This window comes from Balearica regulorum, chromosome 1, assembly GCF_011004875.1.
Source record: "Balearica regulorum gibbericeps isolate bBalReg1 chromosome 1, bBalReg1.pri, whole genome shotgun sequence".
NCBI classification, from domain to species: Eukaryota; Metazoa; Chordata; class Aves; order Gruiformes; family Gruidae; genus Balearica; species Balearica regulorum.
Genome location: NC_046184.1, coordinates 189,831,013 through 189,975,191, shown reverse-complemented (window position 1 = coordinate 189,975,191; position 144,179 = coordinate 189,831,013). Strand labels below are relative to the sequence as shown.

Below are 144,179 nucleotides of genomic sequence, written 5' to 3'. Positions count from 1 at the left end.
TTCGCCTCACCTTAAAGGAGGTGTCTAAAATAGGTCAAGTGAGTCAATCTCAACAAGTACCAATTGCTCTCCATTGCCTATTATGGGAGCGTAGGAGTCTAGTTCAGGTGAAGTTCTATGGTTATATGAGATTAATTCCATCCCTGGTGACCTTTGGCGAGTTTCTTTCCAGTTTCATTTTCAGATCAGCAATAATGATACTTGCCCTGTTCTGATACATCTTCTCTAAGTGCTGTGCTGTATAAATACTGAGGTTTGATTATTAATATTATTGTCCTTTAAGAAAATAGTAAAAGTCTCTCCCACTTCATGGGAGTGGTGGTGTTTGTTTTAGCTGCATTTATTTTATCTCCTTAATTTCCTGTGCACATATTCATGGAATGTATTTATTTATATTTAATTTATTTTCATGGATCAAAGGAAGAGAGAGAGAGAGAAAGCACAGCCTCCTCAAGCAATGAGAACCACGACTCATATTTGCCTTCGCTTCTAGCTGCTAAACATCTTTCCATGGCCCTTCTTGCAACCTCAGCCACCCCATAACCTCACCATCCTTTCAGGCATGCAGTGATTCCTCCTAAATCTCCCCTTTCCTCTTCAATTCCTTCCCACTGGCTATCCAGCCCACCCAGCCCAAGTTTCCCTAACCAGCCCTCTCACTCATCTCTCACAAAGCTTGTTCCTGCTCTCCTATTGCAAAAGCATTGAGATTACAAGAGAAATACAATTGCTACTTCCAATGTCTGTGTTTGGACATGGACATGGCAGGGGAAGCAGCAGTCAGGCTGTGGGGGAATCCCTGTTCACTCAGCCACTCCCCTCAACACAACCATGGGGAAAGGTGCAAAGCCTGTATAGATGTAAGTCACAAAGCCTCACTGAGTCAGCTATTTATAAAGGGATGAGAGTTTTGCAATCACTGGCAGATTTCCACACAGATATAAAGGTACATCCCTAATGCAAGACCACTGTCCTGCCAAATTTTGAAGCCATGTCACAGCGTGGGGGAGGCAAATGTTCTCAGAGAAAAGGCCAACAGAGCTTTTTAATATTGATGAAATTATATTTATTTCCCCAGTGTTCTTCTTGGAAATGGATGAGTCTTGCTCGGTTTTTTCCTTCCTCACATCCCTCCACATCAAGGTAAAACACTCCAGGCAGCTGAGGAAATTCTGACATGGTTATGAGGACTATCGCCAGCAGCTTCTGTAATATTGGGGCTGTTCAAACTGTTGTTCACAACTAATAAAACACAGCATAACATTGTTTACTCACAAACTTCATTCAGCTGCAAAGCTCAGATGACTGCTTCTAAAACTTTCTACCCCTGCTTTCCAGTAGACAAATTCTGCTCCCTCACAACGAGATGGACTTTACAGCCAACCACACCAAATCTTACATAAACAAGGTCAAAATATTGCCCACGCTGGGTCTTCATCTGATTTATTCCTGGCCCTGATTCAGTAGACGTGAGTAAACTGAAACACTGAGTCCAGACAACCCACATTTTGGGGAAGTTCAGCTCAGTACCCACACGTGGTGGCTTGCAGCATGCCTTTTTCACAGAAGCCACAGCAATGTTCCTAAAACTTAAGAGTGCAGGGATGACATGAAGGAAAAGACTTTGAAAAGCTATGGGGATATCCTCCTATACTTTTAAGGAGCACTTCTTTTATGTGAGCATGTGAACCTGCTCCCTGTGTTCTGGTGTTCCACTCTGGTCCAGTTTCTGTTTGCTTCCCACACCTATGAAACCCTACACTCAGTGTCATATCGGCCATTTTTCTCACAGAATCACAGTCATTAGGTTTCTCCAAAGCAAGGTCACCCCTGCCTGCATACTTCTGAGTGTCCAACCTATACCAAAAGTTGGGGATCTACAGTTTCCCCACACAATCTCCACCACTACTTCACTATCCCCACTGTTGATCAAACCTCAACATTCCTTGCTGGTGTTTAAACCCAACCTATCCTCCCCACCACAGACATGGAAAACAGATGGCTTCCTTCCGTTATGCATGTCTTAGAGATACCTGAAGGCTGTTATCTTCGCCTCCACTCCCTGATACTCTTTTCCTTCCATTAAATCACCCCTGTCATTCAGATTTTCTTCACAGCACAGGTTTTCTAGACCACTGACCACTGACATGGCTTTCTTCTGAATTCCCTTCCACAGGTCTACTTTTGCCTTGAAGCTCAGTCTCCAAAACCAGATATACATCATAGCTGATGACCCATTAGCACTGGGCAGGATGGACAACTGATGGAGCATGTCAGGCCAGATTTCTCCATGCACATCACAAAGTGGCACCCTGTCTAGTTCATAGCAGCATGTGCCTTGCCATGAGGTCTGGGTTGTTCCCATGACCCTTACAGCTCTGTCAAGGCTGTATGGCAGAAATTGAGTTATAATTTTAAGTGAGGCACTTTTAGCTTAGCCTGCCCAGGTGGTGAGAGAAACAAGACATGCCATTCAGGAGGGAATGAAGGAGGGTGGACAGAGTACCCCCTGGATTGCCATTGCAAGGAGCTGGCTAAGAGGCCCCAAGGTGTGACTTGTGATTAAATAGTTGGAGAACGGTAGTTTTTGGTTCACAGCATGTAGAATGAGTGCCTTGCAGAGAGGATACCCGCCAGACCTCCCCTGGGAGCTGGTAATCCCCACCCAATGGCACCAGCCAGGCTCCTGCATCCGGACCACAAACCGTAGAAGGGCAGCTTGCCAAGCGGTTCTTTCAAGGGTATCCACTTGGTGTGGCCTCGCTTACTGGTTTTCAGCAGGCTTCGAGCCGTTCCTTACATCATCCTCTTCTAAAACCACAACGCCAGGCATATCTTTGCTTCTGCTTATATAATACTCCCAAATTGGCTTTCACATTCTCTCTGAACCATGCACAAAACCTTTGCCTGAGAGCAAAACATTCTTCTCAAGCAATGAGGAACCGGAGCAGTCGCTGAAGTTACAGGACAATGACCCGCAGCAGGGGAGTTGTAACTAGATGATCTTTAAGGTCCCTTCCAACCCAAACCATTCTATGATTCTGTGATTCCATGACCAGGCTCCCTCTGCTCGGCGAAGGGTCACCCACGCTGCAGAGTCCCCTGTGTGCAAGGGTTAGCAGGGAGCGCAAGCGGAAGCAGCTTTTCCGAAAACACCTGCTGCTCACCCAAACTCCCTGCCACAGCCTCAGCATGCATATAAATTGTTGCAACTATGTCAGAAGACCAGGAATGCATCATGGAAACCCTTCCCCTGTAACCGTAGCTGGGTGTAACATTTGCAAGCGTTAAGCGCTCATGTTTGTGCAACAGTGCTTCCGTACACTGTGTTCCACCTGGAGCGCGGGAAGAGGAGTTCACCGTGACCCTTTTACAGCATCATATTTAGGCACAGTCACACTCTCCTGCCATGAAGAAGGTGAGGGAGGGAGTGGGGAGCTGAAAACTCCCATTTAGTGCCAACTGAAGCAGTAAGTGGAAGTGACAAAATTCAGGTTTCCACCCACTTTCTTCTAAATTTGACATTTTGCTGCTATCATTTTCCACAATTTATCTCAGGAAAATGTACTTTTAGGAATAGCAGCATGAATCTAGTCTATAAAACTCAAATTAAAGAAATCAAGTCATTTTATTGATAAATGTGCCAAATGGCAACACAGGCTGTTCAGAGAGGACGTCTAAGAGGGACTTGGGCTGCCAGGACACCGTAGAGGTTAGTGCAATGGGACTGCAGGAGGGATCACATCGTGACAGTCAGATCGTCAACAAAAACACTTAGACGCACCTCAAATTCCTTTCTTCAAGGGGGAATCTGGTATTATTCCAATAAATAGAGGATAAACTACTTAAGTAAGGGATAGACATACCTCTATTTAATCTCCACTTAAGCAGAGATAGACAATGCTTTTATTAGATCAACTATCTCTTAAGTGTAGCTACTACATGACACGTGGCAAAACAAACGGAGGAGAGACCAGGCAGCAAACCAGGCTGAGCACTTACCTACCATTTATCAATATTATGGGACTCGTGGACTGTTCTTAAACAGCCAAAATACACTGGCAGAGCAGCAGGGCGTTAATGAAACTAATCAAAATGCTGCACAGATGGAGTGACCTGCAGCCGGGTGTTGTGTTGGGGTTTGGGGCCAGGATGTGCACTGCAGCCCAAGGGTCCTGGGACAACTATGGAGAGGTCTCCCTCAGTCCCTGGAGAGATGGTCCTCGCTGTGAAACAACTCAGTGCTCCATGGGAGGAAACAAGGCCCAGGGACTGACCCTACAGACTATCAGACAATTTAAGCAGGGATGGAGGGATGCAGACAGCCTTCACTGTTCCAATTAATCACTCTGTGCAAAGTGAAGCAGCCTGAACATAAGAAATTGGAAATAAACCATTCCAAAATGCTCAACAACCTGGTGACTGGAGGAACATTCAGATCCCGTAAGAAAGAAGAGGGAGCAATGACCACAGCTACCAGATGAAGAGTAGCACGTTGCTTCCCCCCATCATTTTGTGTATCATCTTTCAAGGGAAAGTTTTCCATCACATCAGTTCCAGTAATTTAAGTCAAATTTACAGAATATTGGAGTCAGCTCAAAACTGCAATTCTCAACTGTTAAATTATTGCCCAGGAAAAAAATGGGAACGGGAAGGCAGAGGGAATATCCAATCCTAACCTGCAGCTCTTGGAAACAGATGGAGCTGAAGATGACTTCAGAGAGCAGAATCAGGCTCTTTTTCTGCTCCTGGGGATCTCAGGGAGGTGGAGGCCTCATAGCAGTGGAGGCCTCATAGCTGCTGCTGCTGCTTCATGTGACAGCAAAGACAAGAGCTTGTGGTGCCCCTGCTTTGCCGCAGCTCCAGCTGCAAAGGTGGGTGATGCTGGGCCAGCAGCCCCCAGAGCTGACAGACACATCTGCCAGGGCTCCATCACCGCTACCACACCTAACAGTTGTGTGGAACCCTTTCCCATACTTGCCAGAAGCATTTTGCAAAGGAACAGCTTGGAGTTTTGTCCTCTACTTGGCACTTATCCTGCCTCCAATGCAGTAAGATGTTTTTTAAGATAAATATGTTGCCCCAGTTGAAAAAAACATCATAATCAAAGTTTGTTACAAGCTTATAGATTTTGCCAAACAAAGCCTAAGCAAAGATCATGAGATTTTTGTAGCAGAAATCAGAATTTGCTGTTTGTCTAAACAGTGCCCCATGCAGTGATGTCCCAACCTATCTGGGGCCTCCAGATGCTCTGAAAATAAAATAGGATACTTCAAATATTAATATATTTCAATAAAGCTCCTACTGTTATTGATTATACTGCTATTATGTCAATACTCCTACTGATTATTAGTACCAATAATTATAAAAGTAAAGCAATAATAAGCACAACAGAACTAAAACTGACTTTTTAAAATTGAAATTCCTGAAAACTCTTGCATTTTGAGCTGAAATTGAGGAAACAGTCCCATCATTTCTATTTGCTGAAGGAGTCAATGTTAGCCTGTGAAGGAGCAGCTCATTTGCTAACAGGTCATCAGAAAGGCTGACAAAAGTCAGTACACTGAGCATTAATACATTTATAATAGTGCCAAAGGACAGTATGTGGATAGACAGCTTTAAACCGATCCTTATACTACCTTTTTTCCTAAAAATAAATCAAAACTGTCTCCTTCAGTAAATAAAAATAGGTGCTCTCAAGGGTTTAAAAATCTAGTGTTGACTTAGACAGTCCAAATGCAAGAAAAAGTCAACACTAAGAGGGGCCCAAAGCAAAACCTCAGACCTGAATAACTCTGGGTTTAGGGAAGTTCTAAGTCTGGTTCATATAGATGTTCCAAGTAAGAGAGAGGTGCTCTCTGAGCTTCCTTTGTCCTGATGACTTTTGCAGCCCTGCAAACAGTGATGTGTAGGTTGCACCTACAAAACAGGGAACTTTCCCAGGCACAGAAACAATCACCTATACCACCAGGATGGTTCCTGGAGCGCTTTCAGCTCATGGCCACCAGCGCCCAGGACTGGCTCAAGAGGTCTGTGTTGTGGAGGTCCTCGAGTAGAAGAGAAGAGTGCTGCTCCTGGGGGGTGCTCCATGATGTGAAGACCTGCTCAGACCTTCCCATCACTTGCAGCACCGATGCTCACTTCAGCCTCCAGCTGCCTCCTGTTGTTGTTGTTGCTGCTTCTTTGGAGGAGCGCAGGAGATGTCCCCACCCAGGTACGAAAACAAAACTCACTTTATGTTACATCAGTAGCATATTGACACGGAACAGCACAGTAAGCTTTCTTGCTGATAAATAAAAATGATTAGCCTAACTGATTGTTGTATATTCATCATTCTTGATACCTGGCAAACATTCTGGTTGTCAAGCAGGTAATATCTGATACATCTGCCCTGCTGTTTATCTCTCAGGCTACACTAACTCTAGCATCCTGTCCTTGTCTTCATTCTTTGCCCACTCTCTCAAAAGGCCTGATTGAAAAGTATGGCTATATTTGCATATTTTTAAGTATGTTTTTAAACTCTGACAATGCTAGGCTAATAGTGGACTTCTGAAAGTTCCATAAACTGCACCTCATACTTAGTACCATTATTAATTCCAACCATTTGCTACCTGCTAATATAATAAACACTTGCTTAGGGCTATATTCAGACTACCTAAAATAGCACCTAGCACTCCAGCTTTGGAGTCAAAGCTCAGGGGAGCAGGAGCAGTTTGGGTTGGCTCCCCACAGAACCTTTGGAGATAAATAGTCCCAGTGTCCACATTAGGCACTTTATAAGTGCCGGTTAGAAAACACAGCCCCTATAGCTCCGTTTCCTGGATAAAAAGGCAGGTCTGCAGCCCTGGATAGCAAGCAGCTTGTTTAACACTCAGCTCCCTTGAACTTACAGTTTGTAACTTTAAGCTAAGTATTAGCTCTCTAAAAGGCAGACAAGGATACTGCTTGAAGGGCCACATTCAGATAAAGTGGGATTTTAGCTAAGTTTGTATCTAGAGTCAATAAAGACTGACAGGCACTTAGGAAACCTTTTCAGAGCAATTTAGATAGCTTGCTTAAGGTGCTGAGTGCCATCTTGCTACATTATTGGCATAGATTCAGAAGGTAAACAGTTCTCACACAATCATGACCATTTCTGATCAATTAAACTATGTCCTGTAGATCTAAAAATAAATCAGACGTGCCTCTGATCCCAGCTGTCAGCTGTTGCAATTGACAATATTGTAGTTCTGCACCCTTCCAGCAAGATTTAATGAATTTTCTTTTTGGAAATATTAAATACAAGAACAGCAACTGACTTATCAATCTTAAAAGAAGATTGTTTTATACCCAAATTACTTTAGTAAAAACTGGAAAAAACACATGTAAAAATAGAGAAGATCTTCAGCGCTTGGTCTCACTTGAGACTGGGTCTGAGCCTACCAAAATAGATGCAATGCTTTATCCTGGGATCATTAGTTGTCACAGTTCTCCCCTCAAAATTGTCACAAGGTATAACGTGACCCCAATCTAAATATGCAAAGAGAGGGACAGAGGAGAAAGCTGACATTTCCAGGTGATGATCAGACAACCAGTTGTGCCAGTCCCAAAGCCGCAGGGTAGGCAGGAACAGAACAGACAGGGTTGTGGGGCCAAGTGGCGACAGATGGCCCCTGCCCGCTCCCCGCAGAGGGGAGGCTATGGGTAGTGGGGTGGGAGGAACACCGCTGTAATTGACTGGGGTTTTTAATTGCAAAAGTAGCAACTCTAATGCTACGTGATGCTTCACTGACCATATAGCCCCTGCCTTGGACACAGGTGGTTTCTGCAAGAAGAAAACAGGTATGCATCCCTTTGGCTGAGCTCATGTCAGGTAGCTGTTCTGCACGAACTCCACACTATACCTGGATCCTTTGCTTGTAGCTTGCCCAGGTGGGTAAAGATCACAAGGAATCCAGGGAATCTCAGTAGCATTGGAACTTGTGTGTGGTAAGAAACTCACCCCCCTCAAGCAAAGGGGAGGATGGATTTTTTTTCCCTTCACCTATTGTTTTCTCCACTTTAAAAAGTCCTGCCCTTTCCTTTGCAAGTCTTTATCAAATGTTCCCATGTCTTGATGACTGGAATGAGCAAGATCAAGAGACAGAAATTGTAAGTGTGTAGAAAAAATAGGAAGGAAAACTGGAAGCCACAGAATGACAAAAAAGCCTGAGACTGGAGAAAGAGATGGGGAGAGCTCCTCACTGCCTACAACTGACTGTGAAATGGATGGCTGAGGGAAAGGCAATGGACAACCTGACAAGGAACCGTGTTGCGCATGAGAACTGGGCCTGATTGGGTAGATTCACTCTGGGCAAAACACTGACATTAGATGAGCAGCCCCAGAAGGAGACCAGCCTATGGAGCCATCTGGAGACATGACCAGGAGCACAGGTGAAAATGGGGAAAGACAAAAGGGAAGAACTCAGCAGCAAAGAGAAACTGAAAGTGCTATGGTGCCAAGTGGGAATGACTGGTTCCAGTCAAAACGAACTGGGGAATTTGCAGTGGGAAGTCATAGAATCATAGAATCATAGAATGGTTAGGGTTGGAAGGGACTTCAAAGATCATCTAGTTCCAACCCCCCTGCCAGGGGCAGGGACACCTTCCACTAGACCACGTTGCCCAAAGCCCCATCCAACCTGGCCTTAAACACTTCCAGGGATGGGGCATCCACAACCTCTCTGGGCAACCTGTTCTAGTGCCTCACCGCTCTAACAGTAAAGAATTTCTTTCTAATATCTAATCTAAATCGACCCTCCTTCAGCTTGAACCCATTACCCCTTGTCCTGTCACTACACTCCCTCATAAACAGTCCCTCACCAGCTTTCCTGTAGGCCCCTTCAGATACTGGTAAGCCACAATTAGATCTCCCCAGAGCCGCCTTTTCTCCAGGCTGAACAACCCCAACTCTCTCAGCCTGTCCTCACAGGAGAGGTGCTCCAGCCCTCTGATCAGCTTCGTGGCCCTCCTCTGGACTTGCTCCAGCAGCTCCATGTCTCTCCTGTACTGGGGCCCCCAGAGCTGGATGCAGTACTCCAGGTGGGGTCTCACAAGAACGGAGAAGAGGGGCAGGATCACCTCCCTTGACCTGCCGGTCACGGTTCTTTTGATGCAGCCCAGAACACAGTTGGCTTTCTGGGCTGCAAGAGCACGCTGCCGGCTCATGTTGAGCTTCTCATCAATCAATACCCCCAAGTCCTTCTCCTCAGGGCTGCTTTCAATCCATTCCTCGCCCAGCCTATAGTTGTGCTTGGGATTGCGCTGACCCACATGCAGGACCTCGCACTTGGTGTTGTTGAACTTCATGTGGTTCGCATGGGCCCACCTCTCCAGCCTGTCAAGGTCCCTCTGGATGGCATCCCTTCCCTCCAGCATGTTGACGACACCACACCACACAGCTTGGTGTCGTCGGCAAACTTGCTGAGGGTGCACTCGATCCCACTGTCCATGTCACCGACAAAGATGTTGAACAGTGCCGGTCCCAGTACCGACCCCTGAGGAACGCCACTCGTCACTGTTCTCCACTTGGACATTGAGCCGTTGATCACAACTCGAGTGTGACCATCCAGCCAATTCCTTATCCACCGAGTGGTCCATCCATCAAATCCATGTCTCTCCAATTCAGAGACAAGGATGTCATGCGGGACAGTGTCAAATGCCTTGCACAAGTCCAGGTAGATGACATCAGTTGCCCTTCCCTTGTCCACCAACACTGTAACCCCATCATAGAAGGCCACCAAGTTTGTCAGGCACAATTTTCCCCTAGTGAAGCCATGTTAGCTGTCACCAATCACCTCCTTATTTTCCATGTGCCTGAGCATAGTCTCCAGGAGGGTCTGCTCCATAATCTTACCAGGCACGGAGGTGAGACTGACCGGCCTGTAGTTCCCTGGGTCTTCCTTTTTCCCCTTCTTAAAAATGGGGATTATGTTCCCCCTCTTCCAGTCAGCGGGAACTTCGCCAGACTGCCAGGACTTCTCAAATACGATGGCAAGTGGCCTGGCCACTTCATCCACCAGTTCCCTCAAGACCCTCGGATGCAACTCATCAGGTCCCATGGACTTGTGCACCTTCAGGTTCCTCAGATATTCTCGAACCTGATCTTCTCCTACAGTGGGCGGTTCTGCATTCGCCCAGTCCCTGCCTTCTGTGACCTCGGCAGTGTGGCTCAAGCATTTGCCAGTGAAGACTAAGGCAAAGAAGTCATTGAGTACCTCAGCCTTCTCCATATCCTGGGTAACCAGGTCGCCTGTTTCATTCTGGAGGGGACCGACATTTTCCCTCGTCCTCCTCTTATCACTGACATACCTATAGAAGCTTTTCTTGTTGTCCTTGACATCCCTGGCCAGACTAATTTCTGTCAGGGCTTTGGCTTTCCTAACCTGCTCCCTGGCTGCTCGGACAGTTTCTCTGTATTCTTCCCAGGCTACCTCCCCTTGCTTCCACCCTCTGTAGGCTTCCTTTTTTTGTTTGACTTTGCCCAGTCATTGGAGGACCTGATGAATGAGGAAACCGGAACTTGAGGTAGAAAAGCTGAGGATGAGAGAATGAAGCTGGCCGGACATGGAGAAGAGGATTGGAACAAGCAGCCAGATTTGGCACAGGACAAGGCAGAAGGATGTGTTGATCCTGTACACTGAAGTAAGCAGTGCTTCTGAGCCCACCATCAGGAAGTTAAAAACTGTGCCAAGAGATAGACACAGGAAATTATGATTAAGTTAAAAATCCAGAATGAGCCTTCACTCTTGGTCTAACTTGGAAGAGGTGAATTTTGCAGCCTCGGAGTTCTTGTAACGTGCTTTGTGTACACATACGTTTATACTTTATAGCACAGGATGGGTTCAGTCTATTCTATGCCAGAAGCCAAGAATGTGAAAGCGGGGCTTTCCTTCTTTGTGATTTACTGCTTCTGACTCTTGAAAAGTTCACTGGCCTGTCTTGTTTGTGCTCCATATTACAGCACCTAATCTCACATCTGATTAGGCTCGTTAGAAAAGGCTCGTCAGGGCTGTCTCATCTCCATTACCTGTCCCTCATCCTAGTTTTTCAAGCTTACTGCTCCACCAGTTTCTCCTTTCTGTGGGAAGAGACCTTACATCACCTCTAGAGGACTGGCTTATTTTTACCTACATTGAATTTCATTGTGCTATGTTTTCCACATATTTTAAACACTGATGTATCTCTCTTTTTTTTTTTTTTTTTTTTTTTTCAGTGAGGCTCAGATCATCAGTTTAGTTTCCTCTGGAGATGTCACCTTCAGCCATGCGCCACCATTCAGCAGAGTCCTTAGCAGGCCACTCCTTGGGAGTGCAGGTCTCGGAGACCACCAGATAGCCAGGTACTACTGAAGTGGCAGGAGAACAGACCTGCCAGCAGTACTAAGAAGAGGGCAACAGTACATACAGCCCCAGCTTTCCAGTCCTGCTTCACAAGCAAGCCCAAGCTCCTTGTACAGCACCCAGTGGTGTGCAGACACCTCCCGGCCTGGGCAGAGCACTTTCCCTGTGGCTCCAGGCAATTCCACACAGATCTAGCTATAGATTAGGGGTAGCCAAGCAATCTCACTGTTGCCACCAAAACACTCATGCGATAACAGCCTTTTCCTCTCTCCTGCATATTCCAGCAGAAGTCCTCTTTTTACCCTCTTCAAATGCCAGCTCCCAAGCCAGGACCCCCAGCCCATGCATAACAGGATTTCTGATTCTCTCATTTCCAAAACTGCTACTGCTCCACACACAAACCCAGTCCCTCTATGCCTGCTTCCCAGCTTCTCCTACAATTACTTCACAGAAGGAGCACTGAGTGACAAGCTCTTCCATACTCCATGTCTACCATCCCTTTGCCTTACTTTCCAAGCCCATTCCTCTCCCACATCCTCAGCTGAAAGCATTGACTCCAGCATTAGCTGAATTCCTCCCCAAAGTACTCCAGAGATAGCTATAGAACAGATACCAGAGCCAAACCCTCGACCTTACACAAGACCAAGTTACCATGTATGAGTTGATCCTTGCTCAGCCATAAGAGCTCCTTTGCTCACCCTCATCATCGCTGCACAAGAATGTTTTCTCTATCACTATCCTAGTTTTGCTAAAGTCCATGCAGTCCTAAGAGAGTAGGCAGGAGCAGCTGATATCTCCTGGCCACCTCAAAACTAAGACATATGGAGAGAATCGCTGATGAATTTTGAGATGTATCATGTGACAGGTGCTTTTGGCTCTGGTTGTCTGGAATGAGGGGGAAGAGGTGGAGAGGGTCTCAGATGGATAGTTTTCTGGTGGAGGTTTAAATATGCCTAGCCATGAATCATTCTTGTCTATGCTGACCACAGAGCATCACATCTGTTGTTTTTATGGTCAAAAAAAAAATAAAAAAAGAAAATGACTAATACATCCTTATATAGACAAGCCACTTGAGTCAAGCCTAAAGCAGAGTATGCTGATTGGACAAAACCATGGCTCGTAATAGCATTTTAACATTTCTCCTGCTTAATGTTTGTGTTTTGGTTAGTTACTGAAGGGTGTTAACCTAGAAGTGGTCACCAGAATGGTTTGAAGTTACAGTAACACCCCATTAAGCAGAACATGGCAAATACACTTCACACCTGGCTTGCCAGTGGTAGCGTTTCACACTCCGAAGGCTGCCAGCCAAGCCAAACAGCAACACGGGGATCCATGCAATGACTGACAGTTTTACAGCCAGAAAAGCAAGCAACATTCTTCCATCTCTTGAAGAAAGCATGGGGGGGATTCAGGCAAAGACCGTGAATCAACTATGTCCATATCTGCAGCTTGGAAAGGTCTTCTCTGCAAGCATTCATTGTACAGGTACATGCACATATGTGTTCCACGATGGGCAAAGCTGCCCAATGCATGTGACAAGAACAGTGGGGAGCCAGTGTGGAGCTCAGCACATAGATTCAAATCCCAGCAGCAGTAGAAACACATGATAAAAGCACACAAAACACTGAAGCTGCAGCAATAGATCAAGTGGAAGTGTTGGCTTGTAGGACTCAGCCTTGCCTTTCTTTGCTATGACTGAGTTAGAACCTATGAGGTTTTCAGTCATGCTCTAGGTAATACTTCTGTGCACTCCAGAGAACTCTTCATTGCTGGGTCTGTAGTTTTCAGTCCTCTTTGCCCTTCTTCCCTACTGATACACTCAGTAGATTACATCACAGTGGCCTCAAATCCCCTCTGCTACAATTCGACCAGTAAACATACAGCAAGGGGGAAAAAAAATCTTTCTTTATTCCTGTAGTTCCCCAGGCTGAGCTCCCAAAGTTCCTCTGAAATAATGCCAGCTGCTTTACATAGATGCTATTCATGTTTTTACTTATGTATGAAAATTTATTTAACCTACAGGGTGGAGTTTGCTGCTTGTCCACCAAATAGTGCCGCCTTCAAAAATGCAAACTTGATCTGTTTGTGGCATCCAAAATAGAAACACTGCTCTAACAGTAATTAGATCAGAGTTTAAAAGGATCAGATCCTCATTAAGGCTTTTCCTCTAAGACTTTACAAGCTTAGAGTTTGAAGCTAATCTTCAGTGTCAGCTGAAAGGGAAGCCAGGGTGTTGAAAGCGGGGAACAATTGTAGCTTGCATTGGTTGCTGTTGGTGAAAAGGAACAAGAGTTTAGTGCTGCAAATAGATAAATCCGTAAGATCCTTGAGGGAGAGCCACAGCCTTGAGACTCTCTTAAGTATCCCTGCTTTCGACAAGACTTTGGTGTATTGTAGAGCAAAAGCTGAACTGCCGAGTGTCCTGACTTTCCCACCCTCCCTCTTCCCCCAAAGCAGCTGTCACTGCAGGCAGCCACATTGAGCATGTGGAGTATCTTTGGAGGAAAAACCCGTGATGAGGGTGCTGAACCAGCCAGATTTCCCCTGGCCTGGCTTAATTCAGTCCTCCAGAAGCTTCATCCTCTCTTTTTTCTCTCTGTTTAGTCTTGGTTCTTCCCCTCTTCCTGCCACACTGGAGCCCCTTCTTCCACACCATGTTTCTAAATAGCGCAAATGAGTCACGAAATATCCTGGTGAGTTAGCAAGGGTTTTATCATCCATGTTTTATAGGTAGAAAACTGAGGGACAGAAATATTAGGTACCTGACCTAATCAGCTCTAAGAACTGCATGGCAGGGCACAGACTCAACCTACAAAACCATCTTTCCAGTCTCTGTCCCTTCATTCACACACAACCCTTGCACAATGTGTTTCTTGTTCACGTTTCTGTCCTTGCAATCAACTTTCTTTCCTTGCCTCCTGTCTAAATCTTCCATTTCATTGCCCCTCCACTTCTTAATGTTCTTATTTCTTTCTTGATCTTTTGCTACTGTCCTCACTCCTATAGTTCTTTGCATCTCAAAACATCCCCTTAGCAGTGTTCAGTCCATTTTCTTCATGCCAAAACTTTGCACACCCCAGGAAAGCCTTGCATTTAAAAGGTATGAAAGGCAGCAAGAAAGGTAATACACACTGGCAGATTTATTTCAAATTACAGGGATGGGTTTAAGATACAATTGATTCTTAGGGCCTGGAATGTAATATGGAAAATGGAGGAAGTAATCCAATTGATCTAAGCCTTAAACATGCCCCAGCTCTGCTTGCTAATTAAAAGCAATAATTATGCATAACCTATAAAAGCATTTGATTTCATTTTAATGGCCTTTGCAAATTGCATTACTGGGTCATTTGTTTACAAGAGCAACGGATTGTAAAACAAATCTATCACCTCTTACCCCTGTTATCACATTGATTACAACAAGCTGTGCAGGAAACTGAGTGGAAACACATCCATATCTCTGGAAATGCTGAACTTCAAATTTTCATCATATATAAAGAAGATCAGTTTCTTCTTTAATACCTAAGATGCTTCTGGTCTAAATCTTACAGTATTAAGAATTTTTTTAGCAGATGAATGATGTCAAAATGCTGGTACAGAAATAAACTAGTTATAAAAGATTCATGAGACAAAGTGTGGTCTATAATTAGGGGCCACTGGCCTACTATGAAGCCAGGATCAGAGCACCCTGCTCATGAGCCACTGCATACCTGTAATGTTACCCCTTGTCTTACCTCTTGACACTCCTCAAATAAGAGGGAAGCACCTAAAATATTTTTTTCAGTGTCACAACAATGCTTCTTCTGTATTACACTTCATTTCCATTTATTAAGATGGGTTATCCACTTCGTGCTAAACCCTGACATCTTTTTAGTCACTAATTAACTAAATTCTCATTGGACCTGCTGCTACAACAGTTCTGAGATTTGTGTAGTCAGTTAGGCCTGGCCTAACCAGAGCAGTTTCATTGTACAATCAGTCCTTAAATGTATAAATGTACATAAAAGGATAAGAATGAAAAAACAGCGTTACCTCACACTGATTTCAGTGAGTCAATGGGAGGTCTGAATAAAGACTGGGTAAGATCCAAGGAAACAATCTTATAAATCAGTGCAATACAGATGACATTGTCAGTCTATAGAAATGCTTTTCCAATAAAATAAAAAGAGAGTCACCAACACGCTGGAAGAAATATTTTAAATGCCTCCAACTTAAACAGAAGTAACAAATAAAAAGAAATTATGCATTCTGTACAGAAAGCCAAGGGTCTTAGATGTCAAAGTGAAACAACAACCACAGTGAAGGATTCTCTAGTTCAGCAACCCTCATAGTGGAGAAGGAGGGGAAAGAAGAGCAGACTATCCAGAATTCATCCCCCACTCCTTTTTCCCTCTCCCTGAGAGCCCCCTGAGGATCATACGGATTAACTGAGCCATGGGGAGGCAGAGGCAAGCACAGCCTCTGGATGCTGCAGCTGGTCCATGGACCAGTCCCATCTCACACCTTCCTGTGGGGAATTCACATAGGGATTTCCTAGAACAGGAGTTCAAGGATAGCTGCAGGGAGAGAGGGCAGCATGAGTAGATACTACTGACTGCTACACTCAGGGTAAGGTAGGAGGGGAGGTTAGCAAGGCAGAGAGAGGTTTGAAGGGGAGGTTAGCAAGGCAGAGAGAGGTTATGTATCTGGGAAGATGGGGACTGAAGAGGGGGCAAGAGGAAGGAGGACAAATTATTGAAATGGAAATTACTATCCAAGTGAAATATTACTGAATCAAAATAAATTCAGTAATTAATTAATTTTTTAAATTATTGAAATCTATGTTGAGTAGAGGAAAAAGGAAAGCCTGACTGAGAACTGCTGTTCTGCTTTACAGATGAGCCATTACACCTGCTGAGTGAAAACAAAAGGGATAGGACCCTCAATGCAAGATAAAGAGATGCATCTGCTAAGTGAAATAAACATTCTGTCCACACACCCCAGCTAGGGCTCTGGGCCTAGATCCAACCAATAACAAGAATCACAACTTATTTTTCCTTCTCACTTCTTATTTCACTTTTGAATTATAAACAAAGGTTTATACATTTTCTTTGATCATGAATCTGGCCCCTCAAAATGGGCTTTTTAGATTTAAAAACTTCCGGAATTTGTACCAAAAAAAGAAAACAGTGATATGAAAAAGAATGAAGAATCTGTGTAGTGAGACACCATCATCTCAGAAATGCTAACAGAGAGCTTTTTGCCCATGCTAATGAGTAGCAAGCCAGATCATATTCCTAGCTGCACTAGAATTGGGGCGCTTTGTTCAAATCTTTTCTGCTTGTTAAAAAAAAAAATAATGTAAACAGTAGGGATGAAAGAGGCAGAGGAGTGTCATGGGCCAAAATCTGCCTTCTGAAATAAACAATGGTTCTTCTGGATTTCCATCAGACTGCTCAGAAACGTCTTAGCTCAGGCTGTGCCTGCAAGTGAGCAGCCACTGTACCCAGCATAAATATGAGACAGATACCTTTTGCATGTCAAAACTTATTTAGTGACTGAACTGAAATATACAGGTGTCATGGAGCACCTTTCACTAACCTCACAGAACCCCTCAGTGAGCACATGATGATGTTTGAAATCAGTCAGATTTTGCCTTTATCTCCTCATGAAGCTTTGCCATCTTCCCCAGCCATAAACACTGAATTTCATCCCTATTCCAGTTTGCTGAGGTGCAGGCACCCTGCCACCCAAATGTCTCTTCAGCATCCTACTGCTGTGACCTTCACACAAAACAAGCAACAGCAGCTATCTATAATAAAAAATGAATAAAATCGCCTCTTGAATTAAAAAGACACATATATTACACACACAACTCTTAAATTGTGGTGTTTAGCACATGGCTATCGTGATGTTTAGCACATGACTGTCCTTTACTTTGTCTTCCCTTTGCATCATTTACACCCATACAGCATCATAGAATCATAGAATCATAGAATCATTTTGGTTGGAAAAGACCTTTAAGATCATCAAGTCCAACCATTAACCTAACAGTGCCAAGTCCAACCACTAGGCTGTGTCCCTAAGCGCCACATCTACACATCACCAGGGATGGTGACTCAACCACGTCCCTGGGCAGTGATTGATAACCCTTTCGGTGAAGAAATTTTTCCTAATATCCAATCTAAACCTCCCCTGGCACAACTTGAGGTCATTTCCTCTTGTCATATTGCTTGTTACTTGGGAGAAGAGACTGACCCCCGCCTGGCTACAACCTCCTTTCAGGGAGTTGTAGAGAGCGATAAGGTCTCCCCTCAGCCTCCTTTTCTCCAGACTAAACCACCTCAGTTCCCTCAGCCGCTCCTCATAAGACTTGTGCTCCAGACCCTTCACCAGCTCCGTTGCCCTTCTCTGAACACGCTCCAGCACCTCAGTGTCTTTCTTGTGAGGGGCCCAAAACTGAACACAGTACTCGTGGTGTGGCCTCACCAGTGCCAAGTACAAGGGGACGATCACTGCCCTAGTCCAGCTGGCCACACTCTTTCTGATACAAGCCAGGATGCTGTTGGCCTTCCTGGCCACCTGGGCACACTGCTGGCTCATATTCAGCCAGCTGTCTACCAACACCCCCAGGTCCTTTTCTGCTGGGCAGCTTTCCAGCCACTTTTCCCCAGGCCTGTATCATTGCATGGGGTTGTTGTGACCCAAGTGCAGGACCCGGCACTGAGCCTTGTTGAACCTCATACAGTTGGCCTCAGCCCATCGATCCAGCCTGTCCAGATCCCTCTGTAGAGCCTTACTGCCTTCAAGCAGATCAACACTCCTACCCAACTTGGTGGCGTCTGCAAACTTAGTGAGGGCACAGTCAATCCCCTCGGCCAGATCATTGATGAAGATGTTAAAGAGAACTGGCCCCAGTACTGAGCCCTGGGGAACACCACTTGTGAGCGGCCACCAGCTGGATTTAACTCCATTCACCACAATTCACTGGGCCCCAATACCCTGCAGCAGTGCAGGGAGGTCACCACAGCTGGAGCCACGTCAGGCCAGGGGAGGATGAGGAGCAGAGCTGGGTCTGTTGGGGAAACTGAGGCACAGTGCTTAAGCTCAATTGGAGGTCTACTCTTCAGGTAAGAGAAGAAATCTAATTGACTCTAAAGATTGTCATGATATATGGTTTACAATGATTATCATGATATATGGTTTGAAATGTACTTTATTCATTTAATTTAAATTGATTTGTAGGCATATTTATTGTTTATAGTATAAATGCAGTAATCTAGGAAGATCTTCACTGATTAAACAATTAACATCAGTTCTGGCTGTAGGATTAGCCCAGTGCTCAATGTTTAATACTAAAAACACCTTTTGAATACAGCATCCTGGAACTATGCCAGACATATTCCTGAATGAGACGTTAAGCACACTGCCCTATAGCTCAGATGTGCAGATGGGACACATGCACGGTGAGCCTGCACTTGAAGCTCTGCTGCCATGGAATAAAGGTGAGAGTCATCCTATACCCTGGGACCTGGAGAGGAACAAATTCTATCACAAGAGACCCTTGGTTTTCTGCACAAGGTGAATTTTATCTCAGCTGCCACATGAACAGTCTCAGTTCTATATTTCAATATCACACTTTGGTGCCCTTAAGTTGTCAGAGCCTCTTGGGATGCAAATAATGTTTTATTTCTTTCATATATTTTGAATGAGAGGCTCCTGTATAGGAAGCTGTGAAAAAAATTTCTGTCTCCATCATGCTCTGTCTTAAATGATGGGTCTATGGCTCTGTAACATGTAGCCCTCTAGATCTGAAAGGTCTGGGTAAGAGGTGAAGTGCAGGTATCACCGTGTACCTTAAATATACTTTAACAGGCCATCTCAAAACACATGCTCTGACTGAATATCTCTCCCTTATGCCCTATAAATGAAATCTCTAGACAGTAATTAGGCTTTCCCCAGTTTGTTTTTCTGGAATGAGGAGTCTCCACATTTGCACTAAACTTCCTAGGTACGTATATTTGTAGATGTCTCTTTCTCTGATGATTCAGAGGTTTCTTAAAATGAAGTGTCATCTACAAAGTGTACTTTTTATTCTATTTGTACTTTTAACACTTACACAAACAAAAAATTTGTTCCAATTCCCTGGTGGTGATTTCTTGTTGATTGATTCATTGTTTGGCGCTCAGCTCAAAATATTCAAAAGGCTTTCAGGAGGTCATCTAGTGGTGCCCAAAGGCAGAATTGACTACATCACCCGTTCTTTGCAGCTGCTTGTCTAACCTGTTCTTAAAAACCTCTCGTGATGGAGATTTCATCATCTCCCTAGGCAACCTGTGCCAGAGCATAACTATCCTTATCATTAGAAAGTTTTTCTTCCCAGTATGTATGGGGAGACCTATCAGTCACTGAGAAATGCTTTGAGATAATGCTGTGCTGTAATCCAAATCCACCAGGTGCTTACTTAGGCCTAACATTTGGTCAGGAATACACCATCCTTGAAAGATACAGAAATGTTTTTGAGCCACTCCCAAGACAACAACTGATAGCAACCAATTCAGATTCAATGAGTTATTGGCTCCTTAGAGGCAATAAATATCTCCGTGGCTGCGCCTGGATATCTTTCGCACAATGAATAGGAATGAACAGGGACCAACACTTCCTCAAAACACTTAATTCTTAAAGAATAGCCGTTGGGGGGCAGGGGGGAAATGCCTGGATCAAACACTGAAAGCATCCAGCCCCTGATGACATCCAGATGGCATTGTGAAACAGATCAGATTAGACTGGATTAGGCCAAATATATATTCCAAGTTCTTTTGTCAATGAATAAAAAGAAGAAGCTTCCAAGAAGTCCTACTGAGTTTACAATTTAAACTGGCACTCCCTGCAACATAATCAAATCACTATAGTGACAGGCAGTCTCATGAATGCATGCTTATTTTGTGCATGGCTGTTCTAATGCAAACAAAAAAATAGAGCAGTTGTCTAATGGTGCAAGAAAAAAGACACTTCCAATGGTGTTCTGACCAGCAGCTCTTATTTGGTGTGCACATTTCATGAAGGAAAATGGAGGCCACGAGAAATTGATCACTCAATCCATTTTGGCTAATTCAATTTTCCATGCCCAAGATTCCTGACTTTAAAAAGAAATAGACAGACATGCATCTTATTTCTTCATTAACTTTTGTAAGAAAAACATTGAAGCTGTTCTCCTGCTCTATTGAAAAAGCTTTCCATGGAAACCAGATAATGAGAGTTAAAAAAAAAAAAAAAGGAAAAAAATAAACAGAAACTCCAAGTCTCAATCACAAGCCCTCCATTAAAATTTTATTCTATTCAGAACTTAGCACTCACTTGGTCCTCATCCAAATGATGGGTGAGAGATTCCACTGAGCCACCTACTTTTTTGCTTCCATTATCTGGCAAGAAAATCAGAAAGCTCTGTGCTTGTGTGAAGGCTGAAACACATGCAGGGAGGCTACCATGTACAGGAAAATCCTACGACCCCAGGAACGGACCAGATGGCACATGAAACAAGCCAGATGTGAGAGCAGATGAACACTGCAGTGGTTTTCAGTGGTCCCACACTGGACTTTCAGGGGACTTGTGCCTGAATTCACCCTGTCTACCTCAGGAACGTAACTGAAGTGCCTCTTCACCCTTGTTGCCCTCATTAGTTAGTGGAAGGAAACAGATATTTCAAGCCCACCCAGGACCTGTGTTGCTTTCAGAGTGGAAGACCGCTGTTGACAGAAGTTTGGAACATCCAGGCTTTCCTTTAAGTGTCCAAAATCAGATAGGATGCGATCAGGGCTTACTACACAGTGGAATGCAAACAGGGCATCTTAGCTAGGCAACTTAATACCTTGTGCAATGTATGATGGCAACTAGGGGAGACAGGAACATATGAAAGAGTGGGGAGACCTGTAAGCTGTTCTAAGAAATAACCTCTGAAAAAGTTTAGAGCTTGGCTCCACAGTGCAGAAAGGGCTTTTCAACCATTTGAAATTCTTCAGGACTTGGACAACATAGCAATCCTGTCTCCTCAAGACTCAGTTGGAGAAAGGCAATGCAAGAGCCCTCTGACCAGAGTACTCCCTGTGGACACAAGAGGCCCTGGGCAAGCCCTCCTCCTGACTGAGGGCATTTCAGACCTCTTCTACAAGAGAGCTGTAACCACAAAGGCATGGAGCATTCACAGGAGCTCTGTCTGGTTTTGGCCATATAGTCCCCATCTTGGCAAGCCAGGTGATCAGTTAATTTCTGTAGCTGTAATCAGAATATGTCCATAGGGTAGGTCCTAGAGCAAAACTGAACTAATATCTAGCTAACAGTCTGCTTCCTAGCTTTCTGTGTGTTTGCACACATATGCATGTCTGCATGTGAGTATCCCTGTGGATTTTTCACCAAGGACCTAAAAAACTGAAGTCAAGACTGTCCTCAAATAATGCATCCCAGGTTTTAGATTGAACCCCTCATTTTCCAGCAGTAAGAACTTAGCATTTTGGTAGTGTTCACACATTGCAGACCTGATCATTAAAAAAGGCTTATGGTTGACTGCAGCCAAGACTCCCTGTTAGACCCCTTCATTTTGCAGTGCTGAGGCTGTGGCAGCATCCCCTAATGCTTTAAACTCAACCTTTCTGGGCTATTGAGGACAAGCAGTCACAGGATCAGTATGGTTCAGCCTGTGGTTTTTCAGTTGCATGTTGGACTACCTCTTTTTCGCTGTCCCCAGCCTGAGGTTGATATTTGAAGCTGCAGCGGCTCTGGTGTTTACCTTGCAGAGGGCTGCAAAGAGGGCCGCTGCCAGCATGCCCTGGGCCAGTGTGGCCTGGGAGGAAGCAGAGCCCTGGGAGCAGAAGAACATCTCTCTGGGTGAGCAGGTTCTGCTGCCGCAGCCGAGCAGCCGGGCCTTGAAGGGGACACTGTCTGGCTGGGGAGCAAGCACCCAGCTGAGCCCCCTCAGGCACCATAGGTCTGGAGCACCTCACCCATCATCTCCATCCTTCGTCCCATCCCAGCCACAGCTTTTAAGCAGAAAAAAAGGAATAGCAACTAGATGTGAATGTAGGGAAAGCAGATGGTCCTCACCTCTCCACAGATGTTATTTTGCCATTGAGTCTGTAAGAAGGAAAAAAATTAGAAAGAAGAATTACTTAATCTTAGTTTGGGCATAACGAGTAATCAAGAAAAGCTTTATGTTACCAATCCATACATTGTCATGAGTTCCTATTTCTCAATGACAAACAGACCTAGAAATTATGCTTAGACAGGGATATCAAATTTTATTGATTGATTATATAACTAAAGATTATAAGCCTAGAGCTGTCAATTGGTCTGCCTTCCATGTTCTGAACAGCAAAAATTGCCCTGGCACTAACAGCTGGGAAAAGAAGAAAAAGAAATTACTAAAGTTGTCTCTCTTTTTCCTTCCCACTATGAAGTCATCCAGAACCAGTTCCTTAGCCTAATAAGGACTAGTTAATAACTCGTTTTAGAAAGAGTAAGTATGCACACTTTCATTTTGTGCCATGACTACCTGCTAATGATAAAAGTAAATCTGTTCAGGTGGGAACTTAGGAGGGTTTAGAGTGGCCAAAAAAGTCACAATTTCCTGAAAGGGTATGCTGAACAACCAACATTAAGTTGCTATCCTAAATCTTTGGTGAAAACCAGTCTAGCTGCAGGTCTGACACTTTGAGGTGGGTCAGAGCTTTATGGTCCCCTATGAGTTCAGCCACATCCAAATTATAAAAGGTACATTCAAAGGGAAGCCACTCAGTGGGAACTCAAAGATTAATTAATGGGTCTAGTAACTCTCAGTCTCCAGATTCCCCTCCTACAGATACAAAACCTGTAGAGACAAAAAATCCACTTCAGTATTCCCTTCTCCCTTTGCTCCTCACTGAAGGCAGGTCAAATAAGCTTGGCCGATGTGAGGCTGCTTTCCCTGTTTGATGTAAGGTGCTTATTTCAGCACCACTGAAGCAAGAATTAATATTAATCATTCATTGCCACCACAATCTTGACTCATCCAAAACTGCAGGGGTAGATTTTCTTTACAGCTCCAATTAAAATTATAGGTGGCTTTATCTTTCTAAAAAGGCACTCTTGGTAATGAAACACAAATGACGAACTTTGATGCCTCAGGATCTTCCATCATTCTCTGCTGTGAGGTTCAAAAGGCCAGCAGGTTCCTGACAAAAATGTATTCAAACACAGATACCCACTAAGATTGGCTTTCAGCTACTATAAAAAGTTTATTTATTTCTCGGTGATCAAACTGTTGTTAAGAGTGGCTGGAATTTGTGTGTTTCCAAAATAAATGACTGACTGCAGAGGATGCTGTAATGGACAGGGGGCTGGTATCCAGCCATAAAGGAGTATGCATTTTTAAATAAAATTATATACTTGTAATTGCATTTTGGCTTTCATTTGCAATGGACCAAACCACAGTAATTTCTCAACAAAAAATGGAACTGTTAACTACTGAGCCCCAAACAAACTTGAACCCCAAAATGAATTTGCCCTGAAGGGTTAAAGTCAGGAGATCACATCTGCTAAGATGTGATGCTATGAAGTGTTTCGAAATACAAGTACTGGGACATAAGGTTGGATTTGGAGCAATCTGCCAAGCAGGCTTTCGCTTCCCACTCGCCAAGGCAGGGAGGATCTGATTTGGTGTAGATGTCACAGTTTATGCAATATCACCCAGCAGAAACCTAAAATGCACGTGTCCCACACTGACTCAGCAGAACAGGGTTGCAGGGCTGTGGTCTGGCAAGGAGGGATCACGCACAAGCTCAGGACACTGGTTCCCCCTTCGTGGCCTTCCTCCTCCCAGGCAAGCACCCCACAAGCTTGCGGCTCCTCAGGGTGCCGTGTAGCCTGCGCTCAGGGCAGCACAGCAGATGTGTGGGCACCCAGCCACTACTGCCTCCAAAATGCACCAACAGCCTGGACACTGGAGACCCTCTTTGTGAGCTCAGGGATGCTGATGCAAGTGAATCATCCTCCTTCCCTCTTTCTGGGTTATTCCTTCCCTCCCCCGCAACCACTGTCCCCTTGCCTTCCCCCTGCACCCGGCTCCCACCAGACCCACGTCATGAGTGGGGCTTCTTAATCCCTTCTACGGGCCTCCACTTCCCAGCCACGAGCTGTTATGTCTGAGTGCAAACTTGGGCATTTCTTGCATGCAATGAATTCACGATCCTCTCTTCCTGAACTTGAGCTCAAGACTCAGCTGGTGGGGACAGCTGTCGTCTTTCTTTTTTCTTTTCGGTTGCTTGCCAAGGGACCACTCTTCACGTCTGACTCACCACCTCGCAGGCAGGCCCAGAAGAAGTTAACTTCGTTGTCACCCTGTTTTGAGGTTTCCTGCTTTGATACTGCAAAGGCTCTTCATATAGCGACGCAAAGGAAAAGGAGGGGCGTGGGGAAAGCCCTTCTGGTTGTAACACCTGGCCACGATCTGCTTGCGTGAATAAAACTTACACTCCCCTTTCTGTCGAGCTGAAGATGATCAGGACTACTTCCCTGCAACCAGAATGAAATAAACATACAGCCAGGCTGAGCGGGGAGCGGGGAACTGCACGTCAGTCGGTGTCTGGGACACAAACCCCCTCAGCGGCTATCGGCTGCAGCAGCTCTGTCTGTACTGCTGCAGGGGAGGGACGTACAGGCCAGCCCGCATTCATGGTGCTTTGGGACTAGCCCCTCAATGGCAGACAGGCTGTGTCTGCACATGACCCTGGATCTCTGTCACCGTGGTCCCCTCTAACAGTATTGCTATTTTTCATGCTTTTCTTAACTCAAAATATCTGAAGTGGTGAGGACTTGGCTCCACCCCAGGGCATAGTGTTACCCCCAGAGTCCATGTTACATACTCCTGGGGTGGCAAGAAGTATGTGGGCACGTTTGAGGATACAAATATGACGTCTGAGGTAGCACTGGACAACTGCGTATGGTGAAGGCACGCTCACCTGGTGCCCTCCCAGTGGCACTATGAGCTGTTCCCAGGACTGCAGGGGCTGTGTCTTGGAGACAGATCATTGAAAGAGTTCAAAAGACAGCCAGGGAATGAGTTAAGCAGCAGAGTTAATCACGGCCTCAGTGCTCAGGCTTCTTTCCTGGCCTTTTCCATTTAATGCTGTGGACATAGCCTATGAGGTTGAGGGTGCAGAGTGCCATACGGACACACCGTCTCCAGGAATGTCCACAGTGGCATGCCTGCAAGGCTTTTGTCACTGGGAAAGAGGAGCTAGCGAGGATGTAGGATCCACTTGACCCAAATGAGCTGATCCATGGCAGTTATGTATGAGTCTGCTTTCTGTCTGTAGTAAATGCAAAGAGGGCTCAGCTAACCACAGTGATAGGGGGTTAAGCTGGGTCAGATTTCCTCCCATGTGCCATAGAGTAGGAGCATGCACTCAATTACCGTGCCCCAGCTGATGCTTAATGTATTTATTGTGCCACAATATGCTGATCATATGTCTGAGCCTCAAGAAATGATTAACATTTCTGGTTTGATTAAGTAAAGGTCCCTTTTGAAGCTGCAAATGATGCCACAATCTATCAAGCAAATATGTATTTATGAATATTTAAAAATGCTAGTTATGCAAATGTGCACTTAGGGAATTTAAAAATACACGTAATTAATCTCTTCGGGCTTGCTGCGATCTGTTGAGTGAATACATATCCAAAGAGAATAATCAAGTCAATAAGCCACCAATGACTATTGCAGGTGGATACTCAGTTGTATCTCCCTTCTCCCCAGGTGATGGTAACACACAGTGGTTCTGGAGTAGACAGTTATCTTAGGTATTTGGTCATTTCTCTGCTAGGCTGCAAGAGCTCAGACTGGCTGATGAAGCATTCCCTGCCATAGCCGCACCTAATCAGGGCGTTAAGACTCATTACAAAATCATTGCTGAAAGAAAAAAGAAAAAAAAAAAAAAAAAAAAACCCAAAACTCAGTATGCAGCATCTTTTCTAGATTAAATATTTGTGTTCACATTCTTCATCTCACCATTCAGTTCAGACTATGTCCTCAAAGGTACTCAGTACTTATTTTTGCAATGTCTGACCCCACAGCACCCCACTCTCTGGTGGAATCTTCATCCCCAATACCCAAGGAGCATGGATTGTCTAAAGAAAGAGGTCATGGAAACCAGCCAAGTTGGAATTCACTTAAGTTAGCAAAGACACAAAGGAAAAAGATGGTGCTTAAGGTATATAAGTGTTATTTCCATTATCTAATAGCTTAGCTCCCATGCCTGCTCCTGCACCTTGGTCCCCTTGCCACCTATACTGCATGTATATTACTTCACACACAGGATCTTTTTCATAGAAGTCAACAAGATAAAACATGAATATGGTAGTAGCAGGACAGACACAGCCTAACAGGCTAAATGGATCAGCATGCATGTCTGCTGGCCAGTTAGCATTTATGCCCTCACTAGCTGTCCACCTTGTGACTGTTCTCTCATGACTTCCACCTGAGCCTATCAGCCTGTTCTTGGGGAGCAAACAAATGGCTCAAGGAGCTACACATGATCTCCAGGCTATACAGTGTAAAGGCCCATTGAAGGAATCTGGTATCTTTGAGACTTCTTTCCATTTGTTGAATGTGATTGAAATTACATAATGGATTTAAAACTTATTGGGGGCTGGGGAGGGGGGGGAAGCTAGAAAGAACATAGATGCAGAATATATTCTCAGAAGACTTTTATATAATTTTCTCAGAAGACAGGATTTTAAAAACTATCTTTGCACATAAATCTCCTTGGTTACTTAGCTGGTGATCTGTAGGAGATTCTTGTACCTGAGCTGGAGCAGACTAAACAAATCTCTTAAGCTTTCAGACATTCTGAGGTGGGCTTCTAGCTAGAGCTATTTCACCTCTTCTTCCCTTATTCCATGTCAATTGGTGATTGGCTCTATAATCTGCTCAATGGGGCTTTTATCTGAGATACAAGAGGTTGAGATTCAGATCCTCCTCATAACCCATTTGCACAGTGTTCTACAGGCAAGATTAAGAAAGCCGCACTCCATAATTCTCCACGGACAGTGGTTCAGCTTGTTACTTAGATCAAGGAGAAGGATTTGAACCTGAGGGGCAAAGCTGTTGACTATCAGGCTTCCATTCTTTCTGCCTGCTGGACAAGTAGCCTTCACCAAGATACACTCTGAGCACACACTTCAGGTTCGCCCGGAGACCACCCACCCCACGACTGGAGCCAGCTCAGCATCCATCCTGTGTGCGTGCTTAGCATTTGATCTTCTAGGGTCAGTAGCCATGATTTTGAAGACACCAAGAGAACTTTGTTGAAATACCTTTAGATTCAAGGCTTCATACATGATTGCAGTTATGGTGGGAAAGGCACCATGGTAAATACTGTTGTATCTCCATGGCTTTCATGCCATGCCATGCCATGCCATGCCTGCTTATTCAGTGGCAGAGCTTTGGTCCATATAGGCCCCTTCCTTAGAATAATCTCCCAGGAAAACTCTGGGTTCATGTTCACAGGTTTCTCACTCATTCTGGTGTTAGGAGCTTGCCCTTGCCACAAGGGTTGCAGAGGATTCTGCCTGAAGCAGGCCAGCATCCCCGGGGTCACTGGCATCTACCATTGGCCTGTCCATGGAGCCCATCAGCCTGTGCTGCCCACACATTCCAGCAGTTAGGCTCCAGCACAGGAACCCAAGAAAATGAACAACTGTTTAGTCAACTCTGACTCACACCCAGAGGGTAACGCTAAGCCCCAAATATTACACACTGTCAGCTCTGTATAAGCAGCATAGCTATTTATTTATTTATTTCACATATCAGCTAAGACAAGCAGTCAATTTCCAACTCCAGGCTTGCCAGAATAAGACAGAAAGCAGAAAAGAACCAGCTAAATTTTCAGTGACAAAACAGGCATTTAAAAGAAATTGCTTTGAAAGCATTGGAGCTGGGTCCACTCTTTCTGGAAGAGAGAAGTATATCAGGACTCTCAAAAGAGGACTTGAACAGGCTACAGACCTGGGATATACAGAGTAAGGGCAAAATTCATCCTCATGCATATGTCTATGGCAAGTTTTGGCTGCCCTGAAGCCCACAGTCCACGCAGTCCTGAGTACCTCATACATGTTGTAACGCTAGCACTCTGCACTTGTGGTAGCCACCCCACGCAGGAGCAGCGCTGGTCCCAGAGCAGGTCCAGAAAATGTACAGGCAGCTGAGTACCAACGCAATGCAGCAGACGATACTGTGAATAGTTGCGTTCACCTAGCAATTCCTTTCCAAAAGCAAGTAAAGGCAGCGCAGCCTTTCACAAAACAGTTGGTGAAATCTCAACCTAGGGCCAGGCTTGTGCAGAGAGGTGAAGCTCAGCCTTTAGGGAACAGGCACTAACTTCATAGGTACCTTTATTAGCCACATCTGAATCAACTGTTACCACACTTGTGACCACAGGAGCAGCAAATGCACCTCTAAACCCTGCCTGGAAATCTGATCAGTGTGAAAAGGACCAATGAATTTCACCATAGTTCATTCAGCAGAACCGAATGAAGTTTAGGAAATGGCAGTTTGTTTCTAATTTCAGGCATCTGTGAGAAAAGGCAAAATCAGGACTATTATGTTCAGCAGTGCACTGACTGACATTTTCACATGCTAAGTTTCAGTCACAAAACCACTTATCTCTAGTGGAAATATTGACACAGATATGAACAGCAACACTAAATACTTTTAGAAAAGCATTTTATTCCTGAGCTTAAGACTTACTGTTTCAAGTGGCCACAACTAGTAGTTCTCTTAAGCAAATTAAGTCCAATTATCTGATGTCTAAATTATAATCCTCTCCCTCCTCAGCTCCATTTGCAGCAATTTTTAGCACAGGAGCAATAACAGTTACGCACACTTACCTAATTATAGATAATGATCTTTATAAAGAGCTGCTAGAATATGCTAAGCATCTTAGCATAAACATACCCATTCATTCCTATAGCAAGAGTATGGTAAAGCCTAGTGATTATGGCCAATAGTACCCCTGTGGAAGCAAGCTGCTCAATACAAAATACTATGTTAGTCAAATGACCTACCTCCTCCCTTTCTTCCATTCCATCGGCTGCAGGTGTTTGCTCCCAGCTCAGACAGAAGATACCAGTTAATCTCTCACATCAGCAGTTTTTAGGAAAGCATCCTTTATTGCCTCTGATTGTGATGCTTTCTCTCTTCGCTGCCATGAGGCAGGCCAGTTTGCAGACCCATTTTGTCCCAGACCCCACACTGCTCACATTGTTAGATAAAAATGAATGATGAGATTCTTCTGCCAGGGCAGATTAAAGGCACCACTTGTTACAAAAGGGCCAGATTTCCTCGGTGTGATTGGGACAGGCAATGTAATAGACCTCCAGTCCTGTCCACTACTCTTCCTTCCCTTCCTTGATCTTTGTAGTCTGATTCTGGATGCTCATGTCACATGAGAATTAAATAATAGGTGAACAAATCCTTTTGCTACCCAATGATTGTGTGTGAAACTATATCATCTGCACCGTACCCCATATACTGAAATTCACCTTGCACATTATAGATTTTTCCTCACAGAAGGGTTCTTTCTGCTAGGGACAGGTGAAAGGAAGATCTCCCCTATCCACTTGTAAAACTAGGGGCCTGAGCCTAAATGTGGTACTTGTGGAGGCCATGGTCACATGAAGAAAAGCCCTACCTCTGAGGAGCCCTATGTCCCAACACTGCTCAAGGTACAGCTCTATATCCCTGTGATGTCCAGGACCCCTCATCTACTGCTGCTCCCCCACCTTCAGCAACCCCACAGGTAAAGCAAAAGGGTCCCCAACAGCAGTAAGCTTTCCCAGTAACTTCAGGGAGCTGGAAAGGGAGATAATAAATGCATTGTAAATACAGATTGCCCAGCACCTGGGCAGTAGATCAAGAGACTATCCTGACACTAAGATCACACCTTTGCCTCTCCTGACATTGCATCCTAAGAGTTCAGGAGCACACACTGCCAGTTGCCAGGATGGTCTGTGCCACACTTTCCTGCCCTTCCCTGCATGGCAAAACCAGCTTCATCTCACAAAGGGCAGTTACGGGGAAGACAAGCTCTCCTCTTGCCACCATGAACTCCCAATAGCATGTCTCTGAAAAACAGCTATGCTGCTAATAGAGAGCTAAAAGGAGCTGAGATACAGCCCCTGTGTGAGCAGGAGCAGCCACCAAGGGCCTGGGGAGGTTCTTTGGTCAGTTTTGGAGGACCCAGCCCCTAACGTGCCGTCTGAAGCACACACACTTTTTCACGTCTGAGAACCACGTCTGCAAGCTACAGGGAGGCAGGCTGAGCAGCAAGTGCATATATCCTCCCCTTGCTGCCAGGAGACCTGAGAAACCACAAACCGCGGGGCTGGGAGGGGTTGTGGGAGCAACCTCTTCACAACAGAGTGGTCCAGCATCTGCGCCTGACGCAAAAGCCTCCTGAGAGAGATTGTACTGGCCAAAATGTTTCTGCCAGAGCGGTCTGTGCTCTTGCAGCTTTGACAGCACTAGGCTCACCCCCCTGCGAAATTATTCCTGCTTTATATCCCTGTGAAATAACAAAAGGGAGGAAGCCTAGTGCAGATCCCAGTTCCCAGCCAGCAGCTGCCTCGGCGTTTTACGCAATGGGGGTATGACAGGCGCCTGAGATACAGAAAATTTTGCTACCCTGGTCATCTGGTAGAAATAGAAATTCCTGCACAGGGCATTGTGAGAACCATCACATGGGGCACTTAAAAGACATATTTCCGTGAGCTGTTGAGGGTCTGTATCTCTTGAGCATAAAATAAGCCACTTCTGTTAGGGGAAACACACAAGAGAAGCACCTTTGCTGCTGTCAGGAGCAAAAAGAGATGCAGCAATAAGAGAAAATTAGAAAATGACCCCATTAAGCCTCAGCTGTTTGATCCTGCCAAATTAAAAGGTCTAGTCAGAGAAAGGCATGATGCTGAAACAAAACTGCTTTGAGAGGCCAATCCCATGCTTGGGAAAAGCAGTAGACATGAGGCTGTTACAAAAGAAGTACATCTGGTGAAGGACCTGCTTCTACGTGTGGTACACTATCTGTGTGAATATCAGCTCAGATGCAAACTCAGATGACAAGTTAGTGTATGAAACTTGTCATAACTTAGAGGCAAAGTTGCAAGACTGCTAACCTCACCGGCACAAACCTCGACGCTGTGGACAAACCTATCTCACGGCTGCTGTTTGCAGCCTACAGCCAGATCCTCCCCACCATCTGCGTACAAAACAACCCTACAAGGTGTTTTTAGGAAAGTCACACTAATAGCGTGCAGAACGGATGAGCGTGTAGCTGGTGTGCTGTGTTATGAAGACTTCCTGCCTCTTACTCAGGAAGGGCATGGTCTGCAGGTGTCATATGGGGTAAAAAATAAAGTGCAGCTCCCAGTAACTTATTCCTAGTTATGGCTTTGACTTTCAAGGTTTGTGTTAGTGAGAGAAGGCCTTTAGCCACATTGTATTCATAAGGAAATCTGTATGCCTAGAGAACACATGTGATAGTAGGAAAAAGAAGTATATTATTTTGGGCAGGCAGAGTGCAATTGAAGCTACACACACACAAAACCTTACACCTTGTAGTGACAGAGGAATGGATGGGCCTGCTGGAAACAGCCCTTGAAGATGTGTCTGCAGTGCCTTTGCATGACCAACCTTTGCATGCCTAGGTGAGCAGAAAGCGGGGATCCCGGGGTTGAGGGAGGCTTTCCACCTCAGCCAGCTGCTTGCCATAGCAGCTCTGTGAGAATCACCCAAAAACGGCCTCAGCTGGGTAGATTTAACTGTCAAGAAAAAAATCATTTCCTGCTGATATGAGCTACAGCACTAACTCTCCTGCACAGAAATTTATTTGTTCCATTTTACAGATTAAGGAACAAAGAAACAGAAAAGGGCTGTGATCCACCTGACCTAGAGTCAGGCCTAGCACCCATCTGAATTGGCCAAGAGCTCATGCTACCCACTCCCATGATCCAAGACATTCTTATTAAGGGAATACACCAGCAGTATCAATTTTAATAGTGTCAGCCAGGAGTGATTCTCTGGTGAATGTGTACAGGTGTACATTTTTCACTACCTGAAATTATGCAGATTTTCTACCAAATGAGCTCTGCTAAGTGATACGAAATACTCAATCAAATAAAATCTTGATTAAATGAAGCTTTTCATAAAATACTTCCTTTGCATAACTAGGAAATGCGAAGGGCACATTCTCTTCTGCATACACAGGCCTCTTGCTGCATAGGTCAAATAGGCATTAATGATCCTAATGTTGACAACTATTTGCCATAGACATAATCTGGAACAATAGTTCTTACAATGACCTTGAACAGTTTCAGCTGATTCAGCACAGAGCTCATTCTTTACTTTCAATCACTAATCTTTCTTTCCCCAGGTAATAGTATGCTTTGCAGAAAAGATGGTGTGCCTAATTTGTGTTATTACTACAAGTATTTATGAAAATGGTGTTTTAATGAGATCAAGGCACAGTGGGTCAGGTCCTCATCTCCAAGGCCAGGGCTGCAGAGCACAGTAATGTCTGTTTTACTAAGCAAAATCTAAGCTAGCAAGATGAGCTGGCAGCATTGAGCATGGGCATGAGACGTTTTCTTCCTCTTATCCTGTCTTTCTCAAAAGGAAAGCAAACCCAGCATGGTCTTCTAACTAGCTGGAAGAATAAGGAAGTTGTTCTACAGAGGGACACATCAATGGGCACTATATTTCTCCCAGGGACAGCAAAGAATTCAGCTTCATTACATCATGATCAGTGGAGAGGATGAAATCGTTTTATCTACTTCTAAGCACAGTTTTCATCTGTCTTAGCCAACGGATTAAATGGAAGCAAAGGAGCAGCACCCGCAGTGATTTACAGATTGCTGATGATATCAAACGTGATTGCTCAGAGCAAGAAGATATCCCTGGCTGTGCTGCACTCTCCTGTTATGATGCCTATGCCAGCACCCTCGGGGCCTCCTTCCCCAGCCACCCCCTACTTACCCAGTCTCTGGAGACTCTTCAGCCTACCAAGTGAGCACATCCCTTGCTTCACCAAGTGGGAAAGTTTGCAAGCACTGTTGTCTTATTTTGTGCTCTCTGGTCACATCTACCTTCACACAGGCATCTCTAACAGAGAGGTAGAGCCAACAGAGACCACGTAAAGCTGTGCAGCATAGTGCGCAGTTCCATGAACATCTTGTGGCCCAGCATCCCTGTGCCTTCAGGCCTATGCAAAATGTCTTTAGCACAGGCATGACATGTTCACGGTGTAGCTACATCTGGAGTATTGTGGCATATTTTGTCCTTTCCATCTCAAAAAGTAGGTGATAGAATTGTAAGAGATAGAGTGAAGGACTGATATAAAGGCAAAAAAATGAAGCAACTTCTGTATAAGCAATGGCCAAGGAGACAGGAACACTGCAGCCCAGAAAAACAGGGACTGTGGGGGAATATGACATCATGTATAATGACATATCAAATCCTGAGTGGTACAGAGAAAACAGGGAACTTTTCTTCATTTTTCCCCTCATATGCAAAGAACTAGGGAGTATTTTATGAAACTAACAGATGGCAGATGCAAAACAAACAAAAGGAAATACTTCACACACACACACATACACACAGAGTTCAGCTAAGCTCCTCACAACTGGCTACTGCAGATGCTAAACATTGACATCATTTTAAAAAGCAATTGAACAAGTTCACAAAAGTTCTGAAAACTTTTAGAACTTGGGAAAAAGAAATATAATGTACTGACTGCTGTTAAGGCAACTCCCCTCCCTCTCAGCTGAGGAAGTGCCTAGGCAGATAACTGTTGGAAGTCAAGAAAACTTTCCCATGAAAGTGCACCCTTGCCCTACATAACCCTGTCCTTAGGTGCCCACTCTGAACGTGCTGGGGATAATTGCCTGCCTACCTTTGGTTTTACCCCTACAGATACTGTTAGGGTGTTTCTCACAACACACAACTCTGGACTCAGACCCTTAGCAAGCTGCTCAGACCATACCAAGGCAGCCCATCACCTATGGGATTCACATAGCCCTGCAAGAAATCCCATACCCTCTTCTTCATCTGGAAGAGATATACATAGGATCACAGCTTTGGGAAGGCCCTTTACAGTCATCATAGTGTTGCAGAGAGATTATCCATGTGTCACAGTCGCGTACAGGGGGAAGAGGGGACTGTGCTTGATAAAAGGAAATGCTGAAGGACACTTATTACAGAGCAAAATACACATAGCAGACCACCACTAACAAGCAGGATCCCAGCTCCTCAGCTGCATCAGGTAATACATAGGAGGAATTACCCTTCACAAGCAGCGTGATCCCAGATCCACCCAGGCCCTCTGACAGCTCAGCAGACATGACCAGAGGGGCTGCCATAGGGATTCTGAGGGTCTCTCTTAGAGCCATCCACTCCAGGAGGGAGAAGACAGAAGAGGCACTGGGGCAGCCCTTGGGAACCAGGGCAGTGCACATGTGGCCGTTGTTTCTCTGATTACAGCTCAAGCATGTTGACAGACTGCATCTGTTCCTGAAGTTCCCTATTTGTTTCCTAGTTGTCCTGATGCATAAACCTTATGTATTACCTTACATATAGGATTTAGTTTTGCACCTGCTTGCAAAGCTTGTTTCCATTAGACATTGCTTCACCACAGCTACGAATAAAGGACCTCAGAAGGAAGGTGCTGAGCTCCATCCACTTTAATTCACTTAAGAGTTGAGCTGCGATTCACAATAAGCTGGAGGTGATGGCACATCAGGAAGAGTGTGTTTTCTTTCCAGCACAAATCACTTCACTTGACTAGATCTCTGTTGGCCTCGTTTACAGAGGTGATAATATTTACCCTCTTTGGAAATCTACAAACACAAAAGCGTGAGATAAGCGTTAAGTTTTAGCTGAGAGACTGTAACACTTCAAAGGGACATTGCGACCATGCTGGAACTTCCTTTAGCAATGAGGAAAAGACATTGCCATGAGTAGAGGAGGAAAACGTAATTCCTTCTTTCACTTGCTGAAAGCATAATTGCAAATCACCCTTGACCAGATGACATGAGAGGAAGAAATGCTGTTTCTAAAGTTATTTAGAAATCAGTGTCACTAGCAACAAATGCTCCAAAAAGTTGTTTTTAAACTAGGGATAGTAAAATTACAGTCCTTGCCATGCACATCAGCAATGACAGATAATGTAACTAAACAACTTCTGTCACACTCCTGCAAATTAATTGCAAGTGTTCTCAAAGGGCTGGGTTTGTATTAAATCAATGAACAGCCACAGGGCAATTAATTACTGAGTGTACACAGTAGAAAAATTCTCTTTCTCTGCAGGCAGATGGTTTAAACTATAGAGCCTGTACTGCTACTTGAAGGTGCACTTCCTAAGATCTGTGGCGTTCTGTCCATTTATGCCAATGGAAAGTCTATCCAATTATAATCAATGTGAATATCATTGTTCAAGTCTCTGTAAAACCCAAGCACACATACCACAGGTTGGAGGAAATTACAAGTGAGCCATTATAATGATTGAGTAACTGAGCAACCTCTTGATAAGTTCCAAGTAATTTAGTTTTCCCCGGGGCCACGCTGTTGAGTCCATACAGTGAGCAGCGCCGGCAAGACAGCGAGGGGCTGGCTGGGAGGGCAGCCATCCTGCAGCTCTGCTCGTGCATGCAGACAGAGTTTCTGGAACATTCATCTCCTTAACCGTGCTTTCACTGAGCTTGCTTTTTAAAGCTACAATTATGTTACACACTCCTGCCAAAAAAGCAGCTGACACATGATGAAATTTTAAATAATTCTATTTGCTCTCTGACTACAGCACTTGTCCTGCCCCACATTACTTCTCTTGGCAACTCCATGGAAAGACAATTTTTCTTTGAGCAGTTCCTGTAAATAAGGATTTGGGGAGTGAGCACCTAGCTGCAGAACCCAGGTCTGCCAAACTTTCTTCTTTTAAAGCGCTACTTTTCAAGAAACAGGCAACATTCTGCTGAAACGAAGAGCAACATTGACTGACTTCTTTATATTGAAACTACTTCTTGGTCCTGTTTTGCAGATTAAGAAACCAAGCCTTAAAGGTGGGTTGCAATTTAGCTAGGAGCAACCCCACAGGAGAGACACATGGAAATAAGCTTCTGGAAAAACCTGGATTAGCATATGGAAGTGCCTACACTGCCACGTTCCTCTGACACAAACCCCTAAAGTGCCGGTGCTCGAGTAGTGCTACTCCATGTGCACAGAAATAACTGCACAGGACCAACACACAGACCTATTAGACAATTTCAAATGTCTCTCACAATATAGAAAAGTACCCAAAAGGCTGGAAGGAAGGAAATGGGTATCCAAGCACAGGAGAGATTCCCTTCTCAGTTAAATCAGGTCCCTGGAACCATAATCTCCAAAAAACAAGTGTACCTTTGGGTGCTAGATACTTCTGCAACTCCGATTCAACATGAACTTGAGTCTCTGGGGATAACATCTTCACAAGTGCTGTCCTCATCTTCATCTGCAAAATAAGGGTTGTGTGTTCTCCTTAAAAATGTCTCTTAACTTGCAGGAATATAGAAGCATCCCTGTAATTTAACACACATTACATGCAACCATAGCAATAAGATAGCAAAGCCTTCTGGCTTTAACCACAGCCCACCAATTAATGTTGTGCAGGCCAATGTAGTTCAGAAGCAAATGAAGTTTTAACCAAAGGTTACAAGTGTCACTGTGTCATTTCTCTAATGGGAGAGAAGCGAACACCATAATTTGAATCTAATGTAGTCTTCCATGTTTTTCATGAAAGAAACCAAATATTTGGCTATGAAAGTAGATCTGCTCTTTCAAAAAAGACCTGAGTGGCATTATTCTGTGATATTAATTCCGGCCCATCATGTCCAGCACTGAAGGCAAAGGTATGGGGAGACTGCAGCTGATTTCAGTAGACTGGAGTTAACCCAGTGCTACCTGCCTTTGAAGACCCAGCCCAGAAGGTCCTCCACACACACAGGTTGTGCAAAATCAGGGCCCAAATAGCAGAACTTTGAAGCAGGAAGGAAGTAGGTGAAGAAGAGACAGCACTGAGTTTTGACGAAAGAGGAAGTATTGGTCTGTAGAGAAGCTACTAACAGAATTATTCAGGGAGCAGCCTTGGCCCCATCTTGTTTAATGTTTTTGCAAGTGACCTTGATATATAAAAGCAAGTGTGCTGCTTTTCCTCATAGCATAAAGGAGAAAGGTCCCATTTTTCTAGGGGAGGCTTGCAACGCCAAAAACTGGAGGAGCAAGGTGACTGGAGACATAAAAATGGGATGATATTCAAAGATACTCAACACAAGATCATATATTGATGGAGTAAGAGTGAGAACTGCTACCATAAGCTGAGAGCTCATTAACTGCAGATGACTGAGGACGAGAAGAAGCAGGGAGCGTTAATTAATTATAGGATGACTTAAGGTTCCAAGTGATGCAATGACGAAAAAAAAAGCAAATGTGATCCTAGGATATGTCAGTCAAGGTATTTCCAGAGGAGACAGGCAATTGTTGTCATGATGTAAAAGTGGTGCAACATGGGAAGGCAATAATATACAAATGGTCATATGTACAGACCAAGGGTCCTCCTAGCCCATTACCCTTTCTTCAACGGTGGCCAGAGTAAGAACAGGAAGAATAAGAATAGGACAAGAACATGTAAGACTTCCTTCTGATACTCTTACAGCCTTGAAACATTTTCAACTCAGGGGATTTCCTTCGCTAGTTGTGGTTTGACTATTAAGCAACCCACAGTGGATTTTTCTTCCAAATGATTCTCTATCTACCCTTGAGTCAGCTCAAATTCCTTGAATCCACTGTGTTGTTCAGCAAGGACTTCCTCACATTTACTGCTTATGACACAAAGAATCACCTTCTTTTTTTGTTTTGAGCCTAGTTCCCAATAATTTCATCTTGTGGCCCTTAACTCTTGTGTGGGATGAAACAAGAACAGTCAATCCACACCAACCTTTTCCCAAATTTTGTAAACCTTTATTATATCTTCCCAAGTGGCCTCTCTTCCAGGTGGAACAGGCCCCATGTATTCAGCCAGTCCATATCCCTGATCATCCCTGCTGCCCTACTCTTAGTTTCAATATAGCCTTTCTAAGCTAAGGAGAGCAGAGGCGCACTGAGCATTCAAGGCATGGTCAAGTCATGGGTTTAAACAGTGGCATAAAGATGTTGCATTCTCTATTCCACTCCTAATAGTTCCTACATTTGATGTGGATGGGAATTTTTTTGCTTTCTGATGGACACAAACCTGATGTTTGCAGGTCTAATTCAGTCATCCATGCTCAAGAAATGTTAGCTTCACCTTGAAGAGTTACAGAAGTACAAAATCAGGGTAAGATAATGAGATACATGAAGAGTCCATCATATGAGTTGAGTTTAAAATAAAAGTTATGATTCTTCTCTGTACATATTACTGAAACCACCAGGCAAGGAGCAGAGTTACTGAGGAAGAAAGGCAGTGTTAGGACAAAGAAGTAAATTGGGTTTGGATGTAAATCAGGCTTGGATATAGTCAGACTGGTGGTTAGAAGAAAGCCAGAGACTGGGAGACTCTGGAACAGCCTTTCAACAGAAAGGGGGTAAAAACCGAAATTAGTTCCAAGATGGAGCACAGTCAGTTTGTGAAAGGACGGTTGCCTGCAGTACCAGGAGATTCGTAACACAGGAAGGCCCCACCTAGGTATGCATTTAATAACATGAGGTGCTTCACACCAGCTCCCTCTGCGGCTCATTTAGGCCTTCCCAAGGGCGATGCTGCTTCCTTTCCTTTTAGGACGGAGTATGTTTCTTTGCACATAAACATCCAGAGACCTACCGAAAGCATCCACAAAGAAGTGAAGGCAGGGGAAGCAGGACAGACTGTAAAGCTTGCTGCTGGTTAGGGTTACGAGCCAAAGGTGTACAATATGAAGAATTAGCTTTGGCAGGTACATTGGAGTAGGAAACCTACATTAATCCTTCTACCTCAGAGCAAAGTGGTGGGAGGAGCAGGTTACATAATCCCTATTTAAATAATTCAATACTTATTAAATACTTCTATCATTTAAGCAATTATTTATGGACTGACTAATCCCCTCATTTATTGCTCCTTGTGTAGACAATCTCAGAGTAACCATTACTGCAAATACCTGAGCTTATAGTAGGTCAGATAACAGGAGTGTGGAACTAGGCATTGGATGGATAAAGAAACTGTTTTGGTTTGGCATAAGGGGCTTTTTGGTAGGGGTTTTTCTTCACTGGCCTCAGCATTTATAAAACCTCAGACTACCACCACATTAAAGAGAGAAATAAATAAATAAATAGATAGATAGATAGATAGATAAATAAATAAATAAATAAGAGGCCTTCAGAAGTCTTCAGGCTCACTGTTTTCCTTATCAGTCGATATATGACCAAAACAGTAGAGGATATACGAGAGAGTTATGTAGTCAAAGGTATTACTGTATACACTGGCATAACGCAGGCACATTTCAGAGGAGTGTAAAGCGACATTAAGGCATTTCATTTCTCTTGGGAGGTCAGAAAACTGGGAGGAGACATTTCCGTATGCTCAAAGAGATCCTGTCCCACAGGCAGGAACAGTAAAACTCTTCCTTGTTAAATTGCCAGTAGAGACGGCAACTCTGATTCAAAAGAGTGAGACCAGTCCTGTAAATCTCTCTTTACCTGGGCTGTGAAACAGCTGCCAGGCTCTTTATTGTCACTGACAATCTCAGAAGATTCAGCCTAGTGACACTGGTTCTAATGCTGTGCTTTAGTGCCAAAGTCATCCAGCCAAAATCCAGTGTCCAGAGGGGCAAAGATTCAGAGCTGACTACAGGTAGATCTTGTTAAATAATATGAAAATATGAAATATTTTTCTATAAGGTGCATGGAAAAAAATGCATGTAAAGATTGTTTAAAGTTATTTATTTGATTGCTTGATGTATATGGGCAGTGCACAAATACTTTTTTTCTCAAGAAAATTATCTTTTGCCCGTCACAGAAACACACAACTGCAGGTTTGACAACCACTCTCTGTAACTGTCTTTCAAGAGTAGAGGAGGGATGGATCATAACGGTGGCTGCAGAGTTTCAGAGGTCCAGCTTCACACCACCCAGCTATAGACACCTCACAAAGAAGCCCCAGCTTCCACGTGTATGAAGAGAGATCAGCAGAGAGCCATGCAGCCTCCTTAATACAGTCCCAGTAAATTAAAGATCTTGAAATCTTATTTGGGGGGGGGGGAAAGAACCAAAAAAACCCCTCATGATTTCTGTTCTGTTCCCACTGGGGCAATGTCATCTCATCATCAAGAATAACAATAAAATCAATTCATTATGTTCCATTGAAGGCAGCCTCAGGAGAGAGATCAAAGAATGAGAGGAAATGAAAGCTGACCGACTTTATCACCTTTGGAGTCAGTCCCAAAGATCTCAAATTAATTTAGATTGGTGGGGCAGAGCATAAAAGCTGGCAAGTCCTTTACCAGTGCAGAGCCTCTGTACAAACCAGTGAAGTGCTGTTGTCTCCAGGGTTTTTCAATAAGCCAAACATTTTTGCGAGCACTAAGTACTTCTTCCTTTAGCCATTTCAAGTTTATTATCAGAGGCAGGGGGAATACTTTCACGTTTTTCCTCTTGAATTCTGCAGGGAGCCATCTCTCTCTCCTGAAAGACCCAGCAGTGACATTCCTGTGTGAAAACTCTTCCCCCATGGGAGGCTGCCAGCCGTCGGCCCTTTCGGCTCCCAGCACCAGCCCTTACCAGCCAGCCGCCCCAGGACAGCATCCTGAGCCAGCAACGGCACCCGCGGGAATCAGGGGCTGCCCACAGGGAATCTCTCTCTCTGCTCAAGAGAGCAAAGCCATTCCCTGAAGCTGCAAGCCATGAGGAGTTTGCCAGGGTTGCTGCAGCGCAGAAACTCTCCGGGAAGGGGCTGCGACCTGAAGGGGATGCTCACATGGGGAATGGGGAATCCCCCCACCACTGGCTGCTACCAGCAGCACAAAACCTGACCCCAGCCTCCCTTCCTTCATCCACACCAGGGCTGCAACAGCTCCCGGAGCTCCCTCACCCTGCTGTTTATTTTTGACCCTTTCCTAGGAACTGGATTTCAGACATTTGAGAACAGCCCTCTGAGCACTAGTTTCCCCTCAGTCTTTCTTCGCAATGCCTTATCGTGTTTCATCTTCAATCCAGATCACCATTTCCTTTTCAGCCGTTGTTTTAATACCCAGGCCTTGGTCTCTGAGACACAAGACAGACTCTGAGCAACTGCCTTGCCTTATCCCAGGCCAAATTTTGCAGCATCCGTGGTACCACATGCCAGAGAGAGAGAGAGAGAGACAAGCTCCTGACAGACACCTTCCCTTCCCTCACCTCCTTGGCAAGTGGCTGCTTACTGGAAACACCCAATTAGTCAGTGGATCTCATTAGCCCTGATGATTCAAAGTTGTGTCATCTGCAGCTGCAGACGGACACTGTCTTTTTCCCTTCCGCTGCATGCAACCCTCCAAATGGCGTGAAGGTATTGAGCATCTCTGGTCTGATTTCTTAGCAGCCAGCAACGTGGAGTCTGGGCCCAAAAGGCTTGGGAATCTCCATAAAAATGAGACGTGCTTGATACCTCAACACCTTCTGCATGAGCCTTAGGATGCTTTGAACTGTGTGTTTCAGAGAGGAGACGGGCTTTAAAGAGGCTGCCAGGTAGCCGGGCGTTCCTCACCATGTGATCAAGCCCCACCACCGAAACCAGGGCCTTATGAAAGGACTCTCTTTTCAGCTACTCAATGAACATCCAACAAAAAATGAATTCCCTTTTTCAGCCCCAGTTCTACATTCAGTAGGAGGTAAAACCTCATGAAAAAAATATATTTTATGGAACAGTTCCTGATCTTCCAACTTAACTTACCACCTGAGGACTCCCACAGGGAGTCCCACAGGGACCATACAAAGTTTGCAGCTACGACTGCATCAGCCAATTTTGAAGGCTCAGCCCTGAAAGAAAGCTGCTCTGACGAACTAAGAAAAGACGCATTTATTACAATCAAAAATCTGTACTCTTCACAAGCAGTTTGAAAACTGCCACTTTCTTTCGCTAGCCACCACACCACGTTGCCTCACTGGAGGGCGGATAATATCTGTGGAGGGTCTCCTTGCCTGGTATTCCCAAAGCATGATGGAAATACATTGTGAATAAACCTAGGTGTGAACTGCGTGCTCCAAAAAAAGAAACTCTGTCCCCAGTCCATCTCTTGATCCACAGGCATTCAAATTTACATGCAAATAAAAAATAAGAAAAAAGTTGTGATTTTTTTTTTTTTAACCGTCTGACAGCTGTTCCTGGACTTGAATGCGAGGAGTCGTTTGTCTCGGCGTAGCTCTTGATGGATAGATCCACATGATCAAAACCACTTTCAAAAGTAAAGTGTAGTCAGGCTGCTGGCAAGCTCAGAGGACAGAAGGGAAGAGAGACAGAAGGACTTTTCAACTGCTTTTCCTGGTGGTCAGTTCAGCTGAGTGTCAAAGTATAGCGATAGTCTCAAGAAGAGATGCTGCCACTGGCGCATGCCAGCCTCGCCTGTAAATAAATAAAAGGCATCATTTTCCTCTGCTATGAATCTGGCACTTTTCACCAACACTAAATTGATTTAAAACCTTCCAAAGGAAAAGCCTCAATGTTTAATTTCTCTGGCTAGCCTTAGATTCTTGGCCCTACTTTTATTTTCCATAACATCCAGTTTATTTCTTTTGACGCTTGTTATCCTTCAAAAATACTATTGTAATTAGATCATGACACTCTACAACTATCTCCAAACTTAAATATTCCCTTTCATTTAAGACAGTTTATGTGTAAATTTTGTAGGATTTTGAACAATGTTATCTTGAAAGTACACAGTGTTCAGAGCCAGGGTGGAAGGAAAATAAACTCATAGAAAATAAAAAGCAATTCAAACTTCTAGCCAAAAAGTCAAATTAAACTCTTTTGATCCTCCAGAAAAACTTACTTGATTTTATTTATTTTCCCATTCTTCTCTGCTTCCTCTGCTCAGACCAGGAGGGAAACACTGAAATACTGCGTGAAAAAAAATATTTTTTACTGTAGTTTCAGCTCAACGAGGACTGGAAAATTAAAAAGAAAGCAGTGTGACCTGAAAGTAATCTCGGTTCATTCACCTCATGAAAGTTGTTTGATTAAGGGCCATTATGTAATATATTATCTGAAATATGGGTCTGTCCATTTCAAACTTGTGCGGTGCTACAGGCTCACCAAGGATCACCCGCTGCTATGGCCAGATTTGTTGCTCCCCAAATTTCTTTGATTTCAGCCTCAAGTAGCTCACCATCAAATAGTTCTCTCTCCCCTATTTTTTCCAGAGTGGTTGTGGCCTAAAACCAGAAGACTTTGCTTTTTCTTTTCCCAATTCAATTCATCTGCTGAGGAAACCTCTCCAAAATCAAGCAAACTAAATAGCAGCTGGCTTTTAAAGACTAAAGGGTCATATTCAAACTTTGTTCATCCTCATGCACACAGGACCGCTTGGGAGTTTGGTTGGCACCTCTCTCTAACCGCTGGCTGCCAGCCTTCAGGGCCCCTTTCCATACCAGCATCACAGGGTGCATCCATGCATTTCCCCCCTGAGCTTCTATATGGGCCAGAGAAGCTCTTGGCCTTGGCTTGGCAAAGCTGCATGACCAGTCATATAAATACACCTTGAAGATACTGAATATGGGAGCAAATTAATGCATGGTCTCAAGCAAGGTCACGAGAAGCAGTGCCAGAAAAAAAACACATAAGAAAAGATACTGGAACCAGCTCTGACAATGTTCCCACTGCCTTTGCATAGTACTGACACCAAATTTCTGCAAACCAGTGCCCCCTCCAAAACAGAAAGCGATGTTATGGATAGGGTTATACAGAGGTCACAAGGCAGCAAGACAAGCAATCAAGTCCCAGAGGTGGTTCTTTTTACCACAGACATGTTAAGGGGTCCAAGCACAATCACCCACAGGCTATCTGACCTACCCAATCCTGCTGCCACACAACAGCCCACTGTGCTGGGCAGGACTCAGATTTTATGTTCATATTCTGGGTATATAATGTCTACCTAACCTGCTCTAACTGACATCTAAAGCACAAGCTGGCAGTGTAGGCTTGATTTCCCTGAAATTTCAGACTTTACAGACAGGCTCCCAACTTTCCCATCCCCACATCTCAACAACGCCAGCCTATAACAAGGCATCTAAAAGTCAGCACTGCTGAAATTTAAAAGGACATCAAGGACATTTCTTAACATGTCGAGGAGAGAAGAATCAGTTAAAAAAGAGACCTTTCTTTACCATTGGTGCACCTATCTTTTAGGAGCCCAAGCGAAGCTCCTGAGACTTTTAAAACTGCAGGGAATTTAAGGCACTTGACTTTAGACCAATCGGCACAGAAATCTGTTGATTTGGTGATTTGTTTCATGTTGGTTGGTAGGTTGCAAAGCAGATAAAAATGTCTCCTTTTTTGCCACATTTTGTAGGTGAAAAGCAGATTTTTGGGGCCTGCCAGTGAAATTGTCTTTCTCCCTTCAAAGCAGACTGCCTTTAACAGCCAGTCACTGGGGTTCATTGTCCAAACCATGAGCGTTCCTCTGAAACCGCTTCCTCTCCCCCCCGTCTCTGTATTCCCCCGGTCCAACAGGCATGTTCTGGAGAGCTGTCCTGCAATGAAGAGGTAACGAAAGCCCAGGAGGACTCAGATGATCAGCTTGAACTCACCTAATCTCCCTACAGTCAAACACCTACAATGTCCCAGTGCTCCATACTGTGGTCTTCGGTGGTTCTCACAAAACAGCATGAAGAGCAACCAAGTCCATTCCTTGTTATCAGACACACTACATAATGCTCATGTACTGCATTCTTCAACTCATGGGAAACGTTGATTCAGCCTGTACCTTAAGTACAAACTCCTTAGAGAGAAAAAAATTAAATAAAATCCTCAAATATTTTATCGAAACATTAAGAAAAACAAGCAGTTCTCTTTCAGGCAACTTTGGAGCCCTTTTCTGTGAGATCTTGGTTCTGAGCCAATTGGCTTCAGAAATAAAGGATCAGTTCCGGATCCTTAGGATAAAGCTGCTGCTGAAATCCACAGGAGTTTTACCTCAAGGGCCCAAAGGAGTGACCATTACAAGGCTCTTCTGAAGGTCTCCCCCTTTAAGCTCTCTTTGTCTTAGTCCAGCCTAAGTCACTGGGAGCAAACACACGGTAGTAGTATTAATTCCGTTCTCTGTTGAACAGGTTAATTTCCTTCCTCCACTGATACCCAGTACAACTCCCAACACCAATGCACCACTAGTAGGAAAGGTTCTGAATGAGCAGCAGTGCCAGAGGTTTCACCTCTTCTCACTTTTTGGGACAATGACATACTCCTCAAAATGCGGGTCCCACACCTCCCAGGTTGAGTACCCATCAGAGGAAATCCTAGCTCCTTAGTTTTCCCCTTCTGGAAAACCAGTTCATACTGGGAGGAAACTCATCCAGGCTTAACTCTCCTAGCAGAAAACTTGAAAACACTTTTGAGTGGTTTATGAGCAGGTCAGAGGGACTAAATGGATGCTTTGTACAATTCAACTAAGTACAATTCACATTTTAAAAGTGTGTAAAAACAATAGAAGTGCAAAGTTCCCAGGAATGTAACTGGCCTCTTTCTTCTACCATTAGAGAAGTTAAAGGGGATGCACTTTTCAGTTAATGATGGTAATCCACCCAGTATGTCCCAGGGCCAAAATGCTCCTTCAGTTCCCGCAAGTGCAAGATGGAAAGTATTTCACGAGACATTATCAGAAAGAATTCACAGTGAGATAAACACTTACTTTTTTCATTTGTTTTCATGCAGACTTGACTTGTCACTAATAATTATGACAGAGGATGTGATAAATGTCCGCTCAACATTTATAAGAACAATATGCTTTACCCAAACATGAGAACACACAGGAAAAAAGGCTAATCATAAACTAATTATTTCTTTCACTAATCATTACTGCTCTGAGTCACTGTTTCTATGAATTGCCTTATTTTTTTTTCCTTCAGGAGTGAAGCAAAGGAATAGTTCAACCTTGTTTTGTTCCTTACCTTGCATCTTTTTCTTTTCATGTTCTTATATATTTTATTTCTCCTTGTCAAGAGTATGTTGATGTTCCAAACCCTCTGTTTGAATGTTCCAGCCCTCATAAATCTATTTAATGGCTAAGAGCAGCTAAAATACCAAAATGCTAAACCTGAGTGTGTTTTCATTCACATAAAATGTAGCTCCTGGGAAGTTACATTCTTTTCATGGAGTTGGATGGAGCTTGAATGACAATTTATACCCATGTTTTACTCCTCTTTCACCTGCCACCTTTCCAGGGGGTGAAAAAGCTCTACAGCCACAGAGATAAGACCTGTTCTTATTTTGGGCCTCTGCTTTGCTTTCATACCTCAGCAATGGGTGAAACATCTTGAGCAGACCACCTTCTTACCATTCCTGAATGAATAATATGTTAGTTTCAGAGTCTTGACACTCCCTCCTGCCAGGAGAATGAAAGTCACACCCTGGAGGGCAGGCACCACAGGTAGGAGAGAAAGGTGGTGAGAAAAACAACACAGGCTCTGTTGAAAGATTACAATTGTTGAACCAAACACATTTAGAAAAGTCAACGTTTTACTGAGTCAAACATTTCCTTCATGGACTGTTGAGGTTCTTTCATCAACAGGACTGTGTAAAACAGCAAAACTGAACAACTACTTTGGGGTGTTGTAATTACCAAGAGAGTTTCACAGACACAGAATACCTGTGCTTCTTCTGGGTACGTTCCATAGAGCAACGTGGACTCTCAAACCTACCTCCATGCCTTCCAGAAATGGGACCATGTATCATGCTGGACACCTTCAGGTTTTTGTGCTGGCAAGTAGAGTTTCTGCATATGTTAGGATTTCATCTTAAAAGACAAATTCTAGATCCTGCAACTAACTCTGTAACTCCTATGGCACTGAGTGCTCTCATCTCTTGGCTTCCTAAAAAGCACAGTATTCTCAGTGCTTTACAGTAGGATCTCAGCAACCAGCTGGATTTAGCCCTTGATAGAAATATACTGTTTCTTAGGTGGGAAACTCAGGTCTGTCATTTACTTAACATTCAAGAGATGTGAGAAGTTCTGGATATTGCCCCATTTCTGGGGAAAAGAAAAAAACCCAAACCAAACACCAACAAATGAGCAGGGGCAAAATTAACAAATTGCTCTTTAGAAGCTGCACAATCGGAGAGTTACATAGCAATTTGGAGTTATTGTCAACAACCCTATCTCCTTGGAGACTGGCTGACGCTGCAGAGAAATATTAGATGGGAAATTAAGGTTAACAAAGGGTTTCCTACTGTTGTTCCTAGTAATATAAGCACTTTACACATCAGTTCTAATTCTGTTGAACTGAGAAAAAGGAAATGGGAGAAGAAAATTTAAACAGGGAACCCACATGCAGAATTAGCTAGCAGAACCCCCCATTAAAATTAGAGGTACCCCATCCTCCATAGACCCTTGTTCCCACCAGCAAATCACTGGTGCAGCCTTACCTTACCTTGGCCAGCTTGTTCAGAGGCAATCTTTTGATTGTAATTGCTTTAAAGTTCCATGATTTTGCCATTAACCACGTTCAATAGCTGTTCTTCAGCAAGGTCTTGTTTCTGTTCAGGTAGAAAAATGGTATTGTAATGCCCTCAAAGACAGGACAAGTTGTTTATCCAAAAGCTGTCTCAGGCCTGAAGCTGAGAGGCAATGGGCAAGCCCGACAAGCGGTGCCACTGATGCAAACCTTGCTCGGCACTGCTCACCACCATGTACATCGAATGTTTCAACTGAATATGAACACAAGTCTCTTGATAACAGTTGTTCTGCTTTCCAGCAAGGCTCTGACATGAATCAAGTGAAAGACAAAAATTCCCATTTGTCTTATATAGATGCATCAGCAGTAATGAAAATATTTCAAGAGGTCTAGGAATTTGTTTCCAGACAGAGCCTGCCTTTCCTGCTGTTTTCCCAAAGTACTGCAATATTGCCATCTTGCACTGAGAAATCTTCAGGTGTTCAGAGATCATACTGCCAAATCCACATTACCATGAGTGGTTATGGTTCTCCATGTTCTCACATGCTTGGAAAAAAAGGTGGCTGTTTTGAAGTAGAAGCAGCACAGCATGCCTGCTTAGTAGATCTTTCATCAGGACCCTGAGAAGGAGCTAACATTACTCAGGTCAGGCTCCTGTCTGAAGAGAAAAGGCTCTCGCCCTTCTCCTCCTTCACGTGGGGAAGAATGCATCCAACCTTGGACACTGAACATTTCTATTGCGCCAGGGCCAAAGGGACCTCAAACATCAAGTTTTAAGTTCTGCTCATGACAAGAGTCATGGCCATCCTGTGAGTGCTCTTTGCTGCTTCCAGCTCTGCCCCACAGGGATAAAAAGGTTTACAGAAACTCAGGAGGGAGGAAAAAAATATATTTGTTTGTCTCTTTATGCCTAGAAAACAGACTTGGCCTGTGCAACCTCTGCTGTGCCTGCTGCCATGTACTTTCCTGATCCTTTTTATTGCATTAGCCTCTCACTTCATCTTGCTTTTCGACTGAAAGAAATTTGGAGAAATTTGGACCCATCTGTCTGTACAGTATAGTATACGCTGCGTAGAGAATTATACACCATGAACTTTCATATAACATAATTATCTTTCAGAATTAAAGATATTGGAAGTTTGAAATTTTGTAAAACTTTTCTTCCTTTTGAACAGTATAAGCCTGGTTTAAAAGAACTGTGGCAGAGTGGAAATGATGCAGACTGGATAGCACAGAAATTACCTACCAGTAGCAAGAGAGCTGATAAAATTCAGGAATTCTCGATTTGAAGGGGAGTGTGAATATATTGCCCAATATTTCCTCCAAACCCTTCCAAAATGCTTCTGTCCCTGTCTATCTTCCTTACCCCTGGCTCAAACCACATCATGTTCATCTACCCAGTTCATGCCTCTGCATCCCAATGGTCCTAGTCTTTATTCCAGACCATCTCTCTCCCTTCATTGTTTCCAGTTTTCCTTGTTCAGTCAGTCCCAGCCTCCCCTTTTCTTCAGCCACATATCTGACCCCAGCTGCTTTCCCATCCATGTCCCTTTTTGCTAGTTCCCTCATCCACTTAAACCGAATTTCCCCCCATTCAACCTCCCAACACTGTTTCTCGCCCCTCTCGTCACATTAACATACTGAGGTCTTTTTTTACACACACACCTCTCCTCCCATATTTGGATAAGACAGCTTTCTCCTCCATACTACCGGGGCACCAGGAAAAGATCATGAACAAGAGAGCAGAGGTGTTCTCCATCCCATTCTCACTTCCAGCAGCTGCTCCCAGCTCAGCCCACAGCTGTTCCAGCCACAGCCACAAGACCTGTTTTCCAACTTGCCGTAGACTAAGATGTTCTGCAGGGATGGAGCGTGCACATGAGGACATTGCCAGGGCTGGAAGATGGCCAATGAAGAAGGTATCTGAACTCTAAAACGACCTGCAAGTTTCTACTTAAAATTTTTGCAAAATGCAGATTTCACAGGGCTTATTACTTGACCAAGCCTGTAGAGACTTTTCACAGGGATGAAAAAGAGCCATCTTTGATAGAAAATCAAACATTTCCTACTGTATTTTGAATCTCTGCTACAAAACAGAGGGAAATATGGAAATGAGAGTGTTTAAAAAAAAAAAAGAATAATCACTAAAGTAATTTTGTTTTTTTTAATAAATTTTGACTTTATCTTCAAGTGTCCTTTGGGGGGGGGGTGGGCAGGGGGAAGCCATTCTGGTCTCATTTGCCTATTATACTTACCTTATGATAGCACACCACATCATTGAAAATTTCAGCCTACATAGCTGAGCCTTAAGAACATGAGTAATAATTAAAAACAGAGTAGTGAGCTGCTAGGTATCACGTGACTTTAATGATAATCAAAGCTACCAGCCCCGCCTGTAATCACATCTTTAAAAGAATAGAAATGAACCAGCCATTTCTAACCTCTTTATGTTCATTATTGCGACACCTTTCTCCCCCCCCCCCCCCCCCCATCTTCCACTCTTCTCCAGCTCCTCCCATCCCAGTCTTAGTACCTTGTGGAAAGACCAGTTGCAGCCTGGGGGTTATGACTGTTTTCTAGGACATGTACACAGAAGATTTCACCACAGCTGGGAGTTTAATGCTACGGCACATTGTACAATAACATAGTAATATTTTCAAGCAACCATGTAGTGCTCTATTCTTTCTGAATCGGTCAAGAGTTTCATTATCTAAATCCGTGTGAGAACACAGGAAGCTGTGTTTCCCCAACTCCTGAAATATCTGCCTCAGGAAGGAAAGTATATTGTCTTTTTGATGCTTCTGTTTTGCTTGTGAGGTGGTTCTGTGCGCCTGTTTTGCAACAGCACTACAAAAGCAAACCAATTCAAATCTCCTATGGAAATGCCATGTTTGCTAGGCACAGTTTGCATCCTTTTAACTCAAGGATGACTGGATCTTGAGCATATCTTTAACATTATCAAAACCTCTATCATCTGGGGAGCCCCAAAGTGCGATCTGTTTGAGCTGCAGTGGGAAATGAACAATATGAAAATGATTCCCTGCATTTCAATTGCCCCATGTTTTTGTTTTGAGAAAGGGAAATATACTTCCTGAAAGTCTTTCACTAAGTCCAGGACAAAAAAAGAAAACCTAGTCTAATCTTTCCTTTTAGTGTGTGAAAAATAATATCTGCAGCGAGGGATGATTTTATGACCTCTGAAGGCATGAAAGCAGAGCTGAAATAATAATGATTACCCAGACTTCAATCTTCCTTGTTCTTTGCCTGCACAAATCCTACTCCAGGCACCAGGAATTTGATCTGACTAATAAAACCTAAAGATATAGAGATTCAGCAGAGTTAGGAAAGTAATACTAAACAAGTGCGAGTCGCTGACATGATAAATCTCAATCCAGAAGTGTAAATCATCAAAATATCTCTGTGAAGTTTAACTTCTCGGACTTACAAGGAGGCTAGTTTTATAATGCTTAAAAATAGTTTCTTAAAATTATGCTCTTTTTTTCTACTCTCTGCTCTTCCTTCCCTACCAACAAAAGGCACAGTTCAGAGAAACACTTACACACGCACGTACAACGAGCACACCATCAAGTCCCACTGGCATCAGCTGGGAAGTGAATTTGAATTTGCACCAATCTAAACTACCCCTTCGACTGATTCTCTTGCAGAGTCCCATCCTCACTGACCTGCAGGAACCTCCCTCCAATAAGTGCGTGTTTGGTCCCCGGGCCCTGGCCCGTCATGCCCGCACTTCACTTTAGCTGCAGGAATAGACCCTCTGGCTTACGGACTTGCTACTGGCTGAAGTAGGCTTTGGGTTAGACCTAAGAAGATTGCTACTATAAATTACCACAAATGCAGGCAGAGACAGGCTTTGAGAGAGTTGTCAGAAAAAGGTTGGCAAGTCCTCTTCTGGGCATTGCTTCAGTCACTAGGGGAACAGCAAGCGGGACAGAGAAGTGCCCAAGGAACAGGGCAGAGCGGGTAACCAAGTCAACCAAGGAGACCTCCACCGTGACTTTTTTCCAAAGAAGGATGTGTTCAGTAAAAAGTCAATGATCAGAAACAATCTTTACACGAGGAGAAGGAGCACTGGGGTCCTGAGCCATGCTACAGCCTGCCATTTATTCCTGTGGTGAGAACACAAGGCAGCTGTAAGCAACAGTTCAGCCTTGTGCTCACCATTAATTCAGGAAATTTTATCTTCACCACATCTAATGTTCTCATATTTATTGGTCTGGGAGATTTGGCATGTTCTAGCAAGGCTAGTGGGAAAGAATAACACTTGAAAAAGGTGACAAAGGGGGGTTTCTTCTTGAGCTCATGAATGTTTTTAGAATGGCAAGATGTTCCTTAAGTTTACAGGATACCTTTTCCTCCTACTACTCGTTACACTGGATAAACATTTCACAGCAACAAAATAAAGCCTAGAAATAGTTCCAGTGGGCTCTGGTAGTCCATACCACTTATTATTCTCTCTCTCTCAGCTTACAAAGACAACTTGAATATTTTTTTAAATTTCACATATCCACACAGTCAACACTGGCCTACTGGTATAAAATAGAAAAAAATTCTGAAAGGTTTAACATAGTGTTTTCAGGCCACGTATATTATCAGCTCAGAAATCTTCCCCACAACAATCTATGGTAAGAAACAAAGAAAAGGGAAAAAAAAAAAAAAGGCTCTTAAAAGGCTGCTGAATAAGGTAGATAGAACACTCGTTCAGGACTCCCTAATGTGTTTTTTATATTCTCCCATGGATACATTTGTACTTTATAATTCAGTTTCTCCACCGTCCAATTATCTACAGACAATTTAGTCTTGGGTGGATTATAATAGGTTCTGCTTCAGTTCAGCCAAGACAGAATCATAGATGGTTGGTACAAGGCCAGTAGCAAAGGAGTGGCAGATTGCTGAAGTATTTTCAGGGTCACTTCTTATTCTGAGCTTCCTGCAGTGTGTCCAAGCATATTGTCATCTTAGCTTTTTATGCTCAGCACATATCCATGACTGAGGCAGTAGTTTTTACTTTCCTGCTTATTTCAAACATCTTTGAGATATGAACAATTACCAGCTCACCTCTTGTGTAGGGTCCAGAAATAGTCTACCTTCCCACTCTCCACCCTCCTAATATTGCTGTTTTCTCTCATTTTTTCAAGACCAGCAGCTAAAGACAATGCTCTCTACTGACCAACTTATCTGATGTACAATCAAGCATAAGAGCTTGGTTTTGATTGTTTTGTTTTAACCTTTTCACTTAGGAGGCCTGGAACTTGGGGAAAAATTCTCTTTAAGTGCTTTTAAAATGACAAGTCTACACTCCACAGTTCAACCAGTGTGATACTGCATGTGCCTGGGAATATACTGAAAGAGGGATAAATTGAATGTGTTGAGAGCTCAGTTATTACAGTGCATTAATACCACAGACCTTAACTTCTCTGTAATTCTCACATGCAGCTTCCTGTAATATTATAAAGCCCCTATTGTCTTGTACAGAACAGAGTCTGGTACTTTCCTCCTTTTTAAAATATACTTGACATTTATAATACCATCAAAAGCTTTGAGGTTTTCTGACAAAAACTCTCAAAGCCTTGCTTCCTGTTCTGATCTACAGGCAGACATAAAATTCACAGCAGAGCCACACGTGCACCAGCAAACCCTCAATTTTTAAAAGGTTTGTGTGTTTTAGGGTTTTTTTTCATTTTCCCTCTCCCAACATGCACTATTAGCTGCTACTCTGTTTGAAAATCAGCACCAAGGTGGTCTTAAGCCCCTCTTTGAGTGAAGGAAAGCTTTCAAAGTATTAGATGCCAGACACTGACACGCTCTTCAAAGCAGATTCTTAGAGCCCCTGAATGACCCTTTCCATTGTCTGGCTTGCTTTTTCCATCATCTCTCCATCAGAGCTAAAATCTGCTGCTTTGGGATGTCGATATGGCAATCATCACTGTACATTGTGAGCTAGAAGTGATCCAGGTGGTGCAAGTCCTTATCCCGGACCAGTAGGCTCTCTCTGCTAGCCCTCGATCTTTCTGCCGAACCGAGAGAATGGTCCACCTGATTCACACACACAACACAGGTCCAACTTCAGTGGCTTCCCTCCAGACTTAGAGTCCCTAGCTGGCAAGAGCACCCTGCTGTGTAGGTGTGCAGGGTGACATGAGCTTTGGATCCTGCCAGCAGAGACACGCCTGGAGACTCCCACGGAGAGCACTTGAGCTGTTCACAAACAACCATCCTGGAGAGCAAATATGTCGTTCCCTCTACAAGTTTCTCGACATTTCTGAATTTCCTATTGTTCCCAGAGAAATAACTCCTGGATTATAACCCTGCTTGGTGGAGTACCTCTCCCTTGAGCTAGGAATATGTTGATTTTGTGAATAATGGAAGGACCTTGGCAATAGCTTTCACCGGATAATATCCATTTCCTCCCACTAAACAACTCCATTTCCATCATAAAATATCCTTAGAAGGATATTTTTCATTTAGATAGTTGTGCTGCCTCCAAGATCAACCAGTCAGACACGTCTATAGGTTTATTCCTTTGTCTCCAAAATCTTTTTACCTGATACACCCTTATAACCCAAAGGCACAACTAAAAAGCTATTATCCACAACATCATTAAATCATTTGCAAAGGATTTAACTTCAAGACCATAAACTAATGTAGTCAGTGGGCTAACAGAACCTAGGTTGGCTTTCATTATCTAGCTTCTGGCAGTGACTCTGCCAACTTTATTGGGTCTGTTTACATTGTAGATGGCCTCTTAATTATGTCTCCAAAAATCTAGCAGTATATCTTGGTCCACACCTTTTTTTTACAGCAAAGCCTTTCAGTCACTGTTCTGTGATAATCAATCAATCAATCAATCAGGCCTGTTTTGCAGAAGTCTCTGGGTTGCAAAGGGCTAAGGACACTCAACATTCCTCTCAAAAGCTCATCCCCAGGACAACCACCAAGCAGCTCTTCCACACACCTAGTTCCCAGGATGTTTTTTCCCATGGACCATTTCAGAGCCATGAGGAGTGTAGTAGCAGAGCCCATCATATCTGGTGGTCTGAGAGATATGTCAGAGAAGAAAGTAGTGTGCTGTGATCCTTTGCACAATCGGAGATTGTGCCATGGAGTGAAGAGTCAGTGTTCAAAGGAGCTGAAGAAGGTGAGCTACTCCCAGCATGCACATCAGCATCATAGTATCTTCCCCATAAAAGACAAGACATCACATGCAGCTGGCAAATCTGATGTGCCAGTGATATACGTAGGGTACTTATCATGGCCTCAGAGATCATTAGGATCCACAAACTACAGTTTAGGAACCACTAACTTAGGCTTTAATAATACCAGCAGTTCATACATGGCTTAATTTTTTGTCAAAACTATTTACCTTCATGGCTCTGCAGACAAACAACAACTTTTCTTGAAATCACATTCTAAAGGCTTGTTTCCCACCAAACGTTTTCATGTTACCAGAAAAAGAAAACCCTTAACACTACAACTCTTAAGCAACAAAGTTGTTTGTGGAGTAAGATAATCAAGACAGTCCAAATGCTTATATTTCTGACTCCTTCATGCCATAACTTCTGTGTGACTCCACTCAGAATATTAGTGCTGTACTAGGCAAGGTACAAGGCAAGCTGAAGACAGAGGAGAATCAGGACTTCAAAACTCCTCAGCACTCAAGGGTGGAAGAAAATGGGAAAAAGAGGAAGAGCATGGACAAATTGTAATGTCATATTAGTACCCCGGGCTAAAGGGTAAATAAATAGGTCAACCCCATTCGATCAGTCTGATACTGACCCTAGTAAAATAACAAAGTGATTGACAAAAGGATTGAGAATGATGTAGAATTATATATAATGATAATCAACATGGATTTATGGAAAATAAATCCCATCAAATTAAATTGATGTCCTTACATGACACGGTTTTTCATAGTGGTAATAGGGGTGGTAGAACTGCTCAACTGTATATATAAAGTATTTTGATGGGCACTAACATTTGGACCAGGAAGACAGAAGATGAAGAAATCAATAAAAGTTTAATCAAAACTAGTATTGTCAAAATGTCAATGGCAATAATCATCAAACAACTGTCTTAAAGGATGCTCCATAAGCATGGAGGGAAATAAGCTATAATCTAGACGCCTCTTTTGTAGAGACCTGAAGTTGGGAGGGAGAGAACACAGCCAGCTGAACTGGGAGTCAGATTCACTTTTGGCAGCACTGGGACAACATACCAAGAGGGATCATAGATTTTCCTTCAGCAATGGCATCTAAATCAGGGTCAGAAGGTGCATGGCTGTTGTGACAAGTCCCATGGCCTGCATTACGCAGGTGGTCAGGCAGCACCGTTGCAGTGTTTCTTCCAGGCTTCCACCAATCTACGCTTGGCTAAATTTCTTGCAAGGCAGCTTGAATTCTTCACATGAGCAATTCCATTTATTTACACCATCAGTCTTTGTTCACTGCCTATTGTCATGTAACAGTGGCTATGCTATGCAGGCCTTAATAAACATTGTATGTGTGCTTGTGTACACATATGTAAATATATGTGTATAATACATGTGTGTATGTATACAGTTTTTACAGTTATGCCTGGGTCTTGATCAGCAACGAGCAAGCTAGAGATACCTGTTCACTCCAGTAGACTTGGATCTATACTGTTGGTGTCTTTTTTCAACAAGCAGCCCCTTCCTTTAGAACTGTAGCAGTTTCCACCTAGACGCTTGCCGTGGTGAAGAGTCACCAGTTTGCCAACATAGAGTATAAGAGAGAAAGGGAAGGTTTGTTGATACTGTTTACTGATCCCCTGTGAAGCAGCGACCATTTCTCTCAACCCAGAGAGGCAGGAGAAACAGCAGAAACATATCAAAAAAGACCATTTAAATTGTTTTGCAAGCACTGTCAGTTTAGGCTTAGTAACTAGACACAAGGTCTTGCCAGCGTTCCTTCTTGGTTTTTTCCATGCTCCTGGTAAAACCCGAGATTTTTAAAGAAGATACCTACAAAGGCCAGCCTAGCACCTCTAATAACAACATTCACGCCAGTTGCTTGTTTTTCTGCTCTTCAGGTTCTGCCTTGGCGCGAAGCAGAGGCTGAATGAAAAGCAGCAGTTAACTAGGCCAGTTCACGCCTTGTGCTGCAACTTTGTGGGAGGGAACACTTGCTCTTGCTATTGTAAATTAGGGAGAATAATTCCGTGATCTCTGGCTGGGGTGGAGCTGTCTCAGAATTGCACACCTTTGCTTTCTAAAACCCAGCCAAGGGCTATTACAGTTCCATGTGTGACCAAGAAGCAAACAATCAGCTTAACTTGTCCATGCTAGCTTGGGTCTGGGACTCTCACTGTCCTGGCAGCCCCAGGAACAAAGATTACAAAGCAATGGGAAAAGAAATAAAAGTGACATGGCTATTTTCAAACTATCAAGTGAAATCTGTTCTTCAATACGGCACATAGCTCAGATTTGTTGGGTCACTGTTACACCAAATCAGAACAGCTGCTGAACAAGAATCCAATCCACTAACAAATGGTCGAGCCACCACAGGGAGAGAGGATAGTGTTACTAAGAAAAGTTGCTCAGAGCAGAGGTTGGCTGGTTGCTTTCTTTATTTTGTCAGGTGACAAAAAATACTTTCTTGCAAGTTGAGGAGTTTTTCAGGCACTTTTTTTTCCCCCTGTGTTTGTTAGGAGCCCAGAACTTGAAGTTAGCTTAAACACCTGCTGCATTTATCAACCCATTTCCTTGGAAATATCAGGGAATGGCCAAAGGGTCCTTCAGATCTCCTGTGCAAGGCACTTGTACACAGTGACCTCCTCTCTACTGCATGCAGGAAGGTGAGAGGGAAGCTCTAGCCTAAGCGGCCTCTGTAGGAACAACGTCTAGGTATATACATGTGCTTTCATCTGAAGAACTCAAAGCATTCAGAAACTATCATTAACTAAGTTCCTACAATCTCCTGTGAAATAGGTTGGTACCCCCATGGCTTTGGGGACACAGTGTAGAAGCTCTGGGGTAATTTTTTTTTTTCCCCCCGCTTTTACCAGCCCATTTCAGTTGAGAGTGAGCTGGCTGGAAGCTAAACAAATGCTGAAGCTGAGACTTTAAAACTGGAACACATTTGTGGATTTAGCAGCTTAAATTTTCCAACAAATGCAGTTTTATAGCATGAAGTCTCCGAAGCTGAACATCTCAGACCTAAAGACATTGAGCTTAACCTGTGCTCAAAGGTCCCTCAGCACCCGATAGACTTCACAGCTGCTGGGTTTTATTGTTAGAACCAGACAGTTCAAACTGAGGACATCAGCCAGTTTAATAAAAGCACAGCAAAATATCCCAACAGTGACCTATTCCAAGTATCATATGTTATTGGCATGCTCATGCCTTATCACAAAGTCATGTTTGAACAGGTCGTTAGACTGGAAACAGCAGCCTGCTACACCTGGTTGTGGAGTGCTTGACCATTGCAAAGAGAAGCTGAACTCTCTGGAAGTGAAATCTACTGCACACCAACCACGGGCTCCAAAAACGTAACAACACAGCACAGGCTAAAGATGTGATGGGGAAGGAAGAGGAAGAGGAAAAAGCCTCAGTCTTCTCCAAACAGACTTTTTTCTCCAAAAGAATTATGAGGAGCTAGGACTAAACGTAAGCATCAAACTACGTATGGACAGTCTTATTTTGTGCAGATCCACCCATGTCCAGAAGCAAAGGGCCTTCTAGAAATCCTTCTATACCGCAAAGTATGCATCTGTTGGTTTCTACTAATTTCTCTAAGGGGTTAAACTGTTGACTAGAGCTGCCAGAGTGTGAGAGGGTGGGTGAAGAGGGCATGTCAAGTGTCATGAATTCTCTCAAGCAAATGGGAATGTGGTGGCTAGCACTGTAAACAGGGCTAGATTTCTCAGACCAGCATTGGAAGAACAGGCACTAGGGAGTTTCCATGCCAGGAGTAAGTTTAGACCCCAAGTTAGGCAGGGCTGACTGCATTCATTGGAAAATTTAAGCTGCTAAATTCACAACTGTGTTCCAGTTTTAAGGTTTCAGCTTCAGCATTTATTTAGCTTCCAGACAGCTCACTCTCAACTGAAATAGGTTGGTAAAAGGATAACAAGAACAAATGAATCCAAAGCTTCTGCACCAGGAGCACTGTTTGGAGTTATCTTAATCAAACGGATCTGGCTTCGCAGAGGAAAAAAATGTGGCAGGCATGGGCAAAGTAATATTTAAAGCATGGTCCTTCAGGGTTCTCACAAAAGTGAAAGCTTCCTTGTTTGGCTAGTGCTGTCTCTCACTTGTGTTCACGAGCACAGTCACTGGTGTAGGTCTCAGCACCTGCCTTTTAGTCTGGATAGTAATGCCTGGGTTTCCCTGTGCCTTGGAGGAAGTGCTGACCTAGCACAGCTCCATCTTTTAGCCACAGCAGCTCTTCTCCAGCTCCTTAATTCCCAGGATGTCTTTTCTGGCAAGTTATTTTTTGGCTGAATCAGCTCCCTGAGCTGGTTCCCTGAGCAGCTGCCCTGCATGGTCAGCAAAAGGGTCAGGACAAGTAACGAGAGTCTCTTACGCTCTGCATTCACTAACACATGGAGCCACAGACGGCGTTGGGTTTGGCTGGAGCTGCAAGGTGTGTCTCAGATGTTTGTTTTTGCAGGTGAGTGCCAGTTTGCACAGACCACTAATAGCCCCATCCCAAAACTCAGCACTTGGCTGCATGAATCCCAATTCTTGTTTCCATGAAGACTGGCAGAAAACCAGCCCCACACAGCCTTGACAACAGGTCTTCGATGGGTGCCTGCACCTACCATTTTCCTGAGACTGTCTCCGTAGACACCAGAAATTCATCTGTTTCACCTTGATCCTGTGAGCAAATAGGTGATAGATTAGAAGCTGATATAGCAAGCAAAGATGTATTTAGCAAAATCTGAGAACAGATTTGATGTCTTGGAAACAAAACCAAAGATGTATCTCTGCTTGTAGCCCTAGGGATTCAGGCAACATTTTGTCTTTCAAACACTCCTTTCAGTTCTGAATAGTCTCCATTGCCATTGCCATCTGCCTCATTTCCATTCTACTGGTACCACGCCTGCATGGAGAATGGCTCTACCTGGTGTCAGACTCTTCCAGCAACTGACAATCTGTTCACACCTGATCATGATTCACACCTGATCAGCCACACAAATACCATGAATGACTCCTCCAGGAGCTGGGAGTCCATGGTTCCCAGCATCCTGGTGGCTAAATACTCTCCATATGTAGTCTAGACTATTCATTTTATACAGGATTGTTAATACACTCCATAAATTATACAGGTATTCATTCAGCTATTAATACTTCCATTAAGCTCATTGTTTTGGGTACTTTACCAGCTTTGGCATAAAAAGCATACATGGTCACATGGGACATAGTGGCTGAGAAGCTGCTTTGCCTGGACATGTGACTAAGATCATGCCACCCCAGCAATTTTTGCTGGCTCTCTGCAGCACAGTAACTCTCAGACCAGAGATGTCTTGCCCAGCCACTGGATTGAATGCCTGGTAACCCTCCCCAGCTCTCTCTGTTCTGCACTGACCAGCAACTGAGTCTGCTATTTCCCATTTCTTTCTCCATCTGGCCCTTACCTCTCCTCTCCAATCCCATTTCATTTTCCATTCCTTTCTGCAACTCATGTCCTTTTGGTTTTCTTTCCCCTTTAGCTTCTCCCTTACTAACACATCAAAATCAACTATGAAGGAGTTAGACCATAACACTGGTTGGCAGCATGCTACTCAATCCGTTTCTTTGTTTTTCCTTTTCACAACAAAGACCAGAAAGGCTGCAAATCAGAGATGATTTCCTGGAGTAGGTTTTTTTTCAATACCAGTCCAGTGGGGCCGCATTCTGCCATATACAATGCTGATAAGTAGAAGTATAAATCTCTTCAAAGAGGAGAGGACCATAGGAACATGAAAAAAAATGGTACCCAGAAGCCTAACACCCCTTGATTTCCATCATCTGTCAAGGACTACGTTCATATCTGCACTCTACAATATTGGATTTCTTTCAGACTGTGTCATACTAAAAGCAAGTCAAGTATTTCTTCACACAAACCTAATAGCTAAGATGTGCCTTGTTCAACTAGATAGCTAAAATGTGTTTCAGAATCGTCTGTAATCCAAAAAGGCATGCAGGAATATAGATTTTTTTTTATTTAAATTCACTGATCAGACAAGTTTTTGTCTTGTCTTGAGAAAAATAAGTCAAAAGTCACCTCCCTTCTCACTAAACCTGTTCCTATCAATATCTCAGAAACCATTCTCATCTGAGAAATAAGCAAACAAATTTCAACATGGCAAATGCATCTTGACCCTAAAACCCACACTTTTAAAGTTTTAAAGTAAAGAAAAACAGCACTCCTCTAAAAAAATGAGAGTCACTTGGAGAAGTGGTTCATTTTTTCAACAGATAGAGAGCACCCTGACTAAACACTGCTGCTGTCTTCCCATGGTTTCCAGTGCCACTGAAGTTAGAGGCTGCTCTCACAGCTGCTGAGCATGATTTATTGTATCTGCCCCACCAGAGTCCCTGAGAACCTGAACACACTCAGAATCACACACCAGCCTACCTACTGCCTTTGATGAATGTTTTCCAACTGAGTAAACTAAATCCTTAAAAAGAAAACTGAAAATCAACGCCATCGTGTCCGTTCCCTTCGTGCGGCCATTGGCAGGGAGGGCTCAGGGCTCTCGGTAGGCAGCTCCCGAGCGCTTGCGTTGGAGCAGCGACTAACCTAAGCAGGGCAGCCTTCGGAGCTGGGGGCGGCCAAGGTTTTGGCAGTGGGCTAGGCAAGCCTTCGTTTGCCAGGGTTCGTGCTCTCCCCTCGCACCGTGGGTAGGAGTCACATTCCAGCAATTAGCACAGCAGCACCAGGATCACAGAGCAAGCAGGGCTGCCTGAGACCCCGCGACGGCAGATCTGCCAGCTGGATTTCATCCCCTTGGCTGCCAGAAACAGCTTTGTATCATCACTCAGTTAACTAATGCGCGAAAGGTAACTGTAATGTTGGCGTGCAATTGCCTCTTAAATTTGGGAATTATGAGGCCTTCCTCAGGATGCACAGAAATGCAGTGAATAAGGGAGCTGTCACGGTCAGCTGGGTTGTGGGTTCCCTTTACATGGCCAAAGGTGCAAGAAGTCATAACTTCTGCTTGATGGCAGTTACCACTCCTCCACAGAGCCGCAGTAACAGACTGTGTAAATACCACCAGATCATTGCACCTAAGGAAAAAAAAAAGTTGATACAAACCACCTCCAAATTAAGTTTATTCAGAGGGAGCAGGATCATGTTTCATTTTGCATTTGCAGTAGCCTCAGAGTATCTGCACAGCTTCTGGAGTGGGTGGCAGAGAGCTTCCTGAGTCTCTCATAACGACCTCAACGCATCTTAACGTTGCTAATGGCTAATGCAGCCAAAACAAGGTTCAGGACAAACTAGGAAACTTTGTGGAGAGACATAGCTGCCTTCAAAACCAGTCATACAAAACCATTGCTTGCTACAAATTGTCAGTTGCAAGTTTTTTCAGAACAGGAACATTTTCATCATGTTTGGAAAGTGCTTCACACCTTGTGAAGCACACTAATAAAAGCAAGCAAAAGAGAAGCTGCTGAACAGTAACAGATGCCAGTATAAACAGGAAGGAGCTCTGGATGCCCAGTCTCTGACATCGCACCCATGATTTGGGTGTCGCTAAGCATTTGCCAAGCCTATTGCCAAAGAGAAGGTGGGTAAGAAAAGACAGGGAAGAGAGAATGGATCTGCTGGATAATAAAGCCTAACAAGTGCTTTATAAAATGAATGGCTATTACTCAATTTTAAATACATTAATAAGTCCAGGTTTCAGTCAGTTGGTGCCAAACATTAAGTTAAACAACTTACAGGTTGCATTTATGGAGGTTTAGATATCTCCATTTTCTTTTAATGGTGGAAATTTAGAGAAAATAACCAGTCGCTCCTGAAGGGGAACATACAGAGGTGACAGCTTTCTTAAAAATTCTTTTTGAATGTTTTGAGAAGAGTCAGCATTGATCAGACTTCGCATTTCAAAGCTTCGCAGAGAAAGCAGCTTTGGACACAGATCTAAGGAAAGAAAGCTGTGTTTGCAATGCATATGGTAGTCCATTAGCATTATATTTTCAACGCTTGAGTGAAGTCTGTGATTTCCTGCATGTTGTCTAGTGAGCTACAGCATAAATTCACTCTCACCCAGTATTTATAGCTGCTGGCATTCGAGACTCAGTTGCAACGTCTACTCAATGTCTCTTCACGTGAAGTCCTGTAACGGGCTGTCTCAGCTACAAGCAGGATAACAAGCTTTACCTTTCCTTGTATCTTTAGGTCAGCATTTCTTAATCAGTTACAGCAAGTTAACAAGCCTGGTGTAATTCTGTTAACAGACAAAGGAAAGAGCTCAAGCTATGGATCTGGCAAGAAAATGCTGTTCTGTCCTCCACTAGAACTCCATTCTACATCATTTAAAATATTTAGAAAGAGATAAAATTGCATATTTCACACTCATTTCTCTTCTGGCTGACCTCCACTGTCAGCACTGGATAAGCCACTACCACTGACACACCACTACTTCTAGACCAGTTCTGCTAGGCTTACTGTCCAGTATCACTGTTGTCTATCTTTGCAGGGCTTTCACATGTCCACATCAATGACGTTAACCCCTTACCTGCCAACAAAAGCAAAAAAAAAATAGAGCTTTAGTCATGGGTGTGGAAGGGAGGCTGGGATTTTTAACACGCCGTCTTCCTCCGGCCCTAAGCACAGCCTCCATAGAGCTGCTTGGGAAATGCTGCTTGGGAAGAACAGAGATTTTTATTTCTCCCTGCTCTGTCTTCCTTGTGCACTTTTTTCCTGCCATAAGCTTACAAATTTAACCAGGTGTTTTGCATTTGTTACATTGCAGTTTATTACGGTGAGAATATAATCTCACCGCCTCCCAGTGAAAGGTATCAAGTAAGACTCCCAACACAGAGACAGCCAGTCCATGACCACTGCCAGAGACCTGAAAAGGGACAAATGGGTGTTTGAAATCTCCTCACAGAAGGGTGCTGGGCAGCTGTTTCTGACTGTACCTATTCCCAGCGCAACTAAGAATCTGAAGACACCCTTGTAAGGTCAGATCAAAGGTCCACTTATGCCAACGTCTGGTCCCTGATAGTGGCCAGCAGCAGATGCGTAGGAGAAAAGAGCATAAGGAACAGGCCACGGACTGAGTAATCTCTTCCCTGGTACATGCTCCAAGCTTCCAGCAACTGGCCATTTAGAGACTTCCTGAGCTAGAGGCCGCATCTGGACCATTGTATTTAATAGCCACTGATGGACCTATCTTCTATTAATTTGTATAATTCTTTTTTGAATCCATTTATAATTTTGGCCTCCACAACATCCTGTGGCAATGAGTTCCAAATTTTCATTATGTACTGTGTGAAAAAGTACTTCCTCTTGTTTGTTTTAAACCTGTTGCCTGATCATTTCATTGGGTGGCCCCAATTGTTTCACAAGAAATACTGATTAATCATTTCCTATTCGCCTTCTCCACAGCATCCACAATTTTACAAACCTCTATCACCTCACTCATCTATACCCACCCTCACTCATTCCTGTGAAAGGTATCAGTCTCTGCTCCTGGCTCTTTGTACCCTGCAATACCCTCTCTGAAAACCAAACAGCATGCAATATTTACGATATGGGTGCATTTTGCATGCAAGCAGTACCACAACAGAGGTTTTCCGTTCTCTTCTCCTACTCTTATTGTGTATTTTTGTCCATAGCTAATTGTGAGCTGAGACTTGCAAGAAATCCTTCAAAAGACTCCAAGATCTTTCTCATGGTGGCGGCACCTTATCCATGTGCACTAGACTCACTTTTCCCTTCTCCCCTGTGCATTATTCCACATTTATCAACACTTAATTGTATCTGCCAGTTTATCAGCTAGTCATAAAATATGTTGAATCCCTTCCGCTCTTGGCACAGCCTGACATTTCACTATCCTGTATAAAGATAGACTCAGTGACTTAGGTCATCAACCGCTTCTGCTGATCATTGTTCAAACTCCTTGAACAGCACAGGTCTGTGAGGGAAGGCAATGGCAGCTTCCCTAGTTTGGAAAAGCCAAGTACTACTTGCACTCAGATGGCCAAGCCTTTAAAGCAGTGTAGGCACTGACAGGATCTCCATTACATTCCAGTTGTCTCAGGAACTTCAGTGAAGAAAGTTTCTGAAGCCACTGAAAATCCAAACAGGTTACACTGATCACCCATATCCTCATGTTTGCTGACTTAGCCTCCTTCCAGGAGGACCATGACCACCGTTTTCTCCATCTGTGTTACACATTCTGTGAAGTTACCCCATGTGGAAGTCAAACCCAGCTCCGCTGATCATGCTAGGACCTCTTGCAAAGATCAGCATCACCATTTTTCTAACTTATCTGTCACAAAGTCCTGTTTAAGCAATGGGTCCTCTAGCAGTTACGTTGGAGTCCAGTATATTCAATTATATTGAATATTATTATTGTTATTTTTTGAGTCAATTCCAGCCCCATTTGCCTGGCATGCTGCTGTTACTTGGCTGTACCTACCACACCAGGACCACTGAGATGAAGACAGCCAGCTGCTCAAGAAGTCTGTAGGCAGGAGGGCTGTACTTCTTATTTCGTGCTGGAAATAAACTTCCAGACACATGGGCTTACACCAGCAGTTTGCCTGCAGCAGAATGAGACATCTGGGCTGCGGAAACCCTGCTCAGAATGCACTCCTGTGAAAGCTTGCAGACCAACAAGGTCTTGCCTTGCAGACCAACAAGGCTCTGTGCAAAGGTTAAAGGACATCGAGGCAGGGTGGGAGAGGGCCAGTGGTGGAGCAGCTACATGGCCCCAAAACAAGCCCCTTCCCTAGGACCTCCCCTGCCACCTCCAGACTATTTTCAGTTTAGAAGCACCCCCCCCAGCAGGAGACCCACAGGCCAACAAGACTTCCCACCTCAAAGGTGTCCTGCAGTTATTCATGGAGTGAATCAACTTTTGCTTTGGGGCTCATTTGGGCATTAATTTGAGAGGTCTGTTGTACAGGCTGAGAGAGGAGGAGGAGGAGGCAAAGAACTTCTATATCACAGCCATCACCGTCGGGGCTGAAAGAAGGACACAAGGCCTTGCCTAGCCCAACTCCTCTGAGCAGGGTGGAAAGATTAAAAAAAGAAAAAACCCAAACAGTAACGGTCAAGTGCTGAGAATTGATGGGGTGAAGGGGGAAGAATCGGAGGAGCAGGAAGTGGTAACTTATTTGGACTCCTGAAATGAGACTCCAGCTCTCACAGGGTTTCATAGCTCATCACTTATTTTCACCTGGTCAAAAAGTTCCAAGCAACTATCAGCCCAGGATGTCATGCCATCTGTGGCTGCTATTGGATACAACTTTGAAATCCAACAGAAAGGAAGCTCTTTTCTTGCAGACTGAGCCCTTACCCCAGACAAGTCCACCCTCCTTTGTCCTTTGAAGCAACCACTTGCGCTGCTTCATCATCCCAGGAACAGCTCATTATACCTGCAGAATTTCTCATCCCCCCCCTCCCTTTCCAATACATACGCATGCACTTCTATAATGGGCTTTTCCATTAACTCCTCTGACTTCAGCAAAACTGCAGTTGATTGAATATTTCGGAAACAATATAGACATTCCTGCCAAACCCCACAGTTCCCTGGAAACCCAGCAAAGCTCTCGTGCAAGCTCTGGGCAGTTGCCTGCTCAAGTAGTGTCACACTAGGGCACTGAGAAGGAAACATAAGCACTTGGAAAGGCCTCTTCATTTAAGGATGACATGAGCAACTATTGATGAGCAAACAACAAGGATGCAAAATGTTGAGGTTCCAAGTTATGAACAAGATCCTTGTCAGATTCTTCACTCCACAGCCCTACTACACCCACCAGAAGCTTCCTGCAGTGCTCCTCCAGTTGTACTGCACAAAGTGCTCATCCCTTTTCCCATCATCTCAGTGATAAACACCCACGCAAGAAGTTTACTCGCAAAACATACATGCAAAATTTCTGAATGCCCCAGGGTCCAACAGCGAGTAGAAAAACATAAAATAAAATAAGATGGGGTGCTGTCCCTGCCTCCTCATTTTAGCTATCATTTTGGCATATGCCAGAACATCACCCCAGGCAAAACATCACCAGGTATGAACAGGGATTTGCATGCAATTCCAGCAGTGGGCATGACCACAGGCACTGCTCAGTGCAAGTTTTTCCTTCTCAGAATCTTCACAAAAATCCACCTTTGCACACCAGCTGCACAACAGACGGCCCCAACATCTAATGCTATTTGTACTTTTATAATTCGATTATCAATTGATATAATAGCTGATGTTTCTGCACAAAAACATGTTTATTACATTGATGCAGAACTGACTCAGAGCAAAAGGATGCTTTGAGGTTTCTGTGCTTCATCAGCAGATTCAAATCCCTTGTTGCCAGATTGGCATAAATTGCTAGCCGGTCCCTTCCCAAGAGACAAGCTTCGACTGTCTCTCCCAACAGCAGTAACTAGTCATGTACCAATTAGATGTGCATCCTTTCCAACAACGGCTTTGTGATCTTTGGATCTTACAACCCTCCCATTCCAGAAGTCAGGCTTTTCAAAACATCAGTGAAGATTTTCTTAGCTTCCCCTAACGAGCAAAAACCCTTCCAAAAGGTACACTGAGGAAAACAGAGCAAAGCTAAAACAAAGATGGAATTGCAAAGTACGAGGGAAAATTATTTTTCAAATGTCTTTAAATATTCCTATTTTTATATGGAACGATACTCTTGCATTCTTTCATGCTCTTCAGGTCTACCTCTGCTCACTTTAAAATCAAACTGGCATTTTTGCCAGCAATTCATTAAAAGCCTGCTCTCTGCCACCCTTCTCCCTCCCCACCTGCAGGCAAGCAGGGCTCTGGGCCTCACAAGACTACTGTGGCGTGGGTGTTATTGGCTGTCTGTTTTGGCAGCCTCTCCTCCTTTCTTCCAGCTCTGTTTTGAAACACAACCTAAATTTAAAAAAAAAAATTTAGACATTCCTGTTCTCTCTACTAACATCAGCGCTCCTGTCGCCGCCACGTAAAGCACGGCTGCGAAAGGAGCAGCACCGTGCAGGTTGAACTATATAGCCCAAACGTTTGGCAAAGAAAAAACTCTTACTCAAGAAAAGGTACGTACTTAGAAAGGCAGGAGGTGCAGAGGAAGGCAAGAGGTGAAAATAAGGGAAGAGAAGGCCAAGAGGACTCTGTGAACCATCTCACTTTAACAGGGAGAGCAGAAGAAAGCGAAAAATGTCTCTCCAGAGCCGGCTCTCTCCCACATATAATAGCATTAGGATCTAACGTGTAATTTGGACTAAAAGACTAATTCTTTCCTGTGGTTTGATGGATGTTAGCGTCCCATTTTTCTTCTTCTTTAACAATGTATTACATAACATTCTGATACACTAATTACCATCTCATGTCATAGCAATTTTATTAAGAGCTTATACTTACAAATACCCATTCTGAAAGGATTTCAGGACTTTTTTGTAATTTTCTCTGAACTAGGCTTGTCGAAGCACTGGCAACACCGTCTGATGCTGCCTAATGCAGCTTCCAGTAACAAAGCGCCTCTACACAAAGATCTCCACAAGCCTAAGAGTCAGGCATGGATTCTTCTTGCGTTTAGTCTCAAAGACTTGTAAACAAGTTACTTTTAGCACACTATGTTGTGATAAAACACTGGTAACACAGCCCTATTAGGTTCCTGTACCTGCTACAGTTCCAATTCCAGAAGCAATGCCAAGAGAGAGAAATTCCTTTATACCAAGTAATGGAAAATTTGTTAACTATTCTGCAGTTAGTGTTTGCTCATTAATATGGTATCATCTTGCCAGGCAAGACTTGGTACCATGAGGTATTTTTCCGTATAAAATTGCTAATGCCATCAGGATTGTCCAAATGGGATCATCATCATTTAAAAGATTACACGGTAAGGAAAGGGATTACGACAACGTCTGAGTAGAAGGATTACTAATCACAAGTAGAATCCTGGTACAAATCTCATTCTCCATATACAAGAAAGGACACAAAACCTTTTAAACATAATTTATATACATTTATGGCTTTATACAACAAACTGTCAGGGATTGTTCTCATGTGTCTGTAGAAGTACATCAGGCACTTTTTCTGAAAATATCCACATATGAATTTTAATTCTGCAATGTGACTAAGTCAGAGCAGTGAAGCGTTGAAGAGCTGTCACACCACTCGCAAGTAGAACTAGCGGTATGTACATGCCAATTTCTCACAATATTGCTGGTTTGTGGAACACCCTCAAAAAGGAGGCCAGTTTTAATGCCAAGTAATTTGCTTTTTGCTTGCATAAACCATGCTGCATTTTACATTATGATTACCAAAATAATAATAATAATGAGAATACCTTATTTAAAATCAGTCATAAATTAAGGATCCTAGCAATTTCGTAATGAAAATAGGAATTTCAAATCAGTAAAAAATAAAAAAAGTACTAACATACATCCAGTGGTTTAACAAGTGCAAATTTTATACTGTTTTATAATTGGTCCAATTTTAACTTCTCTTCTTAGGGATGCTCTGTTGACTTAAGCCAATAATAAGCAATATGACTTTTGCTTATAAGTGTAGGCAAATTGTCAGTTTATCAAAGCAGAGCTTTCCAATTAATGCATCTACTACCTAAACATATATCATATAGCTGTATTATGGAAACAATACATCTTTATATTTAAAATATCTGAACAGCTCTATAATACAATAAACTTTTAATAACAGTACAAACCAGAGAAAAGTCAAAAACAAGGCTGCATAGGTAAGATCATCTGCACAATTCACAAACCAATCATTTACAACAATTCTGACAAACTAAGTTACTCCAGAAACTTGGTACTTTTACTGAAAAATATTACTAGAGGTCACATAATGTTTGTTTTCAAGGCAGACGACATGCCCCTTCACCAGACTTCACAGTATTCCAGAACTACAATTGCAAAGTATTAGAATGGCACCACAAAAAAAGAAAAAAAACAAAGAAGGAAAAAAATTTGACCACATAGCCCAAACCTCTGATTATCTACAACTGCTTTCTCAAAATAATTAAAAGGGGCTTCCTACAGACTGTTGTAATTAAGGAACGGCTACATTTATGTTATTCATAGTTATAAAAGGAAATGAAGAAAATATCTGTATACAGGAAGTTCTACAGTAGCAGTAAATAATAAACTGGAGGTATATTGTTAAATGTAGCATGTTCAGCTGCAACCCCATGGAGTATAGCATTAAGTACTGCTTTCTTTGCAGGCAGAGGTGAATTTTACAACTACTTTGGCCTATGCAAATCAGTGCCCATTTGGGAGCAAACATTTTTGCACACACAGCAGAAAGAAGGATCTTCAGAAACCCATATGCGAGCCCTCCGCTTGCTCCACTGCCAGGATTTACCATCACGTTTCAGAGACTAGGAATGTGATGGTGAAGATGCTACTAGAGATACTTGCATGTAAAAGCAGGTGGCTTCGTTGAGGCTTCGGCACTAAAAAAGTTTCATTTTGCTCAACAGAAGTTCAAAGACCAATTTCATGCTGGGGGAGCTCCTGTATCACAGGACAGCTTAACATCAGCCTCTGGAATTGCTGACAACTGTAATAGGATATCTAAAAAAGTAGGACCAGCTGTAATTAGTAGTGATTTAAGCCCAACAGGGAGCTAAATGCTAGCATATCAATAAATACATTGCAGAGCCTTAGGAAAGTCATCACAGGATCATTAAATACATGGCTTGTTACTAAACTTCATTTTCTTGGGACATCCCATTTCTTCCTCCACCACACACCATCACTACAGGGAAGTTATGTTTCAGTTAGAACATTTTCCAGTTGTGGGCTACATAGACAAAACAGAAATCAGTGGAAAAATATCTATTTCTCCTCTTCTTCACAACAGCCAGCCCTAGCACAAAAACTGTTCATCCTGTCAGTGCACAGAAAAGCTCCAAGGATTTCTATAACACAAACGGTGTGTAGCAACCAGTGAAAAGACAGGTGAGGCCTGTTATCCACACATCGCTGAAAACTCCATCGTGCGATCACAAAAAAAAATAAAAATCAGAAATTATTTATCCAAGACCCAATCCTGAAAATGCTCAGGTAGCTGTCAGTGTGTACTCCAACAAGAGCAGGTTTTTCCACAGGGAAAAGGCCTCTGTTGTTAAATCTCTCCCCTGCCCTAAAGCTCATGTATTTGTATAACTTTGCCACTTACTTTATCTTTCCTATTTAAAAAAAAAAAAAGTAATGTTTTGCCCTGTTAAAGGGGTTACAAAAGTTTTAGCCTCCCAGTGAAAAGTAGCACTTTTTGCCTCTTCAAATGCTGACAGCCCCTAAAATTAGTGCTAATTAAGACAAACAACAATTTTGTCTTCAATTTTTCTAAAATTATGGATTTTCTCCAAAAGGTCCTGCTCGAGTGCCCAAACATTATGAGACCTCTGTGAAATAAATATAAATGTGAAGCATTGTACAAGCGTCTAACAATGAATACTTAACACTTTGTGGTAGTCAGAGTTAAATGATAGTAGAAGCAGATGACATTTCTAAAAATGCATATATAAAACTGATTAAATATTTCCTAAACATAAAGTTGTCTATATTTATACATCACACAACAAAAAAAGGGACAGAAATGTTTTGTATTCAAGATACTTATTAAGCTTTTCCTTTATTAGCACTCCCAAGTGCTAGGGAAATTTATAAAAACATGTACTTAATCCAGTTAAAATACTGTACAAAATGAAGAGGTTATGAATGCTGCCAGATCTCAGATATTTATTTTTTTTAAGTTGCCTATGTAACAAAAGTAGACTTTAATTATAAGAAAAATAGCTTGGAAAGTATTCCAAAAATTATCTTAAGTCCAACAATAAAGTCATTAGTCTGACAATGAAATCCAGATATATTTTTGCATAAATTTACATGAATACAGGTAACTTATCAAATGGCATTTAACCTACTGTTTGCTCTGAATAGTCAGTGAGTTTAGTAGGATCATATTTAACAGGCTATTCTGTTCCCATATGAAATGTGTGGCAATTTTGAGTAAAATAATGCAGTTCGTACTGCTGCAAGGCAAGCCCACAGTTATCTCAATTCATAAGAACACAGGTAACATCAACGAAGGTTAAGCTTACTTAGGGGATGAGATCATCACAGTATTCTTACAAAAGTTTATAAACTTTTCTTGGACCAAAACAGATATTCTTAAAAAACAATTCTTCTTCTACAGATCATACTGTACAAAACCGAAAGCACAACATGATGTAAGTAAGAGTCTTTGCTGTGATTATATGGTGTAGTGAATTTGGCACTTCAGAGTAATGAAATTTCCAATGGCACAGTTCTTATCTACAGCAGCACATAACCTGCAAACCTTGGGCAAACATCCTGTACAGGAAAATACTCTGTCTGCTGCCAACTCTGACGAAAGGAAGAAAAAAGAAAAAAAAAAAGCCCCCAAAAAAAAGCTAGTGCATGCGCACAGCTTTGTCAAGAAAATTAAAAAGGAAGGTGAAGGACATCTTTGTACTGCTTTTCTCAGTTCCTGCTGTCAGACAAGTCTGGAGAATTTAACCGTAGCCTAGGAAGAAAAAAAGAAAAAAAAACAACAAAAAGAACAAATTAACATTCACACCAAAAGATTAAATCTATTAAAATATGCTCAAACTAGCTTTAAGATAACTTAAATGGGAAAAAAAAAATATTCATTAATTGCTAGTTACCAGCAAGTTTTTGGTTTAAAATAGTAACAGCGAAACATTAGTGCTCCACATGAAGTAACCAAAGCTGATACTTGGCAATCCTAACGCACCAGTGCAAACTTGATTTACAAACAAAGGACTGGAAAGTGACTGAGTGTATAGAGGCACTTCACATGCCAATACAGAAGACCACCCAGATTTCAAGCATTTTAGATTTCTTTTCCCTTTAGTTGCTTTTCAGATTTATTATAAAAAGCACAGCTTACCTCCTACTACATCCTAGCCTGACACCCAGCTGTGTGTGGTTGTCTTTACGCTGTGCTGAAAACTTTGGTTAGGTAATACACTGTCAAAGTTAAAATCTAACGTTTCTCCATCCATAAGGTCATTACGGATAATCGACTCCACGTCACAGTCCAACCGTTCAATTAACATGTCATCTAAGTCACTGGGAAGCTTCTCCTGGTGGAGGGAAACAATTCCCACCCTTCCGTAGCCATTGCAACTGTTAACAGGGGCATACGGGTTCATAGCATTCATCTGCATCGGGTGACTCATAGGCACTTGTAACGAAGTCTTCACTGTCGACAAGCGATTTAGACCTGAAGTATGTGACATGGTGTTCACTGTGTGTGACAAGGCACGACCATTAACTGCAGGTGTTGGCTGGTTATGTCCTTGGTGAGGGCGGGCATTAGGGTTCATCATTTTGTTGTGGGGCGGTTGGCTGCCGTAAGTTGGCATCACTGAATTAGCGACCATCAGCACGCTTTGGCCCAGCGCCCTGCCACCAGTCTGGGAAATACCAGTGTCTACTGATGCCAAGATATCATTGTGCGGTGGAGAATCGGAAGTCAGTAACTCCTTCAGAAGTCCTGCAGGACAGTTATATTGGCTCATCGATCCATAGCTTGATTTACTGTCTTGAAGAGTCTGCATAGGAATCTGAGGCAAAGAGTTCATGCTAGCTTGAGCATATGTAAATTTCCTGTAGTCTGGATTTGGTGAACCTATACTTGTGGTCGAGGATGCGAATGAGTAACCTGGTGTTTGCTGCATCAAGGTAGCAGATGAAGACTGGGTTGACACAGTCATCGACGTATTAGGTGACAAGAGATTAAGGTTATCCAAAAGATTTTCCATGTTCTCGGAATTACTCATCTCTGAAAGGCTGGGTAGAGTAGAAGTCATTTTGGTGGCTGATGATGGGTATACCATGGAGTGCACATCCCCATCTCCAAGATCATCTTGCTCTGGCAAAATAGGAGAAAGTCTTCCGCTAATCGTACTAGCATTAGAGCTAGTTCTAGGTCGAAATGTACTCCAGTTATCAAAGTCATCGTTACTGTGAGAGCTGGGGCTTGCAGGCCACTTAGAGAACTGCGATCCGGGGCTGTCACCATTTCCCTCTTGACCAGTCTGAAGGGATGCTTTTTTCTTAGCAGCTCTGCCTCTGCTTTTGGCAAACTTGCTGTTGTTATCCATGGATGCCGCTCGCCTCCTAGGAGATTTGCCACTCTTTCCTCCTTCAGGATTGAGCATCCACCAGGAACTCTTCCCTGTTCCCTCATTCTGCACTCTAATGAACTTGCTGTGCAGAGACAGGTTGTGACGGATTGAATTCTGAAAAACAAAAAAAAGATGTAAGAAATGGAGAACACACGCTTCTTTTATGTGGAGAACACACGCTAATATTTGTCTTTGCAAACATACTCTCTTTTTGTTAGAAAACATGGGGTAATCAAGAAATAGGAAAACATGCCAGTCTGGAAACAGCTTTTATCAGCTCACCACTCAGAACAGGCTGAAACGAGCTTGCAGAGAGTTGCCATGTCAATTTGTCTGTCATGTGGCCTGATCACATCTGACATTATAAAAAGTTAAATACTGAAGGAGTTGTTCTGAAATACAAATTCCTCATAAAGGAGACAAAATATACCAGAAGACCAAGAAGACAACTGAAAATCTCATTATCAGCTTCACCCTAATGAGTTGAACCTGATTGCATCTAGGCATTTTATTATTTTTTTATTATTTTAAGCAAAGTTCAGAAATGCTAGATCCTGTTCTACGATCCTTATAATGCGATCTCATCATGCACATCTATAAACCCGGTAAACACGCCAGCCTGTGAGTATTGCCACTGAACATTAGTGAGCTTTGTATTACTTGTGTTATGTGAGAAAACACATGCAGAAAACCGGTTGAGGATTAAGTTCTAATTTTTATAAATAAACATCACAAATTGCCTAAGAAATTGTAAGGGAGAAAGGAATGCAAACAGCATAGACAAAATTGCATTTAAACCCTAAGTCTTAAAACCATCTTTCTCTTTCAAAATCAACATTTTAATATGCAAAATTGACTCTTCTAATACCTGAGGGTACGAGCTATCTTGTGCCAAGACTGACCAGAGGTACTGAAGCTTTTCATTATCTCCTCAGCCACGAGTAATGTTTCATGTTTTGTTCTTAAAGCAAAAAAAAAAAAAAAAAAAAAGGAAAAAAAAGCAAAAAATTCAAAATCCAAGCCCACAGATTGACCAAGAGACTACTCTTGGCATTACCAAGCTGTAGATAAATATTTTTTTCCTCATGTAATTTTCTGCTGAGCACATGTAAAGAACATTGTATCAACAGAAAAGCTGTCCCATATTTTTTGACATAATTGTTAACAAAAGGCCACAAGTTCAAAGAGTGCTGAAATCAGCAGCCATTGGTGTTGGTAGGAGGGTGGGACAGTAGCAGAGTCTACGTGGGGACCCACGGTCTGCTCTTGGGCTGCAATTCATGCAGAACAAGTAGGAGGGAACCACAAAACAACACACGAAATGAGTAAACCAGAAATTAGACTTCAATGGCAGAGTAATCAATGGTGCAGTAGCTGCCTTCCACTCATAGTCATTTTTAGCAGGCTGTCTAAAGAAATATTTGGGAGAGTGAAAATGGAAAGACTGTTTCTAGAAAGCAGTAGTAAGGCTGATCTTGACCAGCAGGCCAGTTATCTGAAAACACTAAGTGGCTGCCAGACCTACAAACCTCCTGTTCCGTCCTTCCTGTTTTCCTGCCTTTTTCCTGCCATCTATCTTCCCTGAAGTTTTTAACCTGACTGCCAAGACCCACTACAGCACCAAACCAAGAGGATGATAAAGCTCATGGAGCTTTGCATGGCTCGTGAGGCAAACCAGAGGATGAGGGACACAGCCACTGCTCTGGTCTCTGGCTGCTTTTGCTGTATTTCCCAGCCCAGAATGCTGCCTGTGACAACAGCATCTCCAGAAATGTCTTCCTTCACCTTCTCTACCTGTCCTCCTGTGTACATCTGCTTTCTACAAAGATGCACATCTTTCCCCATTGCCTGCACATCCAGCTGACAGAAGTAAAGAAGCAAAGACCATAAAGGAGGCACGTCAGCCAAAAACAGTCAACTCATGGGACCTGGCTCAAATTAGAGACATTAAGCTCAAATTCCCTGCAAGGGCCATGACACGTTGTGGACCACGGAAAGCCAACCGGCCAAAGCAGGCCTGGCCCCCTGCAGTGCTCAACAGGAACGGTTACTCTGGGGTCAAAGAGGAGCCCTTCAGCAGATGAGGGCAGCAAGGCAGTGTTACAGTCCTGTCACACCTGACAGGCAGCCGTGTCCTAAGACTATCTCCGCAGGAGTGCGGCTTCACCCCAAACAGGGCTACAAGGCACTGTCTGACAGCAGAAGATGGCAGAACATGGCCTCACAGCAGCCTGCAGTTCAACCCGCGCAGCAAGGAGTCAACCTGTGCGCCTAACCTCAGAAACCTTTCCAACCTCTCCTTCCCCTCCAAAGAACCATCTTCAACAAATTATCCCCATTAAATAAACACCAGCGACAATTTGAGCGTTTCCTTATTCAATTTTGAAAGGAAGCCAATCTTTCTCATATTAACTAATTAACGGAGGACTGTATCTCTTCACTGCAGCTAACCCTGCAATCAAAATCTCATCCTCTATCTAGCTACAGGGTGTTAGGGAAGGCCTTGACGTTTTATTTTCACCAGGTGCAGCTAACACGTCGGGAAGATAAACCTGAAAATCTGTTTTTGGACTTGCCCGCAGCCCCAAGGGCTGACCAAGAAGCCTCATGAGGCCAGCCAGCACAGCCCGTGGTTTTCACTCCAGGGCCACAGCTGAATCGCCGACTGACACAAGTCCAGCTCTAGAAATGTCGCAAGAAAGTTGTTCTGCATGTCTGTTGATTAAAAAACCTCCTGCGCCAGTTCATTTTTTTTTTTTCTTTTATTGTATTTTGTAAACATACCCAGTTGGCTCAGGCTTACTGTTTACTATCAAAATAGGCATATCAAACACACAAAACATCAGGCAGAGAAAATACCGTGCTAAGGCACAGTTCCCTTTTTCTCTGCAACAGAAGTGTTAAATATTTAAGAAATCACTGCTATTCCTTAGTCATCAAAAATGTTATAATCTGGTATTATTGTACTGAGGACATCTGAGGTCGCTCTTTGAGTAACAGAGCTGTCTCCTAACTCTGCCAGCAAAGAAGAAAAAAATTTTCCTAACAGGAAAAGGTTTGCGGCCCAGAGCTTGTTACATAAATTCCTGTTTTTCACGCAGCCAGCAGGACATTAAAGAAGCTATGATTTACTAACTTGGAAAAAGTGTTGAAGAGGTAAATCTTGTGAAAATATGCACTGCTGTTAATGATGTTGTGTCTACAAATCTTTGCCAGACGCAAACATGACCTGATAAAAAAGTATAGTTTCAGCAGTGGATCTTGGCAGCTGGAAGAGCAGCGCGGCTGTCAGTGGCCGGGGCGCTCGGCGGCACCGCCGGCCCCAGCACGCTGCGAGACGCCTCCAGCCGTGGCTTTCAGCAGGACTTCGAAGCAAAGCCTCCCAAAATCTGGTCTGAGTGACGGGAAAAGCAAGTGGCCACGTTTTGAGGCGGGTTTCCGTGCAGCGACGACGCACGCCAGATCGCTCTGAGAGCATCCGCGCTGGAATTTTATCAAAACCTGGTGAGGACAGCAGCAGGGCTGCTGCCACCTGTGGGGTGTTTCCTGGGATTGAGTTTCTGCCTCGGAGATAAAGCGCAGAGAACCTCTGCTGCTGTTTAGTCTGCGAACAGACTTCATGCCATACTTCAGCATACAGACCTGGAGCTGTCAATATGCTTATCATTACTCGCTGATTTAAGAGCCAAAATATGCAAAACCAGTATCTGCTAAATGCAATGTGATGAGCAGCTAATAAAACTTGTGAAGCCAAGAAAACAATTCATTTGAATCTACGCATGTATTTCAGCTTCATTTCCAACATTTCCTACAGCTGAACTGCACTGCTGCGAGAACGCCCTGCTTGCTGCTCCTCTAAGCAACAAAAACCCTCAAACTGCTTTACGGTTTTAAATAATTAAAGAAATAAGCGTCTCAGCCATTTAATTCCTGGGTGCAAGAAGCTCTGCTGATATCTAATACCGCATTTAAACCCAAGAGCTATTCATACGAAAACATGCAACTTAACTTTAGCCTGACAAGTTGCTGAAAAAAAAAAAAAATCACCCCTCCATTACAATTAAAGCTTAGGTATTTAATTATTTTTTCAGTAAATTGTTTTGGTGTTTTACTAAAGAGAAACACCTGAAAACACAGTTGCTTTATTAAACTGACAACACTGTAGGCCTGTACTTACAGAAGAGAAACCATACAGTCACGCTGGCCATCTTTCCTCCACCCCACCACTTGGAGCATGCAAGAGAGAAGAAAGCAGAGCACAGCTCCTGCTGCAGAGCTCCTGTTTAATCCCATCGCAAACCTCTCCAACCAGGATCTAACTGTGGATCTCTAAGTATCCAGGGAGCTGCAAGACCCAAACCTTGTAAGAGCACCTATGAGTGCCTATGGTCTCTCCCACCCTCATACCCTCACACACCCGTTCAACCACACTGCTGTGACGGCCACCAAAAGGGAGAGCAAGGAACGGATGTAACAGTCAATATGTTTTACAAAAACAAGTGGATTTGCTATCAAGGTGATTATGCTGATATTACAATAAAGCATGCCGTGGCATTGTGGAAAAGAGATTCACCAGTAACTTAGGCAAAAGGACTTGGCATCTGGAGGCCAATACAGCCATAACAATGCAGGAGGCCATAAAAGCAAGACTGCTTCCACAATACACAGGTCAGCATTGCTATTAAAGGTAACAGTCTAATGCGTGCCTACCAATTTTTCTTTCAGAGGACTTTTCAACAGTCCATTGCTTCCTATACTTCATCCAAGGGGACAACCTACACACATTGCTAGTCATCTGGAACTACCATCAGCTGAAATGGCTGCAAATACAGATTGGGGAACAGTATTAGACTGTTGTTCTCAGATCTTTCCAAACAATGTCTGAAATGGATTTGGAAGCTGAAAAGAAACTTTCAGAGAATAGGACACTCAAGACTACTTTTGCCATGACCCTCTAAGATAACCGCAATAGGAACGTGCCTAGCAAGAAAGTCAGGGTCAAGGACTGGTAGGAGAGAAGTTCAGAGGCCCATCAGCTAACATCATCACTGTTGAGAGGTGTCTGCTGTGATTACTGGTGGTCGGCACATGAGCCACTTGTGTTAGCATGTCACGTTACTGACAGCTTAGAGGAGGATGCAGAACCAGCATAGTCCCTCTGTGGAGAGAGCACCAAAGCAAAAGCTTTGCAGCAAAGAAGGGAAGACCCCAGGATTTCCATATGCTGTAAAGAGGACATCACACCTGCCTCTCAAGGTCTGTGTATGGCAGCTCTACAGTAGGTCCAGATGTTCCAATCACCCTCCTCTTGGAGCCTCAGTGGCAAGCACCACTAAAAAGAAGTCATTAAAAAAACATCCTAGGAAAGTACACTTGCTCAGGGCTCCTTCAGCATTAACAGCCAGAGAGCAGCAGGGACCAACTATGGCAAGTGGCACCATGTAGCATCTGCCCAAGGCTGAGCTAGACCATGCCTGGCAAAACAAGCAGGTCTGCTTGGAATAGTTTCACTGCCTGCACCCGTTTTGCTGTGGTTTCCAACCATCCTGCCAAGTTTGCAGGGGCTGGGTGAGGAGACTAAGGAAGAAAGAGAACATTAATAACTCCAGATGTACCAGCATTGCCTTTGGTACAACAGTCTGGTGTAAGGCAATCCTGTTTGTCTTATCTAATGACTCTGAGATACAAGAAGTTCAGATGCAGATGCTGCACACGGAGCTTGGGGTCACCTCAGAGCTAGTGTTGGACACCCAAAAGCGTTTGGTCAACAGGCAGCACACTTATAAAACAGCCTTAGCCACATCTCTCTCAAAAAGGTTCCTGATACTACAATGTTCACCAACACAAACACACATCTGGCTGCGGTGTCAGAGGCTTCAAATGTTAATGAAATAGCTATGTCTGCCACCCCATTGTAGAATTCTTTGATTACAGCTCCGAAACCTTCTCTGTTGTCAGATAAGAGCACGGACAGAAAGCATGTCACTTAGCCTCAGGTCAAAGAGTCCTATTTAGAAGATGCTGGCAATTTGCCACCTGCAGCTGCATGAAGGTGGAAGGGCAGGATTTCCTCCCAAACAGGTCATGCTTTTTTGGGTCCTTTGTTCTTGGGGGGTGCTTTTGTTTGACTTCATTTTTGTCCTGCACTGTTATATGGTTAAGGAGTGTCAGCTGGACAAAGTGCAGAAACACTTCAGTCTTACTAGAGGGACCTAGCACTGTTTCTCTGCTTTTCACTACAGATGGTGGCATAGCAAGTCTTTTCCAGACCACCACCCATGAAACACCATCTCCAAACACGGAGATACTTTCATAGACTGCTTCATTTGATAACATTTCAGCAATGCATCCCTTGTTCCATGCACAAACATACAAGAATGGGACAGACTGTATGTTATCACTATATGGTCGCTATACATGTGTCTCCTGCACGGAGAAGGATCTCCTGTGACCACGTCAGTGGCATTAGTCTAAGTCCTGCACATTCTGCAGTTAACTCTACAGATTTACACTTTCCTACACTTCCTTCTCATAGCTGCAGAAGACTGAAAAACTTTGGACACCAAAGGGGCTTGGCCATCCTCCAGGCTGCATCCTGCAGCCACACGTGGCACCAGGGACTGGATGGGATTTCACAACCACTGGAACACAGTATGTAGTAACAGAAAATACATGCACAGCTCCAGACATTGATGTTTAAGGGACTTGGCTATGCAAACTTACATGTCAGAACTGGCAACTCTACTGACATGTATTTGAGTAATTCCCAATTGCTATCCCCAGATACTCTTCATTCTAGGCAGACTCCTTTGAAGCACCTTGCCATAATGGCAGTTTGGACATTTCTAATGAGATGATAACACCTGCCTACTTGCCTTACACAGGCATTTAGAAAGAATGAGCATAAAAACCATGAACAAGGTAAAGCATAGTATGAGAAGTATACACACAGGGCAAGCACACACCTGGATACTCTTCCACATGTGATGACACCATCCAAAACTTCTTACGACCACTCTTATGTATTCTGTACCCCCAAGAGAGAGACAGAGCCACAACCAGGTTAACAATCACCTACATCAGTGCCAATACTCCATTTTATAGCTACATTTATTTCTATAACCACAATACAGGCATGATATAATAGGAATACAGCATAGACCAAATATACAAACATTTGCTAGCATTTCAAAGCCAAGGAAACTAAGTGACACTGATTAGGAAAAACAACAGATGAAGATGCATATGAAAATTGTGAGACTTTTAAAAGGGATTTGTCAAATAGAACTTCCTCCCTCTCTGGCAAAATCATCTAGGAAGCCAAGACAGCCAATAGGTTTGTCTAAAATCTATCAGTTTTCAGGGGTGAAAGAAAGGCAACAATAAAAAGGCAGCACAGTATTATTAAAAAAAAAAAAAAAGGCAAATAGCCATCAGGATAAAACAAAAGTTATAAAATACAGAAAATAAGAGAAGACATAAATATCAGACTTCAGAAAAAAAAAAAAATCAAAGCTAGCAGGGTAACTGTATTTGGTGACCCAAATCCTATTACTGCCTTTACAAAACTGATGCTGTTAGCTTTCTATTCCAACAGAGAGAAAACAAGTTTGACAAATATAAGGGTTCTGTATTTGAAAAAAAAAAAAAAAAAAAAAATTTGTTTTCCACAAATATGGAACATATATATATGCATATGTATATATATAGCTCATGATGAAGAAGCATTGCCCAAGTTCACTAGTGACACAGGAGGCCAACACTGAGGCCTCACTGAAGAGGAAGGTTTCAAAGTCAGGATGCCCTGATAACTGGGGCCTCTCCTCCTCCTCCCTTTAAGCGCTCTCAGACCTCTGGCCTTCACAAGCAGCCTGTGCTGCAATTACACCAGTAACGCAAAAACAGCAAAGCAGAGGATGGATGCATAACCTGGGTGCCCAGTATCAGTCCCAGGCGATACCACAGAAAAGCTGATAACGGATTCAATTAATAAGCCATCAGAGGTCAAGGATATAATTAATGACTTTCAAAACAGTCCCACAGAATATAGGCCATCACATGTACCAAAAAATTATCTTTTGTTCAAGAAAGGTAAGATAGAGAACACCTGCAGATACGCCAGTGTCACGCTGAATGACACCGCAGCCAAGATTAGCACCACACACCACCATTAATGTGTGTTCATCAAAGGGATTAAAACCATTAAAATTATCTGTAGTGCAATAAGCCGTGAGGAAGGCTGCAGCGATTCGTGACAGGCAAGTAGCGTTCTTACAGTTATTCAGTGCAGGCTCTAATGCAGGAATCGGGGATGCAACTGCAGAGGGGACGCAGGCACCACAGTGGTCAGTGGTAATGGCAAAGCTCTCCCTAAATGCAGAGCGCAAGTACGTTATTGCAAGGAAAACATGAATCACAATTATAAGCGAAGTTTATTAAAATAAATAATTAAAAAATTGGAGTAATAAAGTAGCAGTTCATCCACACAATGCCAAAATGACTAATAAGCTTAAAATTTTATTCTGTGACTATAGTAAAGGAGATACTAAGGGGTGTTTATTTTTTTTCAGCCAGTGGGAATAATTATGATCAGTGGGACAAAAAATGTTAATCACTCGTTTCCTGTTTAACAGACAGCCTGTTTCACCTCTGCCACTCTCCACGGTTACACCCAATTCATCACAAAGACTGCAGCACTGTTTATAGAAAGCTTCCCTCTTTTTCTTTCTTTCTAAAACTAAGCTGCCTTTTATTGACATTCGTTAGCTCTAATGAAGAGGTACAAATGTGTATACATGCTAGATATATCAGTACTAATTAGACCAGCAGTTAATCTTAAAAGGAGTGCTAGAAACACACTCTCACCAATAAGAAGCAGTAAGGGGAGAAATAGGCCAAAGTCTCAGTGTAAACCACAGAGGTGAAAAACATCATAGTCCGAAAATAGGGCTCATTTTTTGCATTGGCCTTTGTGGACACGCAGAGAACTTCCACGAATTAAAAAAAAAAACCCCAAACAAAAACAAAAAACACACCACCACAACACCCAGATATGATTATTCCAAAAGCTTTAATAGGATAAGTGAAACAATTGGAAAGATCCCTGCCTGAGAAGTCACATAAGCTTTCCATGCTCAAAGCCCTGCATAATGACCAAAAGAGTCGTCTCCCACTTGCCTATGTAATGGCACAAGAAGACCTAACCCTAAATGTTTGGTTGCCATTGGATGCTTTACTAGGGAGCCACACATCTTTTCTTCATCTTCATGGATCAAGACTATTTGCTTTCAACAAATCACAGATAACCTAAAGGGTTGGAATGATTGTTGCAACCTGATGGATTTACAAGCAATGGGCTACCCACAACAGTGGAAAATATGTTAAAACTGAAGCTGGGAAAGCAAAGCAGGATGCACTGGAGACATGGGCTAAGTCCATGACACTTGCCCCATTCGTTGTGCTGCCCACAGGCCAGCTGTGGCTCGAGAGGCTTGAGGACTTACTTCACCTGCAACAACGCCCACTGCCTAGATCTCTCCTTAGGGACACAGAGAAGGAGCAGCTACCGGTTTACAACCACAAATCCACGGACAGAGCCAAGCGCACCTGCAGCACCGCCCCCACGGCTCCTACAATGCACAAACTCATCTGACAAGGGCAGATGACAAGCAGAGATGTTTGCTTGTCTGCAGAAAAGCCACCAAGCCTGTCTGTATTTCTTACCTTGAGGAGCAACATACCAAGAGGGCTATACAGATGCAATAATATAAAAAAGTAGGTTAACTGAATCTTTGTGCAGAATTAAAAAAAAAAATAGAAATACATCTACTTAGTACACTGTACCAGCATAGCAGAGGCTTCCTTTAGCAAGCAAAGGAGCCAAATTCTCCGGACATGGGTGTCACTGAATACTAGTTTTTTCAGAAACAAAGAGTCAATGAAAGCAGCAAGCTTCCTTTGCAGCAGGGTTAGCTGTGCCCCACAGGAAATCCCTGGCTGAAGGAAACTGCACGTCTTGTAAAAAGAAGGGCAAAGCCTTCCATTTACAGGCTGAACGGTATCTTACACTACATCTCACTATGCATTTGATCTTTATTTTGACTGCAGCAAGTGCAAGGATAGGCTAACAAAATTTTAGTATAGTCCCCAAAACTACAAAAAGGAAAATAAAATGGAGTTGAGCAGGAGGTTTAGTTTGATTTGGTGCATCTTTAGAGATTCTTTACTGCATCTAGTGGTAGAGATGCTGAAGGTTTCACATTTGTAAGGGGACAGTGTCAGCTTAAAAATAACAGCCACCCTCTGGATTTCACCTAATGTTGTAAATATCTGATGTTGCTGTAGTAACCAAGAGAAACTGAGGAAAGAAGACAGGGACATTTCTCTTTCCTTTAATTTCTTTTGTACATGAGTACACTCCAGTGTATGAAGCCACTGTTTTCACTATTTATTTTTCCTCTACCAATTCTCCCTGTATCTAACATATAAAAATAAAATACCATTTTCTTGTTAACAAAATATTAGCAGAAAACAGACTTAAGTTGTTCTTAAAATAGCTTAAACAGGACAAGATTTAAGTTCTCTTTACTACATCACCTGCAAATACATAGATAAAGGATATTGCCTTATGCAGTCAATACTTGTTCATTTTCCTTTCTGTTCTGTTTTTCATACTTGTTCTTTTTTCCAAAGATACAAGGAGCAAGTACCAATTTCCAGTTACCCCTTTCGCACATCCTGAAGAGGCAGCCCATATACTAGGTACTGTGTTTCTACTCAGCTTCTTTGAACGCGGTTTGCCTTGGTACTTTTCCCCCCCACCACAGAACCATGCCAGACCACCAGCACACTCTCTTCGCAAGAGCTCTTTCCAGTTCAAGCTTGCTCCTGTAGCCTAGTAGATTTTATGTAACGTGTTCTACTACTACAATGCCCGCAAAAAAAGCCCTCATCCAAATTTCATTATAGCCTGGAGCTATATTCCAGCGTGCATTGCCCCTCTCCACTGTCTGGCCAGTTGCAGCCACCCTCTTTCACGTAAGCTGTGGTTTATACTTAAAAGGTTTTTAGTTTATTTTCTTACAGGAGGGTCTAGGGACTCAGAGGACTCATGATGGCTGGTTGCACTGTTCATGCCAGCGTCCTCCTCTCGAATGCTGCTTTCCGTGACGTTCTCCAGGCTGCAGTTTCAAGAAACGCTGGCGCTCATCACTGGGTTTTATGACATCTGTTCAGCATTATAAAGCCACAGTCACCCAATCTTGCAAAACGTGTAGTGCCAACTCCGAACCAAGTTACCCCCAGACATGCACACAATTTTCAGTAGGCTACAGGAGGCAGAGTGCTATTTCTCAGAGCAAGCTGGGCACAGAAGGAAGGCAAATCTAAAGGGTAATTTCTTCCCTCACACCAGTTTTGGAAGCACTCCTATTCCCTCACTACTGTAGGCTGTGCTCTGTACTTAACAGACCCTTATTAAATCAAAGGACTATTTACAATCTACATACTGGCAAGTCCACATTCCCATAGAATGTCATCTGGCAACAGTGACTTAAACCATCAGCTCTGTATTTACTTGCTTTCCTCCTTCCCAAACAAGAAAAGTAAAAAGGACAAGAAAGTCGTGTTTTTAATGACAAGAATAGAATTAACAGAGTAAAGTCCAAGAGCTCTGGTGCATCAGCATTCATCACAAAACCCAAACATCCATTTTATTTTAAAAACAGTAAAATATTACAATGAGGACAACAAAAAAGAAGATAAGCCACACAGCTGTGGCTTGGGATCTTTTACATACACACGTGCTGCTGGAGAGGTGCAGGACCAGGCTGGACACAAACTAAGACAGCTCTCAGAGTGGGATGCTGTTATGCAAAGAACGAGCTTTGTTAGACATTTTGGGTGCTATTTTTCTCCTGCTAACTAGGTGTAATTAATCTCCCCTCATTACTATTTTTCTCCATTTGACATACATAAGGAGACCTGCCTCATCACGGCTGCTCAGAGCAGACGTCACTCATTCTCCCATTGCCCTGGACAGAGCCTGACAGAAGGAGGCTCTGGGTGCACAGGGGAATGCCAGGTGCAACAGGAGGTGTCCCAGGAAGGACACTGCCATTATCCTCATCAATTCAGAGAAGAAAATACTGGTTTTGAAAAGCCTTCCACACCCCTTCACTAATCTCACAAACTCAAAAAGCTCTTATCAACTTTCAGATTAGGCTCCCTCCTCCTGAAGGTCACAGTCTTTGCTTGGTGCAAACTTCACCATCATCACCCCCATCCTCCTTCAATGAAGAGCTCATGGGTAACTGGACAGCCTAACCCTGCCTGGCTAGTTATTCAGATTTAAGGATTGCAACATCCAACTTCACAATCACAAAGGCTGCCATGGGCCTCCCATCCCTCCCGTGCCTTCGCCCAAAGATGGGGAATGCAGAGGAGCTCTCCTCTAGCTTTCCCCAGACATGCAGTGAAGTGCTCTGGCAAAAACAAAGCTGAGACAGTAAGCTAAAATGCCCTAATCAATTCAAAGGGCTGCAACAAGAAAGTCTTAAGACAATCTGCATGGACTTGCTTAGTATTTGTCTTCTCCTGTCCAGTTTTGCTTCTTTTAAGTACTGCAGTTTAGTTTTCCCTCTTGAAGATGTTCAGACAACAGCCCCCTGCACAGCTCTTAAGATGCACAAGCTTTCTTCTTGAGAGAATCCGCCTCCTAGGTCAGAATGGGGCACGCATTTCAAAATAATAATAATAATAAAAAAAAGATCACAGGACACTAGCTTACATCAAATTAAAAATGGCAGGAATGTCAGCAGTAGGAGCTGTCATTTGCAATAGCTATCAAGACACATGAAGTTATTTATTCTGTGGATCACATGAGGGCCTCTAAAAACAACAATGAAACAGAAAAAAGCAAGCATGTTTACTGAGGCTTGTTTTCCAATATTATTTATCTAGCCAAGTTTGTTTATGAAGTTTTATCATAATTTGTCATGGATACATTTGTGCATTTATGTCCACAGATTTGTTAAACTGCTGGCAAACTCCAGCACACACTGAAGCTCTTGTGGCTCTTGTTTAATTTTTTTTTTTTTCCAGTTTTGAGGATATTACAGGGAACGCTTCCATTTTTTACTTTGTTTTAAAAAGAAATTAAAGTCTGCTCCCGGAAAGTCAGGTGTTTTCAAGTATTTTGTTTATTGATTATTCATGTAGTCATAAATTACACACAGTATTTGGCAAGCCATGCTTTTCTCTGTTAAAAGGTTTGTTTTTACTTTTTCAGTTACTGTTTAGGTCCTGGTCATAACATGCTTCAAGTTGTTTTGAACAGCCAAGAGGAAATAAGCAATATTTTAACTTATATCACACTGTAACAAAATTAAGTGCCTACACAGCAATATGCTGCCTATTCAGTATTTTCAACTTTCTTCCTGCCTGCTGCTGACTTACAACAGCAAAGAAGATAATTCATAATTTTACAAAGCTTTGCAACCTGTAAAAACAGCTATAATTTGGCTCACAGGCATGGTCAGAACAAAACACAAACAAAAAGGAGCAAGAAACAGGACATTGGAAAAAAAAAAAAAGTCATATAAAGTCACTGTATTTGCTGAAGGTTGGTTTTGAAATCATAGGAAAACCAACAAAGCTCTCCTGGAGTCAGCTCACACGCACCCAGGGATTGCAGGTCACACAGCTGGAAGAGGCAGAGCCCCAGCCAAGGCACTGTTTGCCTACCTTCACCCTGACACTCAGGCAAAGAGTTAGAAAAGAGACTTTGAACTACATGCCATCCCTGCTGCTCATCAGGATCACAGTATGCTGTGGACATGATTACTAACCCGTTGTGACTCCTAAGAATATGCCCTCTGGATTAGAAGAAAAAAAAAAAAAAAGAGACATTGTTCCAGAAGTCACACAATTCATACAACACGGTCTCTGCACCAAAGTAGAAATTACAGAACTGCATTTCAGGAATTTCTCAAGAAATTTTTCTATAGGGTTAAGTTGGACATTATCTTTCAAGCATTCCATTCTCATGCAGCAGGATTTCTGCCTCTCCTCTGTTAGAGAAGTCTTAGGAATCCCAATAAGTAGGAGGGAAGAAACATGACTGTTTTACTATGTGTTTTCCTTTGGCCATCTTTGTGAAAAATATATCTTCAAAATTTAAGAGCTTCAGTTCTGACATAACACCATATTCATGTCTCAAGTCCTCTGAGCACACAGGCTCAAAAAACCAACTCTTTCTGTTCTCAAAAGGCAGAGTGAATGACCCCACCTTAAAATACCTTATTTTGGATTCCCCTAACATGAACTTTGAAAGATCTCATTTTCTAGGAAAACACAGGCTTCTGACTCAAAAATAAAGGTGCTTGGCAAGATACCTCTCTCTCCCCACAGATATCTATTGTCTACCCAAGCAAACCTCAAATATCCAAAAATATCCTCCTTTTGGAGGTGGAACACATTTACCAACTTACCTGCAGAACATTTCTGGCAAACCAGCAACAACAGAAGAACTCCTTCCCCCATCCCTAGATTTCAAGTGTGTAACTAAATAAAAGTACAAGGAGACAAGCAAGAAAAGAGCAGATCTGCTTATCTGCAAATTAGAAGAGCTCATGGACCTTTTTGAGTTGTAAACTTCCAAAGCTGCTATGTCAGCCCCTGAAACATAGCAAACAGGAATTGGGCTGAGCCAAATTATTGCCAAATGGGCAGTAATAGTTGGGTCAAAGATAGTTTTCTTAAAGATAAGACCACATGCATCAATTAATTTTCTTCCCTTTCTCTCCTACCTCCAGTTGTATGTATGCCAGGCTTGACAACAGGCATCACTGTTCTCTACTTTTATTTTAAATTAAAGTATGCCAGCTTGTCAAAGTTACAAATGAGCGTCCCCAACACAGCAATATTGTACCAGAGCCTCTCTCTGAAAAAGCTGGTATCTGAAGCCTCAGAAAAGCAGTGGTAGAAGTTGAGAGTAAACACAAATAATTGCAGTTTATCTGCTTTTACACTTGAAGAATATCAAATATATCTACTTCACAGTGCTTGGCCTTTAAATAATAATAGGAAAGCTTACCTACCCTACCCCCCTCTCCGGACTTTCCTCTTCCCTTACTCCCTATTTCCCCCCTGGAATAAAAGCAATGAAATTAGAGAAGATAACAACAGAATAATTATCTGCTCACAGGGCAGAGTCTGGACCTCAACATTTACAAGCTACTTGTTTGCTGCAAGACTAAGTTAAAAGACTACAATTAACAACTGCTCTGAGTTAATTACATGTTCCTCATTTACCTAGGAAGGAGAGGGAGCTGAAGGAAAGTACATTTCTTCCAAGACTGGCTCCGTAAAAAAGGTACTTCCAATACTTAGCTTTGGAGCAGTGAATGAAGGATCTGGATCTAGTACCTTGAACATTCCAGGCACCAGTTATTATTTTACCAGAGGCTAGCATCCCTTTACATGCTCCTTTTAATGAAATTATCAAGGCATCAGCTGAGATCAGGACCTACCACTTAAAAACACATTGCACATGTCAGGCTCAGGCAACGGAGACTGGCAAAACGGACGTGGGCTCAATCCTCCTTTCTCCTCCTCCGTCAATTATTCAAGGACCCCTCATTCACTCCTCCACTGCTGCCTACTTCCTTCAATGCCAGGCATCTCTGGGGCAGCTGATAAGGAAGCTCAGAGTTATCTTGCTCAAAGTTTGCCTAACAGCAACCATCCCACACATATATAATTCAACATATACATTCAACACATTTGACTGATTTTCCAAGGACAGCAGTAGCTGAGTAACTTTGACAACAAAAATACGAATCTCCACGCTCTACAGCTAAGTGACATTTTAAACAGAAAAGACTATTTTTTTAGCAATTCTCACCTACTTCTGTCTATTTTTCTGTTAAGTATTTAAACATTAAAACATTCCAGATTGAGCATGATCAACCAAAGCATTAGGATACACGCTCACCCCTAAGGAAAACTGTAGAGAAGTCTGGGGCTCGTACAATTCCCCCAGCTGCAGGGATTTCTACACAGTATGGCTGGCTAACAAAAGCCACAGAAACATGTTCAAAGCAGGGTTAAGGGCCTTTTACCCTAAGAAAGACCTTGCCAGAGAGCAGCAGCTCTCTGGCGCTTGCTTCCTGGCACAGCTAAGGGCACACCGTAACCTTTGCAGCAGCTTGCGTGACTCCTCTGCATTGCCACAGAGGCTGCCCACTTCTCAAATAGCCTTAACCATAGAGATTTTTAATTTTTTTAAACAAGTCTATTGACAAATTCACATCCTTTCTACTGTAGCTGTTCTCAGCTTGAAGACCACAGACTCTTAGGGCCTCCAAAATACTTGTAAAATCCTTCAGAAGGCAGCTAGGGGATTTAGTGGCAGTCAAATGTCATCTCTGATTGCACTAGCTTTCCTGTAATCCTGGCTTAGATACACCTGCACCACAGGAAGAAAATAGACAATTTTAAGTTGCTGACTCTAGAAAAAGAGCAAGAACGCCTAAGATTAAACCCAGCCCCCAGACTTTGTCAAAAGGCCAATTTAAAGGATAAGGCCAAAGGAGATTAACACAAGTACGATGTCAAAGTACACTCAAACAGCAACAGCTTCTTGACAAACACTGAGCGGTTGTAAAAAACAGAATATTTAAGAAACCAATACTGCAGAGAACTCACAACCCTGCAGTCTGTGCATGAAAGAAAGCTCTCCCAGACCAGGTTCTGGCACCCAGTAAACTTTTGGTTGTAGTGATGCAGCACATCTCACTGATCCCGTAACCAGAAATGCAGCCAACCCAGATGACTTTGGAGTAAGAAAATCCTGCAAGAGACATACTGTCCAATGTAGAAGGTGACATTGCCATCCTTCCACGTGCTTTGGGACCTGGTGGTTCTCCTTTCAGCTGCCAGGAGCAGGGGAGAGATGCAGCAGTGGAGAACAGCAGAGTTTAGAAGGGGACATCCACAAACCCATCAGCAACGTTAGCATGGGACAGAGTGTAAAGACAAGGGGGGGGGAACACTAACAACAATAACAGAGAAGGATTTAAAGACTCTGACTCATACTGTACAACACTTCCATCATAGCTGCTGAATGAGCCACAGCAGATAGCAGTTGCTTGGCGACATGAGGGAAGGAGTGTTAGCCACTGAAGGAGGCAATGCTTCCCTGAATTCTCTGGGTCATCCAGCTCCTCCAAGGCAGTCATGGGCTTACCAGGTGGTAGGAGCAATGGCTGCCACTCACAAGTTAAGCTTTCTCTGAAAGACTCCTTCTGCAAACTGACACCCAGACAGCATCCCTGTGAGAACTCCAGCCAAACACAATCCGGATCCCCAAGCACTGCTATGAAATGTGGCCAGTGCGACAAGAGTTTCCTTTCCCCATGCAGAAGACACTCCTCCACACCTCAGCTGCCATCCACTGAATCTTCATGTTACCGGACTAAAGCCCACGCTGACCAAAATTTTCCTCCTCCTCTTTCTCCTCCTGCCCACACCAAGTTTGGTTTATTTCTACCGGAATGTTGACACCTCCAACGCTGGGACTGAACACTGGCACTTTGCTTTCCCCAAGGAAGAAACCAATTCCCCCACAGCAATTTCCAGTGGCAAAAGCTGTCAGTAAAAAGGTTTCAGTGATTAAATATATTCATTATGGACAAAACCTGCTACTCAAGTCAACAGAAAGTTACTATTTATTTCTCTATGTCCAACACCCACTGAGGTCATTAAAATACTACAATTCACATTGCTAGTTCTAATGTATGAAGATCTGCTCTGCTTTGGTGCTATTCTTCCTCTGCCTACATTTCGATACAACACGCTCGTATCTTTTTGTTTCCTTTTTTTTGGAATATGAGTTTATTACCCATCCTACAAGCCTCAAGATAAGAGAAAAGGCAGTAAAGGCAGTATAAAGAGTACTTGTGAAGATTAAAGACCATGACAATCATGGGTCACGCACAGAGGAGATTGACACCCTCACTGGTATTTTTGTTGTTGACTCTCTAACCACTTTGCGAAAGTCTAACGGAGCAATAAATAACAGCCAAGAAAAAAATAACTTTCTCTCCTAGATGCAGCTCTTCCAGATGAGTCGAGACACAAAAACCTGTGACATACATTAAGCTGCCCTCCCTTATCTACAGCACCACTGCTAACAGATGCTCCCGCCAACCCAGTGCCTGCTTGCATGTGGAAAGGCGTAAAGAGAAGAGGAGGGAGATGAAAAGGTGCCTGGCACCTTTGTCAGACGTTTGGAAAACACCATTTTCTCTACCGCAGAGAAGGAAGCAAACAGCAAGCGCCATCCCTCAGCCATGGCAGCACACACGCACATGCACACGCATTTCCTCCAGCTTCACAAAAACAATGAAGTGTGGGGAGGCCGGCTCTTATATAAAGTACATACCAGCTATGTATAAAATTAGGAAAGCAGCTGCTTCAAAAGCTCAGTCACCCTTTTATCATCAACAGGGCTTTAATTAGTACCCATCTGCTTCCTGTTTTATACTACAGAACTAACTTTCACCTGTTTCAGCAAAACACCCCTTCCCCCAAATACAAGTGTGTGCACACACACGAACACACACAGAAAGTTAACAAACACGTTATGCTTAAGTAATTAACATCTAACATCAGAAATCCTTGTTCTGAATATCTGAGCTATTTATTGGCTTTTTTAAAAAAAACCCTAAGCTTTGCTAGAGTGACCACATTTCACAACCTACACCTTTAAATCACACACATTATATACTTCACCATGAATATTAACTCACTGGCACACGGGGACCCCAAAGAAGGACTGGAGCCCTGTTGTACTGGCACTGTACTACAGAGAGCCTGCCCAGAGGTCTCACAATGGAAGTGTGGGTTTTTCCTGAGGTCCGTCACTCACATGAAAGGATTTATGAATAAACAATGGCAAGGCTGATAGTTAAGAATGGATTCAAACTCACCCCATTGTTTGAAGAGAAGAAACAACATGCAGAAGAAAAATATTACTGAGGGAGGAAATAGCTTCACCTTTGAATTTCCTGACATTTTTCCTCCCACGCTTTTCCCCTTCACGCGTCAATTATTTATTTATTTTGCAGGGAGAAGACAAGTGAAAGTTAAGTACACCAGCAAAGCTACGTGCTGTCAGACCTGCCCACCTCTCCTGCATGGAGGAGCTACCAGCGCTTGAAAGCTTGCCGGGCACGTGATATCCAGAGAGCCAAACAAGTGCAAACGAAGCACCAGGAGAAAGAATTGCTTGGCAATGGCCAAGCAAGGAGTACCGCTTGCCTCCTCCTAGGCCCAGCTACAGGAACGGGAAGAGGGGCAAGTGCCAAAAGGAACAGTAGTCGTAAGGACTCTACATGAATTATGTGAGTATGCAAAGCTTTCTCAAACTTAAAGCCACTCGCTGCAGAAAGGAGCTTTTCTTAGCACACCTTTAGCATCAGCCACCACCTCCAATGCTGCTTCTGCCAAAATAAACCTGGCAACCACTCGACTCATGCTCTAGTTTTGGAGCGGGAGGAGATCATTCTCTCTTTACAGTTAGCAACCTCATCTGCAACAGCTTTCCAGACACACAAAGCTGACCTAACTCTTAATTAGAGTTTTCTCCCATAGAATCTTGGAGTTGCTTCCAGAGATTTTCGATCTGCCTGTCTGCAAGTTCCATGAGATTCACCTCCAGAAGGCTATTTTGGAAGACTGAGAATTTTTTCCATTCATTTGAAATCTTAAATGGTTTGCTAGGTTTCAGAGTCCTCTTTTCAGAAACTGCCAATTAAACAGGAGAGCTATGAGGACAGGAAAACATATACACTCCCATATCAACCATGGTAAGTGCATTTATTCCCCTTTCTTTCCTACTCGGTGACAAAAAACAGTTCTCCTGACATCTAGGGGACTTTTCCCTTTCACTCTTTGGGGTTAGAAAAAAAAAAAAGAGAAGGATAATACAAACATCTGAAGATTGAAAAGTAAAAGAATAAAAATCCCAGTAAATAGAATTTCATCAGTTACTCCTTGATGTAGCTATTGATGGTGTTACCATGAGCAACCAGCCTACAATATCTTCCTGTGTCCCCTCTATGATCACGCAAGCGGAGATCACATTGTTGGCAACACCAGAAGGGTCAACACTGACAACCCAATGCTGTTGGTTTTTTAACTGCCATTTGTTATTAAAGCAACACACCAAAGTACCATCCATCTCTGTACACATATATACAGGGGAAATGGAGAGATTTGCCCAGCATCACACAAGTCTGATAAAGAATAAGAATTGTCATTCGAAAGGAAAGACTGAGCCTTGTTTTTAAACCTCCAACTTTTAGAAGTTCTCACCAACTCTTCTGCTATATCATTGTCTAGCAAAGGCAGGATTTTGTGTCTACACTAAGGGAGGTAGTAGTGAAGGCAATGAGCTCTGTCTCTAGAGGAGAAAAAAAAACCCTAATGAAAACAAACAAGCTTCCAGGCACAATGCTCTGAGCATGTGAAATAGGTGAGAAAGGATGGAGCAAAATGAGCACCAAATGTGAGAACTCCAAATATTCCTTGGAAAAGACAAGGTGGCTCATTTCTAACTCACCTGCTGCAATCAGATATGGAAAGAATAAGTGCACTAGAGTCTTGGATTATTTTTTTAAATTTTTTACAGATTTTGTTCATTGATAAAACCAAATAATCAGTTTTCTACTAAAAAAAATTATAACCTTGTGTTTTCACCTAGAAGATTACACAACCACTAAGATATTTTTCCATGATATCTCAAGGAACATATTACAAAACTTCATCCAGGACTGAAACAACAGATTGTCTCAAGAGCAAATGACAAAATATTTGTACCAGAAATCCTGGCAACGTTGCGTGCAGATGGGTTTCTGAAAAACGGGGTTCCAAGAATAAGTCACCCATAGTTCCAAAAATAAGAGTTAAATTCAAACAAAAACTGGATGTTCACTTAGCAGGGCACTGCAGTCCCTCCCCAGGGTCCCACCCTCACCACACACACGAGACACTTGCTAACCACAAGCCTCTGAAGTCTGAGTTTCAGCTAAAGACAAGAAACTGGGGAAATGCAACCAAGTCCAACGTCTTGGGTGCATAACCCAGAAAATGGCACGCTACAGCACGTCCAGCCATTTCACTGCCGATGGACTCGAACCTGAGCATCAAGGTAGCCCCAAAATTGCATGGCCACCATCTACAGAGGCTCTGAGCTCCAGCAGGAGAGGGACCATCCTATTACGCAGGGCCAGGAACATCCCTGCCTGCGGTGAGGGATGTGGGGATGCTGGTGGGGTCTCACAGCCTGCCGAGGCACAGCTGGGACCACCTTCCAAAACACTCACCCTCCCCAAAGCACCGGGCCAGGCACTGGTGAACTGAGGCACAGAGACATGTCACGCTTCGGTGGGGGAAGCACTGGAGCATGACTGCACCACGGCAGAAACAGATGTCTGCGACTATTCTTATAAACAGGGACAGAGAACTTTAAAAACTACAGGTTATTCCTCCTCCTCCCCTTTTTTAAGGGGAGTCAGAAGCAAAGTTCATTGGACAGCACTGACCTTTTTTAAAATGATGCCTGGGTTTTGGGACACACTGCTTTCAAAGCTCTGTTTGGTTTTGAGAATCTTACTCAGCCAGACAACCATGTTTACTGTATTTTTTTTGTTTTTACTGTCAATACCTAGTGACCTGATAGGGAATTCCAGGATATTTTGAAACAAGAGTAAGAAAATGGATCCTTGTTTTAATATATTCAATATGTCAATATATTCCCGATCCCTAGAATCTAGAGCCTTCAACAAACTTTTCACTGTTAGCTTGTCTTCCTTGGCAATGGCCAAGTTCATAAATATTGTTCATAAAGGCTATGCAAAGCTAGTGATGTTTGGTAGGAGACAGGCACACATTAACAGTTCTAGCCTAAGATGAAAAAACTAATACAATTTTTTTGAAATTTGGCACTCAACCGAGACCAAACTTTTCCGTTAAGATGATTAAATAACTGGCTTGACGTATTTTGCATAAAAGACTTAAAAACGTAATATGGATATGGGGGAAGGAGAAGTGAAACAAGAATGGGATAATGACATTTCATGATAACAGAGAGCATTAGTCTGGTGCGCATAAGCAAACAGTGCCCTCGCTTTCCTTTCTTCCCCTCCACATTTCCCACTATATATGAAGTTAATGAAACTTGCTTTTTTTAAAGCTTAAGAGATTACATAAAAATCAGGGCTTAAACTAAAAGCTTGGTCATATTCAATAGAGCCCAAAGGAATGTGATAAGAGGAACAGAAAACAAACCCAGCACCTCACAACATCAGCAGATACAGTACACACCTATACTTTTATAGGTTATAATAATTACAAAGCTGCACACTGAAGTTTATTCATTCTCTGACATAGCGTAAGCTAACTTACCATCCTGAGTTTTCAAGAAAAAACAAAGCTGTTGGTGTTACCGCAGCAGCTGTCTAGAGTATACACTATTCTCAACATACAATTAGTCCAAATGACAATTAAAGCAAAACTTAGTTTCTGCCCCCCAACAAGTCAACAATAATGCATCAAGCTGATGACTTGATAAATCCAACCACTTTCAGCATTTTATTGACTCTTCATCATATTCATCTTACTTTGACTAAATACGTTTATTCACATTGGATAGTCACGTGCAATTTTTGTCACTTCAACACATTTAGGATGAATTTGCAGTGCAGCTTAAATAAGCTTTAAAAAAGATACACACGCACAAGGTTTGAATTAATGCTCATCCAATATAACTTTATTTTAGGCAGGTCAAATCACTGAACAGAATCTGCAGATGACCATACAGATTGCTGCTGCTAAGAGATATGTCTGAATTCACAGGCAAGGCTCTCTGCCACAAATACTTACTGTATCTAAATAAGCGTTCATTGGATCCGTTAAACAACTTGCTTACTCAGGACAAGTAGTATCGTCCCAGGACAAGCATTACATGCCAATTCAAAGTTTTGTGAAACAAAAGTAGTCAAAACTTTCTAACAGTTAAAAAATATTTTTTTCTTTAAAGGTCTTCTCTTTTCTTTCTCGAAAAGTTAGGCTAAATGAGGGGAAAATAAACCCAACCATGCAGCTTTGCCCAGTTCAAATAAGGAATAAGGGAACTACCTGCATAAGCACAAGAAAACCAACAGGGACTCAAAGGCCAGTGATAAACAAAACGCCCTAACTCCACCTGATATTTTTTTCTTTAGAAGAGAAGCATGGGAAGGGCCATTCAGTGACAAACCAAAATCAAATGACAAATCTGCAGTCCTGCTGGACCCCATGGAAACACAAACTCTGCTTCTGGATTTCAAGGGAGGTGGGAAGAAGGTTTCCTGCTAAAGAGGAGAGATGGCAACCTGACCAAGTAAGGCCTTATTGCATACTGCTCCCTTCCTATCTCACCTGAGGCTGAAGTTCAGCAAAAACTGGATGAGCTTAAAAACTGGTAACTGAAGATGACTTCCTCTGGTACGGGGAAAGGCAGCAGACAGACCCCTGAAGCATGTACATGCATGCAAATACCAGCTGTAGGAGGACACTGGCAGCTTCACACTCATCCTGAAACCTGTCCATAATGCAGCTGAAGACAAGCAAGTGAGCTCCTACATGCTTAACTTCTAACAGCAAAAGAATCCCCCTCTACCATCTTTCCTAGTTTTGCATCTAGGCATTGCAATAAGAATAAATAACAAGAACAAATATATTTCTTAGAAATTCCAACCTTTTAAAAATACTAAGTACATTAAAATTAGCATTTTAGAGCCATCAGTGTAACAGTAATCTTAATGATAAAGCACTAGTAACCCTCAGTCAGAAGTTATTTGTCAGTGGAGAGCAACCCTTAAAATGAGCTCAGATACTCAAAGCCAACATTTAACTGTCACTGTGCCTGCCTGTCTGACTACTAACATATCCTGAAGTTTAATTTACTGCTAGTAAAACTCTTAGGCACAGCTGTGATGAGACACCTTTCTGCATCCAACTAGAAAGGTGACTTTAAATTGATTCATTTAATTTCAGTGTCATTTACTTCTGTAGTATCTCAATTACGGCGAGAACACACTTCTGCTTTAGGCCACAGATTGATGATACATTATAAGAACAAAGAAAGAAAAATTCATTTTCTATATTAATGCAACAAGACCACTCGCTTTCTCTATATAGTGATGTTACTTCTATTACACCTCTCAAATGGGGAAAAAACATCTTCAAGAAACTTTGTTACAGCAGTCACCAGATACTCAGCCACCTCATCTTGCCAACTGGTGGGTGCTTTGTATTACAAACACAACCACAAACAAGAGAGGGTAACACAAATGGTGCCTAAATTCAGCTGGTCATGACACCAAGGCTGACAGGACCACATCAACCCATCAGCAACTTCATTACTTTTCCCTGCCTCCAGCCCAACCACAGGCACCTTCTTGCCACCACAAGCACAAGGATGATGTGGGCAGAGTCTTGCCCAAAAACCAGGGATGGAGTACACCAGAGTACAGACACATGGTGTTTTGCCAAAATCCCCAGCAAAAAACCTTGCTCTATTTTATTTTCTGTGGGTTTCATCTGGCCAATCTTCCTCAATAATCCTGCCCAACTTGATCCAGAGCAGCTTTGCAGAGATCAAATCACCCCGCAACTGTTCCCACTCAAACCAAGGCCAGGCTGCAGCATTTTTAAGAGTTCAGACTTCTTCATCTGACAGAGGTCACCCTACAAGACTGCTCAAGACTTTTTTTGTTGCCCATTTTACACCTTTTCACTTTAATCCTTAAACCTGGCTGTACCCTTTGGATCGCAGGGCGCTCTGCACAAGGGAGCTGTTCATCCTAGTTCACCCAGATAAAAAAAATCAGGTGTCTACATCATTGATCTACCATTACTTTCTTCTGTTATGGATTATCCCATCAACATAGGGATTGCATCCCATTCTAGTGGGCCTTCTGCAGAGGGAGAAAAACAGTGGCCTCAGGCAGGTTACAACCTGAGATAGGACATTATAGCAACAGACAACTGGTGATATAGGAGCAGCATAACAAGGAATCAACAAGGGAATGTAAATCTGCAGGGGAGTAGTAGGAGCACACCAGTAACCCAGCCTGTTGCCAAGGTTTTTAAAACACTACAAAGACTTGAAATGGGCTTTTGAATGACGATAATGAAGCAGTTTTGTGGAAGGTTTCTCTCCAACAAAAGAGGCCACCAAAATAGCTTTTGTACAGATGTATCAAGTAGACAATGGAGACAGGTACCACAGGCAAACTAGAGGCTTGTGTGAACATCACAGAAGTGAGTAAAAGTGGAAGGGAAAATAACAGTAGGTTAAATGAGGCCCTGAAAGTGAAGATGAGACACTCAGATCTGATGCGATAGAGGAGGGGGGAGGAGGTGGTGAAGCAGGATGCAGCATGGCCCCAGTAAGGGATGTGGGGTGCCATCTTTGCAACCACATTGTGAATGGACACAAGCATGGCAAAGGTGCTTTTCTCATGGTTAGAAAACACAATGCTAACAGAGAGCAGCCTCTGGCTTCTCCAATTTGTTTGAAATATGCTCCAGAACCTTTAGCAAAATTGAAAGTGGCCATTTGCTTTCATACCACCACTTCATCACATCCCTGGCACTATCTCCCCTTTTACCTAGGGATCACCATTTCCCTGTTTTAAGAACACCACCTTTACTGTGATAGTGGTCAAAGAGTAGCAGAAGTTGCCAAGAGAGGCTGCGGAGTCTCCACCTTTGGAGATAAGCAAAACCCAACCGGACTTGATCCTGAGAACAGCCCTAGCAGATCCAGCTGTGAGCAAGGGGCTGGGCTACACCATCTCACAGAGGTACCTTCCTGCTTCAGCTACCCTGCAATTCTGTCATCTCTCCCTTAGCCAATCTTCACTGATGGTGAAGATTATATACCTGGGAGACTCCAGTACTGTCGTGAGAGGGATGATCACATACCCTGTCTAAAATGGCACTTTGATCCACGCTGCCTCTGCACTCTTTTGATAGCTTGGCCCATGGCAATTCCAAAGGACTTGGACTCTCTGTATTTTATGAAAAGCATAAAAGACTTTCAAATACTTAAATGGAAAATTACAAGGGGCCTCATGTTCCCAAAACCATCTTGGACACTGACTCATCACTGTCCGAGCCTTCCAAAACTAAGTCACTGCAGCTCCAATGTACTCTATCCAACCCTTTGAAACAGAGCTGGCCCAGCGCAGGTTTGGTTTACACTGCTCTGGAGGAGGTTTCATTGAGAAAATGGACTTTCCTGGAAGACTATAGTCATCAAACAACAAATTCTTCATAAAGCACAGGATGGATTGAAGAGCAGATGGGTTGAGGAGATGCTACTGTCTCTCTACCTAGAGCCAAGCTGTATTCCAGCTACTGTGAGGATAAAGTTAAAACCACCCTTAAAAGGCCCAGGCAGCTATAAGCATGCATCTGAAGAGCTCTTGCTCTAAACAGCAGCAAACCTCTCCTCGCTCCCTCCACACCCCCAGGGATGTTCATCAGCCACAAAGCTCCTCTGAGAGGATCTTGGGTACATTGTCAATAGGGGTGTCCAGCTCTTCTACGTTCTACCTGCAAGGAAGGCATTAGGAGGTGACTGAGGACTGGGTGACACAATTCCTGGTCCTTCTGAGCTGCAGGACAGCTTTATGGTCACAAGCTCTCATTTCAGCAAAAGAAAGACTGCAGAGAAAGTAATACATGGGTCAGAAAAATAATGAAGATATTGGCAAAGCAACTGGTGTTTTGGGTAAGGGAAGTTCACCTAAAACAGACTGCAAGTATTAATGTTCTTGATGTTTATGCACTCTTTTTTGGCATAGGAACTTCTCTCTCCCAAAGAAATTACACAGGCAGAAAAAGAATTATTACTAAGTGATATCCATCAATAAAGACAGTTCAGCAACTTCCTTCAAATTCATTTGCATTAAGCATTCTGAAAGTATTTCTTTTTCTGAAGAAAATGTTCGGTATAAATTCTAATTCCTTTTCAGCTCATTACCTCCTGATGCATTCAAATGCCATCAACAGATAAAGACAAGAAAGAAGAAATATCATCTCCCTCTTCACTCATTTATCATTACAGAAGTTTGGTACAAAGTCTACACATTTAAAAAAAAAAAAGACCACACCACAGGAGGAATCAAATCCTCAAAACTGTAGCAGACCCCTCAGAACAGAATACAATTCTTAATGAAAGAAATGCAAATAGCTGTCAGTAGATAGCTTTCACAATAGAGTAATTTATTAATTTATTTTTAAAGCAAGACTATAAGAGAGAGGAAAAAAAAAAAATCTTCAACACTGAAATGAATCAAAATATCATTTTGATTAACCACAACTAAGACTGTGCAGTATTACTACAGATTTCTGAAAGAAAATTCCAAGCTTGTTCACCAAATCAGACTATTTTGATTTTTTGCCAGAGAGGCTACCTTCCAAGAATAAAAGTGTGGGAAAAAATGCTAGTACAGTAACAGAACAACATTCACACTTCTCACTCCTCAAAAAAGAGACAAAGTGCAGATAAAATGAAAGAGTTGACAATTACTTGGTGGATCTTAGAGCTCATGTATTCCAAGAACCAGGGTGCGATAATAAGTGATATCATCTGGAGAAAGCAGATGAAAAGGCGGAACAGAGTGTCTAAAAAAGCACCAGGATTTTCCTGAGTATTTATCAATGGCAAATACTACAAGTAATGAAATTTATGGATGAAGGCATTTTTCTATTAACTACTCTGAAAGAAAAAAATACTTCTAAACTTTAAATCATACTTTCATTATCAAGGGTGGGTTTTTTTGCAGGGAGGGTCTGATAAATTTTCTTCTCCCATTTCTTTGTCCTGGGCTATAGAGACACATCTTTAATACGGAAACTACATAGGTTCCACCAACATACACTTAACTTTTAAGTGTAATCAAATTAACATTGTCTCAAGCATATCAAGTCCATAAATTTTTAAGCTGCTATAAAACAAGAGTCACTTAATGCAACTTTTTGTTTGTAAGGAACCAGGCAGTACTCAATGGTGTAAACACAGCCACCTGTCTCTCTCGGAGTCTGCACGTATTGTGCAAGAGCCAGCATGAACATTTGTTCGCCTAAAATGCTCGGCATATGGTTGAACTGACAATTTAATAATATCTCGATAAGGATGTTGCCAGATTTTTGGCAGGACATAAGCATGTTTTATCATTAAATATTTGTACTGCAGTAGCACCCAGAGACCTTGAGCAGAAAGGGGCCTCATTGTGCCAGGCACAAGAGGCTTGCAGAGTCAGTGACCCAAAAAGCTGACAGCCCAGGACAACCAGGCTACAAGAAGAGACTGAGAAGGGCATGTACTACATAGGAAACAAGTCTTCCTCCCAAATACACCTACATGTACCCGTTAGGGCTTCTCCTACAAGTCATAATTGATCTGGAGACGGAAAATAGAAGGATCTGCTCTGCACTAACTTGCCATCATGCTGAGAAACCATAGCGACTTTTATGGGGGAGAGGACTGGTTTATCTTCAAGACACTTTCTTCTTTATGCATCAGAAAACTACACTTCAAAGGCAAATCAAGGTAGACATTCATTTTCTGGACGTAACAGCTAGTGGCTTCATTAACAGCACCACGCACCAAAGCTTTGTTTCCTACAAATTTTACTTTAAAAAGCTCATCGTGAACATTGCTCTGGTATTGCACATCATTCTGCCTACAAAATTTATAGTGTACTCTTATTTACAGGCCATGATCCAGTGAAAATCCCTCTTCCTCCCTCCAATTCCATGAATATGATTTTTTTGTTTCCAAAATATCTTCTGTCCGTAATGACCAAGTGAAAAGTGAATAGAGGAAACACATTAAGCATGAAATCAGGTCTTGGGATACCTTCGTTCCACTCACACTACTAAAGCCAAGTTAATTACGTAGACATTACTGAAAGTAGTTCTCCCAGGGTGTACATTAAATCTAGTGGCAATGCCATAAGAACAGAAAACAAGCCAGTTGTGCTACACAGAGGGTAAGACTTACCTTTCAAACAGTATTTCCTACTCAGGGACTTCCCATGAAAATGGGCTTTATTAAACCATGTGCCAGGAGATTGAGAATAACTATGACCCGTGTACAGAGAAAAGAGGAAAGCAACAGAAGTTTCTATTCAAAAAGGAACCGTATGTGCGGAAACTTAGCAATAAGACTACAAAAATGAAAGACCTCATCACCAGTAGAAACGTCTCAAGTCTGATTCACCTTAATCTTTAGACAATGACACAACGCATTTGCTCCCCTTTTACATCCACGACATGAAAATAACTGCTGCAGAAAACACGATTTTAGCACATAGATGTTACATGTCTCCTAAAGGCTGCGTTCAATTAAAGCATCTGCCTTTCCAGCAGCACCATTATTTGTGTATTGGCCATTCTGCATGGCTTTTGTTTGGTTTTTTTTTTTTTAAATACAAACACATCATACACAAAGTACCAACAAAACTCTAATATTTTATATGTGTAAAGATTATATAGAGATATTTGTAATATGTATTTCCTTATATGCATGTGCATATATATTCTTAGATGCCACATCCTGCAGACTTACATTGCACAACAGCTGGTAAAATCTTTTCCCCTTCTCCACTTCCAAAACAATAAGCAGAGGCAGGCTCGGATAACTTACCTTTATCTAAGGTTCATACCAACACACAAATTCTAGAATATTTTTGCCTGGCATGTGTTTTCAATTGCTTTTTGTGCATCACATTTGCTCTGACTTCATATCTAACCAAAGGTTTATATTAAGTAACCCACACTATTTTAGTTTTCCTTCACAAGTCCCCTTCACAGCTGACGAGTGAACCCTGTCCTTACTGCTATTTACAGACATGTCTGCACATGCAAGTCAGCCTTATTCTGCCTTCCTGCTTCTAGGACTTGAGGTAGTATACACAAGACATCATTTCTAAGAAAGTTATAACAGTTTTAGTGAAAGTTATTCTAAAAGACCAGAGACCCTTACTGCATTTTTTTCTTAGATAGCCAATGGGATTCACTTTTTTATTTAGTATTTTTATGATTTCTTCCTGTTAAGAAAAACTATGACTGAAAGCTTCTACAGCAGCAAGTACGTTTTTGATGAAGATTATGAGCTTGTAAAATTTAACAAGCATTTTATGCACGCCAACGTCAGTAATACTACTTCATATTTTAGGAGGCCAATGTGACACCACTAGCATTATTTGCTATTCATTTAATCTAACATGACAAATTAAGAAAATGAAAATATAATATTTATGAAGATACTCATGTAACTTGAAAATTCAGTGTGTTCCAGCTATCCATCTACTTTACATTATAATGACATGCTTTCAACAAAATAAATTCAAAGCCCTTGCTTGAATCTGAAGATGCTTCACTGGCTAGATGCATGCCTTGATCTTGAACTCTAAATACAATAGGTCCCAGGCAGAGAGTAGAAGACTCTTAGGCCTAATTCACTAAAGGCCGTTTTTATATTCTGAAATTCACATTTAAACATCCTTTGACTGCAGTCAGGCAGTGAACAGAGCGTGCAGGCACACAGTGATGAGCGCACTCTGGTGAATTGGTTTGAGCCCTGACATTAGGCCTGATGGGTCAAACGTCTCCATTCCCATCAGCTCCACCTGATGAACTCCTGTCATGGGGTACTGCCTGCCTCCCCCCGTACATCAGTCTTTCCCCAGCGGGTGAGAAAGCCGGGCACAGCTTCCCCCAGACAGACAGCAATGCTGGGGGGAGAAATCCTTTTACAACCGGAGCTCCTCCCCGCTCCTTCCTCCCTGCGTTCTCTATCATTGTGCTGTAAAACAAACTGGAGGGGAGATGTCAGGATAACAATCGCAGGAAGAGAGCTTGTGACAGCCTGGCTGCAGAGTTATGGTGCCCTGAGACAGGAGGGCACAGGTTCATGCAGGAAACTATGACGAGACCAGGACCCTGCCCTGGCCGGCAATGGGCCTCTCAGGGCTATGAGATTCAGTGGGGGGAGAGGAGGAGGAAATGTATTTTGCTCTTTACCGTTTTAAAGGTATCAAAGTACACGGTGGCATGAGGAGCCACTGTACAGCACAGGCTGCAGGATGTTCGCATTTACAAAAGATCTCAAGGATTTGCACTTAGAAAAGTCCGCTTTGCGTGGGTCTGTGCTGCTGCAAATCTCGCAGCGGGCTCTGTCCCCCTTACAGCAGGCTCTGCTCTACGCCATTTTAGCAGCACAGGAGGAGTTCAGGCGTCTCTCTCGCTCAAGTTGGGAAAAATTTCAGCACCAGCTCCCATAGAGGAAGGACGTCTCTGGCTCCCAAGAGGGCTTCCAACAGTGGCAGCAAGTTAGTCCTGTAAAGAAAAGCATCTGCCAAACTAAAACAGACTTGCGGCCTCCAAGGGACTAGGGTACACCTGAGAGTTGCTGCAGGCTCCAACACCCTTAAACATTGGTTATGACCGAAATCATGCATTAAGGAATGAACTAAAAAGGACATTTGAAAAATACATACATTTATTTTTGATAATTCTCAGTACTGTGTGCTCTAAATTAAAAAGATCCTTGTGAAAGGATTTCAGATTACACTAACCCAAATTATGCTTGCTCCTTTCTGGTGACCGTGCTCTCTCTCTCTCCCCTCACCTTCTGCTGGAGGAGAAACAACAACATCACATGCTGCGCTGCAGGTCTGGGACGGGATAGATGTTCATAAACACTTGGTCATGTGTCTATCCTGTTTTCCACGTTTTTAACTTCATGTCATTTATTTATAGGTTTTGAAATTCCAATATAAACATAAATTTAAAATCCTCTAAAAACTGCTCATTCTGAGAACAGCAGAGTTTCTGATCTGTTTACCTATATATACTGGAATAAACCCACAGCTTTCAATTGTGTTTCTCTATCCCATTTGCCGAGATCATTCACAGCACAAACACCAGGCTTTGGCTGTGCATATTCTCATACTGCTGGTAACAGCTTCCCTTATATTTTACAGCCCCTGTAGCGTGTGACTGCACCCAGTGACTCCAAGGGCGATTTTGAACTCTGCCTCCCCGCATAAATGCCTCTTTGAGAAGCTCTAGCCTGGCACCACTTTCATGCTGATACATGTGATAGAGGCCAAAGTCTCAAAGCCATAAAACCCAGCAAGTTCAATCACCCACGGAAGTGGGAGGCACAGCATTTTGCCCACACGTTGCTGTAGAAAAAAGCATACGCAGACTTCCTGATCCAATTAGCAATTCTGGCATCAAACCCTCACCCAGACAAAATACGTGTGACTGATACTTGCCTGGGACCAGCTTAAGGTTTCTCAACAGCGTATGCAAAATTTAATCTGGTGGCATTACCAGGTTGGTAAGTGGGAAGCTGAGAACAGCCCCCAGAAGGTGTTTTCCATTCCCTGCAGCATGGCATCCTCCACCCACCTCATACACATTCCCACTGCAGCATGCCCATCCTCTATCTTCTCAAATCCAGACTCAACTAACCACATCTGTCCAGGCCTCATTCCTTCTACAAAAGCTCTTCATCCTTCTCCTTGCCCTGCTGCAATCCCTGATCATGCTGTTGCATCAGGGAAGGAAGCACCAGGCTGGTTGTTGCTTTGCCCGGAGGAAAGTGGCAGCAGGATAGGGCAAAAGCACTGGGACCGAGAGTCAGGCTTTCTTCTTTTACTACAGTTTGATGGAGTGATGACTGATGCTGCTGAAGAGGGCTTTCCTCCCACCAAAATGCAGGCTGCTCCTCCTGATATAGCAGAGGGCTGTGTGGAGGAGCAGTAAAATAAGCCATCTGGGCACCAGGTTGGTCCTTGCAGCCTCTGGTCCAAATAACACTGGTAGCCATCACCCTGCACATTTCGCCTACGCCACAGTGGTCCCCAACATCCCCGTGTGACTTGCACAAGGGCTGGTGTTTGGAGGGACAGGGAGATTTTTCCTCTCCCGCCCCGGCTCTGTAGAGACCATCATTAGAAGGTCCATTTCCCAATACCTAGAAAGCAAATGCCACTAACTGCAATGCAGAACCTCCTTCTGGGAGCAGCTTTTTCAGGGTGTATATTTTATAGCAGAGGGAAGGTAACAGGAATGCTGTAGGAAGGAAGAACAAGCCATTTAAAAAAAAAAAGGGAGGGTGCACAATTGCACAACGCAATGGAGTTCTCCATCCCAAGAAAACTACCATGTGCAGGCACTACACAAGGATTGTTTCCATGTCCCAGAAAGAAAGAAGACTCAAACCCACACCTAAATACTTCCTACAATGCAACTGCTTAAAACTTCTTTGCTGCCTTCTCTGATTTTCCATGGATATCACCTTGAGGGGCAGAGGCTTCTTAGCTGGATATTCAGGGGTAGGTTCATAGAGCAAGCGATGGCTTAAAGAAATGAGGTGAGTGGAGACCCAGGGGCAATAAGGATCACACCATGGTTCCTGACATGTTATGGTTTGGGTTTTTCTCTGCACTGAGCTCAGTGCTCTTGCTGCAGTCTTTTTAACAAAATTATATTCTTCCTAGAAAGACCCTTCCTATTAAATATTTGGTATAACTACCACAAATAGGCTCTAGCAAAATACTGCTCACTGAATTTTTTCAGTATCTATGTAGGACAAGTCCAGAAGTGCTGTTAGAGATTAGTGTTCTTAGAATAAAAATTCAAATTTTCAGTAATGAATGCTCCCAAGCTTTCCCTAGAAATATAGGGTAAAATACACATATATATTCAGCTACAGTTTCTCAAGAAAAATTCTTATCCTTAAGCAAATGGCTTGAGAGAGGCCCACATACTTGAGCTTAAGACAAATCTAGCTTTATAAATTGATGGGAAGATGGGGCTGGTAGGATTTAATTCATTCTTAGCCTCAAACCAGTCTTTCATAATAAGTGTGAAGCTAATCATATCAAATAACTGTAGTAGAAAGATGCTTGGCACGTGTAGAGTACAGTTAATCATCAGTACATTCCTGCTTTATGATTATAAAGCTGCTTGTTATCCAGTACTGTGCATCTAAGGGAAGATGTAACCCCTGTATTTTTCTTTACTAACTTGTTTTTAAGTACTTAGAATTTAGTCCTGCAAATCTAAGTTGTCTCCATTTTTACCTCAACACTTTCTCCCAAAATATGTGCACTAACATCTTTCCAATTTCATAAATAATTATTTGAATCTGTCTTTTGAAGTTTAAAAGGAACTTTCAAGCAGAAAACTCTTAATTACATCTATAGAAATGTTTACCCCTGCCAAAGTTAAAGACCTTTATTTAGGATAGAATCATAGAATGGTTTGGTTTGGAAGGGACCTTAAAGACCATCTAGTTCCAACCCCCCTGCCTTGGGCAGGAACACCCTCCGCTAGACCAGGTTGCCCAAAGCCCCATCCAACCTGGCCTGGAACACTTCCCGGGATGGGGCATCCACAGCTTCTCTGGGCAACCTCTTCCAGTGCCTCACCACCCTCATAGTGAAGAATTCTTTCCTAATATCTAATCTAAATCTCCCCTCCTTCAGCTTAAAGCCATGATATTTCTTACTCTAAGTATCTCATTAAATCAGATGGCTTTTCCTACTTACACATCCACATGACCCCAAAGAAAGCACATACCGACTACAACTCGATCTCCAAACCTGCTACCTGCCTCTTACAGAGGAACTCCCGTGCCATTCACATGTTAATCCCATTCTGGGAGAAGCTCTCTGGTTCTGTGAACAATACAGGCAACCTCTGTTCAAAATCTGTGCCTTCCAGTTTTCCCTTCAACATGAACACAGGGCAAATAAAAAAATAATAATTCATTAATGTAACTGACAGATTACCAACATGCTTCATGTGATAAAGGGTTTAGAATATAAATTCTCCCTTAAGGCCCACATCACCTTTCAACTTGCCTATTTTGTATAATCTCTTCCTATACTGTGATCTTTCAGACTAGATATGCCAGTATTTTAGCCTAGAATCTAGTAACTCCTTTTCATCTTGGAAGATCTGTGCAGACCCATGGCACTGGGAGCTGACAAGCCTACAGAAAACCAGGTAAGATTTTGGGATCTTTGGACAATTTAAGAACTACGCTCGTTGCATACTTTAGTTTCTTCTGCATGCAAATATGCAGAGATTACACATTTATGAAGAAGCAGCTTAAAACCAAATTTCATACACAGAGCTGCCCTGCCTCCATAAAAAAGAAAAGAAGGAAAGCAAGGAGACGAATAACTTTATTTGCCTCCTCTATCATACATTAAGTCATGAAGTTTGGCATTAACATTTACTTATTAAGAAAACTGCAGGGTCACAATCTGATTTTTTTCTCAGGAAGTCTATGCCTTCAGCTGTCATACATTCTTACACACACTAGAGCTTCAAAACTGCTAGTAAAAGTTCCTGGGCTACTATGACGAACTGTTTGTACCTCCCGTTTTGCCATTTCCAAGGAGTCTGAAGGTATCAGACTCTCTCTGCTAAGTTTTAATACATATGCTTTTTTTCTATCCCAATTTTGACAACACATTAAGTACCACATATTCCCTAAATATGATTTCAAAACAAACTAGCAAGCAGAATGTGCTGTGGAAACCTACCAAGCAGTCTTTTTGATGCCTTGCTCAAATTATCCTGCACAGCTAAGTGGGCAACCTGCATTGGTTAAGCAACCAATTATTTTGACTCCCAAACATCCAATATTGCATATATCCAATATTGCGAGACACAAATGCTGCAACACTGGTGTACTTTCTGAGCACCCAGGGAGCGAAGAGACAAAATAGTAAAATGCGTGTTCAAGAGAGGCTTTGATGGTTAACTGCAGAATTCCATTAAGTAGCAAGCTTCAAGGAGACAAGACATGAGTAGACTCCTCATCAAGAAGAGAGGGATGAAGCAATTACAGGGCAGTTTACAAGTGGATCATGCAAAGCCTACCTTCTTCAGCAGAATAAATGGCAAAAAGGTAGCTCTTATATGCATAGGAAATCTCATTGAATCTTGATTTCATATTTGTAAACATGTACTCAGTACCTGGCAAGCAAAAGATTATACAGTTTGTCAGATGAGCTCAGCAGCAAATGTCGGCATAAGCTTAACTATGAGGTTAACTTCACCATCTTCCTCATAAGAAAGCAATTCAAGCTTTTATGCACATAAGCCTCAACACAAAGTCAAGGGGCCAAGATCTTCAGCCATGTCAAATAGCTTCTCTACCTGCAGTTTGTTTCTTGCAAGTAACTTTTGCTTGTGTGAAATGGTAAAGGCACATCTGAATCACACTCCATTTGTCACCCACTGACAAAAGTCAAGTCAACGTGAGAATCTTTCAGCTACACAGCTCAGGGAACACATTAGCCAGACACCAGATTAAACCAACTGACCAGCAAAACCCAATGTATTATATCACCTGCCACCTCCTCCCCAAGAAGCACCCAGCCTCAAGTCAACGCTGTTACAGGGAAGAGCAATGAAATATTGGCAAAGCCCCCGTATATGGAAGGGGGTGCAGCACTTACCTAAGCAAGCCAGCCTTCCTCCCAGCATGGTGGCGTGAGGTTGTCTGAACACCAAGGCTCAGAGCAGAGCACTGGCTATGCTCTTATTTTTGAAGACACTCTCAAAGTAGACGTAACTTTCTGACCTACCTTCCTACTTCTCTGATTCACTGTATACACGGAGCTGTGGGTTTGAGTAGACTAGAGACATCCAGTCACAGGTTGCCCACTGTAATGCTTATCAAAGAGCAAGAGACCACCTACTATGCTTAAATTGCTATGTGGGAAGAGTCATCCTAGCCCATCCCCTGATGAGGATCCGTTTCCCAGTCATCTTTCAACATTTAGCTATCAAAAGGCCATGAATTTCAGAGATGCCCTCATTTATCAGTAAATGCAATGGTATTCATAGGCTGTTACTGAAAAAGTAGAGTACAAGATGATCTGTCATACATTTCATAGTAACAGGAGCATTTTAGGAGTTGGCTTGGCCAAACACTTAAACTCTGGTTATTTTTATTCCCAGACCATATATTTTGAAGTTATTTATAAAAGCGCCAAACATGACGGGACAGATGCTTTCACGAATGCAAAGAATGAAACCCAGGACTTACCATCCAAAAACGCACCAGAGCATTTCTCAGGCTATACACAAGCGCAAGGATAAAGTCACTCACACGACGTCAAAATACAGTTACCTCCATGGTGCGATGAAGCAGCCACTCTGCTTGAACGCTACAGGATTGTTTATAAAACGGGAAACGAAGCTCAACTTCTCCAGCTGAAGCTGCAGAGGAATTTGAGGCAGGCAGAAAGTAATTATTCAGCTGGAGTTTGGCCAAGACGCTGGAGTTAGCACTGCTGTTCTTGCAGACTGTGTCGGGGGACTATGCAATGACCACCAGCACTGTCTACTGAGTCATCAGCGCCACTTCCCGCAGAACCCAGGTTCTCCTTGGAAATCTCCCATTTCTGGATTGAGCAAGCCCAGCCCCGGTCAGTTTGGGAACAACGCAGGACAAGGAGGGAGGGCGAGAAGTATAACTATTAGTGTCACTTTCAAGAGCAGTAAAATTTACATGGATTAAAGGGATGAAATCTTTATATATAGTAAAAAGGATAATTATAATGAAGGCATCTGTCTAGCTGGCACCACCTACAGCAAGACCTGCAAGCAGTAATTGTACAATAACAACGTGGTGTTTAGTGTGAGGTTTAGGACATTCTGCCAGAAAACCTAAAGCATCCAGGTTGTAAAACACTGTAATAAGTAGGTAATCCCCAGCCTGGCGTCCAAGTTACTGCCCTAACCTGTTCCTTATGATTATAAAATGTCTCAGTGTCAGCAGGTTCACTGTGAGTCAGAGCTGAAATAATAAATGGCTTATTTTCCATCCTGATGGAGGAAATACATCACGGCTCATTGTGGCTCACTTACTGAGGCTTTTTTTTTTTTTTTTAAACAGGAAAATGTAAAAATAACCAAGTCATTCTCCCTTATTGCACTTATTTTTGATTAACAAAGCCCTTATTACAATCAAATTAGAAAAGAAAAAGCAGCATGTTTTCAATATGGTCTGCAAAAACAATACCTTAGGAAAAAATACAGAAGAAAAAAAATACTGCACAAACAGCCAAAGAATATGAAATTTGTGACAAATAGCCTCTTTGCCAGAGTGATTCCACCACTTCGCTCCTGTAAACAACGGGTTGCCTGAGCTGAGGTAAAGGTCTAAGCTCTCACCTCGCCTGCACTTTTGCTCCCCAGAAGCTGTCTTTAATCAAGTTCCAGTGCTCACAACTGCTCAGTTGTGTGTTTGCACACTCAGGACCTCCGGCTGTAAACTCCAGAGGAAAGGTGCTTTCTCTTGCGTCGTGCACTACTAGCAAGCAAATAGTACCCTACTTCTGGCAGGGCTGCCCAAACGCTACATACAAACCACACAAATTGTCTCATTGAAAAGTATTGAGACAGATGAAACGCCAGCATCCCCAAAATACTCATCCTTTATCTAACATAGAAATACATAATAGCAGGAATATTGCAAGCAAGGTGCAATCCGTCCTTACACCACTTGCAAACTAAAAGAACTAACAACTAGAAAATAAACGTTACTATTTTATGGACTTAAACAAAAAACACAGACATACTAAGATGGCTACTTCAAGCTGAAATTTGGAGCACATATTTTTATACACAGAACACTTAAAGTAACAGAATAATATAGAAAAATAGAATATAGAAAAATGTATAAGTGTATTTTATATAAAAGTCTTAAGTAGCATACATTTTTAAAGAAAGAAGGAATACCACCTGAAATAGTAGAAAACACAAATAGACCAGTATTTGCACAAACTGTAAAAGGAAAAAAACTAGAGTGAATATCACAAAGACAGCCCTGATTGTTTCCAGGGGAAATATCTGTCTCAAAGAATGGCGAGCTGTATGACACTGCATATTTGAAATAAACAGCAATTGGCATTAGATATACAAAGAATGCAAAAATTCTTTGAATTAAAATAACACGTATTAGAGAATATAAAATTTCTCCAATATTTCATTGTAGGAAAAAAACTGACATTTTTCTGCATTATATGTAGAATAAAAAAATGTGAATTAATGCTTTAGACTGGAGTATGAAAAGCAGATATTAATTCCCAGAGTACTACTGCTAATAAACTGGTAATCAATAACTACTAAGTTATTTATGACCGAAAGTCTAATACTGTACAAAAAATACAGATAAAAGTACAAAGTGCTTTTAAAGTGGTGTCTCTTGACTGCAATTCTTTAAACAGTTTAAATGTACAAATTAACAATTTCCATTTCTTGCATATCCTTTTTGCAGTTTCTTAGGCATGCTTCGGTAACCCAAATTTATCATGACCTGTGAAACCTCAAGATCCTTTGGGTAACAGCGGTCAGGACTCAGCTACAATTGCAGCAGGCCAGATTTTTTCTTCCCATGCACGTTTTACCGTGCCAGTTTGCCTGTGAGACACACTGCAGTGTCAGTTTCTACCCCATGCTGCTTTCTAGCTGAAAACCCCAAATAATTTGAGTTTTGTTCTGGTGCTATCCATCAGCCTTAATTCTTGGCAGCCCTTAAGGCAGCTACTTAAAAGGACTAATGGTCCTGCAATGGAGTCATGGGACTTTGACTCACAGTCCCAGATTCAGCTCCAGGTTCCCCCACCAGTCCCCTGGCAGCTCCAGCCCTCTCCTTTGCCCCATGCTCCTCCTCAGCTGCCCCACCACTGCCAGCGAGGACACCAAAACGCCTCTCCTCTGGGGCCTCCCTAGGCTTTAGGCTATTTTGTAGAGGTTTCCAATGCATTCAGGCTTGCCTTTGCTTGTAATTGCTCCTCTCAGTTGTCTTCAATACAAATACATGTCAATGAAAATACTGGCATGTGAAAGGTTGATACACTAAAGCTACGCAAGCACAACACATCATGCCATGGTTTCCTGCAGATATACCCCCCATCCGTGTCCCACACAGCTTCCCATGGGCATAACCTCAACCCCACGATCTGCACCCCCTTTCCAACTTAGCTACTTTCACTCCTTTATCTTTTGCAGCTCCCCAAATACTGCAAACCCCCAGTACATGTTCCCCAAACTCCACAGCACCTTTTGGCCTCTCTTAACCAACGTCTCTTGGGAGGTCCACGAGGTCTACAACAGAGCTTGGACTGGCCAGCAAGGTGCTACCCACCACGAGCAAAACAGGAGATCCCAAGCAAGGCTACTTAACTCTTGAACTGAACCTTCTTTTTTGTTTGTTTTGGGGGTTTTTTGGGTTTTTTTGTTTTACGGCAGTTAGCCATAATAATGAATATTACAGTGATGAGCACAGAAGCTGGATTCATTACTGCCTTGTGACTCATTAAAGGTTTTTTCTAAACTGAGTAAAGTTTCCATCATTTTTGGGCCACATTTCACATCAGAGCTACACTTCAAAAAGCATTACAAATCAAAACAATTTCAATGACAACACTACAGGGAAGCACAAGCACACAGAATTTGGAATGGCAAGAAATTAGGATTTATAAATATCCCACAGATAGACTTATAATTTTTAATCCCTTTCACAATTTGCATTTCAACTATTAAAAAATACAGGAAGAATGGTTCATTTTATGCTTCTGGATTATTATTTTTTTTATTTCCATTTTGGCCTGTGTTGTGAACAGATCCGTTCAATGACATTACACAGCACTGCTTCTGAAAGCAGAGGTCTGTTCTTTTCTATCCTACAGCAGTAAGAGCAAAAAAAACCCCTCTTCCTTCTGACCCAAAGATCATGGAAAAGAATATATATGTCTAAAGAGAAGACCTGCAGACAGACGTCATACACTGTACTGGACAACAAAGTTGGAAAAAGCCAAGCCTTGAATTACACAAGCTCTTCCTTTGACTCTTTTTAGTATTTTAATTTTCTGCATGGGAATAGCCATTTTTGTAAATACAATGCATAGCAGGTTACTTTCCTTTTTAATTGCAGCTTGTTCTTTTTTTCTCATTCGTTTCATTCTGTATCTTTTTCTTTTATTCTCATCTGCATTTACAATGTTATTGAAGAGTTCATGCTTCCAGGTAAAGATTGTTTTTTTGAACTAAGAGGAAATCCTATAAGGTTTTAATGTTGCAGTTTTTCTCCATAACAAACCCTTCCATTACGTAGCAGATTGTGTATCTTTAAGATATTCCTTTTCTTTGTAACACACATCATCTTCGCTTTAGAAAGTAAAACTTTCCTTACTAAGCCTCAGCAAGAGAAAGCAGGATTTTACAAAGCAAAAAACGACAAAAACACAACAACTCGTGGCACTCACGATTTAACTCACATTTCAAAGTCTTCTCATTTCCTCTCTCTCGTCTTTTCTTATAAACACCACAACCAAAACACATTTGTTTGCTTTGATTTTCAAAACCCTACTACTCCTAAATATGAGGAAATTTCTCTGCAACCCACTGAGGTTACCAGCACGTTATAGCCTTTGTCCCTGTATCGAAACCATCTAGCCTTTGCAGACTTTCTAGGAAGCACAAAACAACTCACAGTTCAGATATTTCTTACGTCTGTCCTGAGAGCGGACGAGCCTGAGACTGACGGATGTCATGGCCATCTCTGGTTCAAAGAATGTATTTCATCATACGCAACCAGGATGCACAGCATACTGTTCCGTATCCCGTTTGGCTTTCAAAATGGAAAAGGGAGAGAATCCTCTCAGACTGCACACTCATGGAAGTTATGTTATTTATTTGGGAAAAAAAAAAATAATATTAACCCTATCTATGTGTGAACTGCGTGGTTGTGCTCAGCCTTTAAGAGACCAGAGTTAAGATGTCCCAGTGCTGGCAAGCAGGGAGTCAGGCGCTGGTTAAACCCCATGTAAGACCGTCGCCTTTCCACCTCCTTGGAGGAGCAGACTGTTGCTACTCCATGTGACATCCCTGACTTCTCTACAGACTAGGAGATTCGTGCTTTTTTAATCCCTCTTAGAGAACCTTCTTCCCAATCCTTTAGTGGCCACTGTGGTATGGACAAGGTGATGCTCAGAGCTTGGTTTCCAAATCAATTTGCCAAAATACAGCCTGTACAGAGAGAAACCCAGAAGTTCCTGAACTCTTAACATCTGCATGACAGGGCAAACTGGGCCAGTCCCTCAAGAAGCCAAAATACAAAGTCCTCACATGAGCTGGAAACAACATCATCCGAGATACCATCTTAGTCCTATGCACTCAGGACCACTGGCTTGAATTTGATGGTTATTTTGTCAACACTTGAAACTGTTCCTTGGCCTTTTCCCTAAACTGATGGTATCTCATAATTTGAGCCTAAAAGGATCTCTGGGGATGTTCCCAAGGGCTGCCTCATTTCTAGGGAGTTATTCACCATGCCTGATGAAATTTCTCCTTGTGAACAGTTAGAGCAGGAACCTATTCTCCTTCACCGGCTACTGATCCTAAATAGACCAGCCTCCTAAGCTAAAAGCAGACTACATAACCCTCTTCATATCTAGCCGTCTTCTTTCCTTTCTCTTGTTACCCAAGGGCTTTCCTTGCCACACCAAGAGGTACTTTGAATCACAAAAGTCAACGCGCGGAAAGGAACCACTAGGTTTAACTAAAGGCAACTATTAGGCTTTGTAACTTCAGGCAACCTCACCTGGAGTTCAGGACTGTGGTCTACACACCAGCTAACCAGTCAGGGACAAAAGAGAAACCTCTGTTTCCTACTTTGAAGCTTCAATGGTGCAGAGGAACCTCAGAACCTCATCAGACTCTCGCACAACCGGTTCCCATCAGCAGTTACACATGTGATCTTTAGGTTGCCAGTAGAAGGTGAAAAGTCAAATCTTAAATGGCAAACGAGATCTACTTTTCTTACTGGTGCTACCTATGTGAACATTAACTTAAGATTTACATGGCAGGGAAAAAAGGTGTTAATGGGGAGAGGGAATATTCAGGTCAGTACAGATGTGTTTTGCTACTCTATTTCTATTCCTCATGTAATAAAATTCAGGGCTAGAAGTACTTTAGCAAATCAGGAGCACAAGCAATAAACCAGGTCACAAATTTCTGACAATAAAAGCATATTCTGCCCTCTGTTGTGTGTTTGGTTTGGGGGTTTTTTTCCTTAAATTTGGAAGGAAGTTTCACATTTCAGTATAATTCAGATCATGTTAAAGACATTTCCAGGAAAACGCACATTTCCTACAGCAAAGCTCATTTAACAGTCACTTAACTGCAACAAACTTAAAGCCTTGCTTGGCAATTTCAATTTCTCCTTTGCATGATTCATTTATCTGTGGGATAGGCCTGAGCAACGGATTCTCCCAGTGAAAGACAGACTAATCAAATTATTTCAAGTCAGGCAGGTATTCACTTTATGCCATTCAGCCCCGATGGCAAAATCTCTTGCAATAGCAGATGTCCCAACATTAAGAAAAAAATATTCACAGGCTAAACACTGGCTTAATTAGAGCCAAGAGGTAAAGCTCCTACAGCCAGAAAGACATAAATGTTATCACTCTCATTCCTCATCTTTCACACTGCGTTGTAAGTAGCTTATAGGGTGCATATATTTTTTTTTTTTTTTCTAGACATGCACTTGACAGAGCACAAAACTACCCCCACATGCAAGGTAGCATTGATAAATTGCATCCCAGTGGCTGGCACAGAGAGGACAGATTTTTGCAAAATGTTGAAAGATCCTGGCACAGTGGCCAGCAAACCTGAAAAGGCTTGAGGCTCTCCACCCCTCCTTCTGTGCAGATGGGCCATCCACGTGTATCCAAACATACTTAGTCCAGAAGAGCAAAAATTCTCCCTTTCCATTTCCTTGACCTCCAAATGAGGAAGGGAGATGGGACTCAAGTCAGTCACCCCAAAAGTCTACAGAGGGCAGCACAGCAAACTCCCCCACGACGCCTGCGTCCCCAGCCTCGCGCGCTGCGGTTGTGCAGGGACACCAGCTGCTGGGCCACCGCAGGGATGCCGCCCTGAGAACTTGCTCGTGAAAACGAAACGCCACCCTGGGCCAAAACTGCAAATCCAGCTGGTGCGTTACTAAACCCTGTTGTTCAGCAGAACAACTGGAGCAGTTTGGAAACTTCTACCTGAGAAGAAACCTCCGCAGCCACAACGCTGCCCTGGGTCACAGACAGGAAAATATAAGAGGCTCAAAGACCCTGGCAGGAAGCATATTTTAAATGCCGTTTACTGCTACTTTTACACAACATGCCTAGCTAAAGACACCTAATCTGGTGTAATTTTTGGTGTAAATATTTCTTACTTCTGTCTCAACCTGGATTATAACTTGACAATTAAGATGTTTGGTGTGCTTTTGCTTTAGCCTGGTTCCCAAAGGACAGGCTGCAGCATCGGTTTGACTGCTGGGTATCTGTGCTGCAAGGCAACAGCTGGCTGGCAGTGAAAAAACACAGCAAACACCAGCTCTTGCCCCAGGAGTAGATGGGAAATATGGGGAAAAGATCAAGCAATGATGCCGATAACTACAGTGGGTTATTGTCTTCCTCCTCTCCCATCAACCTCTTCAGGCTCCAACAGCCACTCAGCCCTACACCTCCCCTGGTGCCCTTTCACTACACCCACCAATGATGCTCTTGCTCTGATCATCTTCAAAAATGAAAATATTTCTTCTCAGCTGTGTATAGTTTTGAAGTCAATGGTTTTTATTTCACACGTGAAGAACCTCCTGCACTCCTGAAAGCTTGCCAGCCTTTCCTCCACAGTACCCCTGGCTCTAAGAAAAGGCACTGCCTCCTTTAAGAGCATCATGACGACACCGCTGCCGCCACCATTTCCTACGTTCTCAAATCCAATACAGAGGGCAGTCACATGCTCCTGTTTATACATCTCATAATACAAGGCCCCTATTTATCAATAAATGCCTTGAGGTGCAGAGCAAAGCCCAAGCTAATAAAAATCTGCCAGGATTATCTGCTGGTGTTTCACATCAGCAACAGCAGTGGCCAGGGAAAAGTGAAGGGAAACGAGGATGCGGCAGAGAGAGTCCAAAGAGTAAAGAGCAAAAGGAAGGGGCTGCTGCAGGTATTGGAAGAGTTGGTGGATGAAGAGAGAGGAGAAAGAACAGAAGTAGAGGCCTAACTTTTTCTTTTCCTTTTTTTTTTTTTTTAACTCTAATCCAAGGCATTAAAGAATGATTTTACAAAAAAATACACAAAGAGACAAATGCTATGTTTTGCTCAGTAAATAACTAACCATTGGAACCCATGGCTGCAGGATAACTATTGGAAAAATAGCTTGCAGTGATTAAAAAGGGATTAAATGGGTTTTATAAACAACAGTATCTGTTGTTAAACATGCTAAAATAAAATTACAAGAGTTAATAACCCATTTGCTCCAGGGCATAAACTAATCCACATCTAAGGGTAGCAGAGATCTGCCTGCATGTCAGCTCGATATCTGGTGCAACAACTTCTCTCCATAGGCAAGCGATCTTTGGTTTTAATGCCTGGCATTTAAAAATTGTCTTTCTTGCCTGAAAAGAGAGCATGCTATTGTTCAGGCCTTCAACTGACCTCACATAATGAATTCTGGAGTTTACCAGATATATCATTCCCTTGCGGGGCGGGGGTGAAATGCATGAAAAGGGAAGAAAACAGTTTAATTGCTCCACACATCGATATTCTGCTCTCAATTTCTTCAAATACGGTTTATCAGGGCAGTAAAGCCAAGCACATGAGATAAAATTCTTGTAAAAAGCTTAAAGACACGAACAAAGCACAAAATCTATTAGTACTTTTTGGTGCAACAGTTCACCAGTCAAATCAATTTATGAGAAAATTAAATCTTTAGGACAGGCAGCAAGGGAAGATTTTTAATATATTATAACAGAAAAATTTACTCTGCCTGGTAATAATTAAAGCATTATCTAATATTATAGCCTGTTCTCAAAGATGGAATAGGGTTGAAGTACAAACTACTCAAGATTATGATTCCAGCCCTCTCCAAACCCAAATCCAAACCCATGAATCTTACTAACAGATTGGCTAGCCTCCCAAATAATTGCTGCTGGACAAAACACGAGATGGGACACAACATGTCCAATGCTCCACTGTGGTTATGAATTTTTGGTTTCAAATGCCAGCTTGCTCTTTCCCACAGGTAAGATGGCTGCGTGCTGGGGATGCTCCTCCCCTGGCTCAGGAGAGCTCCTGGAAGAGCAACCCTTGAACATCAGCCCTACAGAACTCATTCCATAAGTGACCTTTCCTTCTACACTGCCAGGTTACACGCTCCAGTGTCATTTGTCTACAACTTTTTTTTTTCTTTTTTTTTAAGGGTGGTGCAAATTACAGCTGGCTCAGTTTGGCAATCCCAAGGGTCAACATTTAAACTGTGTTTTCAAAGCAGGACCTTGCTATGCTCTACTTCAACTCACTAGCAGGCCAGATCAAGCATGCCTTGTGAATCTGCAAAGTTTGGCACTGACCACCCAACAGAGTAATATCAATGCTGGAGCCACAGGTTAAAACTGATAACCAAAGCAAGAATATAAAAAGTCTGCTGGGGGGGGGGGGGAAAAGCTCAAACTTAAATTAGTTTTACAGTGAATGCAAACATACTGTTTTAGACCACTGTATGTATATATTCCCTCTCCTCCCCTACTGCTGAGACAGCAAAGCATGTATGGCAGATGGCATGATTCATCTGAAAATTACTCTAGCAGCACTCTATTAGCCTCTAAGGAGTAAACTAGGATAAAAATATTCTGAATGTTAACTTAAAGTAGGCAGTTGTCACGAGGAGTCGTCAGGTCAGCCTACTTGCTTAGTTTGCAGAATTTTTCATTCAACCAGCAATAAGCATTATATATGAAGATATCACCATTTATTTGTTCTACCTACCAGGACTTAATCCTCAAGAAGAGAAGCAACTGAGGGACAAAAAGATTTAGTTTCCCACACATAAGTAAAAAAAGTACCAGCCAAAGTCAGGCTGATAGCCACCGCACATCCCATTAATGATGGCACCAGCCATTTCTGGTGAGATGGGATGGATTCAGTTTCTAGAGACCATACACCTTAGTTGGGAAAACAACTTCCCACAGGCCCAGTAGCTAAATGTAAATCTGCTCAGTTGAAGCCATGGAAGGGACCTCAGGAAGTCTATATTCCCTGCCCCAAGGCATCAGCAGTTAAGTCCAAAACATCTGCAAGAAACTGCCTGGTAATAACATCCACCGAGGGAGCCACGTCCAGCCCCAGTCACAGCCCCCCAGCTCAGTCACAAGTCCACAGAGGACACAGGTAGCGAGCAAATACCCCCGAAGGGGTGAGTGAATGCAGTGAGGGGCATCTTGCCTCTGCTTGGCCATGGTCCCGCTCCAGGCTCCCAGGGCAGCACTGGCCACCAGCCCCCATAACCCACAGGGCAGCTTGCCAGGAAAGCGACAAAAACCCCCAAAAAACTGTGTCACATTCAGCGTCAAGGCAGCCTTACCAATCAGCCTGCCCCAAAAATGTGATTAGAGCACCGTGCTATCATTCCCTCTCCTTCACTCAAAAGGCAGGAGTCAGCAGTCCCACACAACTTCTTCCAGAGAAATTAAAAACCATAGGAAGTAAGAAATTGGGTAAGGAATTGGGTTCCCAGCTGCAAGGAACACTGAGCACTCGCTCACGGACCTGTTGGACTAGCACACAGTCCCTCCCACTGAAACTTCATCGCTAATTTGAAAAAAAAAAAAAGCCGACACTTAAAAGATGGTTTAGATTATGCTGACAGTACAAAAACTCACTACAGTGCAGGACACTTCCTCAGGAGTAACAACTGTAACGTTAATTGCCTTGACTCTGGGCCACAAGCTAAAAAACTCATTCCCAAATAAACAGTTCACGAGAATCAATTTATTTTTTTGCTCCATCAACAATAATCCTCGGTCAACAGAAGCTGAATATTTGGTGTGCTTTAATACCCAGGTTAACCAGCCAGGGGGTGAAGCCAGTAACGCAGTTACCCTCATCTTTGGGGAGAAGGTGGTGAAACTGTGCTTAATGTCATCTCTTCAAAAAGGCGTTTTCTACATATGTATATGCTACCACGTCAGCCTCATTGCATAACTGGGTTGTGCAATCATTGCAAATTCATTTACATCTTCATTTTTGTTCCAGAGCTCCAGAAGGGGGAAGGAGGGATTGCTGTCAAAGGACGGGGTGGACTTTGCAGAACTTGTCTCCTCGGGCACAGGACGATGGGCTGAAGAGGGGTCAGAGGCAGTGGGAGGGTGCCAGGACTCCCTCACTAATGCCACCACCACTCACCCAGAGCAGGCGTTTGGAGCAAAGTCTTAGTTAGAAACCTCAAAGCAAAGGATGACTTCATAGCATCAGGGAATGACTAGCATTGGCTTGGACTGCAAGCAGAGAAGATTATGGTTTCTCCTTTTAATACTTATTACTATGTCATTGCCACAGAACTGTAAAGAAGAAATAGGCAAGACTGCAGTATCAGGTTTTCATAGACTGAACAAACTGGATTATTCAAGAGCGACTCAAGTTTCCTAACAAGCATGGAAAAGTCTGCATTAAGATAGCATGTCTTTATTTTCCCAAAAATCAATTTCAACAGGCTACCTTTTAAAATACTGCTTTAAACTCCCGTCCTCATTTTTATTTCAAGAAAGCATTGACTGCATTTACTACATTTGTGGATAAGGGCGCCACACACCAACAGCACCAGGGACCAGACCCTAGACCAGAACTAATACTCCATGAGCTAGAATATACACTCACACAACGTTAAGAGAGACCCTCAGCTCTTGCAGCAAAGGGTCAGCCGTACAGACCTGACACAATAGTTTTACTTAGAGGCTGTGTATATTCATCAAGGAAAAAGGGGAAATAAGGCAAAAAAAAATAATTAATCCCCCAATTTGAGCCAAAAGAGAAAGCTCCTGGTTCAGCCCTCTCCACACCTTTCCAAGGTTTCCAAGCATCATGCCACCTGCATTTAAAACACAGAAGTGCCTTCCAGCTCTGCCTTAACACCATCCCAAGGAGGGCAGGGCCAAGATGCTGTAATAACCATGAAAAAGCGAAGCTGCTCCGAGTTAAACCTGCAGTCACGCTGGCTTTTCACATCTGAAAAAAAAAAATTACATCTTTTTTTGGTACTGCTTCCTTCACTATAGATTTCTAGAAAATAATTAAGATCTAAATATATCTAGCTAGATAAAAATATGTAGCGCATTTTTATTTATGTTTGAATTATATAACACAATTTGATCAGATCACGTGTGAGGCTGTGTCCTCACCCAGAATTTCAAGTAGTTTCTGGTTTGAGCTGCAGATCCATCAGCTGAGCAGAGCTCAGCTCAAAGAGGCAGGGCTGAAGTAGGACAAGTGTAAGGGTGGCGAGAGGCAAACAGCAACTGCAAATACCTGAACCAGATCTGGCCCCGGCAACTTAACCTTCCTTAACATCATCGCAAAGCTCATTAAAAAATATATATATAATTAGTAGTAATACTAAGGAATCTAATCAAGAAATATTTATCTTGGAACAACACTTCCATCGTGCATCTTTCAGTTCAGCACAAGCACTGCTTTCCTCGCCTTGAGCCTCTGGACAGGCTGGAACGCCTCACTGAGGAAGAAAGGCAGCAGCACGGCCGGGGGATGCACCTGAACGGCCCCAAGCTGCGAGGGACCGATGTGGTGTATCACTGCAAACTCCTCCCTGTAACCGATAGGAGGAAATGCGATTCCTTTCCCTGACCTCCCCCCACACCCGAGCAGCAAACAGCAGTACCCCCACACCAGCCCGACAGACAGCAGCGGTGCAGCAGGACCCCGCCAGCAGCCGCCGGGTCACGGCTCCGACACCCAGCGAAACCCGCGCAGCAGCACCCTGCCAGCGCCGGGGCAGAAGCCAGGCTCCAGGCTTTCCCGAAAAGCCTTCTGCTCACACCTCCCCGCCTCTTCACGCCTTCCAAGGCTTGCATCCGAGGGGACCGCTGTTGAGGGCAGCTGGGAGCAGCCCTCGGCCCCGCAGCGCTCCGATGCCGGAGCCTCACAGGGCAGCGCTGCAGGGGAACGGCAAGGAAAGGAGAGGGGGACTAACCAAACGGTTACAAATTACACCTGCTAATTAAGCATTTCCAGAGGGGAGCCAACAGCGGGAATAATCCCTCTTCCCTCAGCGCGCCACCGGGATCCCTTCAGAGCCAGGTTTTCTGGGAGAAGGGGTGGTGGGGGTTGCAAACAATTACATTTAATTTGAAGGTTCACATTTGAAGAGAGTATTTTTGGAAAGAGAAATCAACACATTAACAGCGAGCGGGAGCACAGAGCGCGTAATCCTTTCACATCCTGACAGGGGAGAACTGCGGAGGCCTGCTATGAGGCATCTCTGAATAACAGCATCTTCATTTTTTGCATATCTAATTAGGAGTTTCTATATATTGCAAAGCATCGCTATAAGATATAATTAAGTTGGCAAACACTAAAGATCTCTCAGTCTGTAAGTATGCTTTTGGCAATCAAAATTTAAATCTGGATATATATCCAAGATACCTATAGCATAGGTACTTTTTTTTATTCTAACAATTACATTCAAATTAGCAGATTAACTCGAATCAGTTTTAAGCAAATGCAAGTTATGAGCAAATCAGCCTCCACCACCACCACAACAGTGTATTTTTGGATTGTTAGTGTCCTTACTCCTGTTAGCGGCTTCAAATACATTTAACATACATTAAACGGCAGCAGACAAAGTGAAACAAGTTTTGCCTAAATCTAAGAAAGCTACAGATGCCAGAACTTAGCACCGACTTGGACTTGAAACTCAGACATGCCAAAAAAACATATGCAATTGCACTAATTCCCACTGTGGGAACTGAAAGGCAGCTTCACATAACACAACGGGCAACAAATCCATTCCTTTAATTTCAGTCGCCAAATTTTAATTAATTTCCATCCAGGCAAACATTAAGCGTTTCTGCTGATCTTGCAGGATGTAAGCTCATTTGCACAATAAATGCGGTCTAACAAGTCACCACATTTATAGCAAGTTGCTTCAGTCTTATCTAACTGCATAGTTTGAAAAGTCAGTGATGGGTAAGTGAAACTCCACCCACGTCACAGTTTCTGGAGTTAAGCATAAGAAAACTGAAGAAGTTGCTACCTTTTCATTGCAAACGAGACTGCCAACAGTATTTGGACAGTTAGAGTCCATATTCTGAACTATACATATAGCCCTTGTTTAGGAAGGAGAGAAAGAAGCACGCAATTATGAAATTTTCACTTCAATTTTCTGCTACAAAATGAATGTCTGTATCCCAATGCTCCCGAGCTCCCCTTCCCAAAAAAAAGCAAATCAAAGATCCTCTGCTGCCCACTCACGGTAACTGCCAAAATGGGGGGGGGGGGGGGGGGACGGAAAACAACTCAAACTTGAATTAAATTGTATAAATTTAAATAGCTCAGCATATTAAAAAGGTCACAAGTTCTGCCTACGCCAGGAGGCACATATCACTGCAGCATTAAAGGAGAGACCATCAGTGGGAACAGGGATTCCCCAGAAGGTAGATCTGCCAGCAGAAGGGGCAGCCAGGGACACAGCCTGCACGTAGCGGCTACTGCCCATCTACACACCGCCAGCTCCAGCACGGAGATTTAAGACGAGCTCCAGGTGAACAGCAGCGGTGTAGCTCCCCACACACACACCAGATATAGCCCTTTTGCTCCCTTGCTACCCTCCTCCTCTGCAACCTATCAGCCTCACCAGCTGCCCTCTGCATCTCCTGCCTTTATGAACCTTCAACTTTCCCCAAAACTACAGTTTCCATGGAGAGCACAAAGGCTGCTTACATGTATAACTCCTTCACGTTCGCACACCACTCATTTCATTAAAAAAAAAGGGGTTAATTTCTTGATTTCCACGCGTGATGAAAATTTCATTCTCATACTAACTAAATCAAAAGGGGGGTGTCTCTAACATTTCTAGAGAAAGATGGCAACACTCAAGAAGCAGAGAGCAGCCTACTTCACCCTTTCACAGCCTGACACAGGAGAAGCAAGGAGGTCTGGCATGAAGTAGCCTCTGTATGATATTAAAAAAAAAATACTAATTAAATAAGAGCTCTTACATATTACAAAGCATAGCTAGGAGACATAATTTAGTCAGCAAATACTATGGGTTAAGGGCACTTCTGTTTGAAAACACTTTTTTGGCAATCAATCCAAATTTAAATCTGAATATGTACTATTTTAGAGACTGTGTCGCACACACACAGTACACTCTCTCAAGCACGCACATGCCAGGCTCCGGAACTTACCGGAGCACAACCAACACAACCCCTTTACCAACACAACCCCGTAGACCTATGCAACAAAACTAGCCTTGACAAAATGAAAAAGGAGCCTCACATGCTCACACCAACGTGAGCCTGGGCTGCAGTTAACACACCAGCAAAGCACATGGGGAAACACGGGCTGCTTAGAAATGCAATCACAGCTATCCCTGGCACTCTGGCTTGAAGCAGCAACAGGACTGAATGCAATTCCAGCTGCATGGATTCCTAACATTCCCAAAAATTACGTTTCTATGGCTAGAACAAGAGAAGACTTGTACCTTTAAGTTTAATTAACTCTAGAATAAGATGTATTTTCAAACAGAACTATAACATCATTGATACTGTGCAGTGATGCAAGACGCCTTTAACAACAGTAAGCTGTCTGAGCAAATTGAGAGCTCCCCTCCGCTCCTCCAGCAAATTTCCAATCTCTGTCTGATGCAGCAGCTGTCAAGAGTCCCAGGAGGTTTTCAGTGACCACATTTTTAAACCTAGCCACTTCTGGTCCCATGTACCACAAAGGAAAGCTTTGCTAAACCTTTACCATTTACTGCAGAATTGCTTCAAAACTAAATACATTTGCCTCCTTAGATATTAAGTGATCTGGTAAAGACCAGTATCCACTATCGAAATCTAGCACAAGGTCTAATGAAGTTTTTAGCAGATAATCATCAATTCAGTAAAAGCAGCTGACATCGTTCTTTTTACTCCTCCCCCTCCTCTGTTAGGAATGGAGACCTACCAAGAAACTTCATGATACAGCTGCTGCACTGCTAACTTAAGACGTCTGCATATCACAAACTACAGTACAGGAATGAAGCACCCCATTTGATGAACACACTTGAATAACATTTACTAAGTGTATTTAGAAATAATACTTCAGTGTGAATAGCACTTGTCCTCAGAGATCAATTTAATTCATGCTGAAGCTCTCTGTGGAGCAGCAGAGATGCTGTTCTTCAAAATGTGACTCTTCCCAATGCACTTCATTTCTGAAGTGCAGCCTATCGTCACTAAGAGCAGTGTTTTCCCTAATATTTAAAACCCATTTTGGCAACTACACTTACAAACAAAATGCTACAAAATTCATTAAAATATTAGAATTCACTACCATATGCTTAACTATGACTAGCAGCAGCCAGCATCAGTGAATTTGAAGTTCCTTCTTCGTACAATATTTTATTTTACTTTATTTACAATAAAGTAAATATATCCATTTTTACATGTTTCTGAAGGAGGAAAAGAAACTATTTACCAGGTATCTTCACTGCATCTTACTTCAGTATTCATTACTCAAGGTTATAAAATCATTTCCATTAGAAATCCTTGTTTCATCTATGAACAAAACAGAAGGGGCTGAAGGTTGAATCTCTGTAGCCACAGCCCTACATATTTCACAAATCTGTGGCTGCAGAATGTATCAGCAGTTTTGTTCCAAAAGCCAAACACTCATTTTACAAAATATTCACCAGTTGTGTAAACAGTGGAGCATATATTTGGGTAGTATTATGCTTTGGAAACTGAAAAAAAAAGTCTGAACAAGCATCTCAAGAGTACATCATTTCTAGAGTCTTATTAAAAAAACCTAAGACACCAAAAATATTGCCTACTTTATTGCTGATCATGTTGTTTTTTTTAAAAAAAAAAAAACAAACCTCTCATACCTTACCTAAATATCTTTATCCACTTATACCACACTGCTTCCCCTTTCCATCCCAGGCAGCAAAATCCCCAGTTCCCTAAACCACCAATTTTACTGACAACTTGTGAAACAGTGTTAAGTGATACAAAAACAATGATACTAAGGAAGCAGCTGAGTGTGTCATAAGGAATACAGTGGCAAAGAGAGCAGTTACCTCATTTTTGTATTGAGGTTCTTTAAAAATCAGGCACTTATGGAAAATTTAGTTCATTAAGTCAGTATACAAAGCCACTCAGGCGTTTTGTTTTGGTGTTTAATCTTGCCTGTAATCATACAATTAACTGAACAGACATCACAGCAAATAGAAAATGAGCAAAGAAAATGAAGACTATTTCCAACAAATAATTCAAGGCCCTGATGGGAAGCTCAAAACCACTCGTGAATGCAGGGACACATGACACCGGACAGCACAAGCCACTGGCAGCGGGTGCATCTTGAGCATCCCAGGTGCTGAGAGACATCGCAGTCCCTCCTGGCCACAACCTGCCTGCTGCGCCGTGGGATGGGGCAAGGGATGCCCCCAAAAATTGGGCAGGAACTTACAGGTTTGAGGCCAGAATGGGCTTTTCCCTTCAAGCTAAGGGCTGAGGTCAAAAGGGAAAACATAAAAGGAGAAACAAAATTAAGTTTAAAAGGAACTGGGCATTGTGATACAGCTTTGCCGTGAGTTATTGGGGCGCAGGCAAGGAGAGCACCTTGCATCTGCAAAGATTAAGCTGAACTTTCATACCCGAAAGCTTCTCGCTTACTAAGCGAAATGCAAGCTGGTGACTCACAGACAGACCAGGAAGGCTGCTATAAAGGACGTTTTTAGCGGCAGTGAGCAGGTATGCAAGCCACTAAATAGTAAAACTCGCAACAGGGTGGGCAGGGGCTGGGACTGGTCTGGCTGTTTCTCCAAGCGTGACTCCACTGAGATCAGGCGTCACGGCAGAGCAGATGCAACTACAGCTTCCAGCTGTTGAGGCTATTACTAGTGCCACATGTTAAAAGGTATGACTGTAATCACATCTAACTTGGCAGAATCCAGAAACAGAAAAACAAACATAAATACTTACATATGCGTGTGTGTCTGCTACATGTATAATACAAGATGCTAGGGGGTCCACAAATCACCTAGGGAAGCATCTAAAGGGACGGAGGTAAATGCCTACAGGTATGAAACCAGCATTGAGGGAACACACAGGAATTCTTCAAGGCAATCTTCAGTTGTGATATTTCCACGTAGAAAAAGAAATGTGTGATAAAAACCTCACTTTAAATAAATTGTATATATCTCCACAATTTAAATTGTTCACTGATCTAGAATCAAAAGGGTTGGACAACTTCCGTGAATATTATTCTTGATTTCTCAAAGTCTTTCAAACACTTCATACTATGTGTGGCTTTTGAATCAAAAACCCAGAATATATTTTGCATTCCCTACAGAATAGAGTCATGACCACAGAGTATTCCTCCGGTAAGGCCGCCCAAAGCACTCGTCCCACGCCTGTTTTGTCCTCAGGCTTTCGGGCTTACATCCATTCATCTTTCTGCAGCTAGATATCATCTATTCTCAGTCCTTCAGCAATGGCAACAAATAAATTTACGTGATCAAGTTTCCTTGGGACTAGAAATCAAGGAGGTGTAAATACCCATGCGACCTTAACACCCGCCACTGTGAAAAATAAACAGCCCATCCACCTCCAGATGAGTGCCACCAAAACGCTCTGTTTTAAGTAAAATTATAGGTTTTGATTTGAACCCATTTTCAAAAGCAGGCTAAAAGGATGAGATCATTCAAGGAAGCTTAACTGTGATAGCTCCTTTACAATAAATCTCAACAATTTTGCCATAAAGCAAAGACATCATGAAATATGCACATCACAGAGACATTTTATACTTTATATATGATGATTAACCAAAAAGCTATCAGATTTGAGTAAAGAAAAAGTTATCTACAGCTGCGGTGAAGTTCTTGGAGGACTACAGACTGTCTTAAGCCCTGTGTCTCCCACTTGCACACTAAAACCAGACGTTGCTTTCACTTGACTACTACTAGGAGAAAAGTTTCATTCTTCCATGCAACTTTCACAATTTCTCTGTTATCTCTGAAACACATCTTGTTCTTGCTTCAGCTTTCTCTGAGTAACGCCAGTCGCTATCGGCACTCATTCGCATTCGGTAATACAGCAGGTCTGGCAAAGCCCATCCCAAGTGCTTCATTCAAGATAGCCACTGCATGGGGGGGTCACACAGACTGTGCTCCCCTGGAGTTCAAGGGGGTGTTTTATTTATAAAGCAGAGATTATGCTAATAAAGTCTGGAATAAACTACTTTGTATGTATGACTGAGAACAATTTTACCCAGTTAAATATGCTACTATTAATAATTTTATGTTACTACCTTTAGCTTCTACTCTTATTTAAAAAGCCATTTTTATTTGAATGTTTTTATTCAAAGAACTTGGATGCTATTTTGAGCTCCTAACAGATAATGTTGACACCGTTGAACTTTTCTGTTCAGTGAAAAATGAAAAAGCAGTTTGGCATCAGATATTAAATCAGGGCAGTACACATTCACAAGCATTACAGCAGTTAGCCCTTATCTTCTGGGTGAGAAACACAGCCCTGCCACTATGCAGAAAGTGCACATGCTTTTTAATTTTTTCTGTATTTCATAGATTTTGCACATAATTTGAAAGGTGACTTGTTTGCACTTAGAAATATGCAAACTCCAACAAGGTAAAGGGTCTCAAAGTTTTATTTAAGGGGAAAAAAAACCCCACCCTCTCATTCTCAGACTGCGAAACACCCGCGCACAACGTACTCCCGGCCCTAAGTCAGCGCCAGGCTCTAACGCGAACCCGCGCTCCCTCTGTCAGCAGAAAAATCCGTCGCTAATCTATGCTCATCGCCAGAGCGATGCTCCTCTGCCGGGGCCCTGGCTGACTCAGGCTTCGCTCCCAGCCCTGCGCCCGCACCTACAGCGGGTCCCGGAGCTCCCAGAGCACGGCCAAACCAAGACCCTCCCGAACTGAAAAATAAAAATAACCCTTACTCAAGCGGAGCTGTAGATAAATGGTGCTAAACGAGGCAAACGGGCTGCATGCCTCGACCAGATCAGTTATAGCACTGACACCCAATGGCTGACAGTAACTCAACCTGAAAAGGTGTTTAAGAAACATTGCATTTATCTGGCTAAAGTGGTAAAAACTGCAAGCGTGTAACTTTCTGAGCAGCCTGGCAGTGACGCAGCCAAAGGCAGGGATTAGGGCAACATGTGTCCAATGCAGAACACACTAACTACTTAATTACGGTAAGCGAGTACGTGTGCGTTTACCCGCTAGCAGTGGCAGGGTACCTACTGCACTTTACCAGAGGGTACCACAGCCAAAAAACCATACTAGTAACGGCTGTCCCTGTCATAGCAGAGGTATGTGGGCATAGGAAGAGCTCGCTCTGTCAGCAAGAGGAGTGCAAGGCTTCTTACTTGCTGAAGCACCACAGGAAGAGCAGCAGTAAAATAGGAAGCACCTAGTAAGTTACACAGCTAGCAGAGTTTCTTATTTGCTCGCTTGAATTTGGGAGTTCTTTGCTTTGATTTTATTTTGTTTGGTTTGGTTTTCAGTTCTCTTCTACTCATTCTGAAATTGATGCATCTTGCTTTTTTTCAAGGAGACTGAAATACCACTGGAAAAAATCCCAGCATTTTGAAGTGACAAGTTACCTTATTTAAAAGTTGTCAGCTATTAATCATTTCACTCCTATTAAGGGTTTTTATGAAAGATGTCTTCAGATAATTATCCTTTAAATTTTCTTAGTCAAACACATTGATAAAAACTAATAAATTACTTTTAAAAGCCTTAAAAGCCTTCAGCTAAAAATGACTTTAAGATTAATCTGCATTTCCTCAGCAGGATGTTGCTGACCTCTAAAAAAAAATAAATTTACAAAAATCTGATGTAACAAACATTCCTAGCCACGCAATTAAAAAAAACATAAATACACAATACGAGTTGACACTTTCTTTTTTTAAAAAGGCAAATAATACAGATACTAGAAAGAGAAGCAAAGAGTTTGGCTGGCCCCAACTGGGCCAAAGTCACAAACACACCAGGACGCACTGGTACCGTGCTGGGTGCATGCACCTCACGCATTTATTGCCATCATTTAATCCCTCACAGGGCGGAGGAGGCTCTGCCTTTACCAGCTAAAGCTTATTCTGACAACACTCTCACGCAACAGCGTCACGAAACTACGCGCTCTACCTCCGAAACGAGCAGGGGCACAGGTGGGTGACACTTTCTCAAGAGAGGCCTCAGAGGAAGAGGATTTGTTGGCAGAAGCGTTAAGCCTTCCCCACCCACAGGGATGCACAGCTGGAAGGTACCACGGGCCTCGTGCGGCCACTACCATGGTGGGCAAGGGCCAGCACGGCCACACAGCCTCGCAAGAAGTGACGCAATGCTCAGGGCAACCTGCCCGGGAGGGTGGCCAGTGCCCACGGGGCCCAAGGGGACCTGGGGACGAGCCTTACGGCCTGGCTCTGAGCAGCACCAGCCGCTCGGCTTCAGCCTGCGCAGAGCTGAGCACAAATCCCTACCACCAACAGGTTACTGCTACCAGCCTGCTACGGCTGCAGAGGCTGCGCTGCAGGAGGAAACTCTTTCCCACTATTTCATAGGAGAAAGACGCTCCGGCAACCAAAGTTTAACAAAGCCATCAAGACAAATACAGCGGCTTACTCATTAAACACACGGTATTTTTGCAACCCTTGTCCTGCCGCCGCTCTTTCCCCATCCCTGTTTGCTTCTGCCCCCTCTCCACCGCCCGACGGCAAACCCCGCCGCACCGGGGCGGCTGCCGGCACGGCCCCCTCCCCAGGGCCGGGCAGCCCCAGGGAACCCGGCGGTGCCTCCGCACCTCCCGACGGCCACCCCTACGACACGAGTGTTGAACCCTGGCCACGGCCGGCCGCCCCGGGAGAGCAGGAGGCAGCGGCTCTCCTGCCGGGTTTGCCCGGGGACGGCACCGTGACACGACGTGAACTTTTGCTTTCAGCGGGGCAGGGCGAAGGGGGAGGCGGAGAGCGGGGGGGGGCGGCCTCGGCCCCTCCTGCGCCCCACCGGGGGGAGGGCCAAACCGCTTTTTTTTTCCCTTAGGATTTTTCCCTTAGGAAAGGTGAAAAAAAGTAAAATATTAAGGAGAGGGAAAAAAGAAGAAAAAAAAAAGCAAAAAAAAAAAGCATGGAGCCGGAGCCCTGCAAACTGCGCGGCGGGCAGCGAGCAGCCCGGGGGAGGGCAGCGTGCCCAGCCGTTTGCAGCGCCGCGGCTCCCTGCCCGGGCAGCAGCGTGTGCAGCGCCGAGCACGGCGCCCACAGCCCCGCGGCGGAGCCTCCCGGGACCCCCTTCCGACCGGGGGACCCCCACCACCCGCCCCTCACCTTCCAGCCGGCCGAGCTGTTGCTGTCTCCCTTATCCTTGAAGTAGGGGACGCTCTTGACCATCCATTCGTAGATCTGGGAGAGGGTGAGCCGCTTCTCGGGGGAGCTCTCGATGGCCTTAGTGATGAGGTCCGCGTAGGACAGGTTGCCCCAGGCGTTGCGACGCGACGAGCTGCTCTTGCGGGGCTGCCCGGCCACGGGGCCCGGCGACAGTCCGGCCACAGGCGGCGGCACCGGGGGCACCGGCGGCGGTCCCGGCGGGTGGAGGCGGCAGCCGGCCTCGGGCGCTGGGAAGTCCCCGCAGCGGCAGGCGGCTGCCTCCGGGGGGGCGGCGGCGGCGGTGGGCAGCGGCGCGAAGTCCTCGCTCTCCTCTAGCAGACTGAGGTTACTGATGAAGTCGGCGCTGAGCGCTCCCGAAGCGGCGGCACCGGCGCCGGCCGCGGCTCCGGCCGCCCCCTCGGGCTGCCCGCCGCACGACGGCGCCGGGCTGGAGGTGGCCGAGCTCGGGGGGTTGAACTCCGGCCGCGGCAAGGGCCAGGTGCAGGAGCGGGGCCGCGGCAGCGGCTCAAAGTCGGGGTCGATGTCCACCAGCTGCGGTGCCTCGGCCATGGCGGGGCCGGGGCGGGAGCGCGGCAGCGGCGGCAGCAGCAGCAGCAGCGGGGCGGCCGGGCTCAGCGCCGCCGCCCCATGCAGGCTCCGGGCGCGGACCGGCGCGGCCCCGACGGCACGGCCGCCAACTCCCCTCACGGCTCCGGCCCCGCCGCCCTGCCCCTGCCCGACTCCCGGCTCCCTGCCCTCCGCGGCGGCAGCAACAGCAGCGACCCGGCCGCCCGGCGCGCACCGACTGGAGCGACCGCCCCGCGCGGGCCCGCCTCCAGCCTTCCTCCTCCTCCTCCTCCTCCTCCTCCTCCTCCTCCTCCCGGCGGGGAGGGACGGCCCGCGCCGCGCCAATGGCAGCGCCGCGCCGCCCGCCCGCCTCCCGCCGCGGGGCCGGTGTGGCAGGAGGGTGCCGGTGCCCCCGTGCTGTTTCTGGGTGGTTTTTGTTTTCCGGCGGCGGAGGGGGGTTGAGAAGCAGCGTCCGGCGGGCCGTGCCCCCCGCAGCCCCGGGCTCGGCGCCTCGGAGGGGCTGCGCGGGCGGTGCCGGAGCTCCCTTGCCCCGCCGGGGAATCAGCGCCTTTCGGCCGCGGGGTGCGAAGGAAGTAACTCTGCTCGCACGGCGAGCGGCGGGGGGAATTGCCACGGAAAATGCCCCCGCGAGTGTTTCTGCCTTGGTCCTGCCGTCCGCGCCGACGGCCCCGGTGCCTGCCGCCCCCGGGCACGGGCGGGGTCTGGGGGCATGCCCGGCTGCAGCGGGGCGGCTGTGGGGGGGGTGCAGCGGGAGGGGTCCGGGCCGCTCCCCGCTCCCAGCAAGCAGCCCGGCGGCGCTGGTTCCGTGCGGAGCGCCGCTACCGCCCGTCTGCCCGCCCCGTGGGGGCCCCGGCAGCCCCCGCGCAGGGGGGACGGGACCGGGGGCTGCGACAGCTGCCCTGCCTCCCTCCCTCCCTCCCGCCCAGGCCGGCTCTTCGCCAGACAGTGGCTGCGCCTTGCGGAGTGATAAACCTCCCCTTCGGCTGAGCGTGTTTTCATACCGTGAGCTGGTGTTTTATTCCGTGGGCAGGCACGGGAGCTCGGGATGGTTTCATTTTAAGTCTACTATTAAACATGCTTTGTATTTTTCCCGGCAAACCCCAAGGCCACACAATTTAGTAAGGCTCGTATTCCCCCCTTCCAAAGAGGCAGCAGTTACAGGACATGCCACCTCTGCCTCCCGAGCCCATAAACATACAAAGAGATATATGTTCGAGGCAACACAGACGTGTTATTCTGTTTAAAATTGAAAGGAAGAGGTTTGCTTAAGGTGGGGAAACGATCCCAGGGATGAGGCACGACTCGAGACCTTGTTCAAACTGGCAAACCCTACTCTTTAAAAAAATCTGTTTTGTTTTCAATAGGAGGAGTGCTTTTAAAAAATATGCTTCAGACATGGCTTAGTAAGTCACAAAATTCACGACCAGCCACGGCATCTGATGTTGCCTGTCGAAGAACCGCTGGAGCGGGGTAACTGTCACCGTTGAGCCAGCAAACCTGTTGCTCTTCCCTCCTCTCTGCATCAAGGCAGAGAGCGTTATGGTTATTTAAATGTGGTTCATATTGTTCCTATAAAATATTTTCTGAAAATGAGTAACAATAATGAAGGAGAGAGGGTATAAAAGCGGATTTAGGCCCACAGCATGTAATTTAGTGACAGATCATACATCTACATACACATGCTATCTATTATGAAAGCACTTTTTAAGACGTGCAGTGACACCTAACTATGTAGTTAGTGCAACATACGCATAAGTGCATAGAAACTGATCAGATTTTAAAGCACTGTTTTTATCATGTTTATTTTCCCAAACGCCAAAGGTGATTATACCTTATTATAGGTTGGCTGCTTGTCAAATTTCAGAGTTGCTTTGCCTTTAAGTAATTTTATGTTTTCCAAATCCTGCAAAGGACTCAACCCATAAATTTATATTGTTTAGCCTACGGATTTTAGAAAATCCCCTTTTTTTTCCAGTTTAAAAAAAAAAAAAAGGGCAAAATAGTCCCAGTTCAACCTAATAACTTGCATGCCACGTTTCAGCTTGGAACAGCTTTATCCGGCAGCGTTACACAACTCGGCTACAGTAGTTGCCCTGCAATAAGGGAGAGCACCCTGCCTTGGAGAAGCAGAGATTATATAATGGTGAGAAGCAGCCAGGGACACACAGCAAATGGATGTGTTTAAATGGGAGCCAAAACAAAAGAAGTGCCCGAGAACACTGAAACGTTTTCTTTTTCTTTCCTTGGTGTCTGGGGGGAAAAAAAAAAAAAATCAAAGAGCCAGACTGGCACCCATCCCGCTAGAAGAAATGGATTTATTACCCAGGCTTTCTTCTAAGGTCTTTTTTAAAATCTCATGCTCCTTGCTTTTTTATTTTGTCAAAAGTTGACATGTTATTCCCTGACCTCTATTGGTATACGCAGATGTTGAAAAAAAGCAGCTTTCCTTTGTCAGATGCCAACTGTGAAAACTGGGAAGAAAGCTACTGCCGTGGGATTTTCAGAAGCCCTGGTGTGTTCGTAGCTCAGCCCAGCTTGGTCTGCAGGATAAGGGTTGTATTGCCCTTTCTCGGTCCTACATGCCGGTGCCGTTGCTCACCTCCCCTTCTTGGCGGGGCTTTGCCACATTCGTGCCCCATGTCACTGATGTTTTTGCAGCTCGAAACTTAGCAGTGAACACAGAGAGCAGTTTGCAGTGAGGGGTGAGGGACATGGAGGTAGAGTGCGATAAAACCAGAGCCTTCAAAATGCTGCGTTTGCTCGGCAAATGGGGCCCTGTGACTCACAATGCAACAGGCAGAGCTTAGCTCTGTCACGGGGATTTTGACTATTGCATGCTATCGGCTGTGCCCAGGTCTGCCAAGGGTTGGAGGAAGGATGAAGACTGATCAGACGATGCTGTGCACTTTCCTGGGATGAGTAATCCAGGCAGTCTGCTCTGACTTCGGCAGAACCTCCTGGGTGAGTGAGTCCTTCTGCAAGGCCCCGGTCCACACTTACGTGGTCCTTTCCTTTCCTTGTAGGATTTCTTCTCTCCATCGAGTATTTGGGGATTTAATCCTTTCGTGTCAATCAATTTCAGAGTCAAAGCAACCAAGTGACACACATGCCATGCACAATATGAGGCTCACGCGAGCTTTGTGCTGTAATGCCACCTGCACCGCTCTCCCAGTGCACCCCAACGCCATTGACCACCCTTAGGACATGCTGCCGTGAACAAAACCATCCATTTGGCTGCTGAAGGGGGGCTCCTTCCTCCTAAAACAGCTCACCACAGTGATGGCTCAGTACAAGAAATTTTACCGCATCTACAAATGACAGCATTAAGTTTATCTCATCTCCCACAATGCCGAAATGCTGATGGATGCACCACAATTCATTTTCTACTCCCACGGTCCTCCTCCTACACTCCACCTTTTCATTTCTCTACTCCTACTCCTGCTCCAGTTTTCCACTCCTCTACAATACAATATCTCCTATCATCCTTAGCATCAACTTGCATTTTTTTCAAATTAAAGACCCGAAGATTGCCTTTTATCATAACTGGAATAAAGCGCAGCCTTATATTCATATTCTAGGTTTGAGGCAGCCAAAATAAAGGATCTGTACTGTCTTTTTACTACTGTCTGTATAATGCACTCCCTGAGGTTTTGATCAAATTCGGCAGGAGATTACATGAAGTTGAAAGCACTCATATTCTATGTACAGCTCTTTTTTTCTACATGTATGTGCACGGTGAGAGAGTACAAACATTTTAACAGAACAAAAGCAATGATGAAATACCAGTTTGCACCTGGTACCATAAGAGCTGGGAGAAAGCTTATTTTCTGAGGAAGGATGGGGGAGTTCAGCACCTCCAGTTTCCTCCCACGTCTCTCAGAAGGGATTGACTTGGGTTTGCAGTCTGCGTTTCCGAGGAGCCTGCGTACGGGAGGGGTGGTATGGCACCTCAATCACATCCCCTCCTGACCTGGGGTGCTTCAGAGTCTCCCCCCACAGCAGGGTTTGGACATGTCCCAGGTGGAGGGGCCATTCGCACTGTCCAGCTGAGGGAGTTCCAGGTGCCTGAAGCTCTCCCAGCCAGTCTGAGCCTTCTTCAACAGCCACTGGAGAAAGGCAGCCCCATCGGAGCACGTTTCGGAGCAGAAGCTTAATTTCACTGCTGTGTGTTACCTCCTGGGAGTGCACATCTCTCCCCATCAACCACACAGACCACAGAGGGAATTTAAGGATCTGCAAATCCCTCGCCATGATTTGGTGGTGCTAATGCCCCCACCCGCTTTCCATCCTGCCCTTCGCCTCCTGCCTCACCCAGCAGCACCCACACACAGGTCGAGGTCCAGCTGGCCCAGGGAGAGGTGGGTGTCACCTTTAGGGTCCCTCTGCGGTCGATGGAGGGAAACACATCCCCCCCAAGAGTGATTCACCGCCCCCAGTGGCGGAGCTGACCGACCGGCATGCCAGGCTCTCACTCCGAGTAGGTCACGCTCGCTTTCAGGCCAGCAAATCCCACCCATCCCATTTTATAGCGCATGGAAAATGCATAATCGCCGATTCCCCTGTCATCGTGTCCCCAGGATTTTTGAGGCTCCAGAAGTGTCTGGTGGCTTGGTGCAAGCCAGAAGTGATGGGCAGGATGACGCTGACGACTTGCTCAAGTGAAACAAGCAGCACTCAGCCTCGCCAGGCACAAACTTGCACGTTACTTCTCGTTATCTCTTTTACCCTAGCACCTCTACACCCCAGAAAGGCTGCAGCCCTCCTGAGCTCAACAGTGAGAAAGAGACCGTGCTGCACGGCGTCGGGCTAACAGGTTAACCGGGCACTGCAGAGAGACAGCAAAATAAAGGAAAAAATTATTAGTCCTACTTTCCAGGGGGAAAATTGGGTGACCATGAACTCAGATAATACGCAGAGGACCTCACAGAGGACACAAGTGTAGATACAGATTTTTGAAGCCACGTCTACCAAATCCCAGTCCTTAGGCTTAAAAAAAAATCATGTCACCCAATAGTTGTCAGGGTACTTGCTGGTGTGGGATTTGAAGTAACTCTGTCTCAGCTCCTCCCCGCGCTACACACAGGTGAAAATCCTAAATGCTCCCAGTAGAGGCAGTGAGGCCCTTCTGGATTTACATCTGTAAGGCTGAAATTAGGGCCAGGAGAGCTTTGTAAATGCTGGCTACACTGCCTGCCTGCCTCAATGGACCTATCTCAGTCGAGAACTGCCAGATCCTTGCATAGTGTGGTGCAGCTCCAGCCTCCAGAAAGCCTCCGTGCAGCCCACCCCTTCTTCTCAGAGGAGATGGGAACCGTGGTTGATGGGAGAGCTGCCCAAACAGCCAAATGTGATCTCCTTCACCTCCTCACTGCTTGCCATGGGGAGCCATGCTGCTCCAACCAGGGTTGTCACAGCAGCTGCTGCATCCTCAGTACAACCATAACCACCTCCTCCTCCTCTTCTCCACCACCAGCAATCAGCAGCAAGTCTCCAAACTCAACAGCAGCAGCCCACAGCCAACCCCCTCCTTCTTCCCCAGTTTCTCTACAGCAGCTTTGGTGGCAGGGAGTGGCCGTAGGGCTCTGCCAGAAAGAAGGGTGACAGGGAGCCATCAAGAAGGGCGAGAGGGAACCATTAAGAAGGGTGAGGGTGGAGTTGTGTTCTTCAGACTAGGAGATGGAGCTGCTGGGGGGGGGCAGGGGTGTGGGCTCTCAAAATCTTGGTGCAGACCTAGTGGCTGCTGAGGTTGGAACACTTGGCATAAAAGAAATGCCGCAATAAATATTTAGTTAAATAAATTTTAAAAAGGATTTAGTAAAAAAAACTTTGTGGTTTTTTTTTTAATAGCTAGTAAAAATATTTACTATGTATTTTTGGACAATTTCCTTTGATGTTGTTCATACATCATTTGTCCTCAGATCTGCAAAAATGTAAACTATTAAGATTTCAGGGCAAGGTTTCAATGGTTTCACAGAAACCATTTTTAAGTCACACTATTTGAAGGAATCAGAATTTAATTTTTAATTTCCTTGTGCAAGAGTTCATGTCAGAAGTGCTCATATCTTTTTCCAGTCAAAGAAAAGAAATAATAATACAACTTTACTGGTTGGTGCGATTAATGCAGCTCAAATTCCTTCTAAGTGCGGCTGTTACTTAGCGTTTGAACAAAACCATGTTCACTGAATAAGCTCAAGTGAGACATACATTTGCTGGGAACCACAGTCTGCTGCCACAGCTCATAAACAGAAGAAGGTAAACTGAGGAAAATATTTGACACAAATTAATCTCTTGACTCTCTCACAATCTAGGCTCAAGACCTCCATTTAAACATATATCCTCTTGCACCCAAGTACACACATCCAGAAGTGAAAGACTGAAGTAAAATACGCCGAAGAAATGATCCTTACCAGGATCGATACAGTAAATACTAAAGGTAGCGTCTACGTAGCGATATCTGGTTTTAATGTGTCATGTGCAATCACTGGCTGTGATGTAAAAACAGAAGGCAAGAGTTTATCAGGTTTCAAATTCAGCTGAATCACCCGGCCCACCCCTATGCAAAGGCCACAGTGCCTGGAAGTAAACACAGTTCAAGCGGTGTGTATGTTTTCCAGGGTGTTGGGTTTCTGTTTTGTCGTAAATACGATCTATTACAATATTCTCCCACATCCTACGGTCAATGTTTCAACATTTTCAGGTGCGTTTCTCATTTCTTGTTTTCCTTGATATATTGCTGGAGGAAAAACTGACTGGCTTCGCATGATAGCTTTTGTATATTAAATAATTTTATTGTGTTTGAGCAACAAACTAAAAACAGGACGCTTGACAGTTACGGTATAATTCAGTGGTTTCTCTTCAGCCTGTAGGAAGGAAAATTCATGGCATGGTACAATGCAATGCCTGACAACTATTTCATCTTCTTTTCCTTTGTTTCACTGGAAAACTGATAGCTACCTGTCATCAACAAGCAAAATAATGTATAGCCAGAATCAGCACAGAGGCTGCGGCATAATAAAGACTTACTTTTAAAAACAAATATATTTTTCCATTGTTGAATTCATGCTTGAAAAGCATATTTATATATGTATACAACTGTATTTACATACAAATGAGTGCATTATGTATACGCTACACACATCCATATGCATGGTATTGTTGTATACATTTTACGCTAGATTTATATAGATGCAAACGTGGTTAGACAATAATAGTAAGACAGTATTTTGACTTATATGCATATAATCCTACACTGCCAGCGACTAACACGTTACAGAAGGCAGTGTTTGGGCAGGATGCTCAATAGGTAGGGTTTACAGCGTACAAATATCATCCACGGTGTAAGTGCCCACAGCAGAAGGATGATGACGCCAGGCAGCTACGCTCACCTTCTTGTGAAACAAAGTAACTCCGCTTTTTTTTTTTTTTTAACCTCTCTGCAAAATGGGTATAAAAAATGTCAGCCCATTGCAACCACGTTAGTTAAAAGTTTAAGAAGTGCTTTGAGATCTGCTGCTGCAAATGCAAACCTTGCTTATGCCTGGCCTGCAAGGAGAATATACTGATGAAACTGAAACCAGCAAGGTCCCAGCGGCAGGTTCTGCCTAAAGGCAGAGGCACACCACATGCCGGCCTGAAAACAGATAAGAAGAGCAACCAGTAGTTTCAATTTTGCACTTGCATCTGCCAAACCCCGAATAGTGAACCTCGACCAGGATCAGATGAGCTCGTGCCATGTGATCGGTAATAGGAAGGCACATGGCAGGCGGCAGGTTGGTGGCTTCTCTTCTTATCCAGTCCATCTCCGATGAGATTTAGGAGGGGCCTCGAAGCAGAGGAAAGCATCGGGTGCGAAGGGGTAAATGGTGGGGCTGTTCAGATCCGTCCACCCACACGTTACAGAAATGCTGCTGCAGCTGCAAAGAAATCAGCAGTGGCTCCCTGAAAGCCACCCACTTTCACTCTTTGCTCCAGTTGTGGCTACCAGCCTTGCTGGCTGATGAAAAAGCTTGCAACACAAAAACCCCAAACCCCCCAAAACCCCCAAGCAAACGGAAAACAGAGTCTGTCAGCAGCTGGACTCTCTGGTATCCCCTCTTTGCTGGGATGGGGATCAGTTCATTGAGGCACAGAGACATTGAGATGTCTTGTCCTCTCCGATGGGTGCCAGAGCCCCTGGAGAGTGGGAAACGCAATGAAGGGGCTGAAGGGAAAGAGTGAACGACAAGAAAAAAAGACAAGAGGGAAAGGGTGGGGGGAGATAAGGAAATCACAAAAAGAAGTCACAACAAGGGAAAAACCAGCAAGAAAGGAAAGGAAAAAAATAAAAAGGAGGAAAATGAGCACAAAACAAGGAGAGAAATGAGACTTGGCCAGTGTATGAAGAAAGAGGACTGGTATCAAAGCACGCAGAACTGCAGCTTTTGCAAAACAAAGAACCCACTTAAAAGGCACCGGAGGACTGTCATCCCAGAGCTGTGCCTCCAAGGGGCAATGGGCAACCTCCGCAGGTGTCCGGGCAGGTCTGCACGGGTGTCTCCCAGAGGGCTCACCCTGGCCACATTCACATCCACACCAGAGTGTGCCTTGCAGAGATTTAATGGGTGAACAGATCCACACCTCCTGCCCCTGGTGCAGTCAGAAGTACTTTTGCATCTCCATAGTTTATGCTACAGTGAAGTTCACCTGGTCGAGCAAAGCTGGTCCTGTGCCTCGCTTTCTGCTGTGTGTCAGCATTTCCTTTCCCTTTAATCCTGGGGCACAGCTGACATTGCCCTGCAGCACCCACAAATCTAGAGTAAGCACCCCCGGGATGGGCTTCCCTGTAGTGTTTCCAGCAAAGCCAGCTGGTGCTGCAAAAAACCCACGAGATTTGGAGTTAGCCAGCAAAGGAGCGCTCGCCCAGAGGTGTACTGTCCCAAACAGCCGGGCACAATGCATCAACTGACAGGCTCAGGGATGCCAGGAACTGACAGCTCTTGATGAAGTGGTATATCAGGCAGCCCACCTGAATAAATTCCAAGGCACCCTCAGCACTTCTTGCTAGTGTTCTGCCCAGTAGGACCTAGCAATGATGGCCACCAAGCATACAGATACACATTTGAAGGAGGACTCAGGAGTCCAAAATAAAATGGACAAGGAACAAAAATGAATTTTAAAGAATTCCTTAACATATGTTGGTTTGTTAAAAACCTGAGCCTTGTACAGTTTTGTTGCAAAACTGCATTTTTAAAATTACAGGAAATTCGGTGCAGAAAAGCAGGACTGCTTGTTACTTTTCCAGATCTGCCAGATGTGTCTTCCTTTCAGTTGATATCTTCCTATAATTTTTTTTAGTGAAACCTCTTCTTACAACTTTTTTTTTTCTCTTCTACATATACACCTAATCTTACTCTTTGTAAAATCGCCGTGGTGTGGTTGAAAAGTCACCTTGCAAACAAGCAAGGAGCACACTTTTCTCACAAGATTCAAAAAGCATTACCCTCTCTGCCCATGAAACTTCCTGTAAAATAAGACTTCTGTCAAGAAGACACGAAATGCAATTCTAGATGCTGAAAATGTTGCGTTAAGGCTTTAACACAGCCAAGCAGATCTGCCTTCTCCATTGTTCCTGA

The 144,179-nt window shown here is 43.6% G+C and overlaps 1 protein-coding gene across 1 annotated transcript; it reads right to left on the bottom strand.

The window, feature by feature from the left end:
* Positions 1 to 69,159: 69,159 nt before the first annotated feature.
* FOXO1 (forkhead box O1) lies at positions 69,160 to 134,798 on the bottom strand. Its single transcript, XM_075741935.1, has 3 exons — positions 133,942 to 134,798; positions 73,123 to 74,479; positions 69,160 to 72,735 (listed from the first exon to the last, which is right to left on the bottom strand). The coding sequence occupies exons 1-2, from the start codon at positions 134,548 to 134,550 to the stop codon at positions 73,136 to 73,138; spliced, it is 1,953 nt and encodes a 650-aa protein (XP_075598050.1). The 5' UTR covers positions 134,551 to 134,798; the 3' UTR covers positions 69,160 to 72,735; positions 73,123 to 73,135.
* Positions 134,799 to 144,179: the final 9,381 nt, after the last annotated feature.

Bases quoted from the DNA above. Each gene is read 5' to 3' on its own strand.
- FOXO1 (XM_075741935.1), bottom strand. From the start codon at position 134,550: ATGGCCGAGGCACCGCAGCTGGTGGACATCGACCCCGACTTTGAGCCG. The intron at 74,480-133,941 runs GTGAGGGGCGGG...TTTGTTTTTCAG, and splicing joins ACAGCTCGGCCGGCTGGAAG to AATTCAATCCGTCACAACCT.